This window comes from Ictalurus furcatus, chromosome 14 (assembly GCF_023375685.1).
Source record: "Ictalurus furcatus strain D&B chromosome 14, Billie_1.0, whole genome shotgun sequence".
Lineage (NCBI taxonomy): Eukaryota > Metazoa > Chordata > Actinopteri > Siluriformes > Ictaluridae > Ictalurus > Ictalurus furcatus.
Genome location: NC_071268.1, coordinates 22,561,881 through 22,686,107, shown reverse-complemented (window position 1 = coordinate 22,686,107; position 124,227 = coordinate 22,561,881). Strand labels below are relative to the sequence as shown.

General features: G+C 38.9%; 4 protein-coding genes across 7 annotated transcripts; 2 read left to right on the top strand and 2 right to left on the bottom strand.

The window, feature by feature from the left end:
• The first annotated feature begins 9,616 nt into the window (after positions 1–9,616).
• On the top strand, positions 9,617–31,448 carry slc6a13 (solute carrier family 6 member 13). Of its 4 annotated transcripts, none has more exons than XM_053641789.1 (14): positions 9,617–10,271; positions 14,081–14,281; positions 15,909–16,043; positions 21,070–21,448; positions 22,388–22,520; positions 22,709–22,843; positions 26,171–26,274; positions 26,630–26,754; positions 27,301–27,413; positions 27,873–28,010; positions 28,294–28,396; positions 29,638–29,738; positions 29,953–30,123; positions 30,212–31,448. In XM_053641789.1, the coding sequence occupies exons 1-14, from the start codon at positions 10,241–10,243 to the stop codon at positions 30,374–30,376; spliced, it is 2,034 nt and encodes a 677-aa protein (XP_053497764.1). In that variant the 5' UTR covers positions 9,617–10,240; the 3' UTR covers positions 30,377–31,448. The 4 variants fall into 4 exon arrangements, with proteins under 4 accessions (XP_053497764.1, XP_053497765.1, XP_053497763.1 ...); XM_053641790.1 differs by lacking the exon at positions 9,617–10,271 and having other exon boundaries at positions 13,022–14,281; positions 21,070–21,210; positions 21,361–21,448; XM_053641788.1 differs by lacking the exon at positions 9,617–10,271 and having other exon boundaries at positions 13,022–14,281.
• Positions 31,449–34,493: 3,045 nt separating this feature from the next.
• Positions 34,494–77,744, top strand: mon2 (MON2 homolog, regulator of endosome-to-Golgi trafficking). Its single transcript, XM_053641787.1, has 34 exons — positions 34,494–34,992; positions 43,278–43,341; positions 43,651–43,778; positions 49,172–49,303; positions 49,884–50,013; positions 52,222–52,319; positions 54,183–54,308; positions 54,491–54,688; positions 55,101–55,225; positions 55,355–55,491; positions 55,706–55,859; positions 56,052–56,257; positions 56,728–56,809; positions 56,936–57,117; positions 57,228–57,340; positions 57,484–57,588; positions 57,685–57,765; positions 57,844–57,917; positions 57,999–58,089; positions 59,123–59,224; positions 60,536–60,646; positions 64,080–64,255; positions 65,182–65,344; positions 65,490–65,783; positions 66,603–66,801; positions 67,867–68,504; positions 68,952–69,095; positions 70,566–70,694; positions 70,905–71,095; positions 71,500–71,560; positions 72,582–72,705; positions 73,185–73,392; positions 75,180–75,262; positions 75,661–77,744. The coding sequence occupies exons 1-34, from the start codon at positions 34,882–34,884 to the stop codon at positions 75,822–75,824; spliced, it is 5,124 nt and encodes a 1,707-aa protein (XP_053497762.1). The 5' UTR covers positions 34,494–34,881; the 3' UTR covers positions 75,825–77,744.
• Positions 77,745–79,439: 1,695 nt separating this feature from the next.
• Positions 79,440–100,526, bottom strand: ppm1h (protein phosphatase, Mg2+/Mn2+ dependent, 1H). Its single transcript, XM_053641795.1, has 10 exons — positions 99,910–100,526; positions 90,529–90,712; positions 88,270–88,632; positions 87,851–87,963; positions 87,052–87,136; positions 85,782–85,900; positions 84,425–84,488; positions 82,760–82,867; positions 81,779–81,930; positions 79,440–81,160 (listed from the first exon to the last, which is right to left on the bottom strand). The coding sequence occupies exons 1-10, from the start codon at positions 100,149–100,151 to the stop codon at positions 81,004–81,006; spliced, it is 1,587 nt and encodes a 528-aa protein (XP_053497770.1). The 5' UTR covers positions 100,152–100,526; the 3' UTR covers positions 79,440–81,003.
• A 13,097-nt stretch (positions 100,527–113,623) lies between these two features.
• Positions 113,624–116,201, bottom strand: avpr1aa (arginine vasopressin receptor 1Aa). The gene is made up of 2 exons (XM_053642321.1): positions 115,013–116,201; positions 113,624–114,243 (listed from the first exon to the last, which is right to left on the bottom strand). The coding sequence occupies exons 1-2, from the start codon at positions 115,878–115,880 to the stop codon at positions 113,969–113,971; spliced, it is 1,143 nt and encodes a 380-aa protein (XP_053498296.1). The 5' UTR covers positions 115,881–116,201; the 3' UTR covers positions 113,624–113,968.
• Positions 116,202–124,227: the final 8,026 nt, after the last annotated feature.

Genomic DNA, 124,227 nt, shown 5'->3' with positions numbered 1-124,227 from the left:
AATGTGTTAGTTACATAAAAAGTACCTTAACTGAAATTATTACACATTTAAATGTAAATCTAACTAGTCAAAATGTAATCACGGATATCTTTGAAAGATGAAAAGTCGATATCTACTTATCATTAGTCGTTCCTGCATTTTGACTATTATACTTAATATTATACTACATCCAAGTAAGGTTTGTCCACTTAAATTCTTAAAGAAATGGCTGTAAGGAACACAACATCAGTTCTTTGCAATGGCTATCTCTATATCTGGATTTGAAACCTAATGAAAAGCAGTTGACTGATTTTGTCAGAATCTGGACTTGCCATTTTGTGTTTCCACCACTAGAGGCCATTAATGTTCCCTCATGTTGTGTTTCCTCTGTTATTGGTGTTATTGATGTCACCTGTGTATCATTCACAGGTTGTGCCTACCTGTTGGATTTTTAAAAACTTTTCTAAATTTTACCTTTGCCTTGAAGATCTTTTTTCTGTTGGATTACTCTTTTGCAAGATATTTTCCTTCGTAGATTCTTGTATTGGATTATTTATTGGATTTATTGACTGAACTTTGGGATTAAACTTTTCATCTTGTTTTTTTCCGTTTTTCCTATGTCTACATTTTTATTAGAATTTTTATTACACATTTTGGAACATTCACATTGTTTGAGTTCATCTTCGTAATTGGGTTCATCACCTTTCCTGTCGTTCACGGATAGTGTGTCTGACTCAAACGCTGCTGACCCGAGTTTGAGTCCTGGCCCTCATAGAAACACAGCTCTTCATCACCATAGCTCAGCATGAGTTCTCGGTTCAGCACCACGAAGTGTTACTCACCCAGCAGGAGACCTTGATGGCTAAACGCTCACAATTGTGCCCAGTGCCTGCTGTGGATCCTTTAAATTCGAGTTCCCCTTGGACAGAGCCAAAATTGCATACATCACTTTCCTCTCAGGAAGAGCCCTCTCTTGGACTACAGCCTCTGGGAAGCTCAGAATCACTTCTGTTCCAGTTACTCTGCCTGGCATCTAAATGACTTCTAACCCTCCAGTAAGGCAGCAGAAGTGTGACTGAGTATGCCATCAAGTTTCACATCATTGTGGCAGGTAGCAGCTATGTTCCAAGCACTGATTAATGACTTTGTGCATCATCCAGGTGTTTGTGTAGCTGGATGACATCCTCATTTTCCCGAGTTCCATCCACGAGCACGTTGAGCATGTCAGGAAGGTCCTAAAATGCCTCCTGGGTAACTGTCTCTTTGTCAAACCCAAAAAGTGCAAGTTCCATGTGTCCCAAGTACAGATCCTTGGATTTGTTATTAATCCTAGCAACATCCAGATGGATCCCAAAAAGGTCCAAGCAGTCACTGATTGGCTCTCTATCACTTCAGTGAAGGAGGTGCAGCGGTTTCTCGGCTTTATGAATTTTTATTGCAGGATTATTTGCAACTTCAGCTCTGTAGACAGCTCTGTAGTGGCCCCAGTCTCTTCTCTCAATAAGAGAACTTTTTTCACCTCAGAAATATAGCTAGACTGCACCCTATGCTAAACTTCCTTCTGGCTGAAAAGCTTATTTAACTCATTTGTTGTCACTCGGCTGGATTACTGTAACGCCGTTTTAGCCGGAGTTTCTAAATCCACAATTAACAAATTGCTATATGTTCAAAACTCTGCCGCCAGGATCCTGACGGGGACCAGGAAATGTGAACATATACATTTTTTTACATAAATTTTTAAAATAATTTTTAATTAATTTTTTATTAATTTGTTTTATTTTTCTGTGTAATGCTTATTTTGTGTACAGCGCTTTGAGAAGCTGCTTTTAAAGGCACTTTATAAAATAAAGTTTATTATTATTATTATTATTATTATTATTATTATTATTATTATTATTATTATTATTTTATTTAGCTGTCAATCTCCTGTATCTCCTGCTTGTTTGGAATGAAAACCTGGACCCACACCGGCCCTTTCCTGATAATATTGGACACCCCTGCTATAGATGGTCTTTATAGTATCTAAAGTGGACTATCCAAATAAAGTGTTACCCAGTGTAAGTCGACAACTTAAGTCCAAAAGTTACATCAGTAGTTAAGCAGGGAAAGTCACTCATATTCAGAGACAGATTACGCAGCTTATTAAATTGATTTTCTGGGTGCCATTCAGAATATGCAAATCACCTGTGTTTAGTTCATTTCCCTGAGGTTTCCAGATTTTTCTATTTTATTCAAACTCCACCCAGTGTGCACAACTCTAATGTAACTGACTAAATAATGCTTCTGTCTTTAGTCATGTCTGTTTCTAAATACTGATGTGCTCACTTTCAGGATTAACTCTGAATATGGCCTGTAAACATAAATCTGTATATGCATAAGTCACGGATGGAGACAAAACTTGGAAAAAATAGGAACAGTGCTCACCGTGTTTTGAACCATGCCATGTGGTGAAACGGGGTATTTGTGACAGATCTGCAGGAGGACTTAATAAGTTAATTACTCCAAATATACTTACCAAGTAATTAACCTGGAGCACTATTCATTTGTTGTTGTGTAGTCCTTGTATCCTTATAGCATATTAACACTCTCAGTGTGCCTGCTTGTGTGTCTTCTGTCTTCATGGTACAGGTAAGCCAGAGTTCACCCCAAAGTGAGCTAACCCCTCTGTACTTCAAAACCACTCAGGTTCACCAAATGGTTCTGAACATTTAGACTCATGTAGTGAATATTGTGTGTGACACTGAAGTAAAAATGTGTCTTATGAATGGTTCAGTTTGTGGTATTTTTAATGTTATTTGTAAGAACCACTTTAGTGTCTTTTGAACCAGTGAACAGCAGGTCCACTTAATAGTAGCTCTGTAACTACATGCTTAAGCTCATAATTAACAGTAAGCTTTGGTAAGCTTGTTATGTCTTTGATTTTAATAAAAGGAGACAGAGAATCTTCTTCAGATGTGGGCAAGTTTTGGCCCTTGACCAATGCCACTGAAGTGAGAAACAGCTTGAGACTGTAAAGTGATGGGGGAAAACATTTTGTTTCCTCATTTTGTTCAGGTCTTTTGAAAATCACAAAGTGTAACAATTTCTTTTGACAAGTCTTGACCTATGACAAGTGAAATGGAATTGGGTATAATAAAGCTTTGAGAACACGACAAACCCAGCAATGTACTTTATTTTTTTCACATTGTTTTACATAAATATGCAGTGCCACATGCAAAGATGAGCGAAGAAACGTAGCTGTAACGAATTTCCCCCTCTCTTGCGTTTTCATGTTTTGCTTTGTTTTGAGTGTTTTGTTTAAATAGCAATTTGCTTTGTTTTCTTTCCATCCTTGTTTCCACCCCTGCCCTGATACTGCCCTATTGTCTTCACATGTCTTTAGTTCCTGATTCATATCTAATTACAGTGTTCATTCCAGCCCTTCTGTTTCACTGTCTCTTTGCAAAGCCTTGTTGATGTTTTCATGCATTACAAAGACTTTCCTGTTTTCCTGATTCCCGTGTTGCTAGTTACTTCCTGGTTTTGACTCTTGCCTGTGCTTTCATCTTTGACTAAGGATTATCACTGTCTGATGCTGTCTATGTGTGTTATGGTCCCTATAAAAGATTTTGATGATGATATATAGTTGAGACCAAGTTGACTGTCTCAGTCAAACAGTCTGGAAGATTTCAGAAATTAAGGTAATGACTTTTAGAAGCTTCTGAATGAATCCCATGTTCTATGTCTCCATGGATTTTCATGATTTTCATAATTAGGAGTTAATTGGGAGTGCACCTGTGGCTGTATTTTAAAGACAGAGCATTTTTGCTCTTGACACCATGGTTAAATCCAAGCAACTCAGCCACAACCTTAAAAAGTTGTGAACCTACAGAAGTCCAGTTCCTCCTTAACCCTCCGCAAATTCCAAACAACTGAAGGTACCATGAGCATCTGTACAAACAGTTGTATGCAAATATAAAAATCTTGTGATCACACAGACACTGCATCGTTCATGAAGGTGGCTCCCATGGATGAATGAACTTTGGTGTGAAAGGTTCAGCTGAACTCCAAGACAACAACAAGGGAACTGGTGAAGGATTAGAGGCATTAGGTACCAAAGTATGTACATCCATCAGTAACAGAGTCATACTTGAAAAGCTGTTGCACAAGGAAGAAGTCCATACTCAGGCATTAAAAAGCCAGACTGAAGTTTGCAGGTAATCATACTGCAAAATATATATATATATATATATATATATATATATATATATATATATATATATATATATTACATCGTATAAACTACCATATCTAACTAGTATTTCCTATTGTGAGATTACAATAAACTAAATAGAAGAATATTAATATTAAGCCTATTTCTTGACATTTTAACTAATTTCAAGTTTTAATTAGCCTATTGAAAACAGATTTGAAATTGTCTTGAAATGGTCCCATTGTCAGGTATTTTTGCTAATTTTGAGCCTTATTTCTAGAAAGAAGCAACATTATTAAATACAACTAAGTGAAACTGTTTAAATGGCTATTACAAAGCATGACCTGAATCCTATAGAAAATTTTAACTTTTTATAGAAAAGGTTAAAAAATAAAAAAAAAGCATGTCTGAGCAAGAAGACCCACAAACTTGACTAACACCAATTCTGTCAGAAGGAATGGGCAAAAGTTCCAGCATACTGTAGTATTTTGAGAAGTTTGTGGACGGATTAGATAAGAACTCTAGAATAATAGATTTATCCACCCGAATATTGCAACAGAATATTGCCCCTGTCAATGAGCAACATTTGTAGGCATTTGCAAGCTCATGTATGCAGAAGTAAGCAATTATTGTTTTCCTTTGAGTGTATGCCCAGCTACCCTGTGACATGGCATGAGCAGCAGTTTGAAAAGATACAGTGACCGGCATGTCTCAGAAGTAGCATATGGTAGCATTTAACCTCCCCACTTGGTAGCATTTGTCTGATGGGGAAAGCTAGGTGGTGGGTGGGATTTGCCAAGTTGATAAATGAGAGGTGGTGGGAATTAATATGGCTCATATTGCATTTCATATCACAGTTTATTTTACAAACTCGCATAGCCATTCAGCAATTGTGCAGAATTGTACCATTCATGTGCTCCTTCTCTGCTGCTACTCTGCCCCAGATGGGGGTAGTGCAATTGCCTAGTCTGTGTATTAGTCTGTGTGATTTCATGTTAATACCTAGTTGTGCTTATTGCATTGTGATTGTTATTCTTAGTTCCTACTCTGCCTCTTAGACTGTGGTGTGTTTGGTTTCCTGCAATGAGTACCAGAGTGCAAAGGCTGTGTTCCGGCTTGTATTCTATTGCTTTGGCCTTCCTAATCATGGACCTCAGGTCAAGTTCACCACTCAAGTCTAAAGGGCATTAATGGATTGTCTGGGCAGAAATATCAGCCTGACCTCTGGCCATTAGCCTAACTTCAGTTGGCAGGTGAAGATACTAAACCAATAGCTCAAGCAGACCGACCAAAGATTGGTGAAAAATTTCATCCAGGCCTCACTATGCCAAGAATTCACTTGTACACTTATCATCAGATCACCCTGGACCATCCTAACAAGAAACTGTCTCCACACTACATTGGACCATTCAAGATCTACTGAGAGTCACTCTATTTTATGTCTCTCAGGTCCATAGTTCCAGTACCCCTGCAAGATTCTCTTTGACACTCCACCACCTGCTCTCATAGTCAACAAAACCAACACTTTGTCATGAGATGGGACTGTAACTTGTCCTTTTTGCAAATAGATAGACTTCCACTGTGATTTAGGCGTTCTCAATTATCTGAACTACCTTTACCCACTGATAGGTGTGCTTTAGCACAGTTCCAGAGATTGCCTGCCCACCTCACCATTGCCTGTTGTTTTGTGCCCCCTGGGAATTTGCCAGCATCCTAAGACAAGAATTCTAGGTTGCCAGGTCCTCTCCAGCCCTGCCTGAGGTCTGCAATGACATCTGTGAGGAATATCCTTGTGTTAGCAGTTCTAGGGTGAGTATACAGTTCATTTCGATGTGTGTTGATTTATGTGCCTCTGATTTGGTTCTCTTTCCTCAGTGGACAAGACAGTGGTTGCTGAACCTGGCAATGACATTGTCTGATCTGGTTACGGCATTATTGGTAGTCATGACCTTGTCTTTTAATTCTTGCATTCTAGAGAAGAAGAGTGTGCAAAGTAGACGTGTGAGAGCCAGTGTAAGCTGGCTGGGAGCCCCGAGAGTAGTGCATTGTAATAGTGCAGTTTTGAGATAACAAGAGCCTGGACTAATAGCTGTGTAGCCTGTATAGTGGTATAGGGTCTGATTTCCTTGATGTTGTACAGAATGAACATACAGGATTGTGTCCTTTTGAAATGTGCTCTGTAAAGGTCAAGTTGTCATCGAAGGTCACCCCAAGGTTTCTGGCTGCCCTGGTTGGTTTGAGTGTGGTGGAGCCAAGCTGAAAGGTGAGGTTGTGGTTGATTGAGGGACAGGCAGGTATGAGAAGAAGCTCAGTTTTTGCCAAGATGAGCTTAAGGTGGCATTCCCTCATCCAGTTTGAGATGTCCGACAGGTAGGTGAAGATGTGTGCTGAGATGGAGGGATCATCAGGCTGGAAGGACAAATAGAGTTGGGTGTGATCAACATAGCAGTGATATGAGAAGCCATGAGACTCAATCACAGGCCCCAAAGATGTCATAAAAATAGAAAAGAGTAGTGGACCCAGACCTGATCCCTGAGGAACCCCAGTTGTGAGTTGCTGAGTTTCAAAAATTCCTCCACTCCACAATACCTTGAAGGATCTGTCTGAGAGATAAGATTCCACCCAGCGCAGAGTCATTCCAGTAATGCCTATTGTAAGATGGAGAGAGTTGACATGAGGATCTGATGTTTCACAGTGTCAAAGGCAGAAGAGAGGTCGAGTAGGATAAGGACAGATGATCTTGAGGCTGATCTTGCTAATAGTAAGGCTTCAGTGATGGAAAATAGAGCAGTCTCCGTGGAGTGACTGCTTTTGAAGTCAGACTGCTTGGTATCCAGGAGGTTGTTATGTGTGAGAAAAGTGGAGATTTGTTTAAAAACAGCTCTTTCAAGGGTTTGGATGTTTCTTAGTTCTCAAGTATTGTAGTGGGAGTTCTTCACAGCTGATCACGCCTCTTTAATTAGCAAAACAAAGTCTAATAGTGTGAACAAACGACTCCCGAGCGAAACTGAATGTGAGTATCTGAATTTGCTTTAATCTAGCAACACATAAACAGCTCGTAGCAACAAGGAAGCGCAGGTACAGCTGACAACCAATGCTAAAACTAGTTTCAACTAAAAATCAAGGTAGAAACACTTACCAGCTACTGTTCGCCCTGAATGACTAATCACTTTTGCTGAACCAGAAAAGGCCCCTGAACCACTCATCTTTTTATAGGGAACAGTGTCATTTGATGAACCATATAGCACTGGAATGGTGTGTGACCTGATGATAAGTGTACAAGGCGAACTACCTCTGAACAACATTTGTCCATTGAAGGTGTGCTTGCCTACCCACCTTAACATCACTTGTGATTGTCTGCCCCCATGGAGGTTGACGTAGAACACAACTGTGGTGTTGAAGGTTCAGACTAGTATGTGTAACCCCATTAGGAGTTCCTGAAAATGTTGCACTTAACTTTCATTTCAATGATCCAACTTTTGTTTTGAAGGATTTTGATATGCTGATGTCAAGAGTCATTTTGTCTTTCATTTACTCTCATGTTTTTTCCATGTGAAGCATCTATCATAGTCTCCCTCCCTGCAGGGAGAACACCTTGAGTGTGTGCCCCAATGGAGGAAATGTGCACTGGACCAATGCTTTGTCACTCTTTTTCTTCTTCTTTTGACATTTCAACATGGTTTACATAGAAAAGATTAGATGGGCAAAACTAGGTAACTACTCTATAAATAATGAAAAGTCATGAAAGCCAGACCTAAGAAGTCTGCTTATGTGTGATCTGTCTAGTCAAAGTTTCATCCATAATTGTGATGGCTCTGTCTTTGATCATGAAGTCTTACGTGGCAGGCAAGTTGAGTGACATGAGAGTCTGTGAAGGAATCAAGTGACTCTTTTTACTCTTTTTTTTTTTTTTCTTAGTGCTTGCTATCTGTAGGATGAGGACCTGGTTCAACATCTGCTGTTGGAACTGTCTGCACAGCAGCCAATTATGCAGATAAGGGATTACACAACCCCTGTCAATGCAAGGACTCTAAGGAAGCTTGTGAATACCCTGTCTGCTAAAGCTAATTCAGATGGAAGGACCCTGAATTGATACATCATCTTTTTTTTCTTTTTTTTTTTTCTCCATTTTTTGAATCAGAAAATTTTTAAAAGAACTTGGCCAGCAAATCTAACCTGTTTACTCTACCTGTTTTTCTAGTAGTGACTGCACTTTTGCAGTCAGTATAGCCAGTCAACATTTTGCAGGTTCTGACAACCATCTTTATGTGAATAATGTGATGGCAGTTGGCAACCTAGTGCCTCAAAGGTCTGGTTTGTGTTTTGGACAGAAGGAGGCAATAATCTGCTAGCTTACTAGCAACAGGTGGTGCTGAGTGTTATTACCAAGCTCCAGCAATATCATTTGAGCCAGCCAAACCTGTCTTCTCATCTGCATTAACAAACCAAAGTATTAACAAACCACACTCCACTGCTATGGTCCTGTAGTATTTGTGTACCCATTGTGTTTCCAGCTGTGGCTATTATTTCCTCAAGGACCAGCAGCAGACTTACTGTTTTTGCAGAGTCACATTCCTGTTATTTCATAATCATCAGAATGAAGTTCAGTTTTACTGCAGTCATTTTTTTGTACGGAAGGATATGGAATTTTTTTTCTTCTGAACAGTTGGAATACTTCTGGTCCTATTTAAACATGTATTTTATAAGTAAAAGAAAAATCATATACAAAAAAAGTAACATGTGTAACTGTGGTTCTCTGAACTCAGGATAATCGCAGTAAGGCCTACCATGAATGGGCCCATCTGCCATGATTGCATGTAAGGCAGAGGTCTTAGTGGCGACAACTCAGAAAATGGAAAGAAAAAAAAAACAGAGGAACACCCTCAATTCCACTAGGGGGCCAAGGAATGCCTGACCTTGGAAGGCAGACCTTAAAAAGCATTTGTGTTTTGGGGTGATTGGGACATGAAATACGGGCTTTGCAGATCTACTGATCTGTGAAACAGTCCTGTGGATGCATGTCTTGAGATGACACCCTTAGCATACAAAAAGGGAGGGTCTTTAAAACCAGGCAGTCTACCTAATAACTCTGGGGTCTACCTTTTTGATTGGACCTTGGCTCCTTGGCCTTGAAGACTTTGTGATTACAAAACATACTGCTAGGAACAATCAGCTGTAAATCAGCTCCTTTAAAAAGCCCCTGTTGAATGGAGGGATTATTCCAACAGCAGTAGAATGGCTAACATTTTGCCAGTGTGTACCTCACACTGCTATAATGTTGCGTTCTAAGTTCATGTATCATCACTATGTCTGCATTCACCACTTGATTTGCTTAGAGAGGTCAGATTTGGGACAAGTCCCAGAGCCCTGGCCTGTCTTGTGACTGATATGGCCTGCTCTCTTTCTTTTTCGCACCTGTGATACCAGCAACTGACTGACAAATCCAAGAAATTTTGAACCAGTCTGTTCAATTTCCTTCTCTCTCCTACTCTCTCATCTAAAGGGTGTTTCCACTCACAGAACTGCCACTCACTGGGTGTTAATTTTTTTCTACACCATGCTGGGTAGACTCTAGAGACTCTTATCCATGAAAATCCCGAGACCACTCATAATTACACTATCCGGTATCACTGAGAAGAGGATGTCTGGTTCCCTGTTTCCCTTTTCAACAGACTATTGAAAACGCCTTTTTTTAATACTTTAGCCAATCTTTTAGTCTTTAGTCTGGCCTTTTAGCAGCGTTTCGATGCTAGTTGAGGCAGTGAGGTCTGGCCATGGTGGTCTTCTGACCCTGTGCCATATTCTTCTCAGTCTTTGGTTTCTTGACAATGGCAGAGACATTTTGTGGGCCGAGCAGGAGGGCAAAAAGTTATGTAATCCTTCTGTCACTCTCATAGGCTCCACAAGCCTCCAATGTGCTGTTTCATGAATGAAAGAGGAAGAAATTAGGGGAGGAGTTGGTAATGCTTCATTGAGGGCTGAGTGGTGAGATGGACCAGGATCCCTCCTGTGCTTCCACTCATATTAAATAATAAAAACTTCAAATTTACTGGTCACATCGCTGAGTTGATGACTACATTACACTCCAATCCAATGACAGGTCAGTGAGTTCAGCTGAATGCTTGGGAACAATTTTGGTCAATAATTGATTATACATCTTAGCTGTGTTGTCCTACAAGGTATGTACGTAAATCTAGACAAGTTTATTCTCCATTTTCTTTGTTTTGTTGTTCGACTGTGTTAAGAGTATTAATATTATTACCTTGTTAGCTGATGAAATTTTACCTTATTTAATGTTTCAAAATAATAATATTTTAAAGTACTGATCCTATTATAAAGTTCCCTTTGTAAACTCTCTCTCTCTCTCTCTCTCTCTATATATATATATATATATATAGAGAGAGAGAGAGAGAGAGAGAGAGATGTATGTGTGTGTGTGTATATATATATATATATATATATATATATATATATATATATATATATATATATATAAAGCACCAAACTGGTAACTTATGGGTCAGGACTTTTAGGTATGCTAGCTGTGATGTGTATAACTATCAGTGCATGTTGTTTATTTTTTGGTGATTCCACTGGTTCTGTTAGACTTATTATCCTACCTTTGTGATGTATTGAAGTATGAAACTTATTGTGCTATTCACGTAAATGAAGCTAAATAAAAAGCTTTTACCTTAAGTCCATGTTGACCAAAAATGGTTAATAATATATCTATTATGTCTGTGATTTTACTCATTTATGAAAGACATTAGACTCCAATATTTTATTTTGATATTAAGACTAGTTAAGCATATATTTTTTAAAAAGACTAAAGGACTGTATGACCCATTCTGTTCTTTGTATGTAAACATGGAACTATATAAAACATTTCTTGCATTAATGCAGTGTAAGGTTATATATATATATATATATATATATATATATATATATATATATATATATATATATACATATATACATATATATATATACATATATACATATATATATATATATATATATATATATATATATATATATATATATATATATATATATAATATTTATATCATTAAGTATCTGTAGTGTTAACTGATTCATTTTTTTATTGCAAGAATTTGGTAGTTCCATTTCTGTCCAAAAGTATTTATTCTACAACAATATTATTCTACAACTCTCGGACTGACCACTATCCTGCAACTACTTCCAAAAATAGAGCTATTCTGATTCTGAAAAAGTTACACCTAGTCAGCAAAGAGCACATCTTATGTCTCGTTTTTCTGTGGATGTGAATTTTCACTGCTTGGTAATCATGCCATTTTGTCAGCCCCATGAGCCTGTGAAAACCAAGGTAAACTGTGATCAAACTCCCTGGCACTGAGGTTTGTCCTCAAACACAAAGACCTCCAGCCCTCGGGCCTATTCTGCTCAATGCCAACCCTTCATTCCCACAAGTTCCTTGTTAAAGCTAGAGTCTTTACTCTCCACCCCCTGCCTTTTCAGTGCTCAGTTGCAGTGGATGGAGGGTGAGTTGGTGCTGGCTGTCTGCCTCTCTGCTCGAGAGAGCGAGAGAGAGAAAGAGAGAGAGAGAGAGAGAGAGAGCGAGAGAGAGAGAGAGAGAGAGAACACATTCTCAAGGCTTCTGTCACTGCAGGATGCCATCATCGTTTGTTGTTTGAAACCTTAACTATGTCAAGGGAACAGTTATCTCCATCACCCCTGGGGAGAGAGACGGAGGTCTGGAATGTGCTTTGCTCAGACCCCTGTACATTGGACCTTTAGTCTGTGGGCCATGGAGTAGCCTCTTATTATCCAGTCTGTTTACTAATTTGTTAGATTCAGTTTCTAGAGGGATTTTTTTCTCTTTGGCCACACCAGTACTCTGTAGGGTCTGAGTGGCATGGAAAGCTTGAAGCCGTTAATGTAAGCTGACAGGAGTGAGCACAGTCAGAGAGTTTTCTGTTTGTGGGACAGAGAGAGCTCTTTCTTCATGCCTGTTCTGGGTCAGGACCATATCCCTCAATGCTGTAGTCTATCACTATGGCTTGGGAATTCAGCCCAACACAATGATATCGGCATGTGATATTTGCAGTAACGTAACATCTAAAATGTCCTTATACATATAATAATTGAAATTATTAAGAACAAAATCTTCGTAGACCATCTGTGTTAAATCATTTGTTTTGTCCAAGTCTACATTGTCCTCATCAAACATGTGGGCTGAGACAACTTTATTAGATGTTGGTAACACTTTCTTTTTTTAAGAACACATATTAGGAGTTGATTATGGTCCTGTTATTTGCTTAATAAAGTAGTAATAATAACAATGTAGACACTTGTAAAAGACATATTCAATCATACGCAATATATCATACACAATAAACACATTAAGACTTTGTTATGCAAAATATTGAACATGAATTCATAACCTAAACTCACATCTTGAGCACAGGTTATGATCAGGTCTGATCAGCGATGGCTGGGTCTCCTGGGCATGGATTTTTGATGATAAAGACCTGAAACACCTAGTGACCCCAGGAAACATCACTGATGATGTCTTCGAGATTACACAATTAGTTTACAATTGTCCACATTATACCTTTAGTTTCTGTGTAGCATAAAGTGACTTCTGCAGTTTGTGGCTGTAAATGCTACTCAAAGCTGAATAAGACACTGATAATCCAATATGTGTTCAATATGTGGTCTATATTCTAAAGTAGAATTTTCATTTAAATTAATTAGGGACTAAAGTGTGCTAATATGTTTTCAGTTATTCAGTTTGCTTCCCATTTTCATTTCTTTGTCAAAAATAGCAAGATAAAAAATTTACAAAAATGACCAAAGCTAAAAGATAAAGCAAAGATTTATAATCATATCATATATGAGGGTTCAAGCAATGTGCAAACAGAACAAGGTGAATCCAATGACAGAATAAAAACCAAAACCAGAAGTAAGAACCAGTCAAACCAATAAGCAGAGACAAGGCTCAGAAATGTCACACAGACTTCACAAAGAGTGTTTGAACAGTATACTGTGTAGGAATGATATGAGAGACAGATGTGCCTGACCACCTGTCTTGTTTGGTTCTTACAAGCAGGCAGAGATGCTGATGTGACAATAAATAAATTAATTAGCCTATAAATCAACTAAATAAACTCAGCAAAAAAAAAAAAAAAAGTCCTCTCACATTCAACTGCTTTTATTTCCAGCAAATTTCTTAACATGTGTAAATATTTGTATTAACATAAAAAGATTCAACAACTGAGACATAAACTGAACAAGTTTCACAGACATTTGACGAAGAGAAATGGAATAATGAGTCCCTGAACAAAGGGGGGGTCAATATTTAAAGTAACAGTCAGTATGTGGTGTAACCTCCAGCTGCTTTAAGTACTACAGTGCATCTCATCCTCATGGACTGCACCAGATTTGTCAGTTCTTGCTGTGAGATGTTCCCCCACTCTTCCACCACTCTATGATCCACTAAGGACCTACATTATATGACCCATTGTAATTGCTGCACATTGTTTACCAAATGAGCAAATAACTATGCTGACTTTGGGTGTTGCACTTTTTTTTTTTATTGGAATTACTATTTTTTCACTAGAATCCTGATCACCTTGTGCTACTTTATTTACAGTCCCACCCTTGTGCTGTGAGGTGTGGAGAGCATCAAAACACAGGTTCTAAAGGTCCCAAAGCGACCTTATGCATGTAATAGTCTTTGTGCACCAAAGAAGATATAAACTCAAAGAATTTAAATCATTTTTGCATGCCATGATAGACAATCGAGCTCTCTCTGAATGAGGACAAACGTTTATCTTAATCCCTTTACTCAGAATACAAAGTTAGTCACTTCTCTTTTGCTTTCTGTTTTTGTCTTTTTCATGAAATGTTTGTTCTTTGTCCCAGGAGAAAAGAATATCAGGGGCAAAATGGATCCACCCAATGGTTTGAATCGACCATTGGACATTGTGCCAAATACTGATGAGAAGATGAAGGACAGAGGCCAGTGGAGCAACAAGCTGGAGTTTGTGCTCTCTGTAGCTGGAGAAATTATTGGACTAGGCAATGTGTGGCGCTTCCCTTACCTCTGTTATAAAAATGGAGGAGGTAAGCCATGAAAGTACAAACAGTAGATTTGTCCATGATTGTTCTCATTTGCTTTGTACCAAACTGACATTTTTGTGCCTTAATGTTACAATAGCAGTGACCACATACAGTATTTAAATATGAACATTAACAACATTGTGCATAATTTAACTTAAAAAGTGGTTTAATAATGATTTTAAAAATGAAAAAACACTACTCATAAACCTTTCCCTACCTCTACTCCATCAGGAAAAACTGAATATTTATGTGAGACCGTTCATTTTCAGACATACAATACATACTTGTATTAGCATGATCTGCTCCTTTTTTTTAACAAAGGAGTATAAGAAGTCTTTATTGGTCACATATACAGTAGAGCACAGTGAAATTGTTTTCTTCGCATACTCCAGCCTGTCAGGAAGTTGGGGTCAGAGCGCAGCCATGATATGGCACCCCTGGAGCAGAGAGGGTTAAGGGCCTTGCTCAAGGGCCCAACAGTGGCAACTTGGCAGTGCTGGGGCTTGAACCCCCAACCTTCCGATCAGGAACCCAGACCCTTAACCACCAAGCCACCACTGCCCATGGCTGAGTATTTCCATTAGAATAAAAATTCTGTTTGCTAAACTTTTTTTTGCTTCAGCTAACGGATTGTTTCAGCAATGCATTTGAAAGTTCAAGAAGTACGCTCTGCTGTTTCATAAAATGCAGTATTGTTGCTTGTAAAACTAAAACCAAACAGATGTCGTAAGCTTGTATGTGTTGCCTTAACTTCCCTGTGCTGAAAGAATGATTTGTGGTATTTAGTATAAATTTGTCTGATGATGGGTTTTTAGATAAATGTCATTCTTATAACTAATTCCCAGCTTAGGGAACAGCTCAAACAAGGGGAAACAGCTCAGTTTAATGACACAGAGGAATGCTACCTACTTTTACTACCCATCATTACCTTGACCAGTAAATGTCATCTTATATCAATCCAAAATTTCCAGAACCCATTTTTATAGTTATAGTTTGCAAAAAAGGGAAATTTTCCTTGGCACCTTCGCTTTTGGCTTGCTCATTAAGGATCTACATCTAAATCTGTATTTCTGCAATGCTGCTTTATGAAATTCTCTCTTTGTACAAATAACAAAAATTAAACAAATTTAATAACGATCATTTTAAAGATGCTGAGTAAGGCATTGTTATTTTTATTCTGTTTTGTAATATTTTTTTCTACAAATAACCACTTTCTAAAACTGATTATTATAATAAATGTCTGTTGTGTCATAATTAGAGGTAAAAACAGTTATCATTTTCACTGTTTATATCCATCTTATCATCTAATACGTTAATAAGCTTGACTGAGAATCTTTGAGTTGTTTTTATGGTTGCCAGGTGGCTGCAAAATTGACCTCTTGATCTGTTGAGTTCTTGAAAACACAGCTTTCTCACTTACTCCCAGATGTTGTTTGATAAGTCACTGACATGTGTCCATGGAAGACAGACATCTTGGGGCTCTGGAAAAATATTAGTTCCATATAGCTAAATAAAACAATTACGAACAAGGTCTCTCTACTGTAATAATTCCTATATGATGCTGTATGTTTCCATTTGCCTCTGTTCATTTCTCAGGCTCTGTGTAACTTTTCTTCTGTGTACCACACAGGTGCTTTCTTCATCCCTTACCTAATCTTTCTCGCCACTTGTGGAATCCCTGTGTTCTTTCTCGAGACAGCGCTGGGTCAGTACACCAGTGAGGGAGGAGTTACCTGCTGGAGGAAAATCAGCCCATTGTTTGAAGGTTAGAACAGCACCTACAAAGACGTGTTGTGGTGCATTAATCACTTTTTTGTGTTTTAGAATCATGAAGTAAACCTGGTATCAGGGATGTTGCTCTATCAGAAAATGCAGGGCTTAGTCTATCAGCTCATCTTTAGGTTGAGGCATACTATCTTGCTGGCTGGATGTTATGAAACAGACTCGATGCGGAAGCAATTGCAGATGAATGTCTTTATTTACAACCAGAACTTAAACAGGGATCGCGGTCTTAACTGGAAAAGCTATAATCGAGGTACTAAACATGAGACTAGGTTCAAAACATGGAACAAACACATGGCACGAAAACACGACCGCTAGCATCCAGGTAGCTCACATATACTTGGCGTCTATACATGAATTTTTCGAACAAAGGTCAAACATAAAACGAGGTCTAAACATTAAACTGGAATCGTGGCATGAAACGAGAACAGGACATGGAACCTTAACCGTATTGACATCTGTACACTCTGTTCTAGCTTTACTCATTAACGCATTTAATTCTCGAACAAAGGTCAAACATTAAACGAGGTCTAAACATTAAACTGGAATCGTGGCATGAAACAAGAACAGGACATGGAACCTTAACTTTATCGACATCTATACACTCCATTCCAGCTTTACTCATTAACACATTTAATACTGCACCAAGTGCGCAGCAACACGATGGGTTTAAATAACGAATGTAACTAACCTTGAACGCTGACAGCTGGTAAGAATTAATACACACCCTCGCAAAACAACCAATGACTAAACAAGGAGGGGACAGAACAGAAACAAACGCACGTGTCCATTGTAAACAAAGTCTCCATAGTTCATACGCATTCCACGAGCGTGTGCTCGCTCTGGTTCGTGCACGCGCGTTCCTTCCGGCTCTATGTGCACGTCGCCGCCGCAGCGCCATCTGCAGGCGAGATTGTGACACTGGTAAAATAATTAAATCCAAAGCAGCTTCACTTTAATTTAAGCCTTAATTTAACCCATGGTTTTGTCCTGGTCATAATCAAGATACAAGGCAATAATACTTAATAGCCCATTTTATTTTCCTGCTCCTTTCCTGTTGAGTTTCCTGGCATAAAAAACAGATCTACAATTCAATTTAATAATATGGTATATCCATGTGACAAACTAGTTCCTCACCAGCCTTGGAATTAATAAACAAGTAATAAATAAATAAATTAATTAATTGATAAACCACTCTCCATTTCCAGGAAACCGGAAAGTAGAACGTCCTCTGTCTTGAAGACTTTCCAGTGCTGTAACAATTACTGACCTACAAAGCACTGATGCCCAAGACATCATCCATAGCTGTTACAATAATTGACTCCTAAGAGGAAATGTCACCATATCAATAATTAGACATTTTTCTATGTTAAATAATGTTTATTATTAGCTTAACATTTCATATGTGGAGTGGTTTAATATAAACCTTTGATATAAACCACTACTGTCAAAGCCTTGCTATTATAGAAAATTAATCAACACCTTCTGACCAATCAGAACTGAGAATTCAGCAACACTGTGATATCATACTTAATAACAAATCTTATCATTTGTTGTAATGTATAGCAAATGAAAGCAATACTGGTGTAAGCATTGCTACTGAAAACTAAGACAGATACACTGGTTGGTGCTGATACTGTTGCAGCAGAACCATGTTGCTTTGGCGTTGCTTTTAGATGGCTTTTAATACAAATTACTACATTTAATACAATAATGTTATATTGTGCATAATGTTATATCATTTAAAGCATGTAGGAGGTTAAATATACAGATATCAGACTAATGCAGAGATTGAAAGGCATTAAGGAGAAAACATGCAGAAGGTCATTGTTCACCAGCCATGTGCTGTGGTATAGATTTTTTGCATTTGCCATGGTTTCCCACTGTAAACACTATAAAATACAACATTCATGCTATATTGTGCAGTCTAGATCTAAAATTAACATTATATGAATTTTATTTAAAAGTTTAAAACACGATAAATAAATGCCAAATCATTTTGTGTTTACTGAATAACTCATGAATCACTAGACATACTGTATATGTAGCATGTCTGCATTAGAATTAAACAAGAAATTTCAGGGACATGAAATCAAGGGAGAAAAGAACACCATATATCAAACAAAAAGACACTGAATATCACATTTCTATTTTGTCCAGTTCTTTCCCTCATTGGTATTAAAGTGTGTTTTACTTTTTAATCAAGCTACTGCATTATTTTTCAGAGATCCATTGTCCAAATTAGGTCTATGCTTCTGTGCTGGATTTCATGCTAGTGAGGATGCAATGCTTTGTGGAATTTTCCCCCATTCATCCATTACGCATTTCTTCTGTATGGGCTTTCATTGCCTTATTTTGCGCTTCATATTGCGCCGCACATTCTCAATTGGAGACAGGTTAGGACTACAGGCAGACCATGCTAGCACCCGCACTCTCTGCTTACGCAACCATCCACGTGTAATGCATGTGGAATGTGGTTTGGCGTTGTCCTGCTCTGGATGGCAGCATATGTTGCTCCTAAATGTGTACATATCTTTCTGCATTAATGGTGCCCTCACAGATGTATATGTTACCCATGCCATGGGCACTAGCACACCCCCATACCAAGATGCTGGCTTTTGGACCTGACACGGATAACAACTTGGATGGTCCTTTCCTCTTTGGCCCAAAGAACATGATGGCTGTTTTTTTCCAAAAACTGTTTGAAATGTTAACTCATCGGACCACAAAACACGATTCCACTGTGCTATTGTCCATCTCAGATGAGACCGAGCCCAGAGAAGTCTGCGGCACTTCTTGACAGTGTTGATGTATGGCTTCTGCTTTGCATAGTAAAGCTTTAACTTGCATCTGTGGATGCAGCGGCGAATGGTGTTGACTGACAAAGGTTTACCAAAGTATTCCCAAGCCCATGTCTGGATTTCCATTACAGACTCATGATGCGTTTTAAGACAGTGATGTCTGAGGGATCGGAGATCACACACATTCAAATTCGAAGTGGTATTCGGCCTCACCCTTTACGCAGTGAGATTTGACCAGATTCCTTGAATCTTATTTATATTGTGCACTTTAGAAGTTGAGATGCCCAAAATCCTACTGATTTGTCTTTGGGGAATGTTTTTCTCAAAGTGTGGGATTATTCGCTGACGCATCTGCTGGCAGATTGGCGAGCCTCGACCCATCCTTGCTCTTGAAGGACTAGGCCTTTTTGGAGGCTCTTATATACTATGATTAGACGATTACCTCACCTGTTTCACATCACCTTCTTATTTCAGCTTGTTACATCACTATTAGTCCTAAATTGCCCCTGTCCCAACTTTTTTGGAACGTGTTGCATGCATCAATTTCAAAATAAACTTTTATCTTAAAAAAAATATGCAGTTTATTAGGTAAAATATCAGATACTTTGTCTTTATACGTTTTTTTGTTTAACCCTCCTATTATGTTAGAAAAAAGTTACATCCATTATGTTATCCATCCATCCATCCATTTTCTATACCGCTTATCCTACTGGGTCACGGGGAACCTGGGGCCTATCCCAGGGAGCATGGGGCACAAGGTAGGGTACACCCTGGATGGGGTGTCAATCCATCGCAGGGCAATCCATTATGTTATGGGTCAAAATGACTTTCACAGTTTAAATACACACAAAAACAGCAAAGAACAGCTTAAAACAGTAAACCTTTACTAAATAAAGAGATATTTGCATATACATTCATGACCTTAAATGAGGAAAGTCAAAATTTCAAAGAGAAAAAGAGAGATTAACCAGTGTTGCAGACATCTCAAATGTGGAAATGGGTCAAACTGACCCTTAACATAATAGGAGGGTTAAACACAAGTCAAAGTACATTTACAAATCACTCCTCTTTGTTTTTATTAGCATTTTCTATACTGTCCCAACTTTTTCAGAATAGGGGTCATAGAACATCACTATGTTTGTATGTTTGTTTTTAAATGTATATCAATCTAGGATATTTTCTCACTTACTTAGACTTACAGACATTTAGATGGACATAAAGTTGCCTTCGATCTCAGTCATCATGAAAATACTAAAAATGTTTTTCCTCCTGATTCAACCCTTTAAACCTTTTGTTTGTTTGTTTTTTACCATTGGCCAGAAGTATCCAACAATAGCCCTGCCTCTGTTGTCTTTTACACAATAATGGTTGCCAGTAGTTGGCAGGGTTATTGTGAAACTCAGTTAGGACAGACTTCTTTTCATCCTCAGTCATAACAGAGAGGTGCATGTTCTGTAATTTTGTTAGTTCTGTTACAAAACAGTCAGTTATCTGAAAATGTGAAATAAGTTCATACTGTATATATTTCCACCAAGGATTTTTTTTTCTGCCAGTTTATAAAATGGTGTTACATTTACTGTATACATTTATGGCAATTGGTAGACAACCTAATCCAGAGCCACTTACATTTTTCTCATTTATACAATGATACAAGCAGTTGAGGGTTAAGGGCCTTGGTCAAGAGCTCAGCAGTGGCAGTGCTGGGATTAAAACTCGCTGACCTATTTTTAACTTTGGTGATGAAATTAAAAGGAGCTACAAGGCTGATTTTTTGTTTGTTTGTTTTAACAAGAAATACAAGAACACACAGCACATAAAGCATAAATATTAGCCTGGCTACCACTGATGAAATTTTCGGACATGTATATATTTTGCCTTGCATTCTTTTGCTATAGTTGTGGATAAACAATTTTGTCTATGGTATTCCAGCTAATAATTAGCTTAGCACACTATTTTATGGGCATTATGGTGAAGAGATATTATTAAAATAGGTAAAATTGTTGGACAGTGAATACAGGTGTTTCCACAAGTATTCTGAGAATATTTTGATGCAAAACTGTTATCACTGCACATTTTCAGAACATTGGTTTGTAACCTTACACATAACCATCTGGGAACCTTGAGTTGCTACAGTACAGTGTAATAAAATGGTGGTAGGCTATACAAATTGCTCAATACCTAACAAGAGTTTCTCTTTTTTAACTACAGGCATTGGTTATGCCACCCAAGTCATAGTAGCCTTGTTGAATATCTACTACATAATCGTTTTGGCCTGGGGGATCTTTTATCTGTCCTTCTCCTTCTCTTGGGACCTGCCATGGTCCTCCTGCAACAACACCTGGAACACAGGTGTGCTGGTTTCAAATCGATTCATCATCCCTTATTTGACTTTGAGTAATGTACCACTGTATGCAACAGTGCAAATGCAAGTAATGCAAAATAATTTTTATGATTGTGTCTTCCTCAGAATTTTTACTAATAGCAAATTATATTGTTTAGATGAATGCGTGGAATTTCACCGAAGAAATGATTCTATTGACCAGTGTCATCTGGAGAATGCAACTTCCCCAGTTATTGAATTTTGGGAGTAAGTATATTAGTGTTTTCACGCCCACCCACATCTTTGATAAAATAAATAACTTTGTCTGTGTTTAAGGCTAAACAGGGTACTGACTTATTGCTCCAAATATTTTAAAGAAAAACTTTAGTTGTAAGTAAGTAAGTAAGTAAGTAAGTAAAATTTATTTATATAGCACGTTTCACACAGCAAAGCTGACCAAAGTGCTGCACAGAGTAAGGAAAGTAACATAGAAACAGAATTAGACCAAATAAAAACAGACAATGGACAATAGAAAAAGTTGATTAAAAAATTTGTTTAAACAATTAAAAATTTGATCAAAAAGCCTGGCAGAAGAGATAAGTTTTAAGCCTGTTTTTAAAAGTGGTAATAGAAGGCGCAAGGCGGATGTCCAGTGGCAGTTGATTCCATAGACGGGGGGCAGCAACAGCAAAAGCTCTATCCCCCTTTGTTTTTAACCGGGAACGAGGGACATGCAAAAGAAACCTATCAGAAGATCTTAGACATCTGTTTGATGAATGTGGTTTAAGAAGATCCTCGAGATAGGAAGGAGCTTGATTATTAAGAGTTTTAAAAACAAACATCAGAATCTTAAACTGAATCCTAAAACGGACTGGGAGCCAGTGAAGCGATGCTAAAATTGGGGTGACACGATCAAGTGTCAAGTGACACGATTTAGTTGTGTGTTTAAAACATAATGGTTGCTATGCTATGCTTAATTAGTGCTATTTATTTGCTTTTTCTGCCCTTGTGAATTGCATGTTCTGATTTCCCAAGAGAATCAAAAGGCTATGTCTCATGTTCTTGTGTATACTGAGAATCCTCTTTACAAGGGAGGGGACTCATGAGGATAATTCTCATAAATTGTTTTTTACAAAAAAAAAAAGGGCCTTTAATGCTGACTCTGCCCCATTTGAATGTTATAATTTCTCTGTTGTGCATGTTCAGGAGAAGAGTCTTACGGATCTCCTCAGGTATCGATGAGATTGGAGAGCTGCACTGGGACATGGCCCTCTGCCTGCTTCTTGCTTGGATCCTTTGTTACTTCTGCATTTGGAAGGGTGTCAAGTCCACTGGGAAGGTAAGTTGAAGATGATGGGGTTGATTATCTGTTAAAAGAGAGAGAGAGAGAGCTTTACCTACACTGTTGAAAAGGGAAGCTTTCCCTATACTGTTGTATTGCTATTAATGAAAAGAAATATGAGTTAGAATTTGTTGTGAACAGAGATGAGCATTAATGCTTGTATCTATGTAACTGTGACTTCCCAGGTTGTTTATTTCACTGCAACCTTCCCGTATGTTATGCTGCTGATTCTGCTAATCAGAGGGATTACTTTGCCAGGGGCATCACGAGGCATCCAGTTTTATCTTTACCCAGACCTCGGGCGTCTGGCAGACCCACAGGTATTCAGATCTACTCAGATAACATCCTTCAGATGTATGCTATGATGTTGTATACACTCCTGGGCAAAGAAAAACAAATGGGCCAAGGCCAAAATGCTAAATATTAATCTTTTAATGTTTTTAACAACAAATCATTGGTCAAAAAATTTGCAAGAATTAAACAAATGCACCCCTGAGACCTCCTGTGCCACCATTTGCTCATTTAGTTTTGCTGCAGTGAACTGTTTGGGGAAAAGCTAGAAACAGGGAAATTCACTTATATAGTCTTCTTGTACGCAAAGGTGAAATCATAATAATGATTAAAATGTTTGATGGAAAATTTAGACTAATATACAGTGCTGTGAAAAAGTATTTACCCCATCCTGATTTCTTCTGGTTTGTGTATAATCTCATAATAAATAGTTTTAGATCTTCAAATAAAATACAACATAAAACAAAGGTAACCTGAGTAAATACACAATATAGTTTTTCTTTCTTTCTTTCTTTCTTTCTTTCTTTATTTATTTATTTATTTAATTAAAGCAACAAAAGTAATCCAACACAGATCACCCATGTGAAAAACTAACTGCCCCCTTAAACTTAAAATCTGGTTGTAACTGCAACCAAATGTTTCCAATGACTGGAGATTAGTCTTTCACTTACTTCTAGGACTAGGATTTACTCCTATGCTTTGGATCATTGTCTTGCTGCATAATCCAGTTGTGCTTGAGTTTCAATTTACGGACTGAAGACCAGACATTATCCTTTAGGATTTTCTGGTAGAGCAGAATTCATGTTTCCCTCAATTGTTGCCCAATAGCATCCCCACACCATCACACTTCCTCCACCATGCTTGACCGTAGCTATGATGTTCTTTTTGTGGAATCCGGTGTTTGGTTTACGCCAGATGTAACGGGACCCCTGTCTTCCAAACAGTTCCACTTCCAACTCATCAATCCTCAGAACATTGTGTGAATGTGTGTTTTGGCAAAACTCAGACAAGCTTTAATGTTCTTCTGGGTTAGCAGTGGTTTTCACCTCGCCACTCTTCCATGGATGCTATTTTTGCCCAGTGTCTTTCTGATAGTGGAGTCATGATCAGTGACCTTTATTGATGCAAGAGAGGCCTGTAAGTCCTTTGATGTAGTCATTGGCTCTTTTGTGACTTCCTGGATGAGTCGTCGCTGTGCTCTTGGAGGAATTTAGGAAGGACGCCCACTTCTGGGAAGGTTCACTACTGTGCTGAGCTTTTTTATTTGGAGATGATGGCTCTCACTGTGGTTCTTTGGAGTCCCAGAGCCTTTGAAATAGTTTTGTAACCCTTCCCAGACTGATGTATTTCAATCACCTTCTTCCTCATCATTTCTGGAATTTCTTTCAACTTTGGCATAGCGTATTACTGGGTAAGAGCTTTTAACCAACTTCATGCTGTTGAAAAAGTTGTATTTAAGTGTTGATTTAATTGAACTGGGTTTGCAGTAATCAGGCCTGGTTGCGTTTAGTCCAGCTGAATCCCATTATGAATGCAGTGTCATAGATTTGGGGAATTAGTAACTACAGGGGCAAATACATTTTCATGCAGGCCCAGTTGGTATTGGATAACCTTTTTGTGTCAATAAATAACATTATCATTAATTTTGTGTTTATTCAGGTTGCCTTTGTTTTATCTTAGATTTTGTTTTAATTTCTGAAATATTTTAGTATGAGATATACACAAAAACAGAAAAAAAAAATTAAAAAAAACTTTTTCACAGCACTTTATGTCTGGATGTACAAAATTAAAATAAAGTAAAAAATAAATGTGTCCTCAAGTTTACCCACAAGGCTTAAGCATTTAAAGAAATTAAAGGGAAATGCTATCCCATACTAAGTTACTTTATTTATTTGTTTAATTCTTGCAAATTTTTTTGACCAATGGTTTGTTGTTAAAACCGTTAAAATCTTAATATTTTGCCATTTAGGGCTTGGCTTGCCATTGTTTGTGCCCAGGAGTGTAGGAGTTGAAAAAACAAACCCAGTTTCTACATATGTTCTATAAAGACGCCACAGTCAGAATTCACAAAGCATTTATAACATTTTTACAACTAGAAAAGGCTCAAATCCCACAAAGGCACTTAACTGAAGTGTACCACTCACTTCTTTTGTTGGATTATGGACAGTTTTGCAGTTCTTCTAATGCTTTCTCGGGTAAAAAAAAAAAAAAGAGTGCAGATTTTTCTTTCACCTCTATATGCTGGAATGGGTTGGCCAGGTGTTTATTGTATCCTAAAGCTGGTCACCCTGCATGAAAACAATGTTTGTTTCATCTCTCCGGAGTGTCCTGCTGTGCACTTTGACGTCTGCTCCAGTTTCCCCATCTGTTACAAAATGAGGGATACCCCATGGGAAGAAAAACAGGGACGTGTTCAAAAGAGCAAAAGGACAAACCAATTTAGTATTTATCTTTTATCTGCTTAAATCTTTGTCTTAATTGTGTCTTAATTTTAAATGTTTTTTTTTTTTTTTTAAATGTAGTTGTTTAAAATACATAAAGTATGTTGATATCTCATTGACTTTTCATATAATTAGCTTAAATATAATCTATAATCTGAATAATTGAATAGATTATATTGTATCTTGAATAGATTTTAACCACATGTATTTACATTTGTAATCAAAACCCATTTCTATTTAGCCAGATTAAAATCTGATTGTTGTAATATTTAACCTCCACCTTCCTCTGTTGTTCCTCATTGTGTTGTTGCAATTTTTCATCCTATCTCAAACTTTCTAAAGTTTAAATGATCAAATCAACCTGCATTTTGTATGATGTGGATAATCCCTATCCATATATGATCCTGATACTCAATATGAATGAAACAAAGTGTAAATGGGGTCAAACTCACTAAGGCAGTATATGTCGGTTCCTGAATTTCCCCACCTGACTCAAGAGCTATTATAATGACATACTGATAATATGTGAGGGGGTAAGACAATTGGTTTCAATTAGTTTTACTGGGCAAAGTGGCAATGAATATGATGTGTCTATAAAATGAGGTGCAAAAGTGAAATGCAATGTAGCAGCTTTTTCTATGAAATGGTTAAAGTTGAACGTGATTCAACACAACAAGGCACGCAAAAATGCAACAAATTGTGGAATATATTACAGGCACTGAGAGGTAAAGAAACCTTCAGACAGGACAAATTAAAAGACATTTTAGCTCTATCTTTCCAGTTTTGTAATATGACCTTTTTGTCTACTGTTAGTGAGGTTAGCAGACATGTCTTTCACAGTGAAGTGTCTTGAAGTACATTTAGGAGTACTAAATCATAGGTTACTTGAGTTCTAATTTCTTTGAACTTTCCCAGGTATGGATGGATGCAGGAACGCAAATTTTCTTCTCTTATGCTATTTGTCTGGGCTGCTTGACAGCACTGGGCAGCTACAATAAATACAACAACAACTGCTACAGGTAAGACCATTGAAAGGGTGACAAAATTCGATCCGACATAAAATATGCTTGTTTTGTTGCATATTACACGCATACATACCTACACAGGGGTGGAAAAGTACTGGGAATTATACTTAAATATAGACGAATATAGATGAAGATACATTTGTAGAAGTATAAAAAGTAGGAAGTATCAGGCCAAGAAGGTTCTCAAGTATCAAACAATTATTAAAAAAGTAAAAGTGATGTACAAAGTAACTTTTATTACACATCCAAACCCGTGAAAAGACATTTTCCATTTTAAAGCAACTATTCCATTTTGCATGAAAACATCACTCAATCTCTGTAAGTTTGCTGGTCTTTTTTATACCCACAGAGATTGCGTGGCTTTATGCTTCCTGAACAGTGGTACAAGTTTTGTAGCTGGATTTGCTATTTTTTCTATCCTGGGTTTCATGTCTTTCGAGCAGAATGTCCCTATTTCAGAGGTAGCAGAATCAGGTATGTACTGCCTTTCAAATAGTGTTTTTGCTTTGAGACCTTTAATATAAACAGGGTCTGGAAAAAAGAGATATGCTGAAGATGTATTTTCAACTAAATTACAACAATTGCATGCAACATGAATACAATAGGGGGCAGTGAAGGCTTAGCGGTTAAGGCTATGGGTTACTGATCGGAAGGTCAGGGGTTCAAGCCCTGGCACTGCCAAGCTACCACTGTATGGCCCTTAACCCTCTCTGTTGTATCATGTCTGACCCTGTGCTCTGCGAAGAAAAGAATTTCACTGTGCTGTAATATATATGTGCCTAATAAATACTCATTATCATTATGAATACAGTGAATGCTGAGTCAGCATATATAACCTAAATAGAAGACCATAATTGGCAAAATATGCAACAGACAATCAACTCAGTCACTCAGTCAGTATCCTGACCCATACATTACATATGAACATAAGAATACTCTAGTGAGAGTGTTATCTTCACCATCCATGATAACAGTCCATGATGTGTTAATTTGTGTAAAAACTGTTTATTTATGTTCCAGGCCCTGGGTTGGCTTTTATTGCTTATCCACGTGCGGTTTCCATGATGCCTTTCTCTCCTCTATGGGCCTGTTTCTTCTTCATTATGATTGTGCTGCTCGGCCTGGACAGTCAGGTAAAACACAAAAGCAATCAATTGTTGAATGAAAAAAAAGCAATGACTTGTGTATGCTTTATTGTCACAGTGACTTTTCCCTTAATTATATATTACTACAATAATTAGCTTAAGTAATGACTTTCAGTAGTAGTCAACATTAGTTATGAGAACCTATTGACAAAATAGGCTATTGAATATCTACTAAATATAATAAAAGCATCTATATAGTTATCAATAAATTGTTATAAATAGTAGATTTTCCTGATTCTCAAAAATCATACTAACCTGTTCAGGAATATAGAGATTTATGAAGTAGCTGTACACCCCTACTTTAAACAATTATTGCACTTATGGTACTATTTGAAGGTTATGAGTTTCACCTTTTTTTTCTCATCCAATTGTAATGCAGTGATTTTCCATTGCATGAAGGATTCATACTAGAACAGACTTAATTTGGCTCTTAATTTGATGTCTCAGTTCGTCTGTGTGGAGAGTCTGGTGACGGCGATAGTTGACATGTACCCGTCAGTGTTCCGTCGTAAAAACCGTCGAGAACTCCTCATCCTTGCTGTGGCCTTCCTTTCCTTTCTCATGGGATTGATCATGCTGACAGAGGTAGGGCACTGACAGTGCAATCGCATGTTTACTGGCTAGAAAACTCAAACAATTGCACCATATATACTATGTAAGCAAACATGACACTATAAGACACCAGCATATAAAAAGGACACACTTGTTCGTCCAGTCAGATGTGGACTGGTAGCCAAGATGTCAAATAAGAGAAGAAGAAAAAAAAGAGAAAATGTCAAGGGCCTATCTCTCTCTCTCTCTCTCTCTCTCTCTCTCTCTCTCTCTCTCTCTGTCTCTCTCCCTACCTATCTATCTATCATATGCACAGGGTGGAATGTATGTCTTCCAGCTGTTTGACTACTATGCAGCAAGTGGGATGTGCCTCCTCTTTGTTGGCATTTTTGAGACTATATGCATTGCCTGGATTTATGGTGAGATCACATTTTCTCTTTTCATTTTTTTCTTATTTACTTTGCATTTTCTGACTCTTTCATGTTAAACTGCTAGGCCACTGGAATAATTACTGATAACTGTCTAAAGAGGTTTATTGTTACAGTCTTGGTGTATATTATTTAAGTGTAGCCTGTCATACTACTGCTTCATTATAAATGTATTAACTGCAACATAAAAAAATATGAAGTGAGAATAGTCAGCATTGCGTCTCACTGTGTTCACTTTCCTCGGCTGTACGCAATGCTGATCGATAATTATCAGTACCACGGTGGATTAATTAGGATGTTTATATAGACTTAACCATTAAACGTTTGGGAAGTTCTCAAAATAAATAATTATGTTTACCAATATGAACACATATGAACACATAATAGTTCCCAGACACACCTAGCACAGCAGTGTCAAACTAGTGCTCTACAGAAATTTCAGATACACCAAGTTCAGCCCATGAGCCTGGTAATTAGTTTAAGTATTGACTCAGGTGTGCTAACTGAGCAGTAATGCTAAACTTTGCAGAGCTGTGTAAAATTAGTAACAAGAAAAACTATACAACAGAGTTCCCTAATTCCCATCCTTTAAAACGCATTTATCTTATAAGGAAAAATATCAGGGGAGATACTAAGGTCAACTGAACTTGTAAAAATGAGCAAGTTTGAAGAAAGCTTAAAAGATGTTTGCCCTGGATTCCATTCAATAGCATGGGAATGGGCGGTGTTAAAAATGTTTTACTTCACCCAGACACTAGAGGACCTCAGACATTTTGGCTTCACTTTTGACTCCCTGTTACAACATGCACCCTTACATACAGTTATTGTGTCAGCCTCATTCACTGTATATCCAAACACAAAATATTTATTTTCTTATACACTTACAAACCTTCACTGATTTTACTCAAACTTGATATAACTTTATAATTCACAGTTTTAACAAAAGTTTATTTACAGTGACGCATGATCATGAACTTACCAAACGTTTGGCCTTCGTTTTGCTAGCCATAATATGCTAACTATTATTATTGTAACACTTTTAACATTTGATGACATTTAAGACTATATTACAAACCTCTCCTCAATTGTTCAAAATAAAGAGCCCAAGTTTAAAAATAAATAAATAAATAAATAAATAAATAAATAAATACATAAATAAAATGTTCATGTTTTATATATAGTCTGATCATACAAACATGTTATTAATATTATAGTCCAAAAATCATTGTTAGGTGCTGATCGTTTTTATGACAATATTGAGGACATGATTGGTTATCGACCTGGACCTTACATTAAGTACTGCTGGTTGTTCCTGACTCCAGCCACCTGTTTTGTAAGTTTCTCTAATTTGTACTTGATATGTCTGTTATTTATTTATTTTTTAATTAGCTAATGTTGGTGTTAAAAACTAAAATTTATCATTCCAAATTTATCTATTAGAATATACCACCATGCATTACTACTAGCTACTCTTTATTCACCATAATTTACTAATGTAGATTTAAGCCACTTGCATTTATTTGTCATTAATATATTTGTCCCTGTAGGGCACCTTTGCTTTCTCTTTGATCAAATATACCCCACTAAAATACAACAATGAGTATGTGTATCCATGGTGGGGTTATGCACTGGGCTGGCTTCTAGCTTTGTCGTCCATGGTCTGTATCCCTCTATGGATCGTGTATAAGATGGGCACTGCGGAAGGAACACTAAGAGAGGTGGGAATACTACTGCAACATGCAAGACATCAATGCGACAATTTGTTTTTACCTCTTCTACTACTTCTCTCCTTCTTTCTATCCTTAGAGATTCCATGAGCTGACCACACCATCCCCTGATCTGCCCATAACACGACAGGAGCAGGAAAAACTACAGGTTATCTTTGCTGCTGATAGGGAAGGTGTTCCCCTGAGAAAAGCTTCTACCAAGGCTGGATACTTTCCTGTCAGTGAGAAGGAATCGCAATGCTGAATTATTTAATGGCAAGAGACACTATGGACCACTATTTTTCTATAAAAGTGGTCCTTGGAACCCTTACATTAATACCTCACACTGCTGACGACAGTCAAATAGTACCAAACAGAGGGGATATGAAATCCGGATCTTAGAAAAAGCTATGTTGCCCTCTATGGGCACCTTTTTGATTGACATCTATTTTCTCCAGAGGTGTGGGCCATTTTCCTGTTAATCCACTGCATCTACTGCAAACCTGAACAGGATAAATCAGTTACTGAAGATGAAGGAATGAATAAAGGTTCCCTACTACTTTTAGATTTAAACCTGGGCATAGGGATGAGGGGCATTGAGTTATTGACAAAGACTGAATGTGGTTCAACATTTTCCATATTTTTTGGTAGATATATTTTTTTTAGGGGGTATTTTCCCCCTTTTTCTAGCACTGTCTATATTTTGGAGTCTGGCTGTTTAACATAATTGGTTGTTCCTAAAAATGTGTAATAAAATAGACACGTATACGCCACAAATTGTGTCATAAACTGACAAGATTTTGTATTAAATATATTATATATAATATAACATTTCATTTCAATGCAGAATTCAATATTGTTGCCAAATTTAACATAGGTCTAGGTATGTGTGGCTGTGTTTTATTATTATTGCATGTTAAACCACTACACAATCTATTTGTGTCTTTATAATTGGAATTCACTTTACAGTAGGAGTTCACTAAAGGACAGAAAGCTTTATGATATTTCAAATTGAACATAAAAACACAATGGAATTCACCCACACGAATGTGCTGGAATTGGCATAAAAGACCCAAATGGCCAGTCATCATTTTATTTTCAATTTGTATATCCCAGAATTTTCCCAGTGATACAGATTTACACAATACAGTGCAGTCCACTTTAGAACACAAAATATGTTGTGGTACTTGTAATCAGTAATACAAGTGCAATCTTATTACATGAGCAAAGTTGTAAACTGAACAAACCAGACACTAATTGATTATTCATTTATTAATGAACAATTAATTGTTAATTAAACTATTAATTCTAAGCCACAAATCTTCATTAAAACAAGTTGCATACTCTGAAAATAAGAATACAGCCTAGCCTAGTCTAACATTATTATTATTATTATTATTATTATTATTATTATTATTATTATTATTATTAGCCTACTTTCTGGTGAAAAGATATGCCGAATGTACTGAAATGAATGTTTCTGCTTAAATCATTAATTGTTGTGGGGTACCATGTACTATAATTTGTATAATTCCATGAAACTACAGAACTGTTGTTCTCCCTCTTTCCCTTCAGTATTTGTATTATCAATATCTTGTACTGTTGTATAGTGCTATCTGTCATTATCATTAGAATGATAATGAAAATAGATGAACTTTTTTTTTTTTAAGTATATTGGGTTTTTGTATGGAAATTCAACTATTTAGCTAATTGGTTGTCTAATTATTCAATAATCAGTGTTGATACTTGTACACTTCCATTATTCTTGTTGAAATGTGACGAAACATGATGAAGCATGCCCAGTCTACATGTATATAATATGTACAGGATGGTTACATTTACATCACATTTACATTTTGTATATTCCATTTTCTGTTAATGAGTCTGAAGTACCCCAATTAAATCCATTTAATTCCTTATTTGACTCCCTTTTGTGACTGTAATATACTGCAGATTGAAATCAGAGCTTGAGGAAACTGAAGCATGTAACTTTTGAAGTTTTCTTTTTTGTTTCTTTGTGCTACACACACACACACACACACACACACACACACACACACAAACACAAACACATAGTGAGACATAGTGGTGGAAATCGCAGTGACGGAACTGTTACATTACATACTGTGAAATTGCTAAATTTTTTATTGAGTTTTTATAGTTTTTAACATTTTGACTTGTCAAATGAATTGAATGGGTTCAAACAAAATAACTACTGTATATAAATAATTGAACCTAATGTGTTCTGTCAGTTTAATCTCCTGATGTAATGGGCAGTTTGTGGACATTTGACCATCAAACAAATATTGTTGAACATCCCATTACAGATTTAGTGCCACGTTGCTGTTATAATAACCTCCACTCTTCTGGGAAGGCTTTCCACTAGATTTTGGAGCGTGGCTGTGGGGATTTGTGTTCATTCAGCCACAACAGCATTAATGTGGTCAGGCACCCATGTCAGGCGAGGAAGCCTGGGGTTCAGTTGGCATTGCAGTTCATCCCAACGGTGTTTATTGGGGTTGAGAAAGTTTGGGGAAGGAACACATATGGGTGTGATGGTCAAGTGTCCACAAATTTTTGAGCATTAAAGTGTATGTCTTTGATCTCCAATAAATAACCAAAATATTATTGTACACATTAAAATAATGAGCCTATTTGAATAGTTGGAATGTGTTCATTGTCTGTATAAAGGGGGGATTTATTTTACAGTTAATGTGGTCCTTGGCTGCAAATAGTTTGATAAACCCTGGTGTACACGCCTGGGGGGAAAAAAATAAAAATGTGCCAAGCCCGAAATGGCAAAATATTAATCTTTTAATGGTCTTAACAAGAAATCATTGTTCCAATAATAGCAAGAATTCAACAAATGCACTCCTGAGACCTCCTGTGCCACCGTGTGCTCGTTTACTTTTGCTGTAGTGAACTGTTTGGGGGGGGGCTTGGGGGAGCTAGAACAGGGAAATTTGCTTATATATCTTCTTGTACGCAAATGTGATTTGATTTGATTTGATTTATTAAACAAAAAAGTAGTGAAATACACTCATTTGTCAAGGATGGCACAATAAAGTTAAAAAACTTGTTTCCATTGCAGTCCTTGATGTAAAGAACAAATTTCGCTTCTAGTGACAGGTTACTTTGACATTTCTTACTAAAATACAAAGCTACAATACGTATCCAGATTTGAAAAATGTACAATCACAATTTAACATCCACACCATACACAATAAAAAAATTCATCACCTTAAACAACCTATCTACAGTAATAACTACCTTTTGACTTTCAAACTAAAACCAACCATATTTTAAATACTTTTAATATCCAGAGGCAGCTTATTCCGCACGTGAGCCCCTGAGTATTTGAAAGACCTACGACCATACATAGTTTTAAAACGATATAATTTAATATCCATTAGACTTTGTCCAGCATTTTAAAAATGCCCCTCACTTACCCTAGAGAAGCGTGTTTTAAAATATGTAGGAGCTCTTTTATTAATTATCTTGTGTGACATTTTTAGTTTCAAATATGCTACTCTGCTTTCTATAGGTGAAATTATGATAATGATTCAAATGTTTGATGTCAAATTCAAACCAGCACATGTCCGAGTGTACAAAATGAAAATAACGTAAAATAAAAATCTGTCTGCAAGTTTAATGATAATGAGTCTTTATTGGTCACAGCACAGTGAAATTCTCTTTTGTTCGCATACTCCAGCGTGTCAGGAAGTTGGGGTCAGAGCGCAGGGTCAGCCATGATACAGCACCCCTGGAGCAGATAGGGTTAAGGGCCTTGCTCAAGGGCTCAACAGTGACAGCTTAGCAACACCGGGTCTTGAACCCTTTGACCTTCCGATCAGTAACCCAGAGCCTTAACCGCCAAGCCACCACTGCTTTATTTGTTTAATTTTTGCTAATTTCCTGACCAATAATTTGTTGGTAAGACCATTAAAAACTTTAAGACAATATTTTGCCTTAAAAAAATAATTAATGAATAAATAAATAACCTAGGAGTGTATTGTATTTAAATTACTAATAGTCTATTGAGGTGGAGGATTGTGTATTCAGTAGAGAAAGTTAACTAAGAAGTGCATTTATTAAGCAGAAATATCTACAGCTACAGAGGCCTAACCCCAACCAAAGGAATTCTTTCAGCTCCAGACAGTTTGACTAATGATCCTGGACTAATAATCCTGGACTAATAATCCTCGACTAATATTTCTGGACTAATAATCCTGGACTAATATTTCTGGAGTAATAATGCTGGACTAATAATGCTGGACTAATAATTCTGGACTAATCATCCCGGACTAATAATCCAGACACAGCTCGCTTCATTTATCGGCCGCCAGGAGACGCTACAATTTTTCTCCCCAGACTCCGGTCTCTGTTTACGGAAGTCGATGTGACGTGTCAGTATTCACACAGGCATTGTGGGATCGGAAGCCTCGGTCTTGCCATGGAGAATGCAGAAAACCCCGAACTTGAGAGCGAAATTAGGAGCTAAATGAGCAGTCTGTAAACTCGGGGTCGTTGCGGTCTCATGTAGATGATCCTGATAGAGGTATGGCTGATCTCAAGGGTTCTTGGTGAAGGGAAATGGATGTCCGTTATGCCATCGGTTCTCGACAGAGAGAGTGAGAAATTTTGTGTCAATGGACGTTTGTGTGGCGGCTCGTAGAGTTTTCGACGGCAGAGAAGAATTAGGCCATTTTTAGGAACTAGGAACTGGACTCGTTTTCGTTACGGTTTTGCTGAAAGACAGAAAAAGGGAAAATGTCGACGACCACCAGCCCTGAAGCGGTGAGGAAATTGCTGGATAACATGCAGACGGATCTGCGCTTTCTGTCCATGGAATGCAAGAAAAAATTCCCTCCTGTGAAAGAGGTAACAGCTCATTCAACAAAACTGCATTTTCTTACTGAAAACAAAACAAAAACATTCAACGTTCATGATGTCGTAAGGACCCTCTGACGGCTATACTGTAGTTCAAGGCTTTCAGCTGAGTTCAGTTCAGTCCTTGACAGGTTGGGATATTAAAGTAGTCTTGTTGTGTTTTAGCTCATTTGTCATTTGTATACAGATCTAAAAGGGAAATTTGGCTTTAGGTCCCTGCTAGAGATTTCAACCCCCCACACTACAGTGACAACATTCATTCATTCTGTCTTTCATAATAATAATAATAATAAACATAATAATAATAAACATTGCATTTTGTGTTTAAATGCCCTTGAAATTAAAGTTGGTGCTTGAGAGCCTTAGTGTTATGGACACCAATACCGTAGTATGATTAGGGGGAAAAAAAGACATTTTTAATTTGATAGTTTATAGAAACTTAACAATGTTTTGATGACTCACCCTGTACTAATCTTGTGTTCGTCCAATTAAATACTCTCTAGAAAGTTTATGTCCCACCCCTGGGAACGGGTCTTGCTGTACAGTACAGTAGCAGGTCGTCAGCAGCAAACATGCTGTACGTCCGAAATCATGTACAGTGACATTACCTACTGCGTTCGATTCAGTACCTACTGCGTTCGATTCAGTACCTGCATTCAGTACCTGCTGCGTTCGATTCAGTACCTGCTGTGTTCGATTCAGTACCTGCTGCGTTCGATTCAGTACCTGCATTCAGTACCTGCTGCGTTCGATTCAGTACCTGCTGTGTTCGATTCAGTACCTGCTGCGTTCGATTCAGTACCTGCATTAAGTACCTGCTGCGTTCGATTCAGTACCTGCTGATTTTGATTCAGTACCTGCATTCAATACCTGCTCCGTTCGATTCAGTACCTGCTGCGTTCGATTCAGTACCTACTGCTCGGGTGTTGATGCAGTACGTACTGATCGGTATATGCAGTGCCGGTCCTAGACTTCTGGGGACCCTAAGCAAAACTTGTGTCGGGGGCCCCTGTCAGTGCCTTCATAAAAACCCCAAAATGACCCCCACTCCTTAATCTGTTCTTTCAGAGCAGTTTCACTGTCAACAAACAACATACAGTTGGTTGATTGCCAGCATTAGTATTTATTGTTTAAATAATGTATTTAAGGTGCACGGCCAAAGTTATATAATTGAAGAAGAACAATCAAAGAAACAAATGGAAAATTATTAAAAATAAAGCTTAATAATAAAAAGATAAAATAAACTGTAGAAAAACTATAACAGCTGAAATTATTTTCCAATGGGTAATTCACTAACAAAACAAAAGCATGACAAATATAGTTTACTCAAGTAAACATATGAAAATACATCAATAATTCTCTAAGTATGCAAACTTTAGAATAATGCGAATTGTTTTTAAAGCACTGATAGGAGTCGTACGACAGCTTGACTTGCTGAACAGGAATATGTTCTATATTTCCTGTACATTAAAACACGTATAAGAACCTTTTGATTATTGATGTTTGCAGACACAAACTGAAAATGACATTTCATCATGGGGCATTTCTAACAAAACGCAGTGGACTACTATTGAATCTGTTAATCTGGACTGACTGAAGTATTGTTTTTAATTCATTCATTGCATGGTTTGTCAAGACAAAAGAAGAATGCAAAATATTTCAGAAAATACATACCTTTAAGTTCTTCTTGCGCTTTTGCTTCACGTTCCTGGCGCTTTTTTTCTTTTTTCAGCTCCCCGACGGATAGATTCGTTATGAAGCCATAGCCATATGTTAAAACGCATGTCAATGATGTCATTACCTGCCGCACTGCGCATGATGTCCGACTCCGAAACAGTAATTAAATAAATGTAATCATGTATGTTTAAAAAAGAAATTTCCACATGACTCCTCTAAAGCTGAATCCGCATTTATATTTGCATGTTATAAAAAAATATTTACTGATGGTAAATAATATACAGTACAAGATCAAGGGGGCTCCATGGTGGTTCGGGGCCCTACACATAGGGAGGACCGGCACTGGGTATATATATCTGTAGTATGAATAGAATCCAGGCATACTACATCCACCATGTTGGCATTGTCATGTGACCTATGACGTCATCATAACTGCAAAAATGGACTGTTTTTCCCTTGTTTAAACCTTCAACAAGTTAAACGTGTACTCAGGTGGTGTTAAGCAAGTACAGATTAACCACAAGGAACAATGTTTAATACCTATAGCACTTACACTTAAAAAGAGCTGACGTGCTACCTCCACCATCTTTGATTCTGCCAGCTCTTCCGCGCCAGTCCCGTTGCCTTATGGGATAGTGCGGTGTACAATAATTCCATACTGCAGAATCTTGGCGGAAGCAGTAGGTCATCCGGGTGTTTCTCACCTACTGTTTTATGAATACTGTGAATTCGCACATACTACTCCTTTGGCGTACTGCTTTTCGCCTACTGCTTGAATGTTTTTCTAGCTCTGAATGCCCAATAATGCGATTCCTTCTTTATACACTGTCTGGGCTTCTCCATCAGTAGGCAAAAGTAATATAGTTTTATCAAGTAGTGTAATATTTACCTAACCTTAACTCTTTAGCTATAAGCGTGCTATTTAGATGCCTCCAGGCTGGTGACAACCCTGCGGTTGTCTCTGCTCTTTGGCGCCTCTGGTGGTCGACCTCAGTCAAACGTATAGCATGGTTCCCAAAACAGACATCATCTCGTCGCCTATGACATAGTCATTGCCAAAGTCAACAGGTGTGGATGAAAGCTAAACACTTCACTGTTCTCCATATTCTACTACTTTGTTAAGCCAATGTCAGGTTTGCGTAGCTTCACTAGGGGCGTGGTGTATCTTGAACGCTGTTGTGTAAATCAGTCACGCACTTCAACATGGCATTACTCTGATTTCCTGGTTCGAAAGGAAATACGTCACTATGCAGAATCAGACGGTACTGAAGCCATTTCACGGGGACCTTAATCCAAGATCTGTTTCGGATGGCTGGTTAACTGTGAGAGTAACTCGTATGATGTGCTGCCTGGTACTTTGTGGTTCAGTTGCTTTAAAGCAAAAGAGGTTTTGACCTGATTACGACACTAAGAAATGCAGTGTTTTTCACAGGACTGCTTTGAGCACGTTGTTCTATTTAACACTGATAGTGTGACTATGTACATACAGCCCTCAGCTATTTGTGTTCATTTACACACCAGTCGTGGGTTGTTTAGTTATGCTCGATGTAGAAGTCATTCTGAAGCTGTTCTTGCCGTAGCCACATCAGTCAACACAAAACTATCCAACCTTCAAAATCCTTCAGTTCAAAGTCATTAAGTCTGAAAGTGCTGCTGTAACAAGCCTTGTTTTGCAGTTTTAATAATGCACCTGAATTCTGAGACCTTTGGTAATATAGCCTAGTAATGACTGGAGGATATTTTAGTCATGACCAAAAATTTCAGCCTAGTCTGTCACTTTATTGAATTGAAAAAATAAATAAATCGAGCAGATGAAATTAGAACCTTGTACATATGGGAAAATTCTGTGAACTTTCCTGAAGCTTTAAATCGTGTCTCAGACATTTCACTTATTGTGGAAACATACTATAATGTCTGTTAGAAATGTGCTGCGATTCTTCAATGATGTTTAGGATATTTGGGTAACTGTGGCCTGGCTACCTAAAACTTTGAGTTAACTAAGTGTAAATAGTTTTTGCGCATTCTGAGCTACAGAACAAACAAACAAACAAAAGCATTACATCTAAGGCTGGCCGACATATCGATATAATATCGATATCGTGATAAATGTTTATGCAAGACACTTTTCTGGGATATCATTGGTATGGTGATGTATTTTTTTTTTGTTTGTTTTTAATAATTACAAATTGAATGGATGCCGCTGATTTGACGTAATATAAATAAAACGTAAGCTTCTTTGTCTTTTTAGGCATTAAAGAAAAGTATCATCAAAGTAAATGTAACGTGTTTTTTTTGTTGTTGTTGTTTATTTTACTACTGATATTTTTGTCATGTCGTTCAGCCCTAATTACATCTTACAGATTCAAGCTAGAAACAGGGAAATTCACTTATATATCTTCTTGGACACAAATGTGAAATCATGATAATGATTAAAATGTTTGATGTAAAATTCAAACTAGCACATGTCTGAGTTTATAAAATGAAAATACAGTAAAAATAAAATAAAAACCAAAAGCTGTCTGCAAATTTACCCACAAGGCTTAAACATTTAATGAAATTAAAGGGAAAAGCTATCCCATGCTGAGTTACCTGATCTCATACCTTATTTGTTTAGTTCTTGCTAATTTCCTGACCAATGATTTGTTGTTTAGATCATTAAAAGCTTCATATTTTGCTAGTTTAGCCCATTTTATTGCCGAAAAATTTGTGGACACCTGACCATTAACACTCATGTGGTTCTTCCCCAAACTGTTGTCGCAAAGTTGGAAGCACACAATTGTCTAGGATGTGTTTTATATGCTGTAACATTCCAATTTCCCTTCAGTGAAACTAAATGACCCTAACAATGACGATGTCCCTGTGCACAAAACGAGGTCCATGAAGGCATGGTTTGCCAAGGTTGGTGTGGAAGAGCTCAAATGTCCTACACAGAGCCCTGACCTCAACCCCACTGAACACCTTTGGGATGAATAGAACCATGACTGAATCTCAGACCTCCTCACCTGACGTCAGTGCCTGATCTCACTAATGCTCTTGGAGCTGAATGAACACAAATCCCCACAGCCACGCTCCAAACTCTAGTGGAAAGCCTTCCCAGAAGAGTGGTGCTTATTATAACAGTAAAGGGGATGGTAATGTTCAACTTGCACGTATGGGTCTGATGATCAGATGTCCAGAATCTTTTGGCCATATAGTTTACGTCCACATGAAGTGAAAGAGACATGAAACATGAAAAAGAAGAGTCAAGTCTGGGAGTATGATGATGCAGAGGGCAACACTGTGATGGACTGCAAGTTTGTCATGCACGTCGGAATTAAATAAAGTCTCAGGATTAGGCAGTTCTATTTCACCCGTCCTAACTGCCAACGGCAATGAGAATCACTTAGCTATCTTCTGCACACATGCCGAGACCTTCAACAAAGTGACGCTATGACAGAGTATTTGCAATAAATACCGCTGTCATATGGCCATCAATCCCTTTTTTGCTTCTCGCCTGGTACATATCACACCTCAGGTGCACTTTTGAGTAACTGCTTGAGACTATATGGTTGTAGTCCTTTAAAGCAGGTGATAAACTCCTTTCCTTTCTTCACAGCTGAGGTGAGTGTGCTCATGCTTCACAGTTGATGCTTTTTGGAGCCATTTGGAACGCCGTGGCTTCAGTTGGGTTCCCTCATTTGATTGCTAGCCTTGTTATCTATCACTTCTGCGCTGTCTGTGCGTTATCTATGAGCTGTTCTGTTGCTCAGTATTCCACTCACCTCCCAGACCCTCGCTGGGTATGTCTTCCCTCAGCCTTCTGATTTTTTTTCATATCACTAACCATATGGCAGCTTGTGGGCCTGTCAATACGTGCCGCTATCAAAGTGCTTCTCCCGCACTGTTATCATGCTCTCCAGTGAGCTGGACAACAGTGTAATTGAGCACCTTGGACTTTTTGAAAAGAAATCAAAAGTAAACCCAATAAACACGGGATGCCTCCTTAGAGTTCCTGGGTCCCCAGGCTCGGGTTTCTGTCTGTGCAAAGTTTTGCATGTTCTCCCCATGTCTACATGGGTTTGTTCGGAGTTCTCCTGTTTCCTCCTACCTACCAAAAACTCTCTCGCTCTCAAAAAAAAAAAAAAATGCAGCCTGTCATATTACAAAAAAATAAAAATAAAAAACAGAAAAGCATAAACTCCCCTGTCCTGTAGACTTTCCTGTGCTGGGAAACTTTGCCTAGCACAGTGACTGTTACAGTGCTCATCCAACCGAGACTCCTTCCAGGAAAACCTGCAGAACTTCATATAATAGAAAACATGAAAATCTCATCATCGCAAGCATTAAGCCCTGTGTGAATTCAAACGATACATGTCAACTTAACTTCAGTACTTTACTTTTAGTTCTTAACTCCGCATATATGAAAACGCATAATGAGGATTAGTTTCAAGTGATCATGTGCTTGTAGTACTGCGAATCAGTTATGGTTTGTTGCTATGTAACTGGCAGTTCAAGAGGTCAGGCACATTTGACTCCCACTGCCTGTCATTGAAGGTGGGTAAAAAAAAAAAAAAAAACTCTGGAAAGACTGGTTAAGAAACAGACGTTTGAGATGTTCCTTTAAGTGTATTAATGATTCGGTTGTGCTGGGACAGTGAATTGGACATTTTGAAAATGAAGTCCCAAAGTTTGCTTGTTTTGTAGAGTCAAGCCAGCAATGAATGAAAGTTTGCTATCTGACTATTTAATGTACTGTGTGGTTGAACTGTCCATGTGAGAAGGTATTCCACTTTACCATTTGAATGTTGGTATTTTGGAAACTACATCGTAGGCTTAAACAAACAGTGAGACATATAAACTCGCATTTTACAAGCCTTAAGTTATCCGAATGACTGAATCACCCCAGCTGACGTTTAACTTCCTTAAATTACATTCTTATGTATTCTTCTGCTTGCTAAGAGAATCAAGACCTTGAGACGTGCCTCTGCGGTGTGTAGTTGGGCAGTTTAACATTATCGTTTGTGTATGCATATGGCTAATTGAATGGCAGTTTGAATACTCTGCTAATCATTTTAAGAACCGGAATTTGAACACTGCAATCACTATTCAAATATTTTCTTCACTATATTGCCGAATGTTTGTGGAATCACATCCATATACGTTTTTTCCCTAAAATGTTACCACAAAGTTGACAATGACAATGCCCCTGTGTACAAAGCGAGCTCCATGAAGACATGGTTTGCCAAGATTGGAGTGGAAGAACTCGAGTGTCCTGCACAGAGCCCTGACCACAACCCTACTGTACACTTTTGGGATGAACTGGAACACCGACTGCACCGCAGACCTCCTCACCCATCATCACTAACGCTCTTGTAGCCGAATGAACACAAATCCCCACAGCCACGCTCCAAAAGCTAGTGGAAAACCTTCCCAGAAGAGTGGAGCTTATTATAAATCTCGAATGGGATGTCCAAAAAGCACATTTGGATATGGTGGTCATCTGTCCACAAACTTTTGGCTATATAGTGTACATCCACACGAAGTCCGTGAGGAAACATTTAAACGAAAGCGCCTTGTAGGAGTTGCTTTGTCCTTTGCATTATTAGAACAGTAATCAACATTCACTTTCACTCTCTCTCACACACACTCTCTCTCACACACACACAGACTGAGAAGTAATAAAGAATTTGGCTGAGTAAGTAGTTTAAGTTTATGCAGATATGAAAAAAGAAATCCATAGTGAGCACAACATTGGGCTGCGTAGACATTTTGTGTTTGCGCCAGTAGAAAAATATCATGTCATCTGAAGGGAAAGGGAGTTTGTAGGGAGTTTATAAGTGGAATTAACGACAAAGTTAGCAATATTGTTCTGACAAAAACAATAATAACGTAGATGTAATACAAACGGTTTAGACCTCATGATGAGCCTGTGCCATGGTAACCAGAAACTAGGTGTTTCTGACAAAAAAACAGACTGGAGACTGTGCTACCTAAGAGTTCATCTACAGATAGGTACGTTCTTGATTGTTAAATATGTGATGACATCTCACATAAAGTATATGACCTCCTAACCACAGCTTCAATAAAATTGGAAATTATTCCCCTTTCTTTAACATTAACTGCAGATATATTCCAAATATAAAAATATGCATCACTTGAGAGAAACTTTAGACCCCCAGTTAAAGGATGTTCCTCATTACAGGTCTTTTCTACGTGTGAATTTAAATGTTGATTAGGCATATGAGGTAGCTGGCTGTGGTGCTCTAAAAGACCTCTGTTAGCAGATAAAGGTAATTTGCATGATGTAGTGTAGACGGTTACATTTGTGTGTAGGCCGTAATGCACTTCTCTTATTGCACAACAGTCGATCTGAGGAAAGCGCAGGTTTCTCCTCATATAATCAGCGCTTTCGACGGCCACATAACTACATGATTTAGCGTTTTCCGTGATCAAACACCCGTGTCAACTTCTCAGCGGGTTCGGTAAACTGGAAACCCCCTGCTGCAGAACGAACAAACTAATCAAGGCTAAATGATGATCCCTGTATTGTTATACCTGTAAGCGCTCACTGAGAGAAAGATGTATTTTGAAACGTGAAACTCTGTTTATTTTGTTTGCAGGCTGCAGAATCTGGCATTGTTAAGATTAAGACGATAGCTGCAAGAAACACGGACATCCTTGCTGGTAAATACGCTCATTATTTTAAGTGTTTTTGGAAGTGAGATGATAATATTTTAACTCCTAGCCCCATTAATTTATAAGCAGGCTTTGCATGTGGTATGTTTGTTCTTTAGTGCTGATAATCTTGTAAGAGGTCACTCCAGGGAGATTTATTGGTGCTGCTTAGACACCTGAATTATCAAAAAATGTTATGTCTTGTACTCGTCATTGATCTATCTGTACAGTTGTTTGTGTTTCTCTTAAAGAAAATTCCCCGAGAAAGATGCAGGAACTTTGTTTTTTGTTTAATTTGCTGTTGTTATCTCTCCTCAGCTCTGAAAGAGAATAGCTCTGAGGTGGTACAGCCGTTCCTGATGGGCTGTGGAACCAAAGAGCCCAAAATCACCCAGCTGTGTCTCGCTGCCATTCAGAGACTCATGTCGCATGAGGTGGTGTCCGAGGTACGCACTGCCTCACACCGCTCTCTCATACACATGCACAACGTCTAGCAGGGGTTTATACATGTCATAAAGTATTTAAAGAGTACCTCTAGTGGTCTATTATTCCTGTTGTCGAACCCATGTGTTCACCGACTACTCGATGCTCTGCCGTAATCTGCCGTGTTGGGGTTCACCAACAGAAAGACACTATACTATGTTAATTATTAGGCGATAGAAGCTATAAAGCAGCTGTATGGCAGAAAGGCTGTTCTGTAACAGGTTGTTTTACACCACGTCTTTGTGGTTAAAAACAAAGTGTCTGCATGTTTGTAAGTGCGAGACAGTGGCGTGCTGAGATCGATTAAAAGTTAAAAGCTCGCTGAAGTGTTATAACCGGCGACACTTCAATAAGTGCTCATTTTAAACCAGACCCACACACGCTAAGTTTATTTCATTAGGCTCATAAACTCTATTTGAAGGTATACTGTGGTAATGCATATTTATAATAATCTTACATGCCAATAAAGTCAATTTAGCACTATATATTTCCCCATTGTGAGAAAGCACCTAAACGAAAATTAGCCTTCGGGTTAACTTGGGTACATTTACATTTATGAACGTTGATTAATGTACACTGTCCCTTTTTTGAAATAAATAAATAAATAAATGAACGAAGCTTAGAGCTCTAATCAGTGATTAACATTAAATGGACTGTAACATCGAGAATTCTTTATGCCGTAGTTCTTCATTGTCATTACGTAAAGAGCGTATTCAACGTGACGTAGCATTCTACCTTGCGCCTTACTTCAGTTCAAGTTCACGTGCGCATTATGGTCATTTTGTGCAGAAGTAATATTTGTAATATTAGGTTTCTGTTGTGTAAATGTCTGATTAATCTCATGTGTTTAGGATGCGTTTGGGTGAGTTCGTTAATTAACCCGCTAGTAAAGCACTTCAGTTTACCCGTGTCCATTCAGTGTTCAGCTTCAGCTCACGCAGCTTAAGCAGGTCAATCCCCGACGTTATTGATTATGACTGGATTATGTGAAACAGTAGAACTATCCTTTGTTAGTGCACGGTTAATGTCATTAGAACAGTATGTTTAAATTAAAATCGCTGCTAGTGCTTGCTACATCTCTTGAACTTGAATGCACAGTTTTTGCATTTGAACGTGCGTTTTTATCTTAAATGCGACGACTATTCGAAGTCCGAATGTTAATTTGACAGCCCTAGAGCAGACAAGAGGACAGAAGCAGCACGAACGGCTAAAATGTTGGAGACCTTCATTCTTATGTAAAGAAACACGCGTGCAAACACAACGGGCGATATCGAAGTCAGCAAAAACGATCGAGGCCATGTCTGTTTATCGTACGATAAATCCTATAAATGTGCATGCTATATAAACGTTAATAACCTGCTGTCTGACTTCAGAGAAGAGCAACAAGACATCTTTATTCGATGTGTTTTAGTTTTACTTGTCACAGCTCACAAACAGATAAAGCCACAAATATATTTTGCTCTCGAAACATGCATGGAGATTTAAAAGAGTGAATTAAAACGGTGTGTTGTTTATCAGAGCGACTTTACTGTGACGGAATTCAATACGTATCTCTGCCGCTGTTCACTACAGAGCTCATGCACGTGTAGTTTCTAGAATTTTATTTAAATTTTATAATGCGCTTAGTTACTGCTACTAACTTGCCAGGTTTGTTTACAGTCCCGACTTCAGTTTTGAAATTTTAAACGCCAATGCTACGATTGCAGCTACAGTTTACTCGTAACTAGCTTCTGGTATTTTTCCACTGTATTGATGTTATGTGAACATGATACACATTTTGGGGGGGGGGGGGGTTTGCCTGGCCACGCCCGCTCCGATCAGAGGTAATACTATCATAAATCAGCGATAGCTAGGGGGCACGATAGGGCGTTGGCGTACACACGGTCCCACAAACCTATTTGGTGCTGAACTTCAGTTGATGTTTGATGTGTTTTGAAGATGTTTTATTCAATAATCAACACTGAAGCGTACTTCTAGGTTCCACACGCTGAATTTTGGAAAATCTCTAGAAATCTTTGAAAGCAAAACAAAAAAATTTATAAAAACGACAGCCTTAAGATGTTTTGTGCAGCAGACTTATAAAGACTTATAAATCAGATTGCTTAGTTTCACTTCAATATTGCGGTAAATACAGGATTTTAAAAATACCCGCAGTTGTTTTCTCCGGTTCTTCGTTTATAGCCTACAGTCCCACTACATAGCCTCTAAAACTATACATCTACCAGGTCTGTTTTGCAGCTCTGTCTCAGCAGAGTCAGTTAAATGAGTGTGTTTGTGTCAGACAGACCAGCACAAAGATATGTTTTGACCATGAGGGAATGAATAAGCCTCACTCTCTGCATGAGCTGATGTCATGGTTCTCAACTCTCAGGCCAACCCCTAACTTTTTTCTAAAATATGCTAGTGTTTAGTATCTAGTACACTTTGTTCAGTCAGAGATCCTTAAAATAAAAGACAATTAAGCTTAATAGCTCAACTTAAGACAGTTTAATTTTAATTTGACGTACTTTATTGAATGTGGTTAAATGTAATTAAATGTTTGAATGTAGTTTACTGAAGTTTGGAAGAAAGGCCACACCTGAAACGCCTCACTTCTAACTACTATTTTCTACTATGTTTTTGCAAGGGTGTCTAGCTTTCTGTTAGAAAGCAGAACGGGACGTGAATCTCTATACATATCGATTAGATTTCATTTTGGGATGCCAAGAGGCTCGATTCTTTATCTATCGTGATGCATCTTGATTAACTTTTTTATTTTGATTATTTTTTTTAAAAAAAATAGATAACTTCTGATTTTTACATTTTTTTTAAACATTTTCAGAATGTTAACATTTAAATTAGAATGATTTATTGTATTTATTTATTTCATTTCCCCCCAAAATTATACATCGGTTTTCTAATTTTATATGTATATGTATGTATATACAGTATCTCACAAAAGTGTGTATATTATGTATTATGTAATGTGAGGAGTGTATTCACTTTTGTGAGATACTGTATGTATATGTACATATATGTACATTGTCCCAGTCACACTTTTCTGTGGCTAATTGTCAAATGTAGATAAATACATAATAATTGGTCTGAAATAATATATTTTATGATAAACGTATGATATTGCTGCAAGCTTCTCTTAGCTGCTTTTATTTCATTTGAACAGTATAGTTCTGCTGCTAACATTTGCCCTGTCGATGTCAATATAAATTTACAAGCCTCTTATAAGCATGCATCAAAGCAGTAATATTTTTTTCTGTCCATTTTCTCAGTTTTTCTTTTTGAGTATTTCTTCTGCTCTTTAAGCCAGAATTGATTCATTGAATGCATATTATTCACTTATTTGCTGTTTTGCCTGAAAGAAACATCGAATTGCTTCTTTTGCAAACGGAGAAACCAACTAGAACAATAGACTATGCATAAAGTTGACATGAGAGTCAATGCTGTGTGTTAGTGTTCACATAAGATAAATTAAAGATTTGCAAAACTCTAGGAAATGCTGATATACTTCATGCTCGCATGTATTTGTTAATGAATGCCAATCACTTATACAGGGCACAGCTGTTTTGCATTTGGTAACGTCCACAAAGTTCCGTAAAAGGCAAAGCTCACCTCACATAGCTGAAATGAGGTGAACGGCAAAAACTTTGACAGACTTTGTCAAAGGTAGAACGGAAAGTTATTTGGACTCGTCTGTGCAAATAAACATGTATAATTTAACAGCATAGCAAATCTGGAGCTATGTGTATATATGTGTGTGCGTGTGTGTGTGCGTATATATATATATATATATATATATATATATATATATATATATATATATATATACACACACACACACACACACACACACACACACACATACATAGTGCTGTGTAAAAGTTTTAGGCACATGCAAAGAAATGCTGTAGAGCAAAGAAGCCTTCAAAAATAATGAAATTAAATATTTCTCCATTTAAAAAAATACTATAAAGAGCAGTAAATAGTAATAAATGAAACAAAGCCAGTATTTAGTGTGATGGCCCTTTGCTTTAAAAAAAATAAAAAAATAAAAAATATAAAAGGGGTCTCAGGTAGCATTAGTAAATGAGCTGTAAGCATCTTGCAGAACCAGCCACAGTTCTTCGGGAGACTTTGACTGTAGCACTTGCTTCTTATTTTTGCAGCAAAATCCAGCAGCCTTCATTATTTTTTTTTGTCTGAAAAGTGGTCTCTTACACAATATGCTGCTTTCTTTACTGACATACAAATCTTTCTTCTGTAGCATTTAATTTTGTGCTAGAAAACTAATGTTTGGGAATCCGAAATGTTTTTGTGCTGACTCGAAAATGTAGAAGTCATAAAATAAAAATCTATAACAAAGTTTGTACTAAAAAAATTAGGGTGCCTGAAACTTTTGCACAGTACTGTGTGTGTGTAAACAGTCCTGGTTAGAATTTATTGGCACCCCTGAATTGTAAGTGCAGAATTTAGAATGTCTTATATTAATAAATGCAAATGAACCAATTTAGCATAATGTGGAAATTTTAATAACATGTCCAAGGTTATTGAACAACAACAACAAAAAGGCTTTCATATAGTGAAATAAAAAATACAGACAAAAATGTACGCTGGACACAATTATTGGCACACTTTACTAATATTTGGTTGCAGAACCTTTGGCAACAAGTACATCCTCTAAACATTTCTTGTAGCCATCTAGAAGCTTCTTGCAAATATCTGCTGGTATTTTCTGCCACTCTTCCATTGCTATGCATTCAAGCACTTTTAAGTTTGCAGGAGTCCTTTTTTGCAATGGCAGATTTCATCTCTCTCCAAGGGTTTTCAATGGGATTTAGATCTGAACTCATTGCTGGCCAGTTTAAAACACTTCCAACTTTTCCTTTTCAGCCATTCTTTTGTGCTGTAAGATGTGTGCATCCACCTGCTGCTCATGCTACCTCACAGGGCAGCCAAACACAGTCACTAATGTTCCTCACAAATGTTCCTCACAAATGAGACACTCACAATTGGCTAGCGTGGGTCTGATGACATCCTTTCCACCCAGAGAGCATGGTCAGTTTTGCTCTCTTGGACTCCTGGCCACAGATGGCTATGACGTCATCGAGCTTTCCTGACAATAGGACAAATGCTTTTCTGTTGCACCACTTGGAAGCCCTTTATAGAGCAGTTTAAGATTTTTTTTCAGTAACATATGAAAGTAAAAACATTGAATACCCAGTCTAAACTGATACTTTCCTCATTTATCACAACATCATGGCATATAGGGTCAGTAAATATATTTGATGGTGCTTGGAAGTCGTGTACCATCCACATCTGCCTCAACTCCTGTGTGAAATACTCTGAATGTGTGTCTTTTCAGGCAGCAGCAGGAAACATTATTAATATGTTGTGGCAGCTGATGGAGAATGGCCTAGAGGAATTAAAGCTCCTACAAACCGTTCTAGTACTGCTTACCACCAACACAGTAGTGCACGATGAAGTCCTCTCAAAGGTACCACCCATATAAAACACGCAACACCCTTAACATAATGAAGAGTCAGTGTGTTACCAAAATACTGTCATGTAGGACATGTAACACGATTGAGTCCTTCATAGTTTATTACATTTTGTACACCTCCATTTTAAAAGAATCAGTACTGACCAATTGTGTTGTAAAGTCAATATATATTTGTATTTATGTTTTATAAGTCTGTATTGACTGTGAATCAGACATTCTGTCCAGTTAGAATTAAAGTTGTTTGGATGTCTCCAAAACCCTGTATTACTGTTTTTTTTTTTTTTTCTGTTTACACTTCTTACAAGTGAAGCTGATATGAAGTTCTGATAGTATAACTTGATTTCCTTTGATGGTACATGTTGCAACGTGAAGAAATTGGTGTGTTTTGGCATCACACTCAACATGGGCAGTGCGTCCAGTTGTTACCCGTTTTGGAATTCACACCTGATTCACCTGAAGCACACCTGTTTTAATTGACTTTTTAGCAATCAAAGAAAATTGTTTTCTAGCATACCAGGGACTGTATTCTAGAGCTCTTCTAGAGACATGTGTATTGTTTCCTGTTCTTTTCCAGGCCATCGTGCTGTGCTTCCGTCTTCACTTCACTAAAGACAACATCACCAACAACACGGCAGCAGCTACAGTCAGGCAGGTCGTCACCGTGGTGTTTGAAAGGATGGTCGCGGAAGATGAAAAATTCAAAGGTATTTGAGAAGGTGTAATGTTTTTATGCTTTTACTGCATTGGAATAGACATGGGGAACTGGTAGTGGGCCATGAATTGTTAGCAAAATGTAACAGTGTGGTGAAGAGTCAAGCTTGGGAGGAAGTTGATGTACTTTCAGTGGTTTCATCTCATTCTTTAATGTTGAGGCCCATCTCTGAGAGGACTGCCGATGGCCAGCCATTATAACGTTCTGACAACCAGAGCGTAAGAAAGAAATATGGCATGGTATGATGTAAAGGATGCAGTTACGGCTGCCTTGGCAAAACTAAAGCAGGATCCTCCACCCAACACAACTGAACAAATGCTTAATCCATTTAATACAAGCAAGAGGCTGGGCTATTCCATAGTGTACCAGTTTAATTCAAGAGCTCTTGTGCACCTTGAAGAGCGCACTGAAGCTGCAACCCGATAATAGGGAACGCATAATGGCTGCATGGGCAGACGTAGAAGCCTCGGGGCCGAGATCAGTGCCTGTAATAAAGAGGCCGACTGTCTCACAAGTGGTACAGGCAGTAAGATGAAGTTTTACTTGTAAATCCTGCAACACACAGGAATATAAGTACAGAAACAGACATGCCAGTTTGCAAAGCATAAGACACTCGGTCGGATGAGTGTAAATTGCATTCCAAAAATGTAGGCACATTTACGACAGGTCTAGTAGCGTGTAGAATTGACCATGTCTTATTATTATTATTGTTATTATTATTATTTATTATTATTATTAGGGGCCAAACACCACAGGTGCTTAGTTTATGCGCCTGTCTTCTTATCAAATAAAAAAAAAAAAATCATGTTTTTTGTGTGCTTTTTGGAGATTTTATTCATATCTGGTGTTTCCATCCAGCGTTTTTTATGCGATATTCCTAAATTCTTGTGTGTGTGTTTGTCTTAATGGTACAGACAGGAGCAGACTAGCTGGGCTGTACAGTACATGTTAATAATCAAAGGACATTATTTTAAAAGATCACACAGCTGATGTTATTTTTCATGTAGTATTAGTTTAATATGCTATGCCAACATGTGAACAATAAGTTAATATTAAGTGACTTGCATATTAGACTCAATATTGTCTGTTTTCGTTCTTTTTCACCGAAAATCGTTCCAAACAATGCCACAGCAGGTCCTGCTCCTTTTTTCACGGCTATTACTTTTGTTCAATTGGGAGATTTCTTATTTATTTGATTTATTTTCAAAAAGGAGACTTTTTTACACACGTTCCATTTTAAAAAATGGTTTAAAATTATAATAAAGCATTTGTTCAACCAAAAAAACCCTTCTGTTTTCATTCCTTCAAATGATAATGATAATAATAATAATTGTGTAAGCATAACGTGAAACCATGATCTTTTCTGTGACGGTTATCGTGTCGTGAAATTCTCATACCTTTGCAACCCTACATGTGTAAATGTGGTTCTACAGCTGCTCAGAGGACAACCAAGCCTCCTGAGTTACTGGGATTGACTAAAACAAATTCCCAGAGGACAAGCGTGTCCTAGCAAGGGCATTTATAGGCTTCCTATGTGAGGGTACGAGGTGATAACCTTGCTGTTGGTACTAGTTCTGAAGCTGAATGGCGGTCTTAGAACAACAAATACATATGCAGTCTTCTTTTCTAAACATTTTGTAGACTCTCATAGACTTGAATCTGAGCCCTTTGTTGGTATAACACATATATTCTTCTGCTGACTTGAGGGGCACCCAGGTTTTTAGCAATTTAATGAAAATTAGACAGTCCTTATTAATTGAAATGAAGCACAAAGATATACATGAGATATTAGTTTTCTTAAATGTCAGTAATATCACCATCAAGAGCTTTGTCATCTCGTGGTCCTTGACCTTCACCTTCGACACTGACAATAAGAGGCATTTTTATCAGCTATGCGTCGATATGCTCTATTATGTATAAATGTACAGTTATTTCAGAATGCTTTAATCCCATTATTTTCTGAAAACAATAAGCTGTTTGTACCAGTTGCCCCATGCATTCATGTTTTTTTGTTATATTTGTTCGTTTTTTTTTATTGCAAGTTTCTGTATAAAACACTTTATTTACAAAATCTGACCTGAAGTATATAATTATATTAATTTTATTAAAGGATGTGATTTTTTTGTGTGTGTATGTCTTTAAGTTCCCAGGTAACACCCTGTATCTCTGTGTTCATTACACTTATTGTCTTTCCCATCAGGCATGGCAGAGCAGCCTCCCGTTATTCAAGCTAACAGTAACCGCAGGTCTGTCAGCACCCTCAGACCAAGTGCTAAAGATGCCTACATGCTATTTCAGGTACAGATATAACGGTCACAGACACAGGTTCATCATCTAGCTTTTGTCAAGCTATCCCTTCCTTCGCAGATTTTTATACAAGTGCTTTATTGGTCTGTTGACTGTTAGAGTTTGGGGATCAGCTAAAGCCAGAAATGTTAGAAAAGCAAAATGGGTATGCTCTCAGGATACGTTCTGGTTATAGTTTATTTAGTGTTGTCTTGTAAAGTGTTGTCATAAAGTGAAATATTTCAAGACTTTTTTTGTTTGTTTTAATCTTGATGATTACAGCTCATGGAAATGAGATACTAGAAAAATGCAGTATCTCAAAAATATTAGAATAAAGAATTTAAAATACAGCAATGTCGACCTGAGAAGAGCTCTAATCAGCTAATTAACTCAAAACACATTTTTTACTAAAGACACCGTTGCTCAGTCGTCCAAAGTCCTCTTTCCAGATGAAAGTAAATGTTGCATTTCATTTGGAAATCAAGGTCCCAGAGTCTGGAGGAAGAGTGGAGAGACACAGAATCCAAGTTGCTTGAAGTCCAGTGTGAAGTTTCCACAGTCAGCGATGATTTGAGGTGCCATGTCATCTGCTGGTGTTGGTCCACTGTGTTTTCTCGAGTCGAGAGTCGATGCAGCGTCTACCAGGAGATTTTAGAGCACTTCACGCTTCCATCTGCTGACGAGCTTTATGGAGATGCTGATTTCCTTTTCCAGCAGGACTTGGCACTTGCCCACACTGCCAAAACAACTAAGATAAAATAGGATAATACTTTGTTAATCCCCAGATGGAGAAATTAGGGTGTCATAGCAGCAGTCAAAAAAAAGACAAAAACAAAAGAAAGAAGAGTTAAAAGAGATAGTAAGGAGAACAATACGGGGATATATAAAGAGTATATACAGGATGTATAAATATGTATAGACATAAGCGCAAACTCTCTATTCATTATTTATATATATATATATATATATATATATATATATATATATATATATATACACACACACACACATACATATGAGCAGTATATACAGCAAGCAACAATGTACAGTCCAACTATGCAAGTAGCCCATGTACATATCACATATGAACAAATACTATATACATATTGCAGCTGTATGGTATGATCAGTGTGGACATATAACAAAAACGTTGAAACAGTGATGTGATGTGTGAGCAGTGCAAAAAGTACAGTATGGTACCCATGTGAAAGCAGTGTATTTGTAGTGTAGTCAAAAGTAAGGTAAGGTCAAGGGAGGGGGTGGCTAAGTGTTGTACACTCTGATGGCTGTCGGCACAAAGGAACATCTGAAGCGTTCCGTCTTGCACCTGGGAGGGATGAGCCTGTGGCTGTACTAGTAACTGGTTTACTGACCGTGGTATGACTGTGCTTGATTATCCAGCCAACTCTTCTGACCTGAACCCCATAGAGAATCTATGAGAGACACCAGACCCAATAATACAGACGAGCTGAAGGCCGCTATCAAAGTAACCTGGGCTTCCAGAACACCTGAGCAGTGCCACAGGCTGACTGCCTCCATGCCACGCCGCATTGCTGCAGTAATTCATGCAAAAGGATTAAAGCCCCAACCAAGTACTGAGTGCATGAATGAACATTCTTTTCAGAAGGTCGACATTTCTGTATTTATAAATTCTTTATTTTAATATTTTGAGATACTGGATTTTTGTAATCATCAAGATTAAAACAAAAAAAGGCTTGAAATATTTCACTTTGTGTGTAATGAATCTAGAATATATTAAAGTTCCACTTTTTGAATAAAATTACGGGAAAAAATGAACTTTTCCACAATATCCTAATTTTTTGAGATGCACCTGTACACGTTCTGGTTTTCTAATCATTCATGCTTGTGGTATAGGACTTGTGCCAGTTGGTGAACGCTGATGCCCCCTACTGGTTGGTGGGAATGACTGAGATGACACGGACATTTGGGCTGGAACTTCTGGAGTCTGTTTTAAATGACTTCCCTAGAGTTTTTCTACACGTAAGTGCGTACAAATGCATCCCGCTTAACCTAGTTTAGATGGCTCAGAGCATATTTGATTTGGCATTGCTTTTATATATATATATTTATTTATTTTTATACTTGCTCTACATACAAAATCAGTATTTTGTCCCATATGAGTGTGACTGCTCTTTGAAACCCTATGCCCTCTCCCACCTCAGCATCAAGAGTTCAGTTTCCTGCTGAAGGAGCGTGTGTGTCCTCTGGTGATCAAGCTTTTCTCGCCCAACATCAAGTTCCGCCAGGGCAGCAGCAGTTGCGCTGCATCACCTGCCCCTGTGGAGAAACCCTATTTTCCCATCTGTATGCGCCTGCTGCGGGTTGTCTCCGTACTGATCAAGCACTTCTACAGCTTGCTGGTGAGAAACGTCTCCACACTGCTTCATTACACGTCCTTGCGACTTTACACTGTCCCTCCAGGATGTTGCGAAATTAATGCAAAACCATGCAAACTCCGCAATGTTCCCAATTTTCAAACTTACAGTAGATTTTAAGCAGGTTTGGGCCGAGACGCGTCATGTGACGTCGACACAACGCGCATTCAGCCAAAGCCCTCTTCGATTCACTTGCGTCGAACATCTAAACGGTCTCATTTACCAACAAACATCACTGCGACAGTCATTTTACATGCATTTTTCGAAGCATTTTTGCTCATTCGCTTGCTTGCTGTCACACCAGTAGAGATGCTCTGAAGCAGATTTCCTTGATTGCTCTTGTGCTTTGCCCCTGGGTCTCATCTTGATCTAAGAGCAACTGTATGTTGTTGTATAGGTGACCGAGTGTGAGATCTTCCTGTCTCTGCTGGTGAAGTTTCTGGATGGTGAGAAGCCTCAGTGGCTCAGAGCTGTGGCTGTGGAGTCGGTACACAGGCTTTGTGTGCAGCCACATTTACTGCGGTGAGCACCTACTCACAGAGGCCATGCTTTATGTCCCTGTGTTTCAAGTAGGATTTTTGTGATTATCATTTCTGCATGTCTACCCTGGGTCTCATGTGTTCGCTGTATGTGTCTCTGTGCTATGCGTAGGTCTTTTTGCCAGTCCTATGACATGAAGCAGCACTCTACCAAAGTATTCAGAGACATCGTCAATGCACTTGGTTCTTTCATCCAGTCTCTTTTCATTGTACCCAGCATAGGAAATGTTTCTGCTAACACACCTGCAGGTCTATCTCTTTCTCTCTCTCTCTCACGCACACACACACACACACACACGCGCACACACACGCACATATTGGAACTTTATAAGCCAAAATCTGTTAGTGCATAATTCATAACTGATATAATTTCTTTCCTTATTTGTTTCTTCCTCTCTTTATTTCCTTCTTTCGTTTCCTGCGTGCGCTCTCTTCTTTCTGTTTCTATCTTGCTTCCTCTCAGGTGGTTCAGTGTCCGGTGCCCAGGCTTCAGCTCAGGGAGGTCCAGGAGCAGCTGGTGGCCCTGGAGGTCTGAGCACCCAGGCTGCTTTTGAGTATCGTGGCATGTGGATCCCCCTAATGAGCGTCAGCGTGCAGGGCAGTGCCAAGGCCACATAGTCAGTAACTTTCTCCTTCTAGCACTCACTCCTAACATTCAAAACACAGAAATCTTCACAATGTTTCAATTTCCAAATTGTCCTCTCAGAATAGTATTTTATGTAACTGTGCTTAAAAGTTAACGAATACAGTAAATCGGAATATGTGGCTTTGGATTTTCACTGAGCTCCCCCTTGGTTCCTCTGCACCAGTCTGGAGATGTTGGATAAAGTGGAACCACCTTCCATCCCTGAGGGCTACGCAATGTCTGTGGCATTTAGTGCCCTGCTAGATCTCGTGCGAAGCATCACCTCTATTATCGAGAAGGAGCTGGCCAAGGAGGAAGAGAAAGCTGCTGCCAGAGAAGAGGCGGAGCCTAGTCTCCCTCCACAGAGTGAAGAAAGTCCTCAGGAACCACGTAAGTGCTAATCCCTTATGCAAGACTTTTTAAACTAGTACGAAAGCTGTTTAGTCGTACGCTTTATAAAGAATCAGACTTTTATTTTGGTAACCCTGATTCCCGAGGACCAGTGCTCACCTTTCAAGCGCCGCTGATATTTCCAACAACTCAAGTGTCACGCAGTTACAAAATGGCCTTTGAGACTGTCTACTGACGCCCAAATACACTGACCCCCATCTTCTGATTGAAGGTGCCAGAACGGAACCGGTTTTGTTGTCCAAGTACCAGTTATTTCGCTGTGAAAACAAATCTAATGGTTTGAGATTAGACACAATCTTAAAATCTTTAAAATAACTCAAATTTAACAACTACATATTTATTTTTAGAATGATGTCTATTTACTGCACACATCTGACAACTCGATATACTGGGATGTGTTTATATTTGATTGGAACTGTGGTGCCATTATAAATGTGAATTTGTTACAGAACCCCACCAAGTGTGGGAAGAGATGGTGAGTGCGTGCTGGTGTGGTCTGCTAGCAGCTCTTTCTCTCCTCCTAGACGCAAGGTAAGAGGAGCCTTCTTGCAAATACTATTCAGTCAGACTGCCTGAACACACATGATCCAATATTGAGGAAATATTTTTCTACCATATATACATGTGTGTGTGTGTGTGTGTGTGTGTGGGGTAAAGTACTGATGAGACAGCCACAGAGAACATCCTTAAGGCCGAATTGACTATGGCGTCTTTGTGTGGTCGTCTCGGCCTTGTGACCCCTCGAGACGCCTTCATCACTGCTATCTGTAAAGCCTCACTTCCCCCACACTACGCTCTTACGGTACTCTGCAGCAACGCAGCTAGCCTCTCCAACAAAAGTGAGTCATTCTGCATGAGTTAGTCGGTATTCACATGCCGGTGGGTGTTTGGAGCCTTTTGGAATGCATATGGTATATCTGTGGCGTGGGTGTGTGTGTGTGTGTTGCAGCATACTCTATCCAAGGCCAGAATGTGCAGATCATTAGTCCATCCAGTGAGTCTCATCAGCAGGTAGTGGCTGTGGGACAACCGCTCAGTGCACAGCCCCAGGGCACTGTGGTGGTAAGACAAAAATACTACCAAATGCTTATTGCAATCTATATTTCCTGCCTGTTAAATACAGACGGCTGATTTCTATGGATTTGAATGCTTATCCTTTTTTTTCCACCGTAACTTAAGTGACTTTCTCTTTCTCTTTATTTTAGCTCACAGCCAAAAACATCCAGTGTATGCGGACTCTGTTGAATCTAGCTCATTGCCATGGGTCTGTGTTGGGAACCTCTTGGCAGCTAGTGCTTGCTACCCTGCAGGTAATAACACACCCATTTGGACATCCGTCTCTCTAGCCAGTTCTCTGATTGATTTTATTCAGTTATTTAGTCTCCTCCTTCCTCTGTTTTTCTCAGCACCTGGTATGGATTTTGGGTCTGAAGCCAGGGGTCGGTGGAGCGCTGAAGCCTGGGAGAGCAGTGGAGGGTCCCAGCACTGTATGTTTAATCACCTTTAGCCAAATCCATCTTTTTACACACAGATAAGCCCCTAACCAGTATTTGTTTCTTCCACAGGTTCTAACAACTGCTGTAATGACAGACCTTCCAGTCATCTCCAACATCCTCTCCAGACTCTTTGAAAGCTCCCAGTAAGTTCTGCATCATGTTGCTCATCACTCACAGTGCACTGTAGGATTATTACTGTATTACATGTTTTGTGCATCATGCAGGTACCTGGATGATGTCTCTCTTCATCATCTGATCAATGCCTTGTGTTCCCTGTCCATGGAAGCTATGGAGATGGCTTACGGCAATAACAAGGTTTGTCTACAGTAAAGTCCAAACTAAATGCTAATTAGGTTAATACCAAGAGGAGCATGCTGATCGAGTCACTATGAGGTGGTATAATTAATCCGTTATCGTCATATTCATGGCAAATACATGCGTCTACGCATAATAATTACCATATTGTCACAACTTGTTGGTAGGCGACGGTAGTGAGGAAGAATCCTTGAGAGGAACCAGACTCAAAAGGGAACCCATCCTCATCTGGGTGACAATGAATAGTGCATTTATAAATAAGTCCCTTCTACAAATGTACTAATACTACATGTTCAAATAGTGCAGCTGGGTAACCAGGAAAATTCATTACTGTTTGTGGTAATGGCAGTGCTAAGGCTATAATAGCAATTTGTAGTCCTGGCATAACTGGCATAGCATAACTGTTCATATGAGTTGAGGTCCAAAGCCATCCCCATTGTGTTGAAGTGGCAAGATCCCCAGCAATCCCAGTGATCTTTATGCTGCACCACGTGGGGCCATCCTCAGCAGGAGCATGTAACTTTCAAGTGATGAAAACACCACCTAGAAGTAGGGCATCTGGATATATATTGGCTATCCTACTAAAATATTTTTAATCATTACAAAAACGTATACAGAAAGTTATCCCTCAGCTTTTAAGCTCTCGCTGAAGGTCAGGATGCTTGTCAGCAAGATTATTGCTGGATCACCCTGGTCATTTTCAAGGTACCCAAAATATGGCCACATCTCACGCCTTGACAAGCTGCAGGTGTGAAGGCGTGAAAGGCATGGATTTGCCTCAGTCATGGTTTTATTGCGTTATACTCTGCGTGTGGTTTGTGTCCCGCTGTTCTAGAACAATAATATTTGTTGAGTTCGTGCAAAGGTTTGATCAATCAAAAGTCTTTGTACCCCTCTATTATGTAGATTTCATTGTTTCTAAAATTGTACTTTATTAATAATGAATGCTTTAATAGTTTTAATTGGTGTTTATTTACACGACACAAGTTTGCAGGTTTCTAATGTTTTGTTTTTTTTCATGTCTGGTCGACAGGAGCCGTCTCTGTTCGCAGTAGCTAAGCTGTTGGAGACGGGCCTGGTGAATATGGACCGCATAGAAATCTTATGGAGACCTCTTACTGCACACCTTTTAGAGGTAGCTGGAGCCTTATGGCCACTGGGGCTGCAAACTGAGCAATAAAGCTCCTCTTTGATTATGGACTAAAGGATCAGTTCTGACTGAGGACACTCCAGAAATCTGGGACTCTTCAAGAGAATGGGCGAAAACGATGTGTAGAACATTAAAAATTTCCATTCAGACATTTGGTGAAACTACATAGAGTAACAAGAATCATTCACATAAGAAATATTTTTAATAATAGTATTCAAGTACAAATATGAGGTGCATAAGCATAACTCTTAATTATTTATACTCATAAGTATTGTTGGCTCATTTTCATGAATGGTAGCAATTCTGGAGTTGAGTGTAGTACAAGGACGCTGTTGTGTTAGGCCACACAGCCCCTTATCGTCTTAATCTACTCTCTCTGCTTGTAGTGTAGTCTCATGTGCCTTTCTCTAACCAAAACACACCCTCTGTAGTCTTGTGTTCTAAGACAGAATACTTGTTTTCGTGTTGTACCTTTCATATTTTTCTGTTTTTCTGTTTGCCTGTTCTCTCTGTCTGTCTCTGTCTCATCTCTCTCTCTTCTTGCATCATGTCTATATTGCAGAAGGTAAGTTCCTGATCTCCTTTTTCACTTGTGCATCATTCTTGAACGTTTCTTTTAATGTAAACAATTCTGGGGGGGTTTTTTGTGGTGCGTTTAATTTCAGAAAATCTGTTTAGTTTTGTTTGTTCCCCAAAAATTTAACCATCCAAGCTAATCACATTGTGAATCAAGTGAATGGGCCAAACCAATATTGCTGTAAAATAACATAGCCAAGAAATGTTGGCTTTGGCTGTTCAACTGCAACCTCAGTACTTGTGAAATATTAATCACATGAATCAGCCAATCCATACAAACCGCAAGTCCAGTCTACTTGTTTGTTTTTCCTGAGTACTGGGTGTCTCTTGATCTGTAGGGTACTTGGGGTAACACTGTTTCTCTATGCTTGTTATTCTTGAATGAAGGGTCAAACTTATTATTCTTTGAGTGGGTTGATTTTGCGGCAATATTTTTATTGAAAGCTTTTATATTAGCTGACATTTTAAGCCATACTAGATTACGCTCTGCATGTTTTTTTTTTCCCTATCAATATTGTATTGCCTGCACTTTGATTGTTTCTGTGTTTTGTTCCATGTTTAGTTTTGAAGTAAACATATTGTTCTTTTTGTACTGATTGTTTGCATTACATACACGAGTGTATATTATACTGGTGTACCATAACATTATATACACATATACCATAATTCTCTCACAATTTGAATTCAAAGGATGCATGTTTATCATTTTGTTTCTGTCAGGTCTGCCAGCATCCAAACACACGTATGAGGGAGTGGGGAGCTGAGGCAGTCACGTCTCTGATCAAAGCTGGCCTTGCCTACAAACATGATCCTCCACTTTCACAGAACCAGGTATCTACACCTTCATGGAAAATAACTTGCTATTCATATTCTCCTCCTATTGATATCTGCAGACAGACGACAGTGATAAAACCAACATAAAGTGTCTTGCTAAGGTTGCTGTGTCACCATGAGTCACAAAAACAGGTTCACTGTGCCTCGGCATAGAGTCTACAAGTCTCCTGGAATGATACTTGAATGATCAACACTGTTCTTCCAAAAGATATTCCCCCAGTTGTTGTTTTTTTATGATGATGGTGGTGGAGAGCGCTGTCTAAAACACCTCAGTCTAAAACGTCTCATAGGTGTTCAGTTAAATTGAGATCTGGTGACTGTCAAGGCCATAACATATGAATTGCATCATTTTCACTCTCATCATACCATGCAGTGGTGCATTATCATTCTGGAAGAGCCCATTCCCATCAGAATATAAATTTTTCATCAAAGGATAGTGGCACCTTTTCACCGGCTGTAAATACCATGGTCGGATTTTACAGTGGTGCTTGAAAGTTTGTGAACCTTTTTCGAATTTTCTATATATCTGCATAAATATCATCAGATATATACATAAAACATCAGCATAAACATCATCAGATTTTCACACAAGTCCTAAAAGTAGATAAAGAGAACCAAATTAAACAAATGAGACAAAAATATTATACTTGGTCATTTATTTACTGAATGATTCAATATTACATATCTGTGAGTGGCAACTTCTTACTTCTGTAAGTCGCTCCGGGTAAGGGTGTCTGCCAAATGCCGTAAATGTATGTGAACCTGTAGGATTAGCAGTTTATATGAAGGTGAAATTTGATACAGGTATTTTCAATCAATGGGATGACGAAGGAACCCAGGGTAACTTTTAAGCAACTAAAGGCTGCTCTCACGTTGGCTAACGTGCATGAGTCCACCAGCAGGAGAACACTGAACAACAATGGTGTGCTTGGCAGGGTTACAAGGAGAATGCCACTGTTCTCCAAAAAGAACATTGCTGCTTTTCTGTAGTTCATAGATCACGTGGACAAGCCAGAAGACTATTGGGGAAAAAAATTTATTGTGGGTGGATGAGTCCAAAATAGAACCTTGGTTTAAATGAGAACCGTTATGTTTGGAGAAAGGAAAACACTGCATTCCATCATGTGAACCTTATACCACCTGTGAAACATGGTGGTGGTAGTATCATGGTTTGGGCCTGTTTTGATGCATCTGGGACTTACCATCATTGATGGAACAATGAATTCTGAATTATACCGGCGAATTCTGAAGGAAAATGTCAGGATATCTGTCCATGAACTGAATCGCATCAGAAAGTGGGTCATGCATCAGGACAACGACCCTAAGCACACAAGTCGTTCTATCAGAGAATGGTTAAAGAAGAATAAAGTTAATGTTTTGAATGGCCAAGTCAAATCCCTGACCTTAATCTAATAGAAATGTTGTGGAAGAAGCAGAAGAAAGCAGTTCATGTGAGGAAACGCGCCAAATTAACTGCTAATCCAACCCACCAACATCCCAGAGTTGAAGCTGTTCTGTACTGAGGAACGGGCTAAAATTCCTCCAAGCCGATGTCCAGATGTGCTGTACAGGACTGATCAACAGTTACTGGAAACATTTAGTTGCAGTTATTGCTGCACAAGGGGGTCACACCAGATACTGAAAGCAAAGGTTCACATTCTTTTGCCACTCACAGATATGTAATATTGGCTCATTTTCCTCAATAAATAAATGACCAACTATAATATTTTAGTCTCATTTGTTTAATTTGGTTCTCTTTATCTACTTTTAGGACTTGTGTGAAAATCTGATGTTGTTTTAGGTCATATTTATGCAGAAATCTAGAAAATTCTAAAGGGTTCACAAATTTTCAAGCACCACTGCGTCTCTTAGTGGTGGTTGTATTGTGTCTGTTTTGTTCGTAACGGGATGCAGTAACCCATTGTAGATGAAAATAGAATATTTTGACATGACACAAAAGGGGGGTTCAGGGGATATTAAAATATGTAGCCTGCATAAAAACATGGGATTTAAAATAGAAAATTTAAATAATTCACTCCCACTGTATACGGTTGACATATAATAATGCATAATACATTTATCTAGCAGCTAGCACTGTTATGAGGTTATTATGTACTGCTGTATTGCTAACTACCCAACATCAGGTAGCTAATATTGTAAAGAATGTATTACTTAGTTTGACAAATACCGTCTATGATACTAAAATATGAGTGAGTATGTAGTAATCTTGGGTTTTTTAAACAAAAAACGTTTAACTCTCTCCATTTGCATATTTTCAACTTTAAATGAGTTGTGTTAGTTTATTACTTAAAGTTATACAGTCACATTCTGTCTAGTCACACAAGATGAAATTTTTCATGCACAGCCTCAAATCAGATCCACAAATTCTACGTTTGTGATTCCGCTTGGGCCTGTGCGTCTCACCAGTCGAAATGAATCATCTGTTGTTTGACAGAAGCAGTGAAATAGTGATAAAATCCTGATCAGTCAGAATAACTGATCATATCACTTTTCCCCTCAACCACCACTAGTGTGTAGCATCCACCTGGATGATGCGACGGCAGTCATAGTGCGCCAGAACGCCCACCACACACCAGCTATTAGTGGAGAGGAGAGTGATGTAGCCAATTCAGAGATGGGGGTTTATTAGGGGGCCATGAAAGATAAGGGCCAATGGGGAAATTTCACCAGGACACAGGGGTTATACCCCTACTCTTCTACGATAAGTGTTCTGGGATTTTTAATAACCACACAGAGTCAGGACCTCGGTTTAACATCTCATCTGAAAGATGGTGCTGTTTTTACACTATAGTGTCCCTGTCACTATACTGGGGCATTAGGCCCCACACAGACCACAGGGTGAGCGCCCCCTGCTGGCCTCACTAATACCACTTCCAGCAGCAACCTTAGTTTTCCCCAGGTCTCCCATCCAGGTACTGGCCAGGCTCAACCTTGCTTAGCTTCAGTAAGAAACCAGGCGAGAACCGTGGGGAGATGGGGCTAAATGCAAATGTCCCTGATTTGTTTAGAATAGCTTCTGCTATTTGTGGCTCGATAATGAACATTATTTTATAGTCACTGGTTCAACTGGGCCTGCTCAGCATTTTTATACATGCCACTGTGCTGGGTAGGATGCTAATTGTTTAATTGTATCAGGCTTTGTATGACCTGTTTGTAAGAATGTTGTGTTGTTACATTTATCCCCTCATTTATTCAGGATTTTCCTTTAATTTATCATTTGTTTGTGTCCTTGAAGTATGAAATGAATAAAATATGCAAACAAAAATGCAGAAAGTGCATATCATATGTCATAAACCAACTAATCTCTTCCAGGACTCTGTGTTAGCTTTAACCTAATTTGTATTAAATAGTATATGCATTTTCTTTGATAGTTTATGGATGCCTTGATCTAGTGACGTTATGTTCACAGAGACTGCAGCTCCTGTTGCTGAACCCTCTGAAGGAGCTTTCTAACATCCTACACCCTGATATCAGGCAGAAGCAGCTTGAGTGTGTGCTGCAGATTTTGCAGAGTCAAGGAGACAGCCTTGGCCCAGGCTGGCCTCTAGTGCTGGGGGTCATCGGAGCCATTCGCAATGATCAAGGGTGAGACACGCACATATACACTCACAGTCTACTTTATTAGGTACACCTATACAACTACACATTCATGCAGTTATCTAATCAGCCAATCATGTGGTGGCAGCGCAGTGCATAAAAAAATCATGCAGATACAGGTCAAGAGCTTCAGATAATGTTCACATCAAACATCAGGATGAAGAAAAAGGGTCATCTGTACCCATTATAGCCTTATATTTCTGTTCTCGGCTGACAGGAGAGGAACCTGATGTGGTCTTCTGCTGTTGTAGCCCATCCACCTCAATCTGATGTGTTGTGTGTTCTGAGATGCTTTTCTGCTCACCATAGATGTAAGGCGTGCTTATTTGAGTTACTGTTGACTTCCAGGCAGCTCAGGCCAGTCTGGTCATTCTCCTTTGATGGCTCTCATCAACAAGGTGTTTCAGCCTGCAGGCCCTTCACACACAGGAAGTTTTTATTTCTTACCGCACCATTCTGTGTAAACGCGAGACTGTTTTGTGTAAAAATCCCAGGAGATCAACAGTTTCTGAAATGCTCATAATAGCCCACCTTGCACCAACAACCATGCCACAGCTAAAGCCACAGAGATCACCCCTTTTTTTTTTCTTTTCACTCTGATGTTTGATGTGAACATTAACTGAAGCTCTTGACCTGTATCTGTATGATTGTTTATGCACTGTGCTGCTGCCACATGATTTGTTGATTACATAACTGCATGAATGTGCAGGTGTACAGATGATCCTGATAAAGTGGATGGTGAGTGTATCTCCTTAAAGAGAAGTCTGTACAAATGTTTGTAGCAACAAGTTTATTCTGTACATGTGTGATGCAGTAAGACTAGGCAGTGGGATGATTTTGGCAATCTTAACTGATGTTTTTATTTTTTTGCTACTGCTTTCCATTTCCCAAGTTATCTTTGCTTTGGTTTTTAGTGAATCCTTGATCAGAACAGCCTTCCAGTGTCTGCAGCTGGTGGTGACAGACTTCCTTCCCACTATGCCTTGCACGTGCCTGCAGATCGTTGTTGACGTAGCTGGCAGCTTTGGTCTTCAAAACCAGGAACTGAACATCAGCCTGACCTCTATAGGCCTTCTGGTGAGAGTACTTCTACCATCTACTACATTTATACACTGACTTTTAAAAACTGCTCACAAAATCATATTTTTGGAACAAAAAGATTTCAAGTTTATTCGAATAGATGCGTAACATGTGCCACACCTCTCCTTTATCCTTTCTTTAGTGGAACATCTCAGACTATTTCTTCCAAAGGGGAGAGAAAATTACAGAGGAGCTGGAGAGGGAGGAAGCCATTCTGATCAAACAGGCCCATGAAAAAGGGGAGCCTCTGAATAGACCCTTCCATCCTGCTCCACCGTTTGACTGTCTGTGGTTGTGTCTTTATGCCAAACTGGGAGAGCTGTGTGTGGATCCTCGGCCAGCTGTCAGAAAAAGTGCAGGCCAAACAATGTTTTCAACAATCGCTGCCCACGGAACCCTGCTACAGCAACCCACATGGCACATAGTAGTGTGGAAGGTACCCTGTTAACACGCTGATGGAATACTTGTTACTCTTGTAAAGCATTATAATGGTTTTAAAAGGTTTTGCAGCAGGAAGTCTGACATGGACACATTGTATAGTCTTTTATTTTGTATTTTTCTTTCTACAGTCTTAACTTTGAGACTATAGCTGAGAACTGCTGTATAATACAAGGTTTATTGCGGCTAGTCTGTTGGTTATTAGTGTTCCTAGTCGGTTAATATTTAAGAGACGTATTACATCCATCACTACAGTGCAAAATATTATAATTAAAATAATATTTTAACATTAGAAAACCCTTACAAACTACACTACCAGTCAAAAATGTAGACACTCATTCTTTATTTCTTTAATTTTTTTGTCCACATTTTAGAATAATAATATTAAAGTCATCAAAACTCTGGAGTAACACAAATGTGAATATGGGAATTATGTTGTGATAAAAAATCCTAAATAAATCAAAATAATTTAATATTTTAGCATTTTCAAAGTAGACACGCTTTTTGTCTAGAATTTCCAGAAATGTATTCTTGGCGTTTCTCAACTGATTTCTTGAGGAATTTCCCTGAGATGCTTTTTAAACAGTATTAAAGGAATTCACACCGACGCTGGATTCTTATCGGCTGCTTCTCAGAATATTTCGCTCCGAGTCGTCCGTTTAAAAAAAAAACAAAAAACACAGATTTCAAACATTTAATCACACACCTTCAGATCAAAAGGCTTTTAAGATCATGAGAAACATTTCAGTCTCCAAACTTTTGACTGGTAGTGTATATCTGAGAATTTACCTTTGCGGTACTATGCTGTGACTTGCAGGTGCTTTTCCACCTACTGGACTGTGTGAGGAAGTCATCCACCACCGCTGATAAGGAGAAGATCGAATCAGGGGGCGGAAACATCCTTATTCACCATTCACGTGACACTGCAGAGAAGCAGTGGGCGGAGACCTGGGTCCTGACCTTGGCTGGTGTAGCACGAATCTTTAACACCAGGAGATACCTGCTGCAGCAACTTGGTGAGAACTGAGCAGAAGTTTCTTTGACACAGAAATACAAAAATGTATCAATTCAATCTTATTCTTGATATCCAAGAGACAATGTCTGGAACAATGGCATTTAAGTGGAGTTTGGGTGATTGTTTCAAATATTAGAGCATCTTTTTTGCGCACATATGACTGACCACTGCAGAGACTTTGCCTTCATAAGTCATGCATGTACAAAACCAACCTGTACAGAAATTCTGCAAACAAATATGGTGTCAAGAATAATGAAATGAAATGTATGTACATATGGCTCTGAAGAGTAAATAAACAGCAGTAGACTTAACCAAATAAATATTTGAAATGACCTCCACTTTCTTTTAAAACCAGTTCTTTTAGGTATTCTGTCGTGCAAATTCATAAGGAAATTGACTGGTTTTATTTATTTATTTATTTATTTATTTTAATGCATAAAAAAAATGTCAAGTATCTTGGAGAACATGCCACATTTTCTACTGTATGTGGACACCTGACCATCACACCCATTCCAGATTCAGTCCCCATGTTTCTGTTATAATAAGCTCCACTGTTCTGGGAAGGCTTTCTACTAGATTTTGGAGCGTGGATGTGGGGATTTGTGTTCATTCAGCTGTAAGAGCATTAGTGAGGTCAGGCATTGATGTCGGTTGAGGAGGTCTGGGGTGCAGTCAGCGTTCCAGTTCATCCCAGAGGTGTACAGTGCGGTTGAGGTCAGGACACTCAGATGGGGAAGGCCCACATATGGCTGTGATGGTCAGATTTCTCCAATTTTGGGGAGGGGAAATGAACAGTTGATAATATTAAATGTGCTCTTCTAGATCTAACCTTTTGTATAAAAGATTGTGTGCCTAAGCCTGTTGCACAGTACTATACATTCACTAAAATTCCAGATGCAGCTCTAAATTAAACAGCATTTATGACGATGATCATTTTTCTTCTCAGATAAGCAATGAGAATGAGCACAGTCACTTTTTTTTTTAGTTTTTCTATACCAGTTTGTCTTATCATGTTTATTGAATATATATTCTTGTGGCTAATTCTTTCCAAAAAACACTCATGTAGGTGATTTCTTCAAAGCATGGGAGGTGCTATTGGACCACATCCAGTCTGCAGCTCTCAGCAAAAATAATGAAGTCTCTCTGGCTGCTCTCAAGAGTTTCCAGGAAATTCTCCAGCTAGTGACACCGGTTAAGGATGTGGAAAAACCTGACTCTTTGGGTTCTGTGGACCTTCCGCCTGTCCCCATGGTGGACTCTCTCACATCCTCAGGCCCCGGGAGACCCCTGACTCGTTCAGACTCTCTAGCAGATCGGCTAGCTCAGCGTTACAATGCCCAGCCTCAGCCTCCTCTTCCTGGGGAAGAGTTGGATGATTCTGCACTGTGGTGGTCAGCTTGGAGCACATGGTACCGAACGGGCACAGAGTGCACACGGCCTCCAAATGGCGGTGCTGATAAACTGGCATTTGTGCCCAGTCAGCCATTCCTGACGGCGTTGATCCAGATCTTCCCTGCTCTGTACCAGCACATAGCAGGTGGCTTTAGCATGGAGGACCTGCGTAAGCTGGGCATTATCCTGCACGGAGCAGTATCTGTACCCATCAGCTCAGATGCTTCACCGTTCATTCTGCCTTCCTATACAGAGGCAGTGCTCACCAGTCTGCAGGAGGCTGTTCTCACAGCGCTCGATGTGCTACAGAAGGTGAGGATTGTGATGCCGATATTGTGCCACAAAGATTAGAATTTTTTTTTCTTTCCGTTGCATAGATATGGATTTGAATATGGAGTTTATTCCATTTCAGATGAAACATGATTAATTGTGACCACTGCACATCTTACTACAGTCAGTAGAGAAGTACGTGCGTGCGTGTGTATGTATTTAGCTCTTGGTGAGGACCAAACAGGACCAAATGTCCTCACAACGATAAAATAAACATCAATTGACCTTCCAGTCAACAGGTCCTCACAAAAAATAAGATCACAAAAGATACAGCTTTTTGAAAAAGTAAAAGAGCCGAAATATTTCATGCTAGTTACTGCAGTTAAGGATAGGTGTAGATATAGCATTATTTAGTATTCCATTATATCAATGGACAAACCCTGCATAAACATGCGTGCACATGTACATTTATGTGTTATATTTTCGCAGGCAATTTGTGTAGGCCCTGAGACGCTGCAGGTGATGTACCCTGCCATTTTTGAGCAGCTCCTGCAGTTTGTTGAGTTCTCTTGCAAGCCACCGCAGTATGGCAAAATGGAAACCAAACATGTGGCTAATGCTAAATATAACCAGGTTAGTGTATTGTCCCCACACCATATAACTTACTCTGCAATAATCCTGCACAGAATAATTCCTATTACTTTTAATGGCATGAATCAGGATTTCTTTAAAGCTGTTTTGTGACAAAACAATAAAAGCGCTATATGAATAAAATTGAATCGAATGAATATAAAAGAACCAACCCATTTCTACAGTTCTTACTAATGTTTTGTCAAATTATTAGCTTTCTTTTTACATGAACTAAGATATTTCGGTTGGGATTGGTTAAATATTAAGCATTTACAGTATTTTTTTATGTATTCATATAGTGTCTTGTCAATTTACGGAGGCCCTAAGGGGATATGTGGATGGAAAAAATATGAGATGGGAGGAAAATTTATACTTCAGTGCTTTTGCTTTCGCTCGCAAAACTTTCGTGTTCCCCTTTTTTTGTGTGTATGTGTGTGTGTGTGTGTGTTCTTTCACATTGTTTTTGTGTTCTCTTGCAAAAAATCTTAACTATCTCAGGGGAACACAAAAGCATTGAAATATAAATTTTCCTCCCATCACAGTTTTTCCCCCTTCACCTTAGGGGCTCCGTATGAATTGCCTTTGAATGTGGTTGATAATTTCTAATGGATTGGGGTAATGATTGGGACATTTTTCTTTGTACTTATCCGAACGACTTTGCACTTTAAAATCCCTTCTCAGGATGTCATCATTAAGGAAGCAGAGTTTCGTCATCTCATTCTCTCTCTTATTTGATCCCTTTCTCTTCTTTCTCTTCTACACCCTTTTCAACTCACTTCTGTTCTTGTAGCACGGTCACTCATAATCTTGGCCCTGATTATTTCCTCCCTCATTTACTTCATGTACCTTACTGTAAGGCTGTGGTTTTCACAATACTTTGATCATTTCAGTCTGCAGTGTTCTGTCATTAATCTTTGCTGCCATGTGAAACGGGTAATATTTGACCACTCTTCTCTCATTCTGTTTTTTTTTTTGTTTGTTTTTTTTGTACTTGTCATATGGATCCACTATAGATCCAACTGTTTGCACCGGTGAGTTTCTACCACCCCTCTTTGTCCCCTTTCAGCATAATGAAGTTCACTGGCAAAACTTGTGACGTACAAGACTACTTCCTCTTGTCTTTTTGCCTCATTGCCATAGTTTACACTCATCTTTATGTTCTTCTTTTTCTTTACCAACATTGTTTTGTTTTGTTTTGGTTTTTTTTACTTATGTGTGCAGCCTAAACAACTCCAAAATATTTTTAGTCAGTTGCTGTACAGCTTTATCCCACTGTAGGGCAATGTATTATAAGGTTTTGATTTTATGTATGTTTGTGTGTGTCTGTCTATATGCTTTGCTTTAATTAATGTCAGGCTTTTTATTTGGTTTTGCTATCGGATTCTATGTACAAAATGCCTTTTGTATTTGTTTGTTTGTTTATTTATTTATTTATTTGCTTGTTCCCATATTTCTGTCTCTGTCTTTCTATAGGCTGAGTGGGTTGCCTTAAATTATGTGCCGTTTGCTGAGAGGTCTCTTGATGTGGTGGTAGACCTGTATCAAAAAACTGCTTGTCACAAGGCTGTTATCACTGAGAAAGTCTTAGAGCACATCATTAAGGTAATTATGTTTATTTCTGCACCAATTATCACACTGTCGCTCACAGATTACATGTTACACCTGCTTACAGCTGGTTCTGGTGTCCACAAACTTTTGGCCATATTTTGTGTGTGTGTGTGTTACATACATACATACATATATATATACATACACATATATATATATATATATATATGCGGGTTTGTGTGTTCTTTGTAATTGTTGCTGTAGACTCTGACGATGCCTTTAGGCCTGAAGTACGCATGTCCTGCTGAAAGCACATGGAAGCTGTCGGTCTCCTCTCTGCTCAAAGTTCTTTCCATCGGCCTTCCAGTTGCCCGGCAACATGCTTCCTCAGGCAAATTTGACACCATGTGGCCTGAGCTGGCAAATGCCTTTGAGGACTTCCTTTTCACTAAAAGGTATGTGTGCAGCTATTGTGTAGCTTACATACAGTAAAGCATGTATTAGTGGTTACCACATTTGCCTCACACCTCCAGGGTTGGAGGTTCGAATCCCGCCTCCACTCTGTGTGTGCGCTTAGTCTGCATGCTCTCCCCATGGTTCACGGTTTTCCTGTGGGTACGCCGATTTTCCTCCCCCAGTCCCAAGACTCACGTTGTAGGCTGACTGGCATTTCCATGTTGTCTTTAGTGTGTGAATGTGTGTGTGATTGTGCCCTGCGATGGGTTGGCACCCTGTCCGGGGTTTCGCCCTCCTTGTGCCCCGAGCTCCCTGGAATAGGCTCCAGGCTCCTCGGTGACCATGTGTAGGATAAGCAGTATGGAAAATGGATGGATAACATGACAATCATTTTTGTCTACAGTACACCACCTGATAACCTGTCCATTCAAGAGTTCCAGAAAAATGAAAACATTGATGTTGAGGTAAGATTTTACCTTTGAGTTTCCAATCTGGAAAAATAATTATATTTAAATATTAGAAATTTAAAAATAGCTTTTTCAATCATTCTACAGAAATATCAATAGATGTAAATACACCCTTGGCCTCAGAAGCAAGTATTGCCCCCTTTAGCAGAAATAACTTCTTGTAGGCGTTTTGCATAATTGTCCATCAGTCTCTGACATCGGTTTGCTGGAATTTTAGACCACTCTTCCCTGCAATAATCTTTCAGGTGCAAGACGCTTGAAGGTTTTCTTGCATATACGGCCCGTTTCAAACCCCTCCACAACATTTCAATGGGATTCAAATCCAAGCTTTGACTAGGCCATTCCATAACCCTCCATTTCTTCTTTTTGAGACATTCCTTGGTGTGATTTGCTAGTGTGCTTAAGATCATTGTCCTGTTGAAAATTCCACTTTCGGTTCAACTTCAACTTTCGGACAGATGGCCTCACATTATCTTTAAGCACTCTTTGATGTGATGCAGAATTCATATGAGATTCACATGAGAGGGGTATAAATAAGTCAGGTTCCACCTGCAGTGCCTAAGGAGCTTCTAATCACTGGCACCCAATCTTCTACACCTGATTCTAATTTTATGGATTGTGATAAGGTGTGATAAATGTGGGCGTGTACTTACTTTTTTCATGTGACTGATCTGTTATTTGGGGGTTTTTTGTTCATTAAAATTGTGAAAATTACTACAAAATGTCAATTGTATGTGTTATTTGATAGTGTATCACTTTTATTAATAGGCACTGTTTCAAAGTGGATCAAATGTTTGCTTGTCCAAATATGTTTTATATATATATATATATATATATATATATATATATATATATATATATATATATATATATAATTGCCATGGGGTGTACATATTTTTTGAGATGATAGATAGATAGATAGATAGATAGATAGATAGAGATGTTTTGCATCTGAGAAGTTTAATAAAGTTCTAGTTTTATTGATTTTGGTGTCATTTTTGTGTGTTTTGTCCTCTAGGTGGTGCAGTTGATCAGTACAGAGATTTTGCCATACGCCAATTTCCTCCCCAAAGAGTTTGTCAGTCAGATCATGGCCATGCTCAACAGAGGGTCCATCCATTCTCAGCCCTCTTCCTTTACAGGTAGAGGATACATTAGGCACAGTGTTTGGAATACATTTATCTATCTATGCATGTATGCATATACTTTAGGTATGTGTGCTATATAGTTTGAATAGCATAAAGTATCAAGCCATTTTCAGTGGCGGTTATTAATGTAGTTTATTTGCAGTTTTATTACCGTTATACAGTGTACTTTAAAATAATATAAATTGGTCACCAAGGGGCATTTTTGATTTTAACATTATACTAACATTGACATTATAAATATGCTAACATGATATTTAATGTTTAACATATGTGACTGCCAGAAACTTGGTATTGTATTATAAAAACTAAAGTGTATGTGGCAGTGATTTTGCAGCTCTGCAGTTGCATCAGAAGTAGTAGCCTGTTTTACGGGTCTATGTTAATGCTGCTGTTGTTTAATATCTTAATATCTTTGTTTATTGCTATGTACCTGTACGATATAGTAAAATCCTCTCATGTTGTGGTGCTTATAGAAGCAGAGATTGATATCCGTATGCGAGAAGAGTTCTCTAAGGTGTGTTTCGAGACACTGTTACAGTTCTCCTTCAGTAACAAAGTGAGCACGCCACAGGAAGGCTACATCTCCCGCATGGCCCTCTCAGTGCTGCTGCACAGAGCTCAGGACGTGCTGCGCCGATACGTAGAAGATGAGAGGCTTAGCGGTCGCTGCCCCCTCCCCAGGTCATTCTACACAAACAGACATACACATACACAGAAATATGCACCGGAGTCCTGCGATGACTTTAACAGAGACAGTTCACTCTTGAACCATACCGATAACAGTCTTCTCACTGGCTTCCATTGCCTTTTTTAATCTTAAATGTACAGTGGTGCTTGAAAGTTTGTGGACCCTTTAGAATTTTCTATATATATCTGCATAAATATGATCTAAATTACAATCAGATTTTAACACAAGTCCTAGAAGTAGACCAAGAGAACCCAATTAAACAAATTAGATAAAAATATTATACTTGGTCATTTATTTGTTGGGGAAAATGATCCAATATTAAATATCTGTGAGTGGAAAAAGTATGTGAACTGTTAGGATTAGCAGTTAATTTGAAGGTAAAATTAGATTCAGGTGTTTCCTGTCATCCCAATGACTGAAATCAGGTGTGAGTGAGCAGAGAACAGGGATCTATCAAAGTCTGGTCTTCGCAACGCATGTTTGTGGAAGTGTATCATGGCATGAACAAAGGAGATTTCTGAGGACCTCAGAGAAAGAGTTGTTGATGCTCATCAGGCAGGAAAAGGTAATGAAAGCATTTGGACTCTACCAGTCCACACTCAGACAGATTGTGTACAAATGGAGGATATTCAAGACCAATGTTACTCCCCTCAGGAGTGGTCAACTAGCAAAGATCACTCCAAGACCAAGACATACTATAGTCTGCAAGGTCACAAAGGAAACCAGGGTAACTTCTAAACAACTAAAGGCCTCTCTCACATTGGCTAATGTTCATGAGTCCATCAGGAGAACACTGAACAACAATGGTATGTATGGCAGGGTTACAAGGAGAAAGCCACTGCTCTCCAAACAGAATGTTGCTCATGTGGACAAGCCAGAGGTCTATTGGAAAAATGTTTTATGGATGGATGAGACCAAAATAGAACTTTTTGGTTTAAATGAGAAGGGTTATGTTTGGAGAAAGGAGAAAACAGCATTCTAGCATGAGAACCTTATACCATCTGTGAAATTTGGTGTTAGTAGTATCATGGTTTGGGCCTGTTTTGCTGCATCTGGGCCAGGACGACTTGCCATCATTGATGGAACAATGAATTCTGAATTATACCAGCAAATTCTGAAGGAAAATGTCAGGACATCTGTTTGTGATCTGAATCTCAAGAGAAAGTGGGTCATGCTGCAAGACAACAACCCTAAACACACAAGTCATTCTACCAAAGAATGGTTAAAGTAGAAGAAAGATAATGTTTTGGAATGGCCAAGTCACAGTCCTGACCTTAATCCAATAGAAATGTTGTGGAAGGGCCTGAAGCAAGCAGTTCATGTGAGGAAACCCACCAACATCCCAGAGTTGAAGCTGTTCTGTACTGAGGAACGGAATAAAATTCCTCCAAGACGATGTGCCGAACTGATCAACAGTTACCGGAAACGTTTAGTTGCAGTTATTACTGCGCAAGGTGGTCACACCAGATACTGTAAACAAAGCTTCACATACTTTTACCACTCACAGATATGTAATATTGGATCGTTTCCCTCAATAAATAAATGACCAAGTATAAAATTTTTGTCCCATTTGTTTAATTTGGTTCTCTTTATCTACTTTTAGGACTTGTGTGAAATTTATGTATTTATGCAGCCATACAGAAAATTCTAAAGGGTTCACAGACTGTCATGCACCATTCTGTACTGCACTGTATGTTCATGGTTTCACAGCCCCTGATTTTATGGATATTATGTGCATTGTGTGACACTAATCTTTTCGTGTTTTCTTTTCTTCTCTTAGGCAACAAGTGACCGAAATCATTTTTGTTTTAAAAGCTGTTAGCACGCTCATGGATTCCCTCAAAAAGACAAAGCCTGAGAATGGCAAGTATATTTTTCATTATTAACATAAACCATTTGCTTTTTCTTGTTTCGGGTTTGGAACTGTTAGGTGTTGTTTTACAACTGTTAATTTTGTGTAAGTAAATGTAAATATGTAAATGTAATGTGTTCATTTTAATGTAGGGTTTTATATAAAGAATTTGAATATGTTGTATATATTAGTATTGTCATAGGGGAATGCTAATTTGTTATTTCTCTTTTTTTTCTGCTCTTCATTCTACTTTCGGATACACCCCTGTCATGATTAATCTTTATTTTTTTTCTTTTCTTATCTTCTGAATTTATTATCTCTCTCTCTCTCTCTCTCTCTCTCTCTCTCTCCTCTTCTTTCACTCATTCTCCATACCGCTTGCTGTGTGGCTTGCATGTATATTTTGCAGTGGATGGGAATACCTGGGCTCAGGTGATCGCTCTCTACCCCACACTGGTAGAATGTATCACTTGTTCGTCTCCTGAGGTCAGCTCTGCTCTGAAGGAGGCTCTGGGGCCTTTCAAAGATTTCATGCAGCCACCAGTGGCCAAAGTGCAGAACGGCGAGTCATGATCCATTATGTCCCACAAGCTTTTTATCCAACCAGAACCATGAATGTGACGCACCACACACACTGACTTGTTTTTGCCCCAGCGCACATTTTATTGCCTGTTTTCATGGAAACCATTACTGCCAATGGCGTCACTGTTCTCGGCTTCTTCTAACAGTAGCTCAAATTACATTATAATTGGCTGGTTGGACAGTAATAATGCGTTTTTCCTCTATATAACATTTGCAGTGTTCATTGTTTTTTCTTCTTGATTTCATCGTTCCCCCCCCTTAAAAAAAAAAAGAAATTTCTTTACCATGACAGGAGTTAATATACAGTGTGTGGTGATAGTGTTAATGATGTAACAAAGAATCACATATTCAACATGAATGATCTCAAACCGAAGAATGGTTTTAGAAAATACAATGATTAATAAAAAAAAAAGTCTTTTTGTGACATTTTCTCAACTGCAAAAAGATTTTATGCAAGATCTGATTGTAACATTCCATGTGATCTCTAGTGAGCTGGAGAAGGGATGTAATCCTGTCTGTGTACAATAAATGGTACAGTTCTATGAACACCAAATTTATTTAGTTATTTTTTTTAAATGCTGCTTTACACAATATCAGAAGGGATTTGCTAAAGCATTGCTTCACTGTAGTGTGCAATTTGAATCTGCAGTTGTCATTGCGGCTGGTAGGGTGGCGCAGTGGGTACCGTCACAGCGTGGTAGCTCCCATGGTCCCTGGGTCGATCCTGACCTTGGGTTACTTTCTGTGCAGAGTTTCACCTGTTCTCTCGACGGTTTCCTCCAACCTCACAGCAACATGCCTATAGGTGAATTGGCTAATCTAAATTGCCCCTAGGTGTGAATAAGTATATGAATGTGTGTGCAGGATGCCCTGAAGATCTAAACCAGTGTTTCTCAACCAGGGGTCCGTGGATCCCTTGTTTGTGGGATTGTTTCTAAAAATATTAAAATATCTGTAAGTGTAAGTGGATTTCCAAGTATACTGTAAATACATTTTCAGGCACATTTAAATTCAGAAGGCTGCAGACTTACTGTTTTGTTTTGTTTTAATGAACCTATATGTTCAGTCATGTGCATTAACAACTCTCTCACTAACATAGCTGAGCTTGCTTATGCTGGAGCACCCTCAATCTGTGTTTGTGATGTTATTAGCACAAGGTTTGCATCGTGTCCAACATTGATGGGTTAAATAAACAAATGATCATTCAGAGTGATAATCAACTTGAGTGTAATGTTAGCAAGAAAACGTGTCTGTATGTTACTGTTCATTCCCGGCTGCAGGTCAGTCGATCGCAGAAATACACACAAAACCAAGGAAACTTTGCATTAATCAGAGGGGCTTGCAGTTTTTCAAAATTACTGCAGATTTTCCACAGATTTGGACCAAGACGCATCATGTGACATCATCGCAACACGGATTCAGCCAAAGCCCTCTTCGATTCACATTCTTGGAACATGAGTACAGCTAAAAGGTCTCATTTACCAACAAACATCACTGTATTTTTTCGGCAATTCAAGTGGTTTCCCTCAACACAAAGAATTCTGCAAATCGCATCACAATTGTTGATAAAAGCCACAACAATATACAGCATTTTTGGCCACAACAATCACAAAAAAAAAACACTCCTGTACAGACTGGCAAAAAATACCATTTCAAACTCAACATTATTGGCAGAAATGAAACTTCTGTGTCAATGTGTAATGTTGATGTCAGTGTATAAAAATGTCACTGATAATGTTAATGCAATATGAAGTCTGAGAGCACTGGTGAAAATGCTTCTATTTTGCATTCTTTTCTAATTTAATACAACAATTTTCATTACATATTATACTACCGACAACAACCTGAGCGAAAAATTCATATTTACATGAATTTCTGAGTTTCTAGGTATGTGGTCCGTCCCTTTTTTTTTTTTTTTTTTTTTTTGCTTTAATGACACTGTGCACTCGAGCTGGATTCAGAGAGTCGTCTGAACACATGCTTCAATAGAAGAGATTAGACACGAAGAAAATAGGACTTTTTGTACAAAGCAGTTAACATGATCGATATCACACATTTGCTTTCATTTAAAAATACAGACCTAGAAATAGTGCAGAATCCTGAATGTTAACTCTTCAAGATATTGAACATTTACTTTATTTGTTTGAAATATTAAAGAAAAAAAAATTTGGTTTGATCTCAGACTTTTGAACCCAATCTATCTATATCTACTATAGTTATATATTAGTATGTAGTACTGTATATACATATTATATGAGGGTTCTACAAGGATCAGACAGAGTATGCTTAAGGGTCCATGACTTACTGAGAAATATTCACAACCACTAATGAATAGTCATAGTAGAATAAGTAATAATAACATGAACGCACATTTTCTATCCAGGTGGAAGTTGCTTTTGTGTAAAAATGCTTGATATCACAGACTTGAGCCTTGTTTCAGTCCAAGATTTGCCTTAAGTGCATCATAAAGTAAAACTGAATGGCTTTCTCAGCTGATTTTGTGCATTACATTGCTTGAATTAGTCTCACGACTCTAGTATGACGAAGTGGAGTGGGCGGGTCTTTCTTTCATCTGGTTGGCTAGACGTTGAGCCAATGGCATGTCTGAAAACGCGTAGTCCGCTCTACAACTGCTTACGCAGATCTACAACTCTCCGGCATGACTGAGGAGGAGGAGGAGGAGGAGGAGAAGGAAGGTAGGTACGTACGTACGTAGGTGTGCTCTCCATCTGTACAGCAAGGCTATCAAGGCTATTCAGCAGCCTCAGCTCCATTCTACTGAGATCCTCTGAAGTGGAACATCTCGTGTGTGGACTGCAGAGTGCCATGTCCTAGCTGAGGTAGTAGTTTGTGCTGTTGGATGGGATGTGAGATTGCCCGCTTATGGAGGTGACTGCGCAAGCTACTGCCTTGCTAGTGCTGGTCATTAACTTCACACACTGGAGCTCTACACAGTAGCGCCATGGAGCAGTTTTGCGGAACATTGTGTACGATTGCGCTGCACGCAAGCCTACCGCAGCAGAAGACTGAACATGTGTCGTGTGTGATCTCTTCTTGTGTTCTGTCGCTCATTAAAGGATACTTCTTCCTCAGTGAATCCGCTTTTCTCGAAAGACGACTTGTTCAGGTTAAAGTGAATAATGTGGGTGTTGTTTGTGAATGTGAAAAAGCACTAGGATGCAGGTATTTAGTGTTTTTTTTCTCATTACTAATATAATTACATCTTTGGGGTCTTTTTCGACCTCATTAAAATAGCATGTGTTATGTATAAGCCTATGTCTGATTTTGAGGTGTTTTTATTTTTGTCCCCCCCCCCCCCCCTCCCAAATGAATTGATTATTTCCCCTATAATGCATATGGGTACATTTGGTGAACAGCTGGAACCACACTGGACATCTTGATTGCTATAAGGACTGATTGGTTTGTAATGTTCTGTTCATTCTAAACGAACTACTACTACATTTAAAAATTATTACATCTGTCTGTCTATCTATTTGTCTGTCTGTCTGCAGTGGAACCTTGAATCCAGTTTTGGTTCCTGGTCGAAGTCAGCTGACCTCCAAAACACTAATCATGGTGATCTAACTTCTTGTTATAGGTTGTACCTTTACCATTTTGTTTGTAGTATAGTTTAATCAGTTCTAACCAATTGTTGGTACTGATTAAATTAAGCTGAGGTTTCCTCACACACACACACATACAATCAATCATTAAAAGTTGTCTTATTTCAAGTAGACACATATTTACAATCTGGGTCCTTATAGCCGAAGTGTCCATTTTCCACAGAAGGATTTCTCCGAGCCCCTCCTTTGGGCGTCACGCCAGTGAGCATGTGGGTGACCTTGAGGATCCGTCCTCCCACACTTGGTGCTCGGTGTGATTATACACTCAGAGAGTGAGTGAAAGAGAGAGAGAGAAAGCGAGAGAAAGCCATGTCCACTGCAAACATACCATCAGGTCTTCCCAAATGAGCCTTGTTTCAGATGCACCAGGGTTAGGCTGACCAGATGGCTTATCTCCTTTGGTAGTGTGTTGGTGGTGCCCTGCAAATCACATAACTCAACACTAAAAATCACCAATTCAATATCTCTTGTATGAAGCTGAGTAGTAGGATAGGAAAGGGTTTGGAGATGAAGGCAATACTTACAGATTTAAAATGTATTTTATTGTTTTTAAAAAAAAAAAAAAAAAAAAAAAAACCACAACATGTGAGAACATGGTTTGTTAAGAGCATCAACACTATAAGGTACAAATCTAAAGGTATTCTTAGCAATGTACTCCAAATGGTGCATAGTGTTATTGCAATGATTTTTGCTTGGTGTCTCTGTAGCATTTCTGTTAGAGGGGATATTTTTGAAAGCACAGGAGGATCAATATTTACCTTTGGGTTTTAAAGTAAGTTAAAAAAAAAAAAAGTTTTAAGTGAATATAGTATACATTATCAAACAGTCCCAAGGCCTGAAAGATATAACGATCGTACTTTTTAAAATGCCAATGTTCATCACTAGTGTAAGTTTAAAGTTTAATTGTTCTATATGATGCTAATAAAAATGTAATTGAGGACATATTTATTGGCTTCAGTATTTTTTGAGTGTAGCATTGTTTTTATAGAAAGTAGATGAAAGATAAAATCACAATAAATCAGAGTAAATAAATCAGAGTCCCTTAACAATTTACTGTCTTGTCGTTTACTACAAAAAAAAATTCCTTAGTTTTAGCTGTAGAGGTCATTCATGCTCCCTATATTGTACAGTACAAAAGTGCTTTTCAGCTTTGTGCTACTGTAAAACATACTGAGAAATCGACCCTCGGAGTGTATTTGAGAGCACCGTGGAAAGGCAGTTTTTCAAATACAGTTCTAAATACACAGGTTCCAAGGATTCACTTTTCATTTCCATTCACAGAATGGACAAGAGGAAAAAAAGAAAATAATTACCTGTGTTAAGACAAAACAAACAGAAGGCAAGAGGAAGACTTGAACAATATTAACAACCGGTCCTTGATGGTACCAGTAGATTCTGTAGAACATGGACATTTAGTGTCCATATGGTATCAAATTATGTTTAATCAAATGTAAACTCCAGTCATAAGTCAAAATTCAGCCAGTGAAAGCCTCTAAATGGTTTAAACCACCTCATTAAATGTTCTTTGATCCATGTATCTCCGTAGGTCACCTTGACTGTGGCTGGCTGTTTCCGAATATTAGGGGAATGATGTAAACAGATATGTCATCACCAGAACCCAGTCTACCATTTGTTGTCCTCCAGCCTTGTTCAGTAAATACCCCTCTAGCTTTCATCACCAACTCCTGGGCTGCCATTGTATACCTAAATAGCCAGAGATATACAGACAAACTGTCAATAATAATGGACATAATAAGTGCCTAGGTACTATGGATGGATTGCTTATTTAAAGAAAATGTGTTTTTAGTTCTTAAAGTCATTTTACTTTTACTAACATGCATGATGTCAGTGACTAAAAATTTTATAAACCACTATCTATAGTATGTTCGAAGTAGAGTATTAGCTCGCCCAACCCATCATGAACTAGCAAATGTATCAGGAATATTACCATGTTTCTGACAGTGCAATGTACTGTACATCATATCAGAAGTGCTCACCTTTAGTCCTGTATATACAACAATGTTTGGTAATTTCCCTGTTCTAACACAACTACAAACATTTCTAATGATCTGAATTAAGTGTGGACATACAGTATATACAGGAGCAGAACTGTGAGTGTTAGTCGCTGAGGTAATTCCCAGATGAAGTATTTTATGATGCAAGAGATATGGCAAAGAACTACGATCACTGATCATTCATTCATGTTCACAGTGACACTAAACCTAGTTGCCTATTGGCTACTTATAGACACCAAATGCAGAGTGAGTAATTGTTTGCTCTTGCCATTTCCTCAAGCACGCTTTGCCATACTGGAGAACTTGCCTGTGGTGGTTGTCAGGATCACAGTTTCCAAGGAAACTAGTAACTGCCTCAGCCACTTCCTTGTTGGAGAGAACATCCCATAAGCCATCTGTAGCCAAAATCATGACATCGTCAACGCCATGCTCAAACTGCTCCAAGTTGTACACTCTCACCTGGAAACAGCAAGTCACACATGCATCACAGTTTCATTCAAATGGAAATGCAAATCAATGATCTGTTTGTAATTTGTATTCAAATAGGGATCTTAAATACAGTACTTCAAAAAGGTTCATATATTGCACTTCTCATGCACTTGTCCATCCAACTATTTGGCTGAGAGCAAACGTTCATTCACTCAATTATCTTTAGATTTATCCTGGTCCGGGTCACAGGTTGAGCGCAAACACAGTTACAAACACAAAAAGTGAGCTCTTTTATCAATATCAAAGTTCATCTACACCGGCTACACTTATGTAAATCATAAAATTCCACAGCATGACCCCAATGCAAGATGAAGTGTCGGTGGCATGAATATATTCGAATGCACAGTTCTAGTTCAGGGTGAGAGTAAGTCAACATTTTTTTCAAGATCAAAAAGAGAATCTGAGTCTTTCTCGTGTTTATGTAGTTGAACTGTGGTTGAACTCTGCCCATTTACAATTTGAAGATCAAAAGCAATTCGGATAGAGTGCAAGCTGAGAACAGAGAGTACACCATGCTGTCAGGAACTACAGTGCCTCGAGAGAAGACAAGCTTCTTATGGTTAGGTTCACATCTGCTTAAAATTAAATGTGTTTAAAAGGGCTGCCAAGTCATTTACATTAAAAATGATCTCACTGTTAGCAAGGACATCATTCTGATATCCTGGCAACTAACAATCAAACTGTACAACAGAAAAAAGGACAGGGAATATACATTACATTCATTTTATATCCCTTAACAGACTTTATACACATCCGATATACTCTTTTAGGTATAGAATGTAGTAAAGAAAGAAACTACCTCTGGACTGCAGGAGAGAAAAGGTTTAATGGAGATGCCCGTGCCATGAACCTGTAGATCATGATCACCAAATCCTCTGGTAACACCAATAGTGGCCATCACCCGGGCCTGCGACACCAGAAGAGTGCTCACAATTCACAACACTACTTGACCGTTCTGTCATTTACATCGTTTACATTTATGCAATCAAATTAGCACTACTTCTGAAGCTCTAGTAGAAGATACAGGTAAAGGAGTTACATTCCATCATTACGCTCAACTATGACTAAAAAATACTTATTTTAAAAACATTACTTTCTTTCTGGCTTTACGAGTCCTGTGTATTAGGACCACTTTTCTGCGACATGTTCACTAGCTTGCTTCCTCTAGTTAGAGACAGACATTTGTACACATTTTATTCTGTTTAGAATGGTTTCTCTTATAAGATTGGTCTTGTTGCTCATAGAGAAGAAAGCTGAAAACATTATTAAGTGAGAGATGTTTAATGTGTATAGTGCACTTGAGAGAAAGTGCTGTTTAGTACTCTTGCATGTGCAGCGTTCGCACTTGTCCATCATAATACTCTTATGTATAAAATAACTGTCATGATATTTTATAGTGTGTCCCAATACTTCAAATACTGAAGTAAGATCATTGAGATTACTGAGGATGCTACCACTTAAAAAACCATAAGGATGGCTTTAGACCTCAACTCATACGAACAGTTTTGCTATGGTGGCTTAGGACTACAATTGCTATGATAGCTATAGGACTGCAATTGCAACAAACAGTTTTGCACTCAAGTCTCCATCAGTGACCACTGGATAAGTTCAACAAAACAGACCATGTGAAAACTATAATGAATTTTCCAGTTGCATTTTTTGACCATGTAGTACACCATTATAGAAGGGAATTATTTATAATTGCACTATCCGGTGTCACCCAGATGAGTCTGGTTCCTCTCGAGGTTCTTCCTCATGTCGTCTCAGGGAGTTTTTCCTCGCCACCGTCGCCTCCGGCTTGCTCATTAGGGATACATTCATACATTTAAAATCTATATCCTGAATTGATATATTTTTGTAAAGCTGCTTTGGGACAAGGTCCATTGTTAAAAGCACTATACGAATAAAACTGAATTGAATACTCAACACAGTATATACAACGTTTCTACCACAGTGTTTGATCAATAGTACAATGATATAATTTCCATTTTATGAACCAAATTTAATTCTTGCTCATTTCATGCATGTTAATATGCTAAACGGTTCTTGAAAAAACAGGATATGTATACTTTTGCAGTGAATGTACTCTTAATGTGATCTTGCGTTTCACCTGGCTCTGATAAGGGTTTGTCTATACCTGTTATAGACACGATGTCTTATGTCTTGACCAGAAGACATGATCAGATTTAACAAACCTTTTCAAACCTGATATTCCTTTCTAATAGACACCATCATGTTCATAAGAACCTGTATATTTTGGTAATTTTGCTTCTTATATCCATCATTATGATCTATCTTCTCTGTTGTATTACAATATCAATAGGTCCAGCTACAGATCCAGGAAAGTCCCAGTCAGCCACAATAGCTAAAGAATGTCTCTGTTATTAGATCCGTTTTCCTTTTCTTTTTTTTTGTCTTACTACAAAGGACAGACCTATAATTTTGTCATCAGTAGGCCTCATACCTTCTTCCCCTCTCCAAAAACCAGTGGAAACTTCAGATCATCCTCCTGCACAGTTTTATATGCCCTGCACAAAGAAAGAGCCCTTTAATGAGAGCACTTTGGTGCTGGTGCACAGCATAATCTCCCGAAAGTGTAGACATAAGATGATTTTAAGCATGGCAAAGTTAAATTATTTACTCAAATAGGAATTACACAAAAATCTGTTATATTTGCACCAACTGGAGATATTTTGTCAGACTAACAGCATATTTTGTGCGATAATTTGTACAACTGCATCAGCTGCTAGTGTCTATTTCAAGTCAATGCAACCAGCATGTATGCGTCTATCTTTCCCTCACCTCCTCATTTCAATATTTTAATAAGGTGTTCTTCACTGCATTCAGACCCCACAGGGATTTTGTAATCAGACTGCCCCTCTGACTGCTAGAATATGGCCCATCAGTCTGACATTATGTGTCTAAGTAGGAATAACTGAATGCCTCAGTTTGAGGATTCGACTTAATTTAGCTTTCAGACATTATGTAATGCATCACTACATGCAATTTCAGTATAAAATCCAACAGTTGTGGACATTTTGAGAAATCCCCCTGTAATACTTCTACATATGGATAGGAATAAAAATTTTGTTCTGAACAAAGGAAAAAAAACCCTCAGATAGCAAATCAGATGTTTTATGTAGCATTTCTGAAGGTGCTATTTGGTGAGGGAATAAAATGTTATCCAATTTTTTTTTTTTTTTTTAAATCCAAGTCACACTTCCAATTTAGATTGTTAAAAATCCTTCATCAAAATGGCTATTTCATAATAGAAATATTTCATAAGTGGGAGTAATGGGCTGCAGACCCACTACTAAAGGAAAAACTAATTTGGAGAACAAGTCAGTTAAAAGTATTTCCACACTTGTAAATGTGATTTATAAGTTTTATCAAAATAAACTAACATATCTCACAAAGGCTCACCTTCATATTTCTAGCAGGAAACAAATGTTTCATGGCTATCAGCATTTTGTGATTGTGCCAAGTGGGTGGAGATAAAGATGCTAAGTTTCAGATGTAGTGGTTGTGTGTGGATAAAATCAGTGAAAAACATAACTGCTGAGTTTAGATATTTTTCTGACTAGCCATGTTACACATGTCATTGCCAAATATCGGGGGAAAAATGATTGATGTGACCAAAATCTTTCGTTTCTGTATTGTCTTGCCTTAAATAATAACTTTAAACACAACTACAGTCGGCTCGTGCAATCTAGAGATGTGGTAGATAGTAAATGCCTTTAATATTGTGACAAATACTGGCCAATGAACACACTGAAAACAGCCAACTCAATACAATTATCTGTATTAAGTTTTCCACTTACCAGCCTTTCATGCTGTAGTCTCTGTACAGCATTCTCTTTCCCACCTCCTTCTTGCAAACTGTTCTAGGAAACTCCAAGTGTGTGAACTCATTTCCCAGTAAGTGAGGCTGCATATAAGCCTGAGTACAAAAAAATATCATAAACTTATAAAGGTCATGGGTTCAACTTATATTTTTTGTTCTACACTCAGATAAATTTGGATGAATCTATGCACAACTAGTTCTGGGATCTGTTTTCTAACGAACAAAGATTCTCATTGATTTGAATGACTTCTGGAATGTGAGTGCTGGAAAATTGCTTCTGCCTTACTGCACAGTTTGTTAAATGAAATTCCTTCAGTACATGACCAACTAAGGCATCAGAATATGTCTGCAGACCTAGCTGTGTGCAAAATCAAACACTGGGCAAGGTTTATTAGTTTGGGATCAAGAGCATTGGATCATGTGAATACCTTGGTTTATTTTTAAACCATTTTAATATAGTTCAATGTCTAATAATGCATGTTTTTCTTTAAATTGACCCAAATCATATTAAATATTGTTTGATGCCCTTCTAGTTTTTGAGTGTTCATCTAATAGTAGCACACCAATGCTGAGGTTACAGGGATAATTTTTTTCTGTGCCATATTAATGTCTTTTCCTATAGCTTTATAAGGCTTGACAAGGCTTTGTCTTTCACCCTTTACTTTTGTTATAAGCAAAATCACAAACCAATAATTAATCCTTATTAATGCTTAGATTAACATGAGATTAACATGTAATCTCCAATCTTGATAGATGTGATTAGGGACAACAGGGCAACATGTAAACAGTAGGTTAGACCAGTTGTGATGGGGATTTTCAATGATGTTATTACAATTAAAAATGGTAATGATTGTTTTGTATAATGCATAATGGAGTTTGAGTGTTGGTGGCACTGAAAAGGCCAGTACTTTCACAATACTAAAGCTGTACTACAGAACATTGCATCATATGGCTGAAATGCTGTTTAAATACAGGTAAAAATCAAACAAATGTTACAATTCTAAGGTTTAATCTTTGTTTTCCTAAGGCTTTGTCATTCAAATTTCAAGGAAATGGCATTCAGCACTTACAATACTATAAACAGCCTTAAAAAAATCTCACTATTGCCAGTAGTACGGTCCAATAACAAAAAGAATTGCTAACATTAAATTCCTCAAAAATGGCCTTATATTATATACTGTAGCTTATCATGTTCATTTTTCTGCATGTGACTTTATGATGAGTTGACTCTGCTCTTTCATTCTTACCAAACACTGAAGTCTCTGTCTCTCTGACTCTGGAGTGAAGGCACTTGACATTGGGATGATTTCCCCACTACGCAGAATTATGGCCCTGGCAGAGAAACAGAAAACACAACTGTGCCTGGGCAAGAATATAAAAGCCTAATCTGAAAGGTCACTGAACTCACCAAACCTGGCTTGGTGTGAGTGAATGTTATACATCTGGATATTCCTTTCATACTCTAAGTATACAGTATGTGTGTGAGTACTGTAAGATCAGGACCAGCTCAGCTCACACCGTTGGGAACGTATTACCTTTGTTTGTCTGCATTTTTTTTTATTTTTCTGCACTCTCTTTTCTGTGAGTGACCTTCTACCCTGCACAACTGCTTACTCTAGCTTATGGTAAACTAAGATAAATCAAGGTCATGCGGTGCAAGATGTACCAGGCACAGGATAAGAATGTGTACAAGATCCTGTGTTTCTGAATCCACCCATTGCTATAGTGTGTGATATCGTGGCCGAATGATTCAGCAGTTGCTACAACTTAATTTACCAGAATTTGACTTCAGGCTTTGTCATTGACTTACAGTAGGAGGTATACCAGATACAATTCTAAATAAATAAATAAATAAACCTTTGACATTATATGAAGCAAGGCTATATTAGTCTCAGATCAGCAAAATGGGCAAACCATCCTTCTCAGTGTCCCATAAATTTAGGGAAAGAGGAGGACAACAGACATTTTGAATGTTCAAGAGCAACCAATGATGCTTAGCAACAATTATAAGCTACATTACATGATGCAAAATATAACGAGCTTTACCTGCTGTCTCCTGCATTGGCCACATAAAGCTTCCCCAACAAGCAAATAACTGCTAAAGCTGTACACCCTCCAGAGATATCATACACACTCCTCTCTCTGGCAATATGTTTGTCCTGCAGGTGCACAATTCCATAATAGTAAAAAATGTTAGTTAATAAGGTTTAGCAGAACTCTTCACAATGAGCCAGTGTGTACAAGAGTCTAAACATCTGCAAACAATTCAAACTATGTCTGCCATCTAGTGGCTGTACACAAGTAACCGACAGCTATGTTTACTACTTTAATGGAAAAAAGTTTTCTATATTAATTCATCGAAATGTTCTTAGCCAAGATTTAAACAGCTCTAAGAAATAAAGTAAAAAAAAAAAGAAAAACTAATTAATCACTACCTTAAGTCTATCCTTGTCTTTAAAACTTACCATCTCTTTGAAAGCATTCTCAATTGCACCAATCACCAGGCTCTCCTGCTTCACTTTCTTCTCCATGAAGAAGCGTGGAGTTGGCGTGTTGGGTGAACCTGGTGCTCCCGCAGCACCCCTCAGTGATGCGGCTCTGGAAAGCGCTCGCTGTGATGAGCCTCCACTCGGGCGAACGTGCAAGCTGGTCTCCTCACCGAGACATGTAGGGGGCTGTAGTGAAGGCTTCTGCAGGATTTCCAGCACACTCTGCAACTGCTCCTCAATGTGAAGGTGAAGGAGCTTGGACGCAAAGACAGCAGCACCCGAACCAGCATGGCCATCAAAGAGTGCCCAGTAGTGGAAATACAGATCTTCCTCTTCATGCTTAATGCAAGTACATAACACACACACGATATATACAATGATGTATTAATTCCTTATATATCTATACTGACCACATATCAAATAGGGCAAAGTGTGTATACGTGTTATTGGCAACTTCCATGACAAAATATGGGGTAATTTTGGTTATTCTGTATTATATTGCATCAACCTATCACAGGGCATAATTGCATACACACTCTCACACTACGGACAATTTAGAGATGTCAATCAGCCTGGAATTGGATGTGTGTTTATATTGTCTCAACGCACTTTGAAGAGGATGGTTCGAGTGGTGGGTTTTGGCGCACACAGAGGTAGCCATATGGAAAAGTACCTCATGGCCATGGTTAAATATGGTGGTGGCTCTTTAATGTTTTGGGTCTGTTTTTCTGCCAGAGGACCTGGATATTTTGTTAGGATACATGGCATCATGGACTATCAAATATCAACAGATATTAAATGAAAACCTGACTACCTCTGACTGAAAGCTTCAAATGGGCTCTGGTTGGATCTTCCAGCAGGACAATGATCCAAAACATACATCAAAATCAACACAAAAATGGTTTACTGACCACAAAATCAAGGTCCCGCCATGGCCATCCCAGTCCCCTGACGTGAACCACATAGAAAACCTGCAGTGTGAACTGAAGAGGAGAGTCCACTCGCGTGAACCTCGAAATGTGAAGGATCTGGAGAGATTCTGTATGGAGGAATGGTCTCAGATCCCTTACCATGTATTCTCCAACCTCATCAGGCATTATAGGAGAAGACTCAGATCTGTTATCTTGGCAAAGCGAGGTAGCACAAAGTATTGACTAAAAGGGTGCCAATAATTGTTGCACACCTATATTTAACAGTTTTTTTTTTTATTTGGATAAACCCTTGTGTTTGCAATTGTTTGATATCCATGACAGCAGAGTATTTTGTGAATTTTTTTAAACAAAAGATCAAAAGGTTAAACAATAAAAGCAATTTTTCACAGACTTCTTTGCTCATATTTACCAACGGTGCCAAGATTAGTGGAGGGCACTGTATAAGCTGAGACATGTCACCTCAGAGCAGACTAACTACATTGTTAGTTCATATGTGCTTGGAAAACATTTTAGGGATTTCAGAAAAGTCCTTTTGTGGGTTAATTATTTTTTTTAATAGATAGTGGAATATGACACTGTGCTTCAAAGATAAGACAATGTCCCATATTACTCTAATTCACCTCATCACAACTACCACAAAACAAACACAGTTGTTGATCATCCAGGTAACACCACACAGTATTAAGAACCAAGTGTATGTAAACTTTTGAACGGGTTCTTTTGTGTAAATTCAGTTATTATTGTGTCTTGTGGACTATATGTAAACATCTGTTATGTGAAATAGTTTATTCATGGCAGCACTAAATAAAAAAAACAAAATGCAATTTTAAATGATCCCTCTTTTTAAAAAAAAAAAAAAAAAAAAACCATTAACATTTTGCAGATTCTTCAAGGGGTATATAAATTTACAAGCACAACTGTACACATACCTCTATACTGAATTTAGACAATGCCAGAAAATATATAAAGAAATTTACAGACATTATTTAGTTTTGTTATAATGCTGGTTTACCATTGTAACAGCCATACATTTGGGATATTTTATAAGAATATTTTAGAGTAATAATATTTTTTTTGATTATTCAAAATAAAACAGCTTTTAAAATTATTCATTAAAATGATTCAAAGTAAAATACCCCTCATCTGTGTGCTATTTCATCTTATTTTATTAATTAAAGCATTATGTGAGTCTTCACTTCTTGCTTTTACTTATGATTGGATTAAAAAAGAAATGCTAAGCTTATTACATGCTGGAAGAGACAAGGTGTAATACCAGTGGAGCTGAGCTGGATAAGGCACTCACAGAGCTCTCCTGATTGAGAGAGTCCTCTTTAGACTCCAGAGCTTCTCTGGTCGGTAGTGAAGATCGCCTCCTGTTGGTGGGAGTGTAGCTCGGAGAGGCAGGATCAGCAGGTCTTTTCCTCAGCTCCACCACCTCACAGCAGGCCTGGTCTTCATTCAGAGCACTCTTCCCAGCATTAATCACCCTACAACAGACACAACAATAACAGTAACACAGTAGATAAACAACAGCAGGTTTATCATAATCAGAGTGGTCTAGATTTGCAAATACAGTTTTAATAACATGATCAATACCTGCAACATAATTATGTAAATAATTTATTGTTTCTGTCACTTTATCACAAAGACGAGGTTTTAAACATTGCGTTTCATTAACGCTAGTTGCTGTGATAAAATCCAACCCTCATAGTTGTACCTCTATTCTTATAGATTAAAATAAGAATGAGAAAAATTTGTGGAACCTGGTCATTTTAAATCAGGAGTGTCCATAGTCTGGCCCCAGGGCCAAATGCAGCTCGCAGACAGATTAACTGGCCCGCACTTTCTGCGTTACAGTGAATATATGTCAGGTGGCCCTCCGGCCAACACGTTTCAAGTTTTCTTTTCACATGATGGTGGCAGCAGACTGTGTTAACACAATTAACTAAACCGCAAGAGCCTCTCTCTGACCACACCTACAAATTAATAGAATAATTGTTTTAGTAATGATTGAAAAAGTCCTTAATTAAAATGCACTCTTGCAACATATATTATATATATATACACACACACACATCTCCTTTCTGCTCTCCGGACCTGCCTGCTTCGTTTCGGATGTCAAGGTTTCTTCCTCTTAACATCTTAGGGAGTTTTTCCTCGCCACCGGCTTCCTCAATTGGGATAAATTCGCATTTTAATATCTGTATACCGTGTTTATACATTTCTGTAAAGCTGCTTTGAGACAATCTCTACTGTAAAAAGTGCTATACAAATATAATTGAATTGAATATATACACAAACACACACAATGGTGCTTGAAAGTTTGTGAACCCTTTAGAATTTCCTATACATCTCAATAAATATGACCTAAAACATCATCAGTCCTAAAAGTAGATAAAGTGAACCCAATTAAACAAATGGGACAAAAATATTATACTTGGTCATTTATTTATTGAGGAAAATGAGCCAATATTACATATCTGTGAGTGGCAAAAGCATATGAACCTTTGTTTTCAGTATCTGGTGTGACCCCCTTGTGCAGCAATAACTGCAACTAAACATTTCCAGTAACTGTTGATCAGTCCTGTACATCGGCTTGGAGGAATTTTAGCTCGTTCCTCAGTACAGAACAGCTTCAACTCTGGGATGTTGGTGGGTTGGATTAGCAGTTAATTTGAAGGTGAAATTAGAGGCAGGTATTTTCAATCAACTAGATGACAATCAGGTGTGAGTGAGCACCCTATTTAATTTAAAGAACAGGGATCTGTCAAAGTCTGATCTTCACAACACATGTTTGTGGAAGTGCATCATGGCACGAACAAAGGAGATTTCTGAGGACCTCAGAAAAAGAGTTGTTTATGCTCATCAGGCTGGAAAATGTTACAAAACCATCTCTAAAGAGTTTGGACTCCACCAATCCACAGTCAGATAGTACAAATGGAGGAACTTCAAGACCATCGTTATCCTCCCCTGGAGTGGAGAACAACAAAAGTCACTCCAAGAGCAAGATGTGTAATAGTCCACGAGGTCACAAAGGAACCCAGAGTAACTTGTAAGCAACTAAAGGCTGCTCTCACATTGGCTAATGTTAATGTGCATGAGTCCACCATCAGGAGAACACTGAACAACAATGGTGTGCATGGTAGGGTTGCAAGTAGAACGCCACTGCTCTCCAAAAAGATCATCACTGCCCTTCTGCAAAGATCACCTGGACAAGCCAGAAGGCTATTGGAAAAATATTTTGTGGATGGATGAGACCAAAATAGAATTTTTATTTTAAATGTGAAACGTTATGTTTGGAGAAAAGAAAACACTGCATTCCATTATGTGAGCATTATCCCATCTACGAAACATGGTGGTGGTAGTATCATGGTTTGGGCCTGTTTTGTTGCATCTGGGCCAGGACGACTTGCCATCATTGCTGGAACAATGAATTCTGAATTATACCAGCGAAGTCTAAAGGAAAATGTCAGGACATCTGTTCATGAACTAAATCTCAAGAGAAAGTTTGTCATGAAGCAAGACAACAGCCCTAAGCACACAAGTCATTTTACCAAAGAACGGTTAAAGAAGAATAAAGATAATGTTTTGGAATGGCCAAGTCAAATTCCTGACCTTAATCCAATAGAATAGAAATGCTGTGGAAGGACCTGAAGCAAGCAGTTCATGTGAGGAAACCCACCAACATCCCAGAGTTGAGGCTGTTCTGTACAGGCAAAAATTCCTCCAAGCCAATCTACAGGACTGATCAACAGTTACTGGAAACGTTTAGTTGCAGTTATTACTGCACAAGGGGTCACACCAGATTATGAAAGAATAGGTTCACATACTTTTGCCACTCACAGATATGTAATATTGGTGTAATATGTCATATCATTTTCCATAATAAATAAGTGACCAAGTATAATATTTGTCTCATTTTTTAATTGGGTTCTCTTTATCTAATTTTAGGACTTGTGTGAAAATCTGATGATGTTTTCGGTCATATTTATGCAGAAATCTAACTGTGTGTGTGTGTACATACTTGCATACATACATACTTTTGGTCCCTGAAAATAGGGAGTGCTATAAATTGTTACACTGTTCAGCTATTTTGGATGTAAACACAAAAGCTCAAAGTCTGTACTTTGAGCTCATATTCATTATTTAATTTAAACTCCAATATACTGTTATAGACATGCATATGTATTTAATGAAGTCTAATCAAAGCCGTTTTAGGTTATGTAGAGGAAGTGCTTTAACAGTTTATCTTCGATTGTGATTCACCAATATATATTATATTACAGCAAAATAAAAAAAATTAAAAAAAACAAATTTGATTTGTTTAAAACCAATACATTTTTGCAATGACTATAAAATACTGCTATTGACTTATAAAGCACTGAATGGTCTCGTGCCACACTACCTGAGGGAACTTTTATGATGCACCATGCCCACTTGGATCAAAAGGTTATTTGTTGGGACCTCGAATAGTGAAGGTTACAGCAGGAGGTAGAGCTTTCTCTTACAAATCTCTCTCTCTCTCTGTCTCCGTGCTACTACTGAGATATCTGTGATCCTGACCCCTTATGCTCTCCAGACCTGTCTGAGCCATCCTGATGCCAGGAAATCACTCACTGTTGCTGATCATGGCCCACATGGACAGCCTAAAGATCAATGAAATTACTGACAATGGTACCACTTAAAAACCATGATGACTTTGGACAATTTATATGAACCGCTAGAATTGCTAGGATAGCTTTAGGACTGTGAACAGTGAACAGCTGATCAGTGAACAGTTGAAAACTTCAAATTAAGTCTATTTAGTTGAAAACAATTATGAATTTCCTGGTTACTCAATTGTGCTTTTTGACCATATAGCACACAGTTATAGAAAGGGATTATTTATAATCGCACTATTCTGTCATGTAGATGACGATGGGTTCCTGTTTGAATCTGGTTCCTTACATCATCTCAGGGAGTTTTTCCTTGACACCATCATCTCTGGCTTGGTCATTAGGTATAAATTTATATGTTGTAAAGCTGCAATGTCCATAGGTAAAAGCACTATACAAATAAAATGGAACTGAATTGAAAATGGAAAACAGATTTTGTAAGAGTATTGCTGTTTCTTCACATTCACACAACGACTTCTGTTTTTCTATATCTGACTTACTCAGGAACTGAGATAGAGCCATTCTTCCCGGTAACTGTACATTGATCAGTGACCCAGTTACTTTGAAGTAATATATAAAACCCCCCATCTCCTAAATTAGATTTAAAAAAAACAGGGCCCTCAAGGAGAAAATGCTGCTGACTATGCTCTCTTCACTTCACAAGCTTTACGATCTTGATTTCATTATTACTGGCAGGGCAGATCAGATTACATAACTGACTAAAGATGTAAAGCTTTCTGGGCTCCAGACCGGAGCTTAGGACCAGACAGAAGACATTAACATATTGCATTACACAAATACAGGTGCGTCTCAAAAAATTAGAATACCTTGGAAAAATATTTTTTTTCTGTAATTTAATTAAAAAAGTGGAACTTTCATATATTCTATGTTCATTACACAAAGAGAGATCTTTCAAGCCTTTTCTTGTTTTAATCTTGATGATCATGGCTTACAGCTCATTGTCACAATACCTGTTGGAGACCAGCCCGGATGGACAGGGTAGCGGGTGTAGAAACGACGGAAGAGTAAACACGGGAAACAGATTCAGGTGAACAATCCAAACAAGGCAGGGCATCGTAATTGAATAACAGGCAGATAAGTCCAAAAAACCAGGAAAATCCAGACGGTGACTAAAGGCTTGGTCAAACAACTAAGTTACTAGAACTGAGCGTTTACCTCGCGAGGCACGGAGGTTAACGAGGCCTTTTATAACTTATGATGCCGCACAGGTGTTGGTACTCAATATTCCGGCGAAATTGAGCGCGGGCATGGCCAGGAAGTGTAGTCCTTGTCCGCCATGTTTGCAGGCGGCGCTGCAAGATGAGTATTGCGGCCGCGTGTTCGCCGTGGTGTAACCGAGCCCCCCCGCCCCAAAGGACTTACTCCGGGAGCCGAATCCCTCCGAGGCCTCCCTCTCCTCCGGGGGTCCTGGCCTCTCTGGATGAGCCGCATGGAAGTCTCTGCGCAGATTCGTGTCCAGGATTTCCTGGGCTGGGATCCAGCATTGTTCCTCTGGGCCATACCCCTCCCAGTCTACCAGATATTCAAGTTTGCCTCTCCTACGTCTGGAGTTCAGGATGTCACGGACGCGGTAGGCTGGGTGGCCTTCAATCTCTAGTGGTTCCGGTGGGTGGTCCTCCGGCACCGACGTGGCCAAGGGGCCCATTATCACCGGTTTGAGGAGCGAGACATGGAACGACAGGGCGATGCGACTGTGCTTCAGTATGTCTAGGCAGTATGTCACCTCATTAATTTGCTTCAGGACTCGAAAGGGGCCGATATACTTAGGCTGGAGCTTCTTGCCCAGGAGGGGTGACTTTAAATCTCTGGTGGAATGCCACATGCTATCCCCTGGTTGATAATTGGCGTGATCCCTCCGGCGCCGTTCCGCCTTTTGTTTGGCCGTGCGGGAGGTGTGGAGGGTCGAATGTACCCCTGCTGGAGAGCTTCCTGGATGTATTCCTCCATGGCCTGCTGCTCAGCTTGAGAGAGCGGGTACACACGGCCCCGAGGTGGACTGGCCCCGGGTAGGATGTCGATGGCACAGTCGTAGGGTCGGTGAGGTGGTAAGCTACTGGCTCTCTCTTTACTGAACACCTCTTGGAGGTCACTATATTCAGGAGGGACCTTAACCGAGACATGGCATGCTCCACCGTCGTCGAGGCCACATGGACCATAGGACCCCTCAGACAATTGTGCAAGCAATACGGGGACCAGTGAGTAAGTTGTCGGTCCATCCAAGAGATTTAGGGATTATGCAGCGCTAGCCAGGGTAGGCCGAGAATGACGGGATGTCTGGTGGAGACAGTGAGGTATAAAACGATGGTTTCATGGTGGAGGGCGCTGATTTGGATGTTGATGGGCAACGTGCTGTGGGATATCACTCCTCCACCGATGGGGGACCCCTCTATGGATTGCAGTTCGCAAGGTCGGAGCAGGGGACGTACGGGGAGGCTGAGCTTCTGCGCAATCCTCTCTATGAAGTTTTCGGCCAGCGCCGAAAGAACAAAAGACCAGCCTGAATGTTCTAGCACAATAGGTAACGCAAATATCTGAACAGAATATGACTGGTTTAGAATCACCCGGTGACGCTGAGGTTGGCTGTCCTTACTCCCTTCGGTCACTCGAGGCCTCTTGTGGGGGCACTGACGAATGACGTGGGTGTCCTCACCACAATAGAAGCACCGTGATTCGTGCCGGCGTCTCTCCCTCTCCTCATCGCGAGTCCGGGGACGCCCCAGCTGCATGGGTTCGGCTGGCGGAACCGGCTCTAGAGGCAGTGGATTGCTCAGTGTGTAGAGATTGGTATGGCGGAGACGGTCCAGCCGTATTGTTAGCTCTATGAGCTCATCGAGGGTCATCTGCTCGCCCCGACAGGCTAATTCTCGCACTAATTCAGGGTTTAGCCCCTGCCGGAAAGCGGTCTTGAGTGCTGGTTCGTTCCAACCGCTCCGTGCAGCTATGGTGCGAAACTCTAGGGCGTAATCCACCGCATCACGTGAGCCCTGTTTGATATGCTGGAGCTCCTGGCCGGTCTCCCACCCATGGGGGAATGATCAAAGGCTCGCTGGAAACGGGAGAGGAGTTCAGTTAGCGAGGGTCTGACACCGCCTCCTCGCTCCCACTCCGCCGTAGCCCATGCCAGAGCGCGTCCGGTGAGCAATTCCATGAAATGAGTCAGTTTGCGGGCTTCCGGCATGTCCGGGTAACTCTCAAAGAACAGGGAGCACTGTAGGAGGAAGCCCTTACATCGCTCCGGCTCCCCAGCGTATATCTCTGGTGTAGGCAGCGGTGGGTGATGCGCAGCTGGCGCGGCCGGAATGTGCGCAGCTGGCGCAGGCTGGGCAAACACTGGGGCGGTCTGAAGTGGATGCGTAGCGGACAGCGTCGCAGTCGGAAAAGCGTCAACATTCAGACGCGAAACTTGCTCTTGTAATTGCGATATCTGGTCCCGCTGCACCACTATCGCGCGATTTTATTCTAAAATCAAGCGTAGCCACTCTGGTGTGTCCGCTGCCTCCATAGTTGGTGAAGTAATCTGTCACGATACCTGTTGGAGACCAGCGCGGACGGACAGGGTAGCGTGCGTAGAAACGACGGGAGTGAACACGGGAAACAAACGGAGATCAGGCGAACAATCCAAATAAGGCAGGGAATCGTAATCGAATAACAGGCAGATAAGTCCAAAAAAAAAAAAAAAGCCACAGGAAAACCCGGACGGTGACTAAAGGCTTGGTCAAACAACCGATCGTTTACTTCGCGAGGCGCGGAGGTTAACGAGGCCTTTTATAACTTATTGCGGCCGCGTGTTCGCCGTGACGTAACACTCATTGAAATCAAAAATCCAGTATCTCAAAATATTAGAATAAAGAATTTATAATACAGAAATGCCGACCTTCTGAAAAGTATGTTAATTTATGCACTCGATACTTGGTCGTATTTTGTATGAATTACTGCATCAGTGCGGCGTGGCATGGAGGCAGTCAGCCTGTGGCACTGCTGAGGTGTTTGTTATGGAAGACCAGGTTGCTTTGATAGCGGCCTTCAGCTCGTCTGTATTATTGGGTCTGGTGTCTCTCATAGATTCTCTATGGGGTTCAGGTCAGGCGAGTCGGCTGGCCAATCAAGCACAGTAATACCATGGTCAGCAAACCAGTTACTAATAGTTTTAGCACTGTGGGCAGGTACCAAGTCCTGCTGGAAAAGGAAATCAGCATCTCCATAAAGCTCGTCAGCAGATGGAAGCATGAAGTTCTCTAAAATCTCCTGGTAGATGCTGCATCAACTCTCGGCTTGAGAAAACACAGTGGACCAACACCAGCAGATGACATGGCACCTCAAATCATCACTGACTGTGGAAACTTCACACTGGACTTCAAGCAACTTGGATTCTGTTCCTCTCCACTCTTCCTCCAGACTCTGGGACCTTGATTTCCAAATGAAATGCACAATTTACTTTCATCTGAAAATTGATTGTGGTTGTGTGTACTGAACCAGACTGAGAGATTAAAGCCTCAGGAAACCTTTGCAGGTGTTTTGAGTTAATTAGCTGATTAGAACTCTTCTCAGGTCGACATTTCAGTATTATAAATTCTTTATTAGAATATTTTAAGATACTGGATTTTTGATTTTCATGAGCTGTAAGCCATAATCATCAAGATTAAAATAAAAAAAAAGGCTTGAAATATTTCACGTTATGTGTAATGAAGCTAGAAGTTATGAAAGTTCCACTTTTTTTATTAAATTACGGGAAAAAATAAACTTTTCCAAGATATTAAAATTTTAAAGCATTCATAAATTAAAGCATTCAAGGCCTTAGGTTGTGGGTATTGTCACCCTTGAAGACAGCACTCCCATCAGTATACTTAGAAATGTTTCATCATAGGATAAAGGTGATCAAACATAATAACTTTGGATAGCTTTGCAAAGGACTGCAAAATTGTATCTGCAATTTTTTTAAATTGATCTAACAACCCCCCCCCCCCCCCCAATAAAAACACATCTTACTTATGCCTTATGCATTTGTAGCTTTTAAGGATTCACTAGCACCAAGTCAGTCAATATATTGATCATTCCATCCACTAATGGCTCTATTAAAGCATCATGGTATTTGTAGTGTAGAACTATTCTCTACACAAATGGGGTTTTTAGTGTGGCCAAGAAACCAGCTGCTTGCAAGTTGAAAATGCCTGCAGTGGCATGCTCCTCTGGTCTATTGCCTCTCATAGTTATGCAGACTAACACCATGTAGCCATGTGCAGTAAACATCAGTTCAGATTTCAGAACTTTGATACACCACATGTTCCAATAGGTAAAAAGGATTGAAAAAGGTTAAGAATGTACAATAAAGTAAAAGTAAAGGATAGACAATAACAGCAATATGTGTTTGTGTGTGTGTGTGTGTGTGTGTGTGTGTATAACCTGGATGACGTGACGCAGAGCAGCAATGCGCACTTGGCCAGATTTTGTGTAACAACCTACAGCTGGTTATAGAATCAAAACAAAACAAGCTAGAGCACCTTGTAATAATAATAATAATAATAATAAGAAGAAGAAGAAGAAGAAGAAGAAGAAGAAGAATGATAACAACAACCAAGCATTATTATTATTATTATTATTATTATTATTATGATTATTATTATTATTATTATTATTATTATGACTATGATTATGATTATTATTGTTCTTATTAGCCTATTATTATTATTATTATTATTATTATTATGTGTATACTGAACATTTTCCTGAAAATAAATCAGAGCAAGTCAGCATTTTTTTTTTGCTCCAGGCTTAATAATTATGCTCTATGTTTTCCCCATCTTATAGAGTATATTCCCACTGCGAATTCCTTACAGTAGTATACAGCAGTGTGTGATCTGATCATGCTGCTACAGCTCCCTCCTGCACTCTGCACATTTTATCCTCATGAAGAAGGAGATAAATATCTGCTGAGACGCGTCAGGTGCATTGCAGAGAAAACATTACAACCTAGAGTGCTGAAAGAAAGAAGACTGAACGCCTCTGCTTACTCTGCATAGCCAGTGGACCAGGGCAGTCGGGTGCTTTCGCTGAGGTCCAGGATCGGTCTGGCGATGTGATCAGTGAAACACTGCAGCTCATCCGCACACAGGCCGAGGAAATCGGGTCGAGAGTACTGGAATCTCGGCGGTAGATTTGTACCGCCGTCGTTCTCCTTCTCCTCGTTTGCACCACCAGAAGCCATGATGCCGCCGATCATGTTGGAAACGGCGGATCTCATCCGTGTAAGCATGGTGAGAAATGAAATATACCGGAATGTCTTCAGAGCCGCTGTTTAACGCCACCGTAAAGGCTTTAAGACGTAACACTGGCCGCCTGTCAACTTCATTCAGCTCCTGCAGCAGAGAACCAACGCGGAACTGAACTCCTACTGAATGACGTCATGCGCCCAACCTGCCCGAAGTCCTCGAAGTGCTCTGAGCTTCCTGACTTCTCAGCAGTTGTCCCTTTTCTTTTCATCGTTTCCTCCTTTTCTTTCTGTATACTTGATTGTAAACGTATGGGTCATGTAGTCAGGATGTGCAAAACCAAAACAGACATCCATAATGCCTCCAGAAAGTATTCACCCCACTCCCTAATGTTTAGTTCTCTCTCTCTTTTTTTTTTGTGCTACTCCTCTCTACAGAAATAAAATGTAATTTTACTCAGAAATATTAGGGGGGAAAAAATCTACAATCTACCTCTTTGGTGTGAACTGTCATTTTGCAGCAATCAAGGCAATGACTTTAGATAGATAGATAGATAGGTAGGTAGGTAGGTAGGTAGGTAGGTAGATAGATAGATAGATAGATAGATAGATAGATAGATAGAGTATTTGTCCTCAAAGGGGAAATAAAATTTGTTTCCACCGTGGGTGCATAGAAAACATAAACACAACACCATACAATACATATTAACCCCCAAAACAATCACATGGGGGGCATCAGCATCATACAACGAATGCCAGAGCATACCTATGTGTTTAACATTCGTATAGCCATAGGAACAAAACTTCTACCATAGCTGGCCCTTCTGCACATGGGTAGTCTATACCTGTGGCCAGAAGACTTGTCTCAGATGTGTCTCTATGAGCTCTGCACATTTTGATTTTGGTATTTTCTTCCATTCCTCAATGTAAATTTTCTACCAAATTAGATGGAGAATGTTGGTGAACAAGAATTTTCAGGTCATGCTCAATTTGCCATTCCAAAACAGCCCCCCCAAAACTCTCATATTTTCTAACATGGCCTTCCTCGGGAGAGGCCGGATCTGGTCACTCTCCCATAGAGGCTGAATCTCTGAAGATCCGATGATATTGTTGAGGTCTTCACAGATTCTCCTATTTCAGCCAGTGAACTCTGTAATCCCTTCAGTGTTGTAGCTGGACTCTTGGACACTTTTTGCCCTGTTCTTGGAAATGTCAAAATTTTTCCCACTTTGTTATAATGGATTGTTAGTATTCCAACAAAGGTTCAAAGCTTTGTTGACATTTTAATAACCTTCTCCATCTTTCTTCCTCTTATCAACTTCATCTTGAAGTTTCACGGGTAGTTTCTTGGTCTTTGTGACAGCAGGACTGATCTGATCTGACATTTTAGCTGTGAGGCCTCCCAAAGACAGAGATATTTATTGTGCAAGAATACAATTGGGCACAGGTGGATTTAAAATCAACACAGGTAGCACAGATGTTTAACATATGTACTGTGAGCTCTTGAAAAACAAGTAGTAGTCCTAATATACATTGCTAAAAGAAAGGGGGTGAATACTTATCGATTATGCAAAAAATAATTCTTAGAGCAGCTAAATACTTTATTTAATTTAATTTCTATGGATAGTGAGCAGAAAAAGATCCCATTGTTATATACTTCAATTTGATGTTGCAATACAGTAAAATGAAAAATAATCACTAGGGGGTGAATACTTTCTGGAGGCACCAGAAATTTTCTGTTTTCTATAAGCTAAATCTAACCCTGAGAGTTGACCATATAGGATTTGTAGAAATAAGACAGGGCCAACATTTGCACATAAACTTTGTGTGATCTCTGTGTATTTAAGATCGTTTCAGTATCACACCAGAATATTCATTCATTCATCATAAGTAACTGCTTTATCATGGTCAGGGTCATAGTGGATATGAAGCCTACCCCAGGAACAATGGGACAATGACAGGGCACCATGCACACACATTCACACCTAGGGGCAATTTAGTGACTATGTTATTGTGAGCTGAGCAGGAAACCAGAGACTTGGCTGATCTAAATAGAGATGCTGTGAATGTGTTTTTGTTTTTTTTAACGGAACAGATTTCTGTGTGTGGTTGTTATAAGTGTAAATGTTGGCTTTGTACACCAGTACTTAGTAACTACACCTTACTTGCATTTGATGTGGCAAGAAAGATCTAGAATAAGGAGTAACAAAGGCCTAAGGTATTGGGGCCCAGCACGAGCTCACAATCTAATGCAGTTATTGTACAATTTGCCTAGCAATTGTAAGTAGGTACTAATGTCATTCTTGTCAACCTGAGCAACCCAAATGCAGCCAGCATGGATACATTCATAACCTGCCATTCTACTTCCTTACGTTCTGGACACCAGGGCAGTTTCTTTCAAGCACTAGCATAAACCATGAAATATCAAATTTGCCACAAGGAATCATAACACTTCTTGATGTATTCCCAGGACAGAGCATTCCCTGATAGAAGCTTACAATAAGTCATCACATTTATTCTCTTTCCCATTCTCATCTTACAGGTGAGCAGGGGTTGGTGCCCGGTTATGTCTTTGGCACACAGGCTCAAGTGACACTGAGAGATCATCTCTCTTTGGATGAAACACAAACTAAGCATATGGGACAGTGGGCTAACAGTGAGAGCCCGTACCCATGGTGACTTGTTTGGTTATTTCCAGTGATTGAATCCATGGATTCATGCTGTTTGAACCAAATTCTGACTCTACCATCTGTGTGTCTCAGCAGTAATCAAGATTCATTAGTCCAGGCTATGTTTTTCCAGCCTTCAACTGTCCAGTTTTGGGGAGTCTGTGCCCACTGCAGCCTCAGCTTTCCGTTCTTGGCTGACAAAAGTGGAACCCGATGTGGTCTTCTGCTGTTGTAGCCCATCCGCTATACTGTGCATTCTGAGATGCTTTTCTGCTCATCACAATTGTTCAGACTGGTTATCTGTGTTACTGTAGCCTTTCTGTCAGCTCAAACCAGTCTGGCCATTCTCTGTTGACCTCTCTCATCAACAAGGTGTCTTCGTCCACAGAGCTTCCTCTCAGTGGATGTTTTTTCTATATTTCACCATTCTGAGTAAACTCTAGAGATCAGCAGTTATGGAAATCTGAACCGATCCTCAAACCAATCCAATCATTTACATTTACATTACATTTATTCATTTAGCAGATGCTTTTTTCCAAAGCGTCTTACAAATTAAAAAATACAAGCAAAGCGATATATCAAGCAGAGAACAATACAAGTAGTGCTACTATACAAGATCCGTTAATTGAGTTCCAGAATAAGCAAAGTGCGCAGAGTAGAGGTGTAAGTGCCAGAGTAAATTTTTTTTTTAGTAATTCTGCGGTCCAGATTGAGGTTCATTCCACCACTGAGGAACAGTTAGTTTGAATGTTCTTGAAAGGGACCTTGAGCCACGCTCAGATTTTGCCAGGTTGAGCTTAAGGTGGTGTTCCTTCATCCAGACCGAGATGTCCGACAGGCAAGCAGAGATATGTGCAGAGATGGATAGATCGTCAGGCTGGAAGGACAAATAGAGCTGGGTGTCATCAGCATAGCAATGATATGAGAAGCCATGAGACTCAATCACCTGCCCTACAGATGTAGTGTAGATAGAAAAGAGTAGTGGACCCAGAACTGACCCCTGTGGAACGCCAGTTGTGAGTTGCTGAGTTTCAGAAATACTTCCCCTCCATGATACCTTGAAGGATCTGTCTGAGAGACAGGATTCCACCCAGCGCAGAACCATTCCGGTGATGCCCAGGCTGGAGAGAGTTGACAGGAGGAGCTGATGGTTCACAGTGTCGAAAGCAGCAGAGCGGTCGAGTAGGATGAGGACAGATGATCTAGAGGTTGCTCTTGCTAGTCGTAAGGCTTCAGTGACGGAAAGCAGAGCAGTGTCCGTGGAGTGATTGCTCTTGAAGCCAGACTGCTTGGTGTCCAGGAGGTTGTTCTGTGTGAGAAAATTGGAGAGTTGATTGAAAAAGGCTCTTTCAAGAGTTTTGGAAAGAAAAGGGAGGAGGGAAACAGGTCTGTAGTTGTCAACCACAGCATGGTTTTTTTAAGCAGTGGGGTAACCCGGGCCTGCTTAAATGAGGTAGGGTATGTGCCAGTAGAGAGGGATGTGTTAAAGATGTGTGTGAGTGCAGGTAATAGTGTGGGAGAGATGGACTGAAGAAGGTGAGAAGGGATAGGGTCAAGAGGACAGGTTGTGGATGGCTAAAGAGGAGGAGTTTTGAGACATCAGTCTCTGAGAGGGAAGAGAGTGAAGACAGTTGGGAGTTATATGGAGGAGAAGCCGGTCTATGCATGTCTGGGGTTGAGAACTGGTTCCTGATTGATGTAACCTTGTTTGAAAAGAAAGAGGCTAAGTCATCTGCAATGAGAGAGGTAGGGGAAGGGGGGAGGAGGGGGACAGAGAAGAGAAGAAAAGGTTTTGAAGAGAGTGCGGGTGTTGGGAGAACTGCCAATCTTCTCTTGGTAGTATGTGGCTTTAGCAGTGGAGATGCTATTGGAAAAAGAGGAGAGAAGTGTTTGGTAATTGATTAGGTCAGTTGGATTGTTAGATTTGCACCATTTCCTTTCAGATGCTCTTAGTTTGGCCCGGTTGTTACGCAGAGCTTCTGAGAGCCAAGGGCTAGAGGGTGATGTGCAAGCAGGTCTGGAAGTTAGGGGGCAGATGCTGTCAAGAGAAGATGTTAGGGTGGAACATAGCATGTCAGTTGCGGTGTTTAAGTCAAGTGAGGAGAGGTGGCTTTCAGAGGGAAGTAAGGTTGTGACAACTAACGAGAAATGTGAGGGGGAAAGGGAGAGAAGATTGCGACGGAAAGAGATAAACGGTGGAGACAGTGAAGGGGGTGAGGGGAGAGAAATAGAGAACTGGATAAGGAAATGGTCAGAGGTGTGGAGAGGAGTAATGAGAAGATTGTGTGTGGTGCAATTACGTGTGAGGATGAGGTCGAGCTGTTTGCAGGTTTTGTGGGTTGCTGGTGTGGTGAACTGCTTGAGGTCAAATGTGGGAAGGAGAGTAAGAAAGTCAGCTGCATGTGGCTTGTCTAGATGAATGTTGAAGTCACCAAGGACCACAAGAGGAGTTCCATCATCCGGGATGATGGTAGCGTGTCAAATTCATTGATGAACTTCCCCAGTTGACCTGGAGGACAGTAAACAACAAGAAAGTGCATTTTGTCAGGGTCAGTGACTGTAACAGCATGAAATTCAAAGGAAGTGTAGGAGCAAGAGGGAGAAAGACAGGTAAATTTCCATGTTTTGGAGAGAAGCAAACCTGTACCACCCCCTCGTCTGTTGGGACGTGAGGTATGGGAGAAGTTGAAGTTGGAGGCTAGGGCAGTGGGTGTGGTAGTGTTCTCAGCATGGATCCAGGTCTCAGTCAGAGCCAGCACACTGAGGTTGGAGTGGGTTGCAAAGGCAGGAATGAAATCTGCCTTGTTGACGGCAGATTGGCAGTTCCAAAGTCCGATAGAGAATGAGAGGGAATCTGCAGAGGCCATATTCAGAGAGCGTAGGTTGTTTAAGTTGCATACTTTTCTGGGAGTGTGCCGCGGTCTGTGCCTGTGGCAAATACCAGGGATAAACTGATGACACATGTTAGTGTTAGCACCTGTCTAAACATGTAAACAGCAAGAGGAATAAAGGGGGGGAAAAAGTACACTTAGCAGCGTGAGTGGTGTCTTGTCGGTGTCCTTGCTCAGTGGACTCGCGCAGGTAGACTCGCAGGTCTTTACACGAGCATGCCACAGTCAAAATCACTGAGACCACATTTTTCCCCATTCTGATGGTTGATGTGAATGTTACCCGAGGCTGCTGGCCCATATCTGCATGATTTTATGCATTGCACTGCTGCCATACGATTGGCTGATTATAAAATTGCATGAATGAGTAGGTGTACAGGTGCTCCTAATAAACTATTCCATAAGTGTAGTGTGAGCTCTTGAAAATAAAAAATATTAGTCTTAGTCCACTTGCTGCTGGTGCCTGGTTATGTCTTTGGCACACAGGCTCAGGAGACACTGAGAGATCATCTGGAGAGAGCCCTTACCCATAGTGACTTTTTTGGTTATTTCCAAAGAAGTGACTGTCAAAGACAGCATCAGTGGATGGAAGGATACAGCAAGTGCCACATTAGTACAGCAGACCAGAACTCAAAGACGAGTTCAAGTCAGGACAAAGACTGACCAAACAGTCAAAGCATTATTCAACAGAAGGGCTGGAGAATTCCAGCAGTGGTGGCTGAATTGGCCATATTGACTGCAGAAGGAAACCCTTCTGGCAGTCCATAACATAAGGAAGTAGGGAGGAATGATAAGTTATATATGTGTTTATGGTTGGTAAGAGGAGAATTGCCAGGCCATATGTGTCATTCAGAGTGACTAGAATGTCCAGTGAATGGACATGATGTAGTAGGGGCCTTTTATAAGCTACACATGTGAGTTCAAAGTCACGAGGTGTTGTCTTTGCTATTTGTACTCTCCTAGGAAATGAGTACATAGCAAGCAAAATTCCACTAGTTCCAGAAGAAAACCATCCTGTTGGTCCTCCACTTTTGTAGAACTACAGTTATATATACTGTATGTGTGTGGAAGCCTGAGAGAACTCTTCACGTGGTTTGTTTCACTTAGTTCTGAAAACTACAGGTTTTCCTGAACAACAATATGTTTTGCTTTTGCATGGATCACAGCCATATAAAAAGTTCTAACATTTTAAAGTTTAAATATCCTCAAACGTCTAATAGGGAGAAAATGCCTTTAAAATTTGTATTCCAGTTCCAATAAACGATTCCCTGCCTACCTCTTTATTTACAACCTAATCTATATGGAACCTATTTAAGGAAAAACAACATTAGTCAAGTTTATAGGTTTACAGTGGGAAATGAGTTATCACTGTCAGCATCATCCACATCCACGTAAGCCTCACTGACATCTCTTCGCTCAACTGATCTTTGACTGCTCTTAAAGATAAGTGGTGAAATAATTGTCGATTAATACAATGATTTCTGTTCTAAATTTCTTGTTATTAATGTTTTTTATAAAGTCATTTAATTGTTTAAATAGATAGTATGTAGCCTCCCTTTTGAAGCAGTCAAGCCAGGTCTTTCAAAGAACTAATGGAAAAATAAAAACAAGTTAAAGGTTATTTTTGCATGAACTACTGAGAAAACATTGGTCAACAGCGTTTTTCACTCTCTCTATTTTTTTTTTGACAAACAAGAAATATCATTCTTTGAATTCTGAAGGTCTTTGATGATGAGCTGTAAGTCCATTTTTGCATCACTTGGTATATGATCAGTAGGTTTAGCTTACATTTTGCACCCAGTGAGCATATTGGGAAAAAAGGCTGCTCATGCATAGTTTACACACATTGATCAGCTCCCATGCACTGTAATAACACTCTTCCTCCCTTAGCACTCCACTTTCAAGCTCCTTGTCTCTTTTCATTATGAGCAGCCCCAGTCCTAATGGCAGAGATTGCTTTGGAAAACAAAGTCTCTTGTGCTGATGGGTAAATTTACGGACTCCCACAGATTCCAAATGCATCTTCTGATTCTGAGTGCTAAGCTCCCAGCTGTGCTTTGGATTTACTGTATGGTTATTTTTGTTATTTTTTTTTTTTTTGCAGTTTGGCACAGTTCTGTTGCCCTATTTCAGAATATTTGCTCTTTTGTTGTTATAAGCTACAAGCATTTTAGATTGATTGTATTTACTGCTGGTTTATTGTGAGTGGATCTGAGCTAAAACTATTAGGAAGGTTGGATGATGTAAAACAAACAAACAAACAAACAAGCAAAAAATTATAGGACATAGGTGTGGAGGTAACTATAGTGTTAATGGAAATGCCAATACTTTATATGTGTATGGATATGTTGTAGTTATTACACAAATGCTTATGTTACTGTATTGGACTGAGGAGCAGGTTTTAATCACTGGCACCCAGTCTTGAACACTTCATTCTAATTTTATGGATTTGAAGGTGTGATAAATGTAGGGGTGTACTTACTTTTTCCGTGTGACTGATATGTTTTTACCCTGTCCAGGGTGTACCCCGCCTTGTGCCCGATGCTCCCTGGGATAGGCTCCAGGTTCCCCGTGACCCTGAAAAGGATAAGCGGTATAGAAGATGGATGGATGGATGGATGGATGATCTGTTTTTTTGTTAATTCAAATTGTGAAAATTACTACAAAATGTCATTTTTATGTGTTATTTGATAGAGTGCATCACCTTAATTAATAAGCACTGTTTCAAAGGGGATCAAATGATTGCTTGTCCAAATATGTAAAATAAATAAATAAAATAAAATAATAATAATAAAAAAAACAATTTCCATGGGGTGTACTTATTTTTTCACATGACTGTATATTATAGAGCTCTGCCCTGCCTGACCCTATGGAGGAGCCGCCACCAGTTCAAAGACCCCTAAAGGTTCTAGATTTCATTTCATATCATTTCATTTTTTTTCCCCTGAGTGTAGCAGTGGATTGACTTAATCCATGCCTTTTAACAAATTGTTGAGACTTCTCCTCGTGTCCAAAAGGGGGCAGTGTGTGCCTGGAGTTTGGTCAGAAAGATCTGAACATGTGCAATCAGCAGACATCCTTCACACCTAGCAAACAAATTTATTACTGTGTGTACACAGTGGAAATCCGAATAGACAGCCTACAGGGGCTGTTTACACAGCAAAAATTTATGGCCAGTAATATATCTTCACTTTCATTACACAGAACATATTATAAAAAATGTCTCTAGGTCGGTTGATTATTCGGTTACTTTCAGAGGGTTTGGCTAATTGAGAGTCACACTGTTTAATTTATCCCAGATTAACAGAGACTTTATTTATCCCAGGCTAACCTGCACTGGCTGAATCACAAAAGCATTGTAAGACAGTTTTTGTTTTAGAACCAACCACTTTAGTTGAAATAGTAATGTGGCAGTTCACTAATGGAGCATGATGTTGAAGGAGTGGCATTAGAAGTTTATAAAAGATTTTTTTTTTTTTTACCAAAAAATAACAACTTATAAATAAGTTTTTTATTTTATTTTTTAATTTTTAATTTTTTTTTTCTGGAAATGTCAGATTGTGTTATATGCGGAAACTATCTTTCATATGCCGTCTCAAGTCAGGGAGTCAGGTAGTCATTATACAAATGGTTTTAATACTGATTGCATATTTTATCAGCCTATAATCCACATGGTTCCTGATGGTTTTTAAAGGTGGAAACTTAAAGAATGTTGCTATTTGGTGGACATGCAGTCACTATTTGAATAACTATGAATACACACACACACACACACACACACACACACACACACACACACACACATATATATATATATATATATATATATATATATATATATATATATATATATATATATAGATAGATAGATAGATAGATAGATAGATAGATATGTGCACGTTTCCACTGCCTGACCCAAAACCCAGCCTTAATCTCAGTAACCAAAAGGAAACCTATTACCTGTTCTAGTTGTGTCCTTGTGGGGACCAATCAAATGCCCTCACAAAACTTTGAGACATTTGATCCCCACCAAGATATATATCATGGCCACACGCACACTCTGTAATTTAAGGAGTATTTCACTTGTAACATCCATAATACTAGAATTTCCTTACGTGCTGCCTAAACTGAATCAGCAATATGTTTAAAACTTTTCTGTTCAAGTCTGATTTATAAAAGTATATATGAGCATAAATTTCTGTAGCCCAGTTTACAAAGGTGTGTGTGTGTGTGTGTGTGTGTGTGTGTGTGTGTGTGTGTGTGTGTGTGTGTGTGTGTGTGTGTGTGTGTGTCAGTGGTTAAAGCATTGGACCAGAAGGTCACGCGTTCTAATCCTAGCACCACCAAGCTGCCACTGCTGGGCCCTTGAGCAAGGCCCTTAACCATCAACTGCTCAGTTGAATAAATGAGATATATGTAAGTCGCTCTGGATAAGGGCATCTGCCAAATGCCATAAATGTAAGAGTGTGTGTGTGTGTGTGTGTGTGTGTGTGTGATTAGTTCATGTAAATATTCTTCTCACCTGTGGCCTGCTTCTTAGTTGTAAACCATCTTAAGATCATGCACATGAATAACAGTGCATTGACTCTATCCACCTAAAGATGCACTGAAATATATTTGATACCCGGTAGTCACCCATAAACCACTCATAAACTAAAGCTAACAAACCACAGCTACTGCAATTGGTCTGACTCTAAGAACTTGCTTGGATGCTAATAGCTAGTTGTCTGATATTTATTAGGAATTTCAATAATCTGCTTGAAGGTATTGCTAAAATATTATGTTTTCTTTCTCTGCCATGCAGTACTTTACAGTAGGTCTATGTTATTGTCCTTTGCTTTGTTGTTCATTTTGCTTGGTGTTATTCAGTGCACTGATACACATGCCATTATTGTAGGGCTTTTGTTTGTTTGTTTGTTTGTTTGTTTGTTTGTTTTAAATTACACACGTTTAAAATTAATTTGCTATGGCATAAGACTGTATTCCAAGAAGACTGTTTAGCCCATTATTTCAGTAAAGCATAATTTATGACCTGCTATGCAGTACACTAGAAGCTACAGTATCTCTAATCTCTGGAGACTTGGAATTTCAAAACACTCTATGAGTGTGCTTGAACGTTTACTGGCTTCTCTTTTAACTTTCACAATCCTCACACTTGGACCATAACCATTGCTGGTAATTCCTTTCCCATCACACTGTTGAAGTGAGCTGGCGTTGAGAAGAAAATGGTATGCGCTGTGGTAGCGTGAGAATACACATGGAATTAATCTGGGTTCTAGCAGCTCTTTACTATAATCACAGAAGAACAGGTTTATCTGTTCTTCAGATACCTCACATGCTGCTAGTTTTCACCAGACTGATATCAGATTCCCCAGTTTCTGGTTCTACTTTTGCTCCGAGTGAAAACTCACAATACATCTGGTGTTTTGTTGGTGTGAATTATATGCCAATCCAATAGTTATTAGCAATCTTAATGAAATAATCTTGCTGCACTAAAGAATAAAAAATATTTTAAGTACATTATATAGCCAAATGTTTGTAGACCTGACCATGTCACTCATATATTGACCTTCTCCAAACTGTTGCCACAACTTTGGCAGCACATGTCTTTGTATGCTGTAGCTTTTCAATTTCTCTTCACTAGAATTAAGAGGCCCATACCTGTTTCAGCATAAAAAAGCTCTTGTGCATAAAGTGAGCTCTATGAAGACATGGTTTGCCAAGGTTGGAGTGGAATAACATGAGTGTCCTGCACAGAGCCCTGACCTCAACCCCACTGAACACCTTTGGGATGAACTGGAACACCGACTGCACCCCAGACCTCCTCACCTGACGTCATTGCCTGGCCTTATTAATGCTCTTGTGACTGAATGATCACAAATCCCCACAGCCACACTCCAAAATCAATTGGAAAGCCTTCCTAGAAGAATGGAGCTTATTATAACAGAAAAGTGGGGAATAAATCTGGAGTTGGGATGTTCAAAAAGTGCAGCTGAAGATTAGAAAAAGTTTTGAGTGAGTCTGTGCCCATGATTTCTGTTCTCGTCTGACAGGAGTGGAACGTGATGTGGTCTTCTGTTGTTGTAGACCATCCACCTCATGGTCCGATGTGTTATGCATTCTGAGATGCTTGTCTGCTTACCACGGTTGTAAAGAGTGCTTATTTGAGTTACTATATCCTTCCTGGCAGCTCAAACCAGTCTGGTCATTCGCCTTTGATCTCTCTCAGCCTTCAGACTCTTCGCTCACAGGATGCTTTTTTGTTTTTCACACCATTCTGTTTAAAGTCTAGAGACTGTTGTGTGTGTGAAAATCCCAGATCAGCAGTTTCTGAAATACTCAAACCAACCCATCTAGTAACAACATCCATGCTACGATCAAAGTCACCAAGATCAGACTTTTTCTTCATTCTGATGTTTGATATGAACATTAAATTAAGCTCTTGACATGATTTTTTGCATTGCAATGCTGCCACATGAATGGCTGATTAGATAACTGCATGAATGTGCAGGTGTACAGGTGCCCCTAATATAGTGGACAGTGAGTGTTTATGAGAAGAATACCATTCGTCAGAGGTAATACAGTGACATATTGCATTTGTTTGATGTCAAGTAATTAATCGGGCTTCCCATGGATTTGACGTATAAACAGCATGCGTTCGGTAGTGTGAGAAGGAAATTATTGCACTTGCACAGCTGCCTCAACTCTTCCCTACATGCTGGGCTCACGGTAATGTAATCTCTGCCAGTTGAAGATAAGGACATGGCTAATTTAGCGGAGAGTAAGAATGTGAGAATAATATGTGAGAAAAACAGGAAGGCTATTCTGGGTTATATGAACTGAACAGTAGTGGTAGTTGTGGACAGACTTTTTCTGGATATTTTGGTGTGTAATTCTGAGGGACCCCTCAGAGGGACAAAGTGTTTATCTCTCAGAAAAGAGTGTCCATCTGAGATTAACCCTTAGAATGTATAAAGTGGGGTCAGATTTACCTGAGAGGGTTGAATTTTTAAAATTTGACATCAATAAAATTCCCTGATATTCCATGTTTTCCTCAAAAATCCTGTTTCTGAGCCTCACCAATGTCATTTCCATATTTCTTGGTCTCTTCATCATGAAACTACTTTCTAACATATGAATCACTATTTCTGCTGTAAGTGATCATAGAACAAAGTTTCATTTGTGTTTGCTAATGTTGACAACCCCTCCCTCTTACCATATCACACACTGCATCCTGTTTTAGCACACACTTGGGACAAAGAGAGTGAGGCCTAACAGAAATCGCACATGTAATTATTCTTTAACAAGCACACCCTGTCTGTTTGTGCAATGTGACACTATTTCACAATTCTGAGATAAAGACAGTTAAAGGAAAGATGGATTTATTGTGTTTTTGCAAATGGAAATGCATGGGAAGTGGTGCAATAGATAACACTTACGCAACAGACCTTGCATCAACAACACTTCAACCAGCAGTATTAAGCTTATATTGTTCTACTTGATGTCTACAAATGTTACACTGTTACATCTGATATAGACTACAAAAAAAAATAACATTCCTATTTAGAAATCGAACTGTATATAAACAATGGGCTTTAACACCTGTACAAACAACAATTTTAAAGTCACAGTTAAACTGCTAAAATATATATGAAGAGATTGCTAATACAACCACAATTATAATCTCGTCATAAAATGGCATTAATTAGCATCTCAGAATACCATCTATATGATACTTGGTTGTAGGAGTTAAGTTCATTAGAGTAATTATTTGGGTAACTTAAAAATAAACAATGCATTAGGACTAAATGGGATATGAGGACTGGAGTAAATGTGAGCAAAATTTAATCGTAACAGATAGAAATGTGGTGTTCTTTGCATGGAAGGATCATGGGGGGCATGTAGGGGCAGCGGGTAAATGTAACAATACAAATCATGCTTTCAATATAAGCAACTGAAACATGATCATTTATGAAACCAAATTCCCAGGAGCTCAGTGTGTAATCTTGTTTAAAAAAACAAGTTCTCAGAAGACCAGGAACACTGAGTACTACATCACAGTTTTCCACTGCTGCACATTTTTATAGGTATTTAAAAGCAAGAAATGTGTATTTCAACTTCAGGTCATTTCATTTCTGTGTTTCAGGTGTTTGTACTGGCATGAGAATGGCAGTACAGGCTCACTTGAGCCAAAAGACATTTTAAACCAGCTCATTTGATGGGCACAGAAATATCTTGTGCTTGATGATTGCGACTCTTGTGCTTTCTCTATGCTTGAGATTTACTGCATAAGTCTCTAAAAGCATCACGTCTCCAGCTGAGTAGATTTAGAGGAATGTTTGAGGTCTTTTAAACCACATACGGGGCTCCGATTCGGGATCTTGATGAGTACAGTGGCCTTCTGTAAGCTGCTGTCTGAATCCTCTTTCTTGTCATTGCCGTGTATTTTACGATGACAGGGGAAGCAGAGTGTGAAATCCTGAAGGAGGTGACCACTGAAGATCATATAGATCCAGGGGTTGCAGCAGCTGTTCAAACTCGCCAACAAGGCTGAGAGAGTCACTGCTGTGTTCTCTGAATCTGGTAGTGTAACATATTATAGGAGAACTTTAGTCATATTTTTATACCACAAGATATGAAGAGCAATTCAACCAAAAATGCCTGTAATAATAAGGCAATCATTAAGTGTAGTCATTCGCAATTCCATAATTTTAAAAAAATAAAACACATTACTAACTCTTGTTAATTGTTATTTCATGTTTTTTCATTTGATTTCACTGCAAAAAGGTCATCTTAGCAAGTGAAAATATCTTAAATATAGTCAAAATTATCTAGTATTTCTTATTATAAGAAGCATTAGACCTATTTCTAGACATAATACTCATTTCAAGCTTGTAGTTTTCTTATTCTACTGGAAAATAATTTTGCTAAATAAATATTTAACATGAACTGCCAATAGAACGAGACTATTTCAAGCTTGAAATGAGTACAAATGGCATGAAATAGGTTTAGTAATCTTATATTTGGTTTATTGTGGTCTTTTAATAAGAACTACTGGATAAATTTGACTATATTCAAGGTATTTCCACTTGTAAAGATGTCTTTTTTTTTCTTTTTTTTTTTTAGCAGTGTTGTCTGTAGCTAATCAAATGAAAGAATGAAATGAACTCAGTGTAGACAGTGTAGAAACTATTGTGAAAGCTTAAACAGCTGGAATCACTGAAAGAAATCAGCATTTGTTAAAGAGCTTATTAACAACAATGTTACAGATTTAGTAAGGTTGTGGTGCTGCACTTGGATTTACTGCAGATAGATTTACTAGTTAAATCCTTCATAAAAATTTACATACCGTCCCAGTGGAAGTTCTTATCCCAAACCGACCACATCTGCACGGTGAAAAACGGCGCCCAGCACACTATGTACGCCAGCACGATGACAAATGTCATTTTGACAGTCCTAAGTTTGGCTCTAGATATGGTGGTCACACTGCTCACTGAGCTATTCCCTATCAGCCCGTTTTTGCACGCCCTATTCCTTGTCTTGCACCTGATATTCCTCCAGATGCTGTAGCATATGAAGCTGTAACATATGATCAGCACGATGACAGGCACGAGGAAGATGCCAACTGTGATCCAGGTGATGTAGGCGCGGATGCCCCATGGCTCGATGAAGTGGCCCCAGCAGTCGTAGACTTCGGAGCCATTGCGGATCTCGCTGAGCGAGAAGATAAAGTACTGTGGGCTGCTGAGAGCAAGGCTGCCCAGCCACGTGCTGCCGATCATGACGTAGGAGCGACGTGTGGGCTGCTGCAGGGTCTTCAGCGGGTGGCATATAGCAATGTAGCGGTCCACCGTCATCATCACCATCATGTACGTGGACGCAAACATACCCAGCACCTGGAGGTGCTTCACGATCCGGCACAGGAAGTCTGGCCCGTAGAAGCGGAATGTGATCTTCCAGCAGAGCTGTGGCAACACTTGAAAAAAGGCCACCACCAGGTCTGCCAGGCTCAGGTGCTTCATAAAAAGGTGCATGCGCGACGGCTTCTTCTTCGTCTTGCACATTGCTGCCAGGACGCTGAGATTGCCCGCGACGGCTACGACGAAGGTCAGGCTTAGCACCGTGATCTCAAGCTTGGCCACCTCCTCGTTCCGACCAAAAGGGTCGCTTTCGTTGGTTGACATATTCATTGCTGATGCATGGAGGAAAGAGGTCATTTGAGTGTCAGGTTAAGCCAACAGAGTGTGAACAGTGGCAGCTCTGAGAGGGAAAAACGCGCAGTTGGTTATTTTTATGGCATGCTCCTGTTGCGCGCGCTACAGTACTTTCATCCACGTGCACTCCAACGCGCACTTCTCTTAGAGCGCAGCGCGCACGGGCACGAGCTCGGCTCCTTCTGTTTCTCTCCTCCTCTGTGTTTTTATCTTCTTCTGTGGAGTAAATCAGATCAGAGCAGCTATAACTGCGTCACGTTTCATATACCGTGAGAACACACACTATTTCAGATCTGCAGTCAGTCATACAGCTCACTCCCCTCCCCAGGCGGCCAAAGCCCACACCCCAAAATACTTTATTATTATTATTATTATTATTATTATTATTATTATTATTATTATTATTTACAAATTCAAACTCGCACTAAATGTATTGAGGTACAACAAGGTTCACTTGGCAAAAATCTCATATAGTGCATGCAACATAAAATATGTAACAAGCTACGGGTTAGGGGGAAAAATACAGGGTTAGCAGGCCTATTAGTAACTGTGTTTATTTATTCCTTTATTAAAAATTACACGTGAAAGTATAGTGGGGTCCAAAACTTTGAGACCACTAGTGAAATTGCATCTGGCATTTTTTTCAAATTAACACAAATATTTTCATTACAATTTACATTATCAGCAACAACTTGAGTGAAAATGAGGTTCTTAGAAATATTTATATGAATTTCAGAATTTCTTAGTATATTTTTTGCGTAAATGACAGAGCTCACTCGAGCTGACATGGACTCCACAAGTTTGTGCAAAACCTTTTGATCTATTGTAGCTATATAATCTCTCAATGATGAATCCATTCTCTAAAATAAGTTAATTTTTTTTTTTAAGTATTTAGAATACATATAGAATAGATTAAAGTTATCACAAAAGAAATGTTAATTATGACTGTGTGTTAGGAGGATGTGTTTCCAATTGAATGACATCCCATGCACCACAGCATTTTGTCGTAATAAATAATATATTCTTGAAGCATCCTTTTATCCTTTATTATATCACGAGACTTAGTAATACATGTTAACCCTAAATAAAATACACAGGGGTTCTTGAAAATTTGTGAACACATTAGATTTTTCTATATATCTGCATAAATATGACCTCAAATGTAATCAGATTTTCACACAAAACCATCCCTAAGAATCTGGACTCCACCAATCCACAGGCAGACAAATTGTGTACAATTGGAAGAAATTCAAGACCAATGTTACCCTCTCCAGGAGTGGTAAACCAACATCATTCCAAGAGCAAGATAATAGTCCCACAAAGGAACCCAGGATAACTTCTATGCAACTAAAGGCCTCTTTCACACTGACTAATGTTAATGTTCCTGAGTCCACCATCTGGAGAACACTGAACAACAATGCTGTGCATGGCAGGGTTACAAGGAGAAAGCCACTGCACTGCAAAAAGAACACTGCTGCCTGTCTGCAGTTTGCTAAAAGAGAAAGGAAAACACTGCATTCCAGCATAAGAACCTTATCCCGTCTGTGAAACATGGTGGTGGTAGTATCATGGTTTAAGCCTGTTTTGCTGCATCTGGGCCAGGACGACTTGCCATCATTGATGGAACAATGAATTCTGAATAATACACGCTAATTCTAAAGGAAAATATCAGGAAATCTGTCCATGATCTGAATTTCAAGAGAAAGTGGATCATGGAGCAAGACAACGAACCTAAGCACATGTCATCTATTAAAGAATGGCTAAAGAAGAATAAAGTTAATGCTTTGGAACGGCCAAGTCAGTGTCCTGACCTTAATCTATAGAGTATAAGCATAATTAAAAACTATGAGAGATATTTCCATAGTATGGAGCTTTTGGACCTAAGGGAACTATGGCTTTGGGGCCTCAGTGTAACCACTGAGAACCATTAAGAAACCATTAAGGCAACATATAGACAGGAGTAATTAATGGTGGAGAAAATGCTGTTATGTTGCATGAATTCAGACTGTCTGCAGAGGTCTCACTTAATTTGTATGGAATAAAGTTAAATTTCTTTTGACATCCATAACCCCTCATCTCTGGAAGTTTTTTTGACTTAGGCTGGAGAGATTTTCCACTACAAATCAAATAGAAATGTTGTGGAAGGACCTGAAACAATCAGTTCATGTGAGGAAACCCACCAACATCCCAGAGTTGAAGCTTTACTGTACTGAGGAACAGGCTAGAATTCCTCCAAGACGTTGTGCAGGACTGATCAACAATTACCGGAAATGTTTAGTTTCACTTATTACTGCACAAGAGGGTCACACCAGATACTGAAAGCAAAGGTTCACATACTTTTACCACTCACAGATATATAATATTGGATCATTTTCCTCAATAAATAAATGACCACGTATAATATTTTTGTCTCATTTGTTTAATTTGGTTCTCTTTATCTAATTGTGTGGACTTGTGTGAAAATCCGATGATGTTTTAGGTAATATTCATGCAGCTATATAGAAAATTCTAAAGGTTTCACAAACTTTCAAGCACCACTGTATGGGAGGCATGGTGGCTAAGTGGTTAGTATGCTAATCTCTCACCTCTGGGGTTGGGGGTTCAAATCCTACCTCAGCCCTGTGTTTGCGGAGTTTAAATGTTCTCCCTATACCTATGGGGTTTCCTCCAGGGACCTCGGTTTCCTCTCCCATCCGTTGTGATTGGCATTTCCAGATTGTCCATAGTATGTTAATGTGTGTGCAATTGTGCCCAACCTCGACTAGGGTGTCCCCCGCCTTGTGCCCTGAGTTCCCTGGGATATGTGCCAAGCTCCCCACGTAACTTTGTAGGATAAGTGGTATAAATGGATGGATAAAATATATGACCATAAAAGAAACAATGTAATCTAAACCAATATCGGACATTACACCCAAAGGAGAGTATGGAGAGATTCCGTCCATACTCTTCTTTAACCAAACATAACAATACATAAAAATTCTGTTAATAAATAGCCAAATTTTCTATTATATCAATATCATCAATAATTGTAATCATTTGATGTCACATTGCATGAATGGTATTAATTATTCCATTGCTTGCTTCATTTCATGTGTATGATGGAAAACCTAATTTAGGTTAAATTGACCTGCTCGCAGTTCTGCTACATTTTTTTGTTTGTTTGTTGTGTAACAGTGGATTGAATCCAGTGATACAAACTCATCAACATAAACCAGGCACTTCTAACATGCAATATGCAAATATATTCAATGATCTGAATGTCTTCTCTGATTCATTTTATTAAATATGCTAAATAACTAATTGCTGTGCTTCTCAGTCCATTTTGGTTGATGGCATGATAGAAAGAGAGAGAGAGAGAGTGTGTGTGTGTGTGAGAGAGACAGAGAGAGAAAGAGAGAGAGAGAGAGAGAGAGAGAGAGTGTGTGTGTGTGTGTGTGTGTGTGTGTGTGAGAAAGAGGGCGAGAAAGAGAAGGAGAGGGAAAGAGAGGGAGAGAGAGAGCTTGAGTTGCTTTAAGATTATATCAGCAATAGACACAAAAGAACAATATGAGGAAGTTAAACAGCAGGAGTAAATGTGGGACATTTTGTACTTGAAAAGACTTATACATATGGTACAAAAAACAAGACCCACTCCGATAGAGAGGTAACCCATACATAAGAAAAAATAATCCTCAGTTCATAATTTCAGTGCTGTGAAAAAGTATTTGCCGGATTTCTTCTGTTTCTGTGTATATCTCATACTCAATTGTTTCAGAAATTAAAACAAAATCTAAAATAAAACATCCTTAGAAAAACCAAGGCATCCTGAGTAAACACAAAATACAGTTTTTAAATGATAATGTTATTTATTGAAGCAAAAAAAAGTTATCCAATACCGACTGGGCCTGTGTGAAAATGTATTTGCCCCCGTAGTTACTAATTCCCCAAATCTATGAAACTGCATTCATAATGAGGTTCAGCTGGACTAGACGCAACCAGGCCTGATTACTGCAAACCCTGTTCAATCACATCAACACTTAAATAGAACTTTTTCAACAGCATGAAGTCGGTTAAAAGGTCTTACCCAGTAACACACTATGCCAAAGCTGAAAAAATTCCAGAAATGATGAGGAAGAAGGTGATTGAAATGAATCAGTCTGGGAAGGGTTACAAAGCTATTTCAAAGGCTCTGGGACTCCAATGAACCACAGTGAGAGCCGTTATTTCCAAATAAAAAGCACAGTAGTGAACCTTCACAGGAGTGGCCGACCTTCCAAAATTTCACCAACAGCACAATGACTCATCCAGGAAGTCACAAAAGAACCAAGGACAACATCAAAGGACTTACAGGCCTCTCTTGCATCAATAAAGATCACTGTTCATGACTCCACTATCAGAAAGACACTGGGCAAAAATGGCATCCATAGAAGAGTGGTGAGGTGAAAACCACTGTTAACCCAGAAGAACATTAAATCTTATTTGAATTTTGCCAAAACACACCTTGATTATCCTCAAGCCTATTGGGAGAATGTTCTGTGGACTGATGAGTCGAAAGTGGAATTTTTTGGAAGGAAGTGGTCCTGTTACAGCTGACTAATCACTGAATTCCACAAAAAGAACATCATGGGTACGGTCAAGCATGGTGGTGGAGGTGTGATGGTGTGGGGATGCTTTGCTGCTTCAGGGCCTGGGCAACTTGTAATAATTGAGGGAAACATGAATTCTGCTCTACCAGAAAATCCTAAAGGAGAATGTCTGGTCTTCAGTCCGTAAATTGAAACTCAAGCGCAACTGGATTATGCAGCAAGACAATGATGCAAAGCACAGGAGTAAATCCTAGTCCTAGAAGTAAGTGAAAGATTGATCTGAAGTTATCAGAAGCAGTCCTGGGAAATTATGAGAGAAATCATACTGATACGGGCCCTTAGGCCGACAAAGTTTCTCGAGAGAGATACTTAGCATAGCTGGAAGGAGGTGTGCCCCTTTGGTGCTATCTTGATACCATGTCACACATGAAATAATAAAGTCATTTTTCCACAATGATGTCTCTTTACATTACTGATTCCTAACTGTAAACCATGATTTTTCAGGAAAAGTGTTAAATGTTCTTCTATTGCTCCAGGATTTTGAACTTTGTTACTTGATGTGTTAAATTAGCCACAAAAGTCTGTTAAATCTTTAAAGTTGCAAACCTAATAAAGAGGAGTTTTCCACCATTATACTGCTAGAACAATATGAACTGCTTCTGGAAGTAAGGAAAATGTATCTGCTGAAAAATGGAGCTCTATGAAGAAAGGATCCACTCACACTATAAAACCATGACATTTACAAGAGGAATTACACAACCCAACACACCATAAAGAACACAGTTTCCCAGCACTCGCGTTGTCTGACATGAAGACTGGGGGAGAAATAAAAGTTCTTGTTGCAGTTCCGATCCATCCAATGCCAAGACCATTTTTCTGACGATTCATTGAAATGGAATGAATATCTTCAGTATACTCTCCCATCTTCACAATGTGTTCTGTTTATAATTTTACCCTGAAAACAAGCAAACAGACAATACACACTTCAGGTTAATATGCTGGTAGCAAATTAGTAGATAGTGATCCTTGCTTGTAGTTGGTGGTATGAATGAACCATAATGATTTATAAGGATATTCTAAATTTAAATAGTAAATTCCCATTTCTTCAAAATCCTATTGGTGCTTTTAATCAGGTATTTGGGCAGTGATCAAAATTTATCAGATGAACTGCTACTTTTGTTAGTTTTATTTGCAGCAGCAGTGAATGCTCTTACAAAAAGCTAAAGAAAAAAGTTGTGCTAGACCTCCTCCACTAAACATGTGAGTGAGTCTGTGCTGAACAGCATGCTATGTTGGTGATATATATAAAAAAAATTGTTTAAGGAAGCAGGGAAAATTTTAATCTGCAGGGACTCAGGGACTGTAGTTAGGAATCTCTGTTTTTAGATCAGATCAGATCAAAAATGTCTCTTACTTTCCTGATATAGATGTTACTTGCCTGTGTTGGTTAATGTGGCCTCATTTTATATGCATCTAGAACTAATGGGACATTATAATACTGTTTTGGTAGGGTACACAGAAGGGATTTTTTTTTTTTATCTCTTTCCATGAGAAAATAGTCTAATGGGTGGAAAAGTGGTTCTGTGTGTGAGTTAAACTTAGGCCTTTGAGAAAGAATAAACTACAATAAAACAAACATCATATGCTGATGGGACTTCTCTTGTACTGTCTGCTGGTCAGTGAGATCAGAACCGAATGAACTTTGGACTATTTCTTTTAGTTGACAATGCAATTTTGAGCCAAAACATGAAATATTGCTCAGAACTGTTCAAACATGTGCATACCCTTTCACTCTTAAGTACTATCTGTCATGTAATGAGGAATGGAGACGGCTACAAGTGCAGTTAGAAGCTTTATTTAAAGAGACAGGCAGACAAATTCAAACCAATAAGCAATAAACAATGTAGTCAAGAACAAGCGTGGGACAGGTGATCTACAAACGGGCGCAAACTGGGCGTAGACGAGAATCTAGGGCATGGTCCAAGCAGTCTTGTGGCTTGACCCACAAGTTTGGCTTTAAGTAAGCAAAAACAAAATTAAATAGGGTAGAATGTAAATGATCAGCACATTCATTATTGTTTGTTGGTATGTTGTATGACTAGAAAACTATTTATTATTATAAATTTTATTATTATCCAGTGTTACTCAGAGGAGAATGGGGTCATAACCAGTAGCCAGTTATTCAGTAATTACTGAAATATGGAAGAAAAAAAACTAAATATAAACATACAAGCAAAAAAAAACAAACAAACAAAAAAAAAACTATAACATTTTTTGTTAGTAAAGCAAATGATAGCACATTTAACGGTTATTTAAGATCTTTAACAACTTCTGTTCTACCCTGTCCAGGGTGTACCCTGCCTTGTGCCCGATGCTCCCTGGGATAGGCTCCAGGTTCCCCGTGACCCTGAAAAGGAGTAAGCGGTAGAAGATGGATGGATGGAACAACTTCTGTTTTTAGATTATATATAATTTTAGAAATTTGTTGTTGTCACAACTGCTCCATCAGTGAACCTCCAAATTTATCCTCTAACCATGCAAATTTCCTCCAATCGGGTAATTAATCAAATAAAGTGAACAAATAAGCCGCGGCTTCTGTTTCAATGTTATGCATTACTCACCTTGTTAATCCATAAAGTGTGACTCATGCAATAACAAGACATTACAGTTATTGTATAACAGAACTCTGGATAATGTAATTCAATTTGGCATAAGTGACATTTTTAGAATTAGATTTATTTCGTTAAAATATCAAGTTTAGGAGACTGAGGCATTCAGTGCACTGAGATGCAGTCTCTTGTGAGATTTAACACCAAATTATAGTAAGCTTTATCTTGTGACTGGCAGAGACATTACTGTTGACGTTCATTAAGCCACATGGGGTTGACATAAATGTTACATTTTAACAAGCCATAGGCTATCCACAATATCCTCACAGACAGCAAAATATTAGACTAGTTGTTCATGGGAATTAAAATCTAATATTATTGTATTTCATTATCCCCAATTTCCTCTCTCTCCCTCTCTCTATCTCTCTCTCTCACTCTCTCTCTCTCTCTCTCTGTAAAATTATGGTGAAAGGAAGTGTCAATAAACTTATCCCCTTAAAATGATATGAAAATGCCCAAAGAACTAGCTGTATGTTTTGGAGATGTTGCACTTTCACCATATAGGAAATGTGTTATGATTTCACAGAGATCATTGCCAGATTGGTTGTACAGCTCAACGTAAGGCTCCAGTCCCTGTAACTAGAGACAGTCAGTTTTGACTTTTCTAAAGTCCACACAAACCGGGACCATCCCGTTGGTCTTGGGAACCAAAACCACCGGGCTGCTCCAGTCAAAGTCAGAGTTCGTCTCGAACTACATTTTTTGGGGGGTTCAGGCAGCCAATGGGGCGGCTGCACACCACCACCCTTGCGGTTGTCTCAATCTGGTACTCTATGAGATTCGTGTGACCAGGGAGAGGCGAGAACACATTGGAAGATTCCGCCTGTAATTTAGTAATGTCCATGATTTGGGATGGAGAGAGGTGGTCTCCATACAGGACCGGGGGGATTGAAGTGCCGTTTTTAGATTTACCTCCGGTCCTAGCTCCTCCTTCTCAGGAACGACCATCGCCAAAGCCATGGAAACCATCTCCCTCCATGGTTTTAGGAGGTTAAGATGTAAACCTGTCGCGCCACGCCTCTATCCATTTGCCTTACTTCAGAGTCGACATCCCCAACTCGCCGTGTGAACTCAAAGGGCCCTTGCCACTTCACAAGTAATTTAGAGCTCGATGTG

Excerpts from the sequence above, each read along its gene's own strand:
- mon2 (XM_053641787.1), top strand. The coding sequence starts at position 34,882 with ATGTCGACGACCACCAGCCCTGAAGCGGTGAGGAAATTGCTGGATAAC. Across the intron at positions 43,779-49,171 it reads CGCATGAGGTGGTGTCCGAG|GCAGCAGCAGGAAACATTAT; the intron begins GTACGCACTGCC and ends GTGTCTTTTCAG. Across the intron at positions 60,647-64,079 it reads CTCCACTTTCACAGAACCAG|AGACTGCAGCTCCTGTTGCT; the intron begins GTATCTACACCT and ends TTATGTTCACAG.
- ppm1h (XM_053641795.1), bottom strand. The coding sequence starts at position 100,151 with ATGCTTACACGGATGAGATCCGCCGTTTCCAACATGATCGGCGGCATC. Across the intron at positions 90,713-99,909 it reads TGGTCCACTGGCTATGCAGA|GGTGATTAATGCTGGGAAGA; the intron begins GTAAGCAGAGGC and ends TGTCTGTTGTAG. Across the intron at positions 81,161-81,778 it reads GATCCTGACAACCACCACAG|GTATACAATGGCAGCCCAGG; the intron begins GCAAGTTCTCCA and ends CTGGCTATTTAG.
- slc6a13 (XM_053641788.1), top strand. The coding sequence starts at position 13,972 with ATGAGGACAAACGTTTATCTTAATCCCTTTACTCAGAATACAAAGTTA. Across the intron at positions 14,282-15,908 it reads CTGTTATAAAAATGGAGGAG|GTGCTTTCTTCATCCCTTAC; the intron begins GTAAGCCATGAA and ends TGTACCACACAG. Across the intron at positions 28,011-28,293 it reads GATTGATCATGCTGACAGAG|GGTGGAATGTATGTCTTCCA; the intron begins GTAGGGCACTGA and ends TCATATGCACAG.
- avpr1aa (XM_053642321.1), bottom strand. The coding sequence starts at position 115,880 with ATGACCTCTTTCCTCCATGCATCAGCAATGAATATGTCAACCAACGAA. Across the intron at positions 114,244-115,012 it reads TAAGAACTTCCACTGGGACG|ATTCAGAGAACACAGCAGTG; the intron begins GTATGTAAATTT and ends TTACACTACCAG.